The sequence below is a fragment of the Mesocricetus auratus genome, unplaced genomic scaffold (assembly GCF_017639785.1).
Source record: "Mesocricetus auratus isolate SY011 unplaced genomic scaffold, BCM_Maur_2.0 Super-Scaffold_100013, whole genome shotgun sequence".
Classification (NCBI taxonomy): Eukaryota; Metazoa; Chordata; class Mammalia; order Rodentia; family Cricetidae; genus Mesocricetus; species Mesocricetus auratus.
In genome coordinates, this window is record NW_024429196.1 from 30,338,196 (window position 1) to 30,482,374 (window position 144,179).

General features: G+C 38.4%; 2 protein-coding genes and 1 long non-coding RNA gene across 6 annotated transcripts; 1 reads left to right on the top strand and 2 right to left on the bottom strand.

Moving 5' to 3' along the window:
• Window positions 1-7,000: 7,000 nt before the first annotated feature.
• On the bottom strand, window positions 7,001-41,887 carry LOC121143525. 2 transcript variants are annotated; one of them, XR_005880758.1, is made up of 7 exons: window positions 41,833-41,869; window positions 25,968-26,034; window positions 22,454-22,490; window positions 14,241-14,406; window positions 10,524-10,685; window positions 10,265-10,431; window positions 7,001-7,660 (listed from the first exon to the last, which is right to left on the bottom strand). It is a non-coding gene; the product is annotated as an uncharacterized LOC121143525 (long non-coding RNA). The 2 variants fall into 2 exon arrangements; XR_005880757.1 differs by lacking the exon at window positions 7,001-7,660 and having other exon boundaries at window positions 10,306-10,431; window positions 41,833-41,887.
• Window positions 10,356-34,869, top strand: LOC101839651 (aldo-keto reductase family 1 member C21). Its single transcript, XM_040755565.1, has 9 exons — window positions 10,356-10,439; window positions 14,274-14,441; window positions 15,628-15,744; window positions 16,390-16,467; window positions 19,612-19,734; window positions 22,292-22,401; window positions 22,660-22,825; window positions 26,950-27,032; window positions 34,666-34,869. Exons 1-9 carry the CDS (start codon window positions 10,356-10,358, stop codon window positions 34,706-34,708), a joined length of 972 nt encoding a protein of 323 aa, XP_040611499.1. The 3' UTR covers window positions 34,709-34,869.
• A 4,962-nt stretch (window positions 41,888-46,849) lies between the features above and the next one.
• Window positions 46,850-60,879, bottom strand: Akr1e2 (aldo-keto reductase family 1 member E2). 3 transcript variants are annotated; one of them, XM_040755566.1, is made up of 11 exons: window positions 60,746-60,879; window positions 58,940-59,107; window positions 56,366-56,482; window positions 55,581-55,658; window positions 53,619-53,741; window positions 52,230-52,327; window positions 49,671-49,743; window positions 49,372-49,500; window positions 49,035-49,154; window positions 47,470-47,552; window positions 46,850-47,199 (listed from the first exon to the last, which is right to left on the bottom strand). In XM_040755566.1, the coding sequence occupies exons 1-11, from the start codon at window positions 60,782-60,784 to the stop codon at window positions 47,157-47,159; spliced, it is 1,071 nt and encodes a 356-aa protein (XP_040611500.1). In that variant the 5' UTR covers window positions 60,785-60,879; the 3' UTR covers window positions 46,850-47,156. The 3 variants fall into 3 exon arrangements, with proteins under 3 accessions (XP_040611500.1, XP_005071812.1, XP_040611501.1); XM_005071755.4 differs by lacking the exon at window positions 49,372-49,500 and having other exon boundaries at window positions 49,035-49,118; XM_040755567.1 differs by lacking the exons at window positions 46,850-47,199; window positions 47,470-47,552 and having other exon boundaries at window positions 49,035-49,500.
• Window positions 60,880-144,179: the final 83,300 nt, after the last annotated feature.

A 144,179-nucleotide genomic window follows, 5' to 3' on the forward strand; every position in this document is an offset into this window, starting at 1 on the left:
CACACTGGTGACTGATCTGTCTTCTAATCTATGATTCCCTCTTCCTCCTCTTTTACCCCCCCCACTCAACCTTCCTGTTCCCCCGTGACCTACTCTCTCTTCCTCTTCTCCCCCTCTCTTCTTCCCAGCTCCCACTTCCCCCACCCCTCGCCATGTTCCCCATCTGCTCAGAGGATCTTGCCTCATTCCTCTTCTCTTGGGTACTATGCATATTTTTAGGTTCTTTCCTGTTTCCAAGACTCTCTATCAGTGGAAGTGCATACTGGCACTATCCTGATCCATGTCTAAAATCCATATATGAGTGAGTACATACTATGTTTGTCTTTTTGCAACTGGGTTACCTCACTCAGGATGGTTTCTTCCAGTGCTATCCATTTACCTGCGAATTTCAAGATTCCATTGTTTTTTTTTCTGCTGAGTAATACTTCATTGTGTAAATGTACCACATTTTCTCTATCTACTCTTCAGTTGAGGGGCATCTAGATTGCTTCCAGGTGCTGGCTATTACAAATAATGCTATAGTCCTGAAAACAGCTTGGTATTGGCGCAAAAATAGGCAGGTAGACCAATGGAACCGAATTGAAAACCCTGATTTTAACCCACACACCTATGGACACTTGATTTTTGACAAAGAAGCTAAAACCATACAATGGAAAAAAAGAAAGCATCTTCAACAAATGGTGCTGGCATAACTGGGTACTGGTCTGCAGAAGACTGCAGATAGATCCATGTTTATCGCCTTGTACAAAACTTAAGTCCAAATGGATCAAAGATCTCAACATAAATCCAGCCACACTGAAAGAGAAAGTGGGAGATACTCTTCAACGAGTTGGTACAGGACACCACTTCCTGAACATAACACCAGTGGCACAGACACTGAGATTGACAATTAACAAATGGGACCTCCTGAAACTAAAAAGCTTCTGTAAGGCAAAGGACACCATCAACAAGACAAAAAGTCAGTCCACAGAATGGGAAAAGATATTCACTAACCCCACATCTGACAGAGGGCTAATCTCCAAAATTTACAAAGAACTCAAGAAGCAAGTCTCCAAACCACCAAATAGAGAATTCTCAATAGAGGAGGCTAAAATGGCCAAGAGACACTTAAGAAAGTGCTCAACATCCTTAGCCATCAGGGAAATGCAAATCAAAACAACTCTGAGATACCACCTTACTCCTGTCAGAATGGCTAAAATCAAAAATACAGAAGACAATTTATGCTGGAGAGGATGTGGAGAGAGGGGAACACTCCTCCACTGCTGGTGGGAGTGCCAACTGGTACAGCCACTTTGGAAAGCAGTATAGAGATTTCTCAGGAAAATGGGAATCAATCTACCACAAGACCCAGCAATTCCACTCTTAGGCATATATCCAAATGAGACAAATTCATACAAGGGCATCTGCTCCACTATGTTCATAGCAGCAGTGGAGCCCATTCTATATGGAGAGATTCCATGTCCAGCCTAGAAACAGGGGTGTGTGGGGTGGATAGGGACCTTGGTCCTGCCTCAACTAGTGATAGGATTGACTTCGTAGACTTCCTAGGGAAGGCCTTACCTTCTCTGAGGAGCAGATTGGGGGTGAGTAGGGGGAGCAGGAAAAGAGGAGGGAGGGATAACTAGGATTGGAGTGTTAAAAATAAATTAATAAAGAAATAAAAAGAAAAGAGGAACTTTTTTGGTTTCAGTTGACATTATTTCCATTTCAAGAAAAACGCACATTAGAAATAAGTATATTATAGAAATTATGACATATTTACATGTATTTTTACACAAAAAATAAATTTTGACATCAGAAATTTAGGTAAAAATGATGAGTTCTCTCCAACAAAAATTCTTATAGCAATTGTCACTAAGACACTCTAAAAATGGATTGAATATTGTAACTGTAATCCTTAATAACTGTTATATATGATTTTTTATGTTCATGCTAAACTTTCCTTTTTAATGAGACAAAGGGGGGAAATCTCTGGAATAATCCTTCTGTGCAAGGTAAATATGTGCTTCTCTCATTGTTTTTTTATTTTTATTTTTGGTTTTTCACGACAGGGTTTCCTCTGTGTTGTTTTGGAGGCCTCTGTAGACCCAGCTGGCCTTGAACTCACAGAGATCTGCCTGCCTCTGCCTCCTGAGTTCTGGGTTTAAAGGCATGTGCTACCAACGCCCGGCCTTGCTCTCATTGTAATAAAAAACTGATTGGTCAATAGCTAGGCAGGAAGAGATTAGGCAAGACAACCTGAGACAGAAAGAATGCTGGGATGAAGAGGGGCAGAGTTAGAGGAACCATCAACAGACACGGGGAGAAAAAGCAAGATGGGCATGCCATACTGAGAAAAGCTACCAAGCCTTGTGGCAAAGTATAAATGAAAATATAGATTAAGTGTAAGAGTTAACTAGTAACAAGCCTGAGGTATTGGCCAAGCATTTACAATTAATATTGTCTCAGTGTGTTTATTTGAGAGTGCCTATAGGCCAGGAAAACTCTGCCTTGAATTATCTGAATTGAAAAGGTTTCTCTTAGAAGCTTTATTTACTGCTTTCCTTGATATTTTTATTGAGAAGACTAGAGGTCTTCAAAAGCTTGGAGTGAGATAGAGTAAATAGCAGTGCCTTAGTTTTTTGACTGTTGCTATGATAAAATATTAACCAAAGCAATTTGGGGTAAAGGGTTTATTTGACTTATAGGATAAAGTCCATCCTGGTGGAAAGATAAGACAGAAACTGAAACACAGGTCATGGTGGATTGCTGTTTTCTGGCTTGCTTCCATGCATTGACCAACTACCTTCTTTAAACAAACTGATTTGTGCTGTCTGTCACAACTTTATAGATAATTTAAAAAGATGTGAATTTGGAAGAGGGAGAATAATGGAGGATATATGATGAAAATGGGGGAAATTGGGTAGCATATATGATCATATTTTATTGTATACATGTGTAGAATTTCAGGAATAAAGGAAATATTCTATTTTTTTGAGGGGATGCAATTCCAAGACAGGTAGCTTTGAAATCTCTCCTGGAACTCATTCTATACAATCAACCTATATCTGTCTCTCGAGTGTTGGAATGAAAACATTCACCACCACAGCCTGGCTAAGAAAATATTCTTTATTTGTTTTTCGAGATAAGGTTTCTCTGTGGCTTTGGAGGCTGTCCTGGAATTAGCTCTTGTAGACCCAGCTGGCCTTGAACTCACAGAGATCTGCCTGCCTCTGCCTCCTGAGTGCTGGTATTAAAGGTGTGTGCCACCAACGCCCGGCTTAAAAAAATATTCTTAATGAATGAATTTTGTCAAAAGAAAAATTTTAAGTTTCAAATTTTATTTAGTTAATACTTTTGATTGTTTATTGAAAGTCAAATTTGAAAATGTGATGTGGTCATTTTTCTGTGTTTTCCACTTATATTGTATGTGATAATTTACAAATTCCAATTCTATATACAAACTGATTTATGATAAACATAGTGAAAATATCTCTTAACATATTATTATAAAAATCAATTATTATTCATTTTGTCCAGTAATTCAAAGTGATATATAAATGAGTATAAAGAAATTTTTAACAAAACCTTTAGCTTCTGAATTTTCTGTTATTTATTCTTCTCTTTTTTAAATTTAAGTTACAAACAATCTTATTTTACATATCGATCCCAGTTCCCTTTCCCTCCCATCCTCCCAAGTAATACCCCCCCATACCGACTCCCATCCACTTTCCAGGGAGACTGAGGCTTTCCATGTGGGATCATCAAAGTGTGTCACATAATTTGGGGCAAGGCCTAGGTCCTCCCCCATGTATATAGACTCAGAGAGTATCCCTCCCAAAGTTCAGTCGTGCAGTAGGGATAAATACTGGTTCCACCACCAAAGACCCCATAGACTGCACAGGCCTTTGTGTTCCCCATGTTCAGGGGGCCTGGTTAAGGGCTATGCTGGTCTCCCAACTGTCTGGCTGGGGACCATGAGCTCCCATTTGCTCAGGTCAGCTGTTTCTGTGGGTTTCCCCAGCATGGTTTTGACCCATTTGTTAGTCACACTTCCCTCTCTACAACTGGATTCCAGGAGATCTGCTCAGTGCTTAGCTGTGGATCTTTGCTTCTGCTTCTATCAGCTACTGTTTGAAGCCTCTAGGATGGCATATAAAGGTAGTCATCAACCTTACTATAGGGAAAGGTATTTGAGGTAGCCTGTAATGAGCAGTCTTCTTGCCAGCCTGGTCCCAGAGCCGCATCACTTCCAAATAAACATGCAGGACATTATATTAGTTATGAAGTTGTTGGCCATTTGGTATGGTTTCTTAACAACTAGCTCTGACTTAATTATTAACCCATAATTTCTAGTATATACTTTATAAGGTCTTATCTTACTGAGAAAAACAGACTTGCACCCTCTCTTCCTGAGGTCACATGGCAACTCTCTACTCTAGACTATATTTCCTAGAATCCTCCTTGACTTCTAGTCCCACTTGTCTTGCTTTATTTATCAACCAATAAAACAGCATATACACAGAAGGACTTCCCCAATAAGTAGATTCTTAGTTGGGGTCATCCTTGTAGATTTCTGGACATTTCTTTAGTGCCAGATTTATCTTTAAACCTATAATAGCTCCCTCTATTAAGGCATCTCTTTTGTTTTCCTCTCCTATATTCTTCCCCTGATTCAATCTTCCTGTTTCCTCATGTCCTCCTCTCATCTCCTCTTCTCCCCTTGTCTTTCTCCTAACTCCCTCTCCCACCATGCTCCCAGTTTGCTCAGGAGATCTTGTCCCTTTACCCTTCTCCAGGGGACCATGTATGTCTCTCTTAGGGTTGTCCTTGCTTCCTAGCTTCTCTGACAGTATGGATTGTAGGTTGGTTGCCCTTTGCTCTATGTCAAATATCCACTTATGAGTGAGTACATTCCAGGTTTGTCTTTTTGTGACTGGGTTACGTCACTCAGGATGGTTCCTTCTAGTTTCATACATTTGTCTGTGAATTTCAAGATTTCATTTTTTTCCATTGAGTAACACTCCATTGTATAAATTTACCACATTTTCTCTATCCGTTCTTTAGTTGAGGGGCATCTTGGTTACTTCCAGATTCTGGCTATTATAAATAATGATGCTGAGAGCACAGTTGAACAGATGTCATTGATGTATAAGTGTTCATCCTTTGAGTATATGCTTAACAGTGGAATTATTGGATCTTGAGATAGACAGGTTCCCATTTTCCAGAGAAGCTACCATATACTGATTTCCAAAGTGGCTGTGCAAGTTTACACTCCCACCAGCAATGGAAGAGTGTTCCACTTTCTACACATCATCTCTAGCATAAGCTGTTGTTCATATTTTTTATTTTAGCCATCCTGACAGGTATAAGGTGCTATCTCAGAGTTGTTTTGATTTGCATTTCCCTGGTGACTAAGGATGAGGAACACTTTCTTAAGTGCCTTTCAGCCATTTTAGACTCCTCTATTGGTAATTCCTGTTTAGTTCTGTACCCCACTTTTTATTTGGAATATTGGTGTTTTGTGACCAGCTTCTGCTGTTTTGTCTTGTTTACTGTGTACTATGCCTTACAGAAGCTTCTCAGTTTCAGAAGGTCTCATTTATTAATTGTCAATCTCAGTGTTATGTTTAGGAAGTGGTCTCCTGTACCAATTTGTTCGAGGGTACCACTCATTTTCTCTTCTAAGAGGTTCAGTGTGGCTGTGTTTATGTTGAGGTCTTTGATCCATTTGGACTTAAGTTTTATGAATGGAAGTAGATATGGATCTATCTACAATCTTTTACATGCCAGCATCCAATTATGCCAGCAACACTTGTTGAAGATGCTTTCTTTTTTCCATTGCATAATTTTAGCTTCATTGTCAAAAATCAGTTGTTCATAGGCATGTGGGTTAATATCAGGGTTTTCAATTCAATTCCATTGATCTACCTGTCGACTTTTGTGTCAATACCGAGCTGCTTTCAGGACTATAGCTCTATAATAGAGCTTGAAGACAGGGATGGTGATGCCTCCAGAAGTTTCTTTATTGTACCTACAGGGTTGTTTTTGATATCCTGTTTTGTTTTCTGGATTTTTTCTTCATATAAAGTTGAGTATTGTTCTTTCAAGGTCTGTGAAGAATTGTGCTGGTATTTGGATGGGGACTGCATTGAATCTGTAGATTGCTTTTGACCAGATTGCCATTTTTACTATGGTGATTCTATCTATCCCAGAGCATGTGACATCTTTCCATTTTCTGGTGTCTTCTTTATTTTCTTTTTTTAAAGACTCAAAGTTATTTGTCATATAGGTCTTTCAGTTGTTTGGTTAGAGTTACGCCAAGATATTTTATGTTGTAAAGGGTGATGTTTCTCTGATTTCTTTCTCAGCCCAGTTATTGTCTATATATAGTAGGGCTACTGATTGTAATGTGGTGGGAGGACTTCTTTTTGTGGTCCAGTCTATTTGGTGTTCTATAATCTTCTTGTACTTTCATAGGCCTATCTTTCTTTAGGTTGGTGAAGTTTTCTTCTATGATTTTGTTAATATGCTTTCTGCACCTTTTAGGTGGATTTCTTCACTTCTTTTATACCTATTATTCTTAGGGTTAGCCTTTTCACAGTATCCCATATTTCCTGGATACTTTTTGTTAGGGATTTGTTGAACTTAAGATTTTCTTTGGTCAATGAATCTATTTCTCCTAGTGTATCTTCATTGCATGAGATTTTCTCTTCCACCTCTTGCATTCTGTTGGTCATGGTTGTATTTGCAGTTTCTGGTGATTTACCTAGTTTTTCTATTTCCAGCATTCCCTCTTACTGTGTTTATTTTTGTCTCTTTTTCACATTTTAAGACTGTTGAATTGTTTCTTTCACTTGTTTGGTTGTTTCTTCTTGACTTCCCTTGCTTTCTTTAAGAGATTTATTTATTTATTGCATTTTTTGGTTTGTCTTTTTCTCCATTTCTTGAATTTTTGGCTTTTTTTTCTTCCATTTCTTTGAGGAATTATCTCATGTCCTCTTTGAGGGTCTCTGTCACCTTCATAAAATTTTTTTACCGTCATTCTCTTCTGTTTCATCTGTGTTTAGGTCTTATTGGTGTAGAGTCCCTAGACTCTGGTGGCATCATATTGGCTTTTCTGTTGTTGAAAGTGTTCTTATATTGTTGCCTTCCCTTCCATTCTTCTAGTGTGTACAGGTGGGGTCTCTCCCTCTCCTAGTGGGTATGGATCCAAGGTTTCCTTTCAGTGGGTGCAAGCAGGTTTGATACTCTGACAGCTCTCATGGTGAGTGCAGAAGGTTCTAAGACACTCTGTCTTCTACTGGGTGGAGGCAGGACTACAACTTCAATGTTACCAGATTCTGGATGGCTTAGCCTCCTGTGCACAGCCCCCAGGCCAGGAGACTCCAAGGAGGGCAAGTAGAAGGCAGGCCATAGACAGACCCACACTCACCTCTCCCTGTGGGTGGAGGCGGGTCTCTTTAGTCCCAGCACTTGGGAGGCAGAGGCAGGCAGATCTTTGAGTTTGAGACCAGCCTGGTCTACAGAGCTGGTTCCAGCTTAACCAGGGCTACACAAAGAAATGATGTCATGGTGTAGCTGCCAAGGTTGCCAGAATTCTTTCCCCACAGGACAGTCAAGGCTGGCTTCTGAATTTTCTTAAGAAACTACTTTTCATTAATCTCTTATGCTCTTTGATCTGTAGGATTAATATAGTAAAAATAGTAATCCAATCAATCGAAATGTACATATTCAATGTAACATGCATCAAAATACTAACATAGTTACACACATATCTTTAAAGGACATATTTTAGCACCATATGGAAATGCAAAAAAAAGCACAAAAATACCCAGGTTCCACTGCCAGAGTCCCCATAGAGTGCCCAGACCCCTCAACTGATATCCACGTTCAGGGGACCTGGTTCAATCTTATGCTGGTTCCCCAACTGTCAGACTGGGGTCTGTGAGCTCCTACTTGCTCACGTCAGCTGTTTCTGTGGTTCCCCCAGCATGGTCTTCACCCCTTTGTTCATCACTACTCCCTCTCTACAACTGGATTCCAGGAGTTCAGTTCAGTGCTTATCTGTGAATCTCTGCTTCTGCTTCCATCAGCTACTAGATGAAGGCTCTAGGATGGCATTTAAGGTAGTTATTAATCTCATTACAGGGGAAGGGCATTTAAGGTAGCCTCTCCACTGTTACTTAGTGCCATGGACCACCACAGTGAGGTATAGAGTTCCCTGGGATTCGGGGATCCTCAAAAACTAGGTGTGTAAGGATTTGGTGGTATCAAACAGAAACAAACACAGAGACAGTTCGAATCTGAGTGTATTTTCTAGTTCTCAAACAAGGCTTTTTTATAGGAATATTTTTCTCAGGGAATGTTTTTGTTAAGCAAACCCAAACATATGATATTATTGTTACTTTGCACAGTAACACAAAATCCCAAATATAAAATCCTCCAGGGTTAACCACATATTTCTGAATCAAATTAATAAATTTTATGGTCAGTTATTGTTTAGCATCTATTACCTAGTTCTTGTGAGTTTTTGAAATATTGAGCCATTTTTAACTATTTTAGTTCTTTCTTATTAAAAGCTTTCATTACCATACAGATAAGCCCACTCTCAATGACGCATGTACAGCCATAAAAATTTTATTGTTGGGAAAATTTTTGCTATTTGTACTTATGAAAGTGATGTGAATGATTTGGAAAGCACTGGTTTTTCCAGAGATGAGGTCATGGCTAGTGACCCCATCTCAGGGGATGTTTTCTTATCTCTTTCTTTTGTTTAATATATCTGCATAGGCTTTTAGGAACATTTTTTAATTTTTTTATTTATTATGTATACAATGTTCTGTCTGCATGTCTCCCTGCAGGCCAGAAGAGGGCACCAGATTTCATTACAGATGGTTGTGAGCCACCATGTGGTTTCTGGGAATTGAACTCAGAACCTCTGGAAGAGCAGCCAGTGCTCTTAACCTCTGAGCCATCGCTCTACCCCAAGGACCATTTAATTAATGTGAAAAAAGGGAATAGAAGAACAAACATAAATTGCCACAAGAATCACAGCCCAATATTTTTTTGGTAGTTGAGAGTTCCACAACCATTTCCAGGAGACCTCCTTCTTTTGAAGTTATTGCCTCAGTCTATGGAACTTGCCACAAAGAATCTACTGAATTTGGTGTGGCACTTAGATTCTTAGTTGGGGACATTCTTGTGGATTCCTGGAGATTTCCCTAGTACTAGATTTCTTGTTAAGTCTTGTTAATGACTTCCTCTCTTAAGGTATCTCTTTCTTTGTTCTCAAAGTCTATGGGGCCTCTGGCTGTGAAACCAGTATTTACCCCAGTTCATGACTGGGCTTTGAGAGCATATTCCCTATGGAGGGATACTCTCTCAACCTAGATATTGTCTCAAATAATGTGACAGACTTTGATGATTGCCCATCAAAGGCCTCATCCTCCCTGAAGAGTGGATGGGGTTGGAGTAGGAGTTGATGGGGGAATGGGAAGACAGGGGGGAGTTGGAACTAGGATTGGTATGCAAAATAAGATTGTTTTTAATTTAAATAAAAATTAATTTTAAAAAGTCAGGTTAGCTAAAACAATCCTAAACAACAAAAATCTGTTCTATTTATCACCATTCCTGATTTCAAGTTGTACCACAGAGCTATAGTAATTAATAAGCACAATAGTGGCACAAAACAGACCTGTAGATCAATGGTATCAAATTGAGGATCCAGATATAAATCTGTACACCTTTTTTGTCTTTTAGATAAGGAAGTCAGAAATGGAATAAAGACAATATATTAAACAAATAGTGCTTCTCAAAATTGAGGGATCAATACTGAAGAATCTGAATAGATCCACATATATCACACTGTCTCAAGTCAACTCCAAATGAATCAAATACTACAACACAAAAACAAATACATTGAACATGGTAGAGGAGAAAGTGGGAAATGGTCTTGAACTCATTGATTCAGGAGAAGAATTTCCTAACAGAACACCATTAGTGCAGGCATTAGGGTCAACGATTAATAAATGGGCCCTCATTAAATGTAGGATGCAGATTAAGGAGAACAGTTCTGTATTTCCTGTGGAAGTGCAAACTTGTTCAGCCACTATGGAAATCAGTGTGGCAGTTCCTAAGGAAGATGAGAATTGATCTACTTATGATCCTACTATACCACCTGTGATGGCTCTTTTTGGTTTTCAGTGAAAAATAAGTTAAAGCATTTTATCCTCACTTTTGGAAATTCATTTAACTCCTACCAATGTCGTAATCTATTATTTACCCTGGAAGGCAGAGAAGGCACTTCCAATTCTTGAATGACCAGTGAGAGAGAACATCAGGCAGAGCACATTTATCCTGAAGAGTGACAGAGGATGAACTCCAAGTGTCAGCGTGTGAAGCTCAATGATGGGCACTTCATTCCTGTGCTGGGCTTGGGTACTGCTGTACCTGAAGAGGTAAAACAGCAATGCTGGGGTTGAGGGTTTAGAAGAAATAGAACCATAGTAAAGTAAATCTACCTGACTTGAAAAGTCACTCACTTCTTAGTGACGTTGGGCCTCCTAAATTCTCCCTTTCCCGAGGCTAGAGTTGTGTGTTGCAATAGAGAAAGATTGCTCAAAGGCTGGATGTGGTCACTGGCTGCTTGCTATTCTGGAACCATGTTTTCTTTTGTTTAAGTCCATTTCCTTCAGCTTCACTGTCTGAAAATGAATGTTATACATTCTTTAAATGTTTATATAGAGTATTCTTCCTTTAGGGAAAAGTCTGCTCAGATAGGCTATCCATTTAAAAGAATGGATTATGTGGTTTTTATTAGTTTTGGTTACTCCACACACTTCTGACAACAGTGCTTTATGATAATAATTGTTCTTAATTTTCTCTTTCTTTAAATAACTGATACTTTCCAACTGTAGGGCATGAGCTTTGTGCTGTAGAAGTATTAAAATTTTAATATTATCATATTTTTATATTTCTCCTCTTGCTTCTTATGCTTTAAGAGACATATTTGGAGACAATGCCTACATAGAAGCTATTATCTAATTCATTTCTGTGTTGTAGTATTTATATTGTAGGTGCTACATGGAATCAGTTCACATGCCTATCATTCAATAAGTAGATAAAGAGAATGTGATCATTAATCTTTTCATCACACTATTTACACAATTTACATTATGAATCCATAAATCCAACATATATATATACATGTCCAGAAGAAAATAATTACAAGAAGCAAATGAACCCAGTCTCCAAAGGACAAATATCATGTTTTCTCTAGTTTACACTTCCTTGATTTTATGTAGGTATACAAGACATGTGTGCATATATGTCTGTCATCAAGTGAAATTCTTTTAGTTAAGAAGGGGATTAATGTGGAGGAAATGAAAAGGAGAAAGGGAAGGAGCACACTGTTGGGTGAGACACATAATCAACAATGTAATATGCTTGTGTGAAAATGTCCTTACATAACATGGTATCATAGGCAATTGATATTCACAATACAATATTTTTAAGTATATATAAGGAAGCATATCACCTATTAATTTTGAATTATTCTTTCATAAAAGTAAATGGTGTTATATCATTGGTAGTGACATAGATCCAACTATATACATACTCCTATGACTGCCTGCTAAAGAACAAAATATAGTGTCTTACTCTGTCTCAGAATAGGAAACTATAACAACTCAACTTTAATAATAAATATTTGACACTACAGGTTGAGACTGGAAATAAAAGGGGATGTACAATGATCAACAGAATTTGTGTACCTAGTATATAAAAGCATTTGAATAGAAAGAGTAACTTTTGGGTCTCTCACTTTGGAGGAAGAGTCTAGTTTGAAATAACTTAACAAGAAGTTCTCAATATCTGGATGGGAAGAGAGTAAGGAATACAAATTTGATATAACTTGTAAGGCATGTTAGATGGGGTCTGTCTTTATTCAGGGTACATGGTCACTTAACATGATTATTACATGAAATTATTACATAATAACCTAAACAGAATTTTGAATAGATTCTAGGTTTAAAGATCAGAAGCATGTTGATGTTCAATGTTTCATAATTCTCAAACTCTTTTGCTATTAAGCTATAAATTTGTCTACATGAATAATATACAAAAGAAGTAAAAAGAAACATAACTGCAAGGTTCCTCAATTGGAAGTTGATTGTAACTTTAGTGGTTTTTCTACTTATTTTTTATTGAAGATATTTTACACTTTTTATAAGCCAGTTGATAATGGTATTACTATAATGAGGTTTCTGAGATGAAAAACGTGATTCATTTTACTTTGGTGCTCTGCTTTGAGTTTGGCTGATTATTTCATTTTATTCCTAGGAAATGTGTTAAGTAGATGTCTCCATGTGTTATTTTCATGGCAGTTGATGTTTCCCAAAGGTATCACTATGCAAACACATCAGTATTGAAATTTTAACCCACCTCAGCCATTCTTGGGCTGTTTCTATGGACTTTGGTTGCATAGCCAACTATTAACTAATCTTGGCACAAGATAAATAACAAGAAGTAAAAATGTGACAATGACCTAGCAGAAACCAGGAGCTTATGAAAAGATTTTAGACATAAATAATCTGTGTTCAAATATATTGGATTTAATGCACAATGGTACAAACAATTCTTTTCAATGAAAGTGTGGAACTAGATAGTTTACTTGCCTGGTATGAAAGCTGCTTTCTAGTAATGTACTTAACCTTACCACAAACATGTGTCTATGAACTAGTTTCAGAGCTTTAAATTCACTCTTATTCTATAAATTTATTCTTTTTAATTCTGTTTTTTTCTCTCCTCTTCTTTTCTCTCTCACTGCCTCTCTTGCTGTCTCTTCCTATGTCTGTCTGTCTGTCTGTCTGTCTCTCTCTCTCTGTTTCTCTCTCTCTTCGTGTGTGTGTGTGTGTGTGTGTGTGTGTGTGTGTGTGTGTTCATATGTGCATACTTGCCATGGTACCATTGTGGAGGACAGAAATCAACAGACAGGTTATTTCTCTTCCACCTTGTGGATCTCAGGGATTAAAAAAGTGTCATCAGGATTGTGGGTAAATGCTTAATCTGTTGAGTTATCCCAATGGACTAAGGTCTTTAAAAAGTGTCCAAAGGACAATGATGAATAACAATGACAAGAATTGTTTAAATTGTGGAGGAAAGTAGAATGAAAGGCAGGAGAAGATTGGAAGCACCTTAGGAATTAAAAAAATATAAAGGGTGGTGTCACAAGAAGGTAGAAGGTGTGTCAGTGTGTGTAGCAATTTTATTGATAAAAATTAGAAGACATTTCATTTTATGTAGATGAAATCCCACTGCCTCAACAAGCACCTGTGTTATTATAAACATAATTTGTTTTGGAGACACTATTTGGGGACATAGTAAGTCAAGTGTGTGTGTAACAAACTGAAAATGATTACTTTGAATGGGGCTTCTAACCATCCATTTAAATATCAGAACACCCGTTGTGATTTCAGTCTTTGGGGACTATAGTGAGTTCTGTATGCTTTTCCTGGGAGAAAAATCATAGAAAATTCACAATATAAGTCGTAAGTTTGGAGGAAGCACAAAAGATGAGAATTTAAACTAACTCAAACAGCTAGAGAAAGTTTTATTTGGTGCCTTAGATAGGGAACCTCAAGTTTTGACCACACTGTGATCATGGCACAGGACCCAGTCACTCATTGACTAGAGTTCAAGGGAACACAGATGATATGTTTTAGTTTGTATTTTTGTAGCTGTGTATAGGGAAGATCATTAGAGGAAGACTGGGAAAGTAAGTTCTTTTTCTTAAATTAGGTGTTTTTGAAACAGCAATATCTGTTAGTTTTTTCAATCATCAGATATCTAGGGACATAGTCAGGTGTTTTTCTTCTTAAATGACCAAATAACTGAGTTCTTGGAAGTTTGAACTCAGTTTTATGGCCTTGGCTTGGGGATGGAGGGAATTTTCTTAAATAACATTTAATTTTTGTGTCAATTGTAACATAGTTTCCTGTGTAAATTTTGTTTACTATTCTTATGATTCCCTGTAATAAGTCCTGGGTCCTAGGTGCTAGTAGAGACATCCTATGACAATGACTAATCTGTAATTTCCAAGAACAGAACAGAAGAGATTCCCAGGTTGCTTTACTCTTGTTATCTGATAGACAAATGTCACAATAAACTCACATAGAGTCCTTACTAAAAAAGTAGTGGGGAATAGTTGATATGAGAACAGGTCACATTTTGTGCCCAAATACATTTTGAATCATGCATACCTGTCTATAAATGCTACCTTCGTTGCTCTCCAGTTTCCCCGGAATAACTTGAAGGAAATCATCAAAATCGCTATAGATGCAGGCTTTCACCATTTTGATTCTGCCTTTCTTTATAAAACTGAAGAGTATGTGGGAGAGTCCATCCGAAAAAAGATTGCTGATGGCACTGTGAGGAGAGAAGATATATTTTACACAACTAAGGTACTGTATAATATGTACCTATGAATTAACCATGATATTTGAAGAGATATCCCTATGATTAGATCAGTAGTTGTTAGTGAATTGTACTTACTGGTTTATCTTTTACTTATATGTATTTGCATATGAGGTATAGCACTGACTGACACAAAATGGTTTTCTTATTATTGCTATCTTTAGATTCATGAATTTTATTTCCTGCCTCTCATTTCTTCATGTTAGCTTATAGGAATATGATATAAATTTGAGTATGGAAGACAGTAAGTAGCCTTGCTTATCTTCTGGATTACTTTGTAACAGTTCTGATTACTCTGAAAATTTTAGATACTTTTATCAATAAGAGAAAATAAGATTAGATACTGGATGTTAAGCAAGATGTAACTAAGGCATACAACAAAATGTTGAAAATATTTTCTGTGGGTGTCAGTGAGGAGGCCTAGGTAATCTGTGGGGCCTTGGGTAGTAGATCAGTATTTATCCCTGGCACACAAATGGACTTTGGATGCGCATCCCACAATGAGAGATGCTCTCTCTGCCTGGACTCTTGTGGGAGATCCAAGACCCTGCCCTGGATAAAATGGCAGACTAGGGATACCCTCCATGAATGGCCTTACCCTCCCTGGGGAAAGGAGTGGTGATTTGGGAAGGGGGGAATGGGGGAATGGGGGATTGGTTGGAGGGGAGGAGAGTAGCTGGGATTGACATGTGAAGCAACCTTGTTTCTAATTTAAATTTAAAAATGAAAAAGAAACAAATTACATAAGGCAATGTGTGACAGAGCTAGGCATTCAAGATTGATATTTGGCCTCTATGTGTGTATACTGAATAAGCAAAACAGCACATACACATGCAAGCCCACCCACCACTAACTATACCATATTGAGTGGACTGTGTAAAAATACTAGACTCTTACTAAGCAGTTTAATCCAGTAAAATATAATATTGATGAAGAACAATATTATTACTTGATTAAGATATTGGGTCTTGAATAATTTTCAAGACTAATTAATAATAAACATTAGAGATGTGCATATCTAGAGCAGATTAAAGGACATCTTGGAAAAAGTGGAATATTCCCTGTGTGCACATCAATTTCAATTAAGTAAAAAAATGTTTTTGTGTTAAGTAAAGTAAAAGAACAAATTACTAGAATTTATTAATTCAACCAGAGTTCCACTTTCTACTGTAGGTTTGGTGTAATTGCCTTCGCCCAGAACTGGTGAGATCTTCCTTGGAACAGTCACTGAAGAAAGTTCAGTTGGACTATGTGGACCTGTATCTCATGCATTTCCCAATGGCCTTGAAAGTATGTAGTTTGAATCTCCAAAAATATTTCTTCTAGAATAGTATATAATTATGCTTGTTTAGTAATAGGACAACTACAGGGATCACAGTAGAGGAGAGGGAAAATGATTTTAAGATTTAGAGGAGTCGAAAGTTTTCTGTGTGATGGCATCTTCTAAAGACATCAGGGACACTATTCCCATGAAGTCTTACAACTGTGTCAACTAAAGTATAGCTGAACAAGGACCAGGATAAAGATAATGTGGAAGAGGAAAATCTCATGAGGCCTCAACACTAGATGAAGAACAACAGGTGTCTAAGAAATTAGAGGAAGAGAAATAGTCTTCTCCAGGGTAGACCCCAAATTGGTTATCCACAAAGTGGAAAGCCCTAAACAGTCATAAAACTCAAGAAAGACACTCTATAATGACCCAGAAATGTAGTATTTTTGAATACATATAATGCATATAAGAAAAATAGTATTCTAGTATCCAAGGGAATTTCATTAATTTAAAATTAAAATAGATGACAAATATAATTACATTAACTATGATCTACCTATCCTATGAAAGCTTAGTTCTCGGCACCCACTATGTCTAGAGTCATTGCTATTGGTTGGAAAAATGAATTTGTTGAGAGGTTACTGTAACATTTGGTTCTCTTCCAGGCAGGAGAAGATGAGTTTCCGATAGATGAACATGGAAAATTAATATTTGACACAGTGGATCTCTGTGCCACCTGGGAAGTGAGTACTAGGTTTAGAGAACACGGGAGAAATTCAATGAGAGGAAAAGTCAGGTCACAATTTCATGAGAGTGGCTGTCTGTTTTTCTGTGTTAAAATATGAGGTTATTTCCAAGGGCTATTGTTTTCTTTTTATTTATTTATTACTTTAATTTTAAATAGTTTAATTCACATGTCAATCCCAGTTCCCTCTCCCTCCCCTCTTCCGTCCCCTCCCACCATTCCCCCTCGCGCCCCACCTTATCCCCACTTTCTCCCACATAGGGGATATCCAGAGTCTGTCATTTCACTCAGAGCAGCTTCCAGGCACTCCCCTTAAGAGTCCAGGATGAGAGAGCATCCCTCTTTGTGTTATGGACACATGAAGTCCGTTTGTATGAAAGGAATAAACACTGATCTACTGACCCATAGGTTGCCCAGGCCTCCTCACTGACTCTCACACTCAGGGGGTCTGGATCAGTCCCATGCTGGCCTCCCAGCTGTCGGTCTGGGGTCCAAGAGTTCCTCCTTGTTCATGTCAATTGTCTCTGCTGGTTTCACCAGTCCATTCTTTGCCAATTTGCTCATCGCTCCTCTCTCTATGTCACTGGGTTCCATGGGTTCAGTTCAGTGTTTAACTGGGTGTTTGCATCTGCTTCCATCAGTCACTGGATGAAGGCTCCAGGATGGTTATAGACATCAAGTTTATTACCAGGAATGGGCATTTAAGGAAGTCTCTCCACTATTGCTTTGCTTGCCAGTTGGTGTCATCCCTTTTGATCACTAGAGGTCTCACTGGTGCCAGATCTTTCTTCAAACCTGTAACTCCCTCTATTATGGTATTTCTCATCCTGTTCTCCTCCTATTCTATCCCCCACTCAACTTTCTTGTTCCCCCATGACCTACTCTCGCCTCTTCTTCTTTCCCTCTCTTCTTCCCAGCTCCCACTTCCCCCCACCTCCCGACGTGTTCCAAATCTGTTCAGGAGATCTTGCCTCATTCCTTTTCTCTGGGGTACCATGCATATCTCTCTTAGGTTCTTTCCTGTTTCCCAGACTCTTCTCTGTCAGTGGAATTGCAGACTGGCACTATCCTGATCCATGTCTAAAATCCATGTATGAGTGAGTACAGACTATATTTGTCTTTTTATGACTGGGTTACCTCACTCACGATGGTTTCTTCTAGTGCCATCCATTTGCCTGCAAATTTCAAGATTCCATTTTTTTCTGCTGAGTATTACTCCATTGTGTAAATGTACCATATTTTCTCTATCCACTCTTCAGTTTAGGGGCATCTAGGTTGCTTCCAGGTTCTGACTATTACAAATAATGCTGCTATGAACATAGTGGGACAGATATTCTTGTTGTATGAATTTGCATCTTTTGGGTATATTCCTAAGAGTAGAATTTCTGGGTTTTGTGGTAGATTGATTCCCATTTTCCTGAGGAATTTACATACTGATTTCCAAAGTGGGTGTATGAGGTGGCACTCCCACCAGCAGTGGAGGATTGTTCCCTCTCTCCACACCCTCTCCAGCATAAATTGTATTCAGTGTTTTTGATTTTAGTCATTCTGACAGGAATCAGATGGTAATTCAGAGCTGTTTTGATCTTCATTTCCCTGATGGCTAAAGATGTTGAGCACTTTCTCAAGTGTCCCTCAGCCATTTTAGACTCCCCTATTGAGAATTCTCTATTTAGTTCTGTACCCTACTTTTTAATTGGATCCTTTGGTGTTTTGGAGACTTGCTTCTTGAGTTCTTTATAAATTTTGTAGATCATCTCTCTGTCAGATGTGGGGTTAGTTAATATCTTTTTCCATTCTGTGGACTTCCTTTAGGTCTTCTTGACTGTGTCCTTTGCCTTACAGAAGCTTCTTAGTTTCAGGAGATCCCATTTATTAATTGTCGATCTCAGTGTTTGTGCTACTGGTGATATGCTCAGGAAGTAGTCTCCTGTACCAATTCGTTGAAGAGAATTAAGGGATAACAGGAAGATACCTGAACATAATAAAAGCAATATACAGTAAACCAACAGCTAACATCAAATTAATAGAGAGAAACTCAACACAATTCTTCTAAAATCAGGAACAAGACAAGACTGTCCATTCTCACAATATCCCTTCAATATTGTATTTTAAGTTCTAGCTAGAACAATAAAACAACAAAAGGAGATCAAGAGATCAAGGGGATACGAATAGGAAAAGAAGAAGTCAAGCTTTCACTATTTGCAAATGATATGATAGTTTATATAAGTGACCCGAAAATCTGCAAGGGAACTCCTAGAGCTAATAAACACCTTCAGCAAATTTGCCGGATACAAGGTTAACTAAAAAAATCAGTGGCCCTATTATATACAGATGATAAAGTGGCTGAGAAAGAAATAAGAGAAACATCACCCTTTACAATAGCCATAAACAGCATCAAATATCTGGGAATAAGGTTAACCAAAGAAGTGAAAGACCTATATATATCAAGAACTTTGAGTCTCTAAATAAAGAAATCAAAGAGGATACCAGAAAATGGAACGATCTCTCATTCTCTTGGATTGGTAGGATCAACATAATAAAAATGGCAATCTTGCCAAAAGCAATCTACAGATTCAATGCAATCCCTATAAAAATTCCAGCAAAATTCTTCACAGACCTTGAAAGAACAATAATCAACTTTATATGGAAAAACAGAAGACCCAGGATAGGCAAAAGAACCCTATACAATAAAGGAACTTCAGGATGCATCACCATACCTGACTTCAAGCTCTATTACAGAGCTATAGTCCTGAAAAAACTTGGTATTGACACAAAAATAGACAGGTAGACCAATGGAATCGAACTAAAAATCCTGATTTTAACCCACACACCTATGAACACTTGATTTTTGACAAAAAGCTAAAATTATTCAATGGAAAAAAGAAAGCATCTTCAACAAATGGGGCTGGCATAGCTGGATATTGGCATGCAGAAGACTGTAGATAGATCCATGTCTATTGCCTTGCACAAAACTTAAGTCCAAATGAATCAAAGATTTCATCACATATCTAACCACACTGAAACTCCAAGGGCAATTTTTTAAGAGCTGCAGTAGCATCAATAACTTAAGTATAATAGAAACAAAGGAGGTATGATGCAACCCCATAAAAATATTTTGTGACTTTGTTTTCTTCTTTAGGCCATGGAGAAGTGTAAGGATGCAGGACTGACCAAGTCTATCGGAGTGTGTAACTTTAACCGTAGGCAACTGGAGAAAATCCTGAACAAACCAGGTCTCAAGTACAAGCCTGTGTGCAATCAGGTGGGAATCATCAGCCTCTTCTCCTTGTCCATTCCTTTGTTTCCCTTCTTACCACAGGCTGGTAGGTACTCTTTTCACATTAATCTCCACTTTGTGCAACATCAGAAGCTAGCAGCAGATTGTTTATGAATAGGATATTTATGACACCTGATTGTGTTTTACTCTCTGAAGTCTTAGTGGAAAATATGGGCTCATCTATTTCTTAGTAGATTTTATAGTGATATGAATGATGCAAGGAGCCACTGATCTCACTCTGAAGTAAACTTTACCATCTACTTGACATAATAAGAATGAACAGTGATTAATAGGGGAAGGTTGTAAGGAATTGTGCTTAATATCACTGCAAAAGATTGAGACGTTCAGGAAACAAGGATTCTGTGTAAGTTAACAAATGATGCTTGTCTGTATTTCTTTGAAGTTCATATGCTATTCTGATTATGGCACAAGTCTTAGCTACATTAAGAATTACAGCAGACTACAATTCTTATCCAGGTTAGAGGGAGGACATTTATTATTTATTGTGATATTACTTGGATAAGTAAGATGAGTACTCAGAGAGTTTGAACACTACTTCAGTTGACTTTGTTCCTGAACATATTTCAATTTCTTCTCCTGGTTTGTGGAACCAAAATGTGAAGAACTTCCTTATATCTGTGGCTCCATTCTCTCAGGTATTTATAAGACCTTGCAGTAAACAAGTAAAAGTCATGTGTAGAAAGTGGGGTTGTATGCTATTTATATACTTGTTATAAAAGGACCAAATCACTAGACATTAAAATATTAAAATAAGAAAAAGATGTGATAAAATATTTCACGTAGTTTAATGATTACTTTAAGAAATGTTAATGGATGGTAGAGACCTATATTTCTTCAACTATGTCCAACATTGTTGATATTTTGCAGGACTGGAAATTGTAGTAACATGTATGTGATTACATATTAATATATGTGAGCAATATGATGCTAAATCTTTCAAAGTTAGATGCATGTACTACTATCAAACCCTAATGATTTCATAAACATCTCTCAGGAATGAAGATACATATCCTTTGATGGTTAGATTTGCATTATGTGAACTGAGCTTATAGCATTCCATTCTATATATTTTCTTTTCTTGTGTATGTGCTTATGGTGTACATAGTGTGGGCAGATGTATATGTGGAGGTCTAAGACTGATGTTAGAATTCTTCCTCTACTTCTTGTTCTTTGAAGCATGGGCTCTCATTCAAACCCATGCTGAATAAGGCTACTCTTCCTAGCTGGGTTGCTTCTTGGATTCTGTGTCTCTGTCATCTAACCTTAGAAATATGGGCAGAGCAGTCTTACATCACAAATTTCTGAGTTCTTGGGGTCTCAACTATAAGCCTCTTCTTTGTATAGCAATTGCTTTAACCACTGAGTCATCTCTTCAGTTCTCATGCTGCTATGAATTATCATTGCAAAGTAAGATTTCCCTGTTCTTCCAAATCATCTTAGTTCTTCTCTCATCAAGGTAAAATTGTATTTCACCCATCTTTCCTAAAGAGTTTTCCAGCTCTTTTATACTCTCATATTGACCAGTGTTTTTACAAATGACATCTAGGAAGAATAAATACTGGATTGATTTAGAATTTGTGTTTTAACCTGTAGACTTTATAGTTGATGATTTATTGCACTATTTCATAGTCAAAATTTAATAAGTCCATATTTTTTCCACATTTAAACTCTGTCATGAGTCTGCATAGAGGAATGTGTATTTGCACATAGGATTTTGTGAAAAGGTTGGTATATCTCAAATTGGTTATTTTTTAAGTGTTTTCAGGAACATAAGACAGTAGATTTTTTTAAATAGAAATGTGGAGAATTGAATGGAAATTAAGGGAACTAGGGCGTAATGGGGTTGAGAATGAATAGGGTTAACGTATAAGATGTAATTATATAAGCATGTCTTAATGTAGCTTATTAGTGCAATAAATGTATCAATGAAACATACATAATGGGGCCAGTGAGATTGATTAGTGATTAAATGCATTTGCTACCTGAAAACCTGATTTTGATTATTCACATGGGAGAAGAGCTGACTCACCCAAGTTGTCCTAGAACCTTCACAAGCATGCTGTCGTGTATGCACATGTGCACTTGAACACACACACACACACACACACACACACACACACACACACAGAGTAACTCAATCTCCCAAATTCTGCAATTAGAGTGATGATCCAATCCAGTATTAAGCACATAAACACTGTATTTTTTCTTTTTAAAATTTACCTATGTTCCTTGGTTACAGATCCACAATTATCATTTATTATTCCTTTCACCATCTACACACAAACCCCTTGTACTTTCCAGGAACATCCATTTTCCTGTTTCCTGTTTCTTGACCCACTGTAATAAATCAACATTTCTTGCAGCAGAATGGGTATGACATTATTTACTTAAGGATTAGTACTGGTCTAGTCAATTCAGACTTTATTACACAGATTTTCCTAATTTAGCTTATTGTATTTTAATACTTTTCTTTATATAAATGTGGGATTTCATGTAATATGGTATCATCATTCATCTTCAGGTAGAATGCCATCCTTATCTCAACCAAATTAAACTTCTGGATTTCTGCAAGTCTAACGACATTGTGCTGGTTGCATATGGGGTTCTGGGAACACAACGATACACAGGATGGTAATGTGGTCATTAAAAATTAAAGATAAATTAACAATTGTTGTTGACATACCTTTAGTTCCATGATTCCATGTTCATACTCATGTGATCTGGAAGCAGAGATAATTTGCATTTTGGATAGACTGACAAAAGATATTGGTGTTACTGGTCCAGGAACACACTTGGGAACCACCATTGTTTGTGCCACATTCCTGTACATTTGACACTTCTTTATATGCTATAGATTGAGGAATTTAGCCTCCCTATTTCTCATCTCAGGGTGGACCAGAACTCCCCTGTTCTCTTGGATGAACCAGTTCTTCATCGATTGGCAAAAAAATACAGTCAGACTCCAGCCTTGATCGCACTTCGCTACCAGTTGCAGCGTGGGATTGTGGCCCTCCACAGCACTCTCAAGGAAAAGCACATCAAAGAAAACACACAGGTGATGAGTGAGACTTGGCTTTCAAAGTTGTTCATACTGACTCATCCTATGTACTTCTTTTGCTACTCAGGATCCTGTATCAACCTAGTCCTTTTATCTTGCTTTCCCATGCTTTTGTTTTACATTTGAAGGGTTTGTCTTTTCCTGTAAGATCACAATAGTTTTTGTTGCAGTATAGAACTAAATCATGTTGAAGACAAATTTTTGGTCTCGGCATTACATTAGCAATGTGCATAGTAAGGTTCAGTGAATGGAATGATACTTTTTCTTTTAAAATGAGGTACCTGGACTAGATACCTAGTAATTATAGGCCTTCAAATTATTTGTGTTCTATTTTGCATTTTCCTGCACACACAATTATTACCTCTTTAAATTTAATTTCCAGTTGTTTCTTCAAACCCTGTAGCAAGTAACTTTCTTTTCAAATCAGAGGATATCTGTTTATTTATTTTACCCAAAATAGTTACATGAGTTAAAGAAGCAACCTATTGCCATGTATGGGCTCCATACACAAGACAATTATTTAACTAATTGTCCTGTGAGTAGAATATTTTGCCTGTCTCATCTGACCTCAGATAGGTTTATCTCCTCTTGTTCTGCTACTGTCATGTCTTCTCCAATATGAGTTTGCATTGTTTGCAGACGAGCCTGTCTTATTTCCCCATAGTTCCACAGCCTCTTTCTATGTAGTTCTTTTATCTCTTCTTAATAGTTCTCAGTTCTTCTTCTATCCAGTCTTGGCTTAACTTTACTATTTTGCACAATTCCAAATTAGTTTATAACTTCTCAGAAAGGGCTTTCATGTATGATTATGTTCTAATTTAGATCAGGAATATCATTACTTCTGGCATATTCAACTGACAAAGTACACTACATAAGATCAGGGAAGTATCAAGATATGTGGAAAAAGCTCTTCTATATCCTAGTGCAAATGGCTTTAAATTCACAAAATAGAGTGGACACAGGAAGACATGATGATGGGGGAAGTCCTTCTGTGTATATGTTGATGAATAAAGCACGGTTGGCCAGTAGGGAAGCAAGATAAGTGGAACTAGGAGTCTAGGAGGATTCTGGGAAATGTAGTGAAGAGAGTCATCACCATGTGATCCCGGGGAAAAAAGGACAGGTCAGACTGTCGTCCTTGGAAAGATAAGTCTTTACAGAAATATATGTTAGTAATTATGGTTAGTAATTAAGTCAGAACTAGCCACTAAGAAACCATAGCAAATGACCAACAGCTTCATAATAAATATAGTGTCTCATGTGTTATTTTGGGGCTGAGTGGTGATGGGACCCACATGGATGGTGGGAAGAGTACACGTTACAACACGAAGTGGATATTCTTATATTCTTTTATAATTTTTGTAGATATTAATTAAAATATAATTACACCACTTTCCTCTTCCCTTTACCTTTCTCCATCTCCTTCTAAGTTCCCTATCTCTAACTACTCCCATGCCCATCCATCATCAAATTGATAGGTCCTTATTTCTCAATTATTATTTTTACAAATATCTATCTGTATGTGTTTGTAGGCACCATTGTATAAGTTAAACAGCGGGGTCAGTTTTTTGTTGATGGTGCATGTATGGCTTCAGGGCTGACCACTTTGTATTGAGCAATCAATTAGGAGCATCACCCCTGGAAGAGGCTCCCTCTTCCTCTGGCATTATTATGTTCTTATTGTTAGTCTACTAACTATGCTTTTGTGTTCTGGAAATGTATTGGTCTCAACTTCTGAAGTGAATTTTGGAGCTTTTTCTAAAAACCTCTACTTTTCAAATTTTCATTAAGTATTAAACATGAACAGGAATTTCTTCCCTTTACAATTCACATTCTTTATGACTTTCTTTTGTGGTAGACTAGTGTTAAGCATTGCTGTGTGGAACAAACTTATATTCTCTATTACTTTGAAAATGTCATTCTCTGTTCTGTACTTCATTTTTATGTTCCACCTGAGTTGCTCTTTTAAGATTTCAAGTGTCAACCAAAACATATTTACAATTTTGCTCTTACACACAGCTTGGTAGTATTAGGTGTTTGTCATTTTATATTTCCGTAATTCCTTTCTTTTTATTTAAATTACAGACAAGTTTGTTTTACATGTCAATTTCAGTTCCCTCTCTGTCCTCTCTTCCACTGCCCCCGCAGACCCCCCATCTCATCCCCTTTCTGCTCCCCAGGGAGGGTGAGGCCTTCCATGGGGGATCTTCAAAGTCTGTCATATCATTTGGAGCAGTGCCTAGGCCCTTGCCTGTGTGTCTAGGCTGAGAAAGTATCCCTCTATGAGGAATGGGCTCGCAAAGTTCATTTTTATACTAGGGATAGATACTGATGCACTACTAGTGGCCCCATAGTTTAACCAGGCCTCCTAACTGTCAGCCATGATCAGTTCTATGCTGTTTTCCCAGCTATCAGTCTGTGGTCCATGAGCTCCCCTTTGTTCAGGTGAGCTGTTTCTGTGTGCTTCTCCAGCCTGGTCTTGACCCCTTTGTTCATCACTCCTCCCTCTCTGCAACTGGATTGCAGGAGTTCAGCTCGGTGTTTAGCAGTGGGTGTTTCCTTCTGCTTCCATCAGCTACTGGATGAAGGCTCTAGGATGGCATATAAGTTAGTTGTCAATCTCATTATCAGGGAAGGGCATTTAAGGGAGCCTTTCCACTATTGCTTAGATTGTTAGTTGTGGTCATCCTTGTGGACCTCTATACATTTTCCTGTGCCAGATTTCTCTTTTAACCTATAATGGCTCTATTATGGTATCTCTTTTCTTGCTCTCTATTCTTCCCGTGACTCAATCTCCCTGATCCCTCATGTCCTCCTCTCCCCTCCTCTTCTTCCCTTCTCTTTCTTCTAATTCCCTCTCTCCTCCCCCAATGCTCCCAATTTGCTTAGGATTTGTTGTCACTTTTATCTTCTCTGGGGGACCATATATGTCTCTCTTAGGGTCCTCCTTGTTTCCTAGCTTCTCTGGTGGTATGGATTGTAGGATGTTAATCCTTTGCTCTATGCCTAGAATCCATATATGAGTGAGTACCTACCATGTTTGTCTTTTTGTGACCGAACTCCCTCACTCAGAATGGTTTCTTTTAGGAGTTTTTCCACATTTTCAATGGAGGTTTTATTTTTAATTTGTAATAAATACCTGCATACATAGGAGAGTTCAGCTATGCAATTGCTTCCATGAGCTTTGCTGTTCCATTGTGGTGTTACTGAAAAGTAAGAGAAAAAGTGGGAACTTGAAACATCTAGAGCAGTTAAGTTTCATGTGCATTTTAGATCTAGGAATTTTCTGGAGTTTTCGTGTGAGTTTGTTTTTGTTGGTAGTTTTGGATTTCCTGATAGTAGTTTACTTTGAGGTTGTCATTTTTGAAGTGGGTTGACCTTAAGCTGGCAATGTAGTTGAAGATTATCAGGGACTTCTAAACTTTTAGCTATTTACAATCCAAGTGGTGGGATTATAGAAAAGAGTCATCACACCAGGCTTTCCTTGGTTATTTATGGTTTTTCTGTAATAAAAGTTTAGAATTCACCTGATAACTTCCAACCAGAGTGTAGGTTTGCATTTGATATCACATCTGTTTACTATTTTAGAGACTATGAGTTGTGGCAGTATTGTGCTGTCCACTATGATAATTTTATTGGAATTTCCTGTTATGTAGATGATGCCTCACATACTACATTAACTTTAATTATTTACATAATAAGTATTTTTGTGTCTATTCTGTCTCATTTATACATAAAAACACTAAGTTGTGTAATTTTCTTGATATCACCTTTTTGTTTTAATAACTTTCAATTATTCAGGTGATTTTGCATTCATGTATGTCAATTAAATGTCTAAGTTTCTGTATGCTCAATATTCATTCATTGTTTCTTGTTATTGATTTTCCTATCAAGACCAGTGATTTATGGGTCAATTTGTTTCAATTTGTTAATAATCATAGATCATTCTGTTGATTATGGTGCTCAAACTGCATTAAAGATGACTTCCTGAAGATCAGTTCTTAATCCATTTTTATAACACCATTATTATTAGTAGAGTGCCTATTTAAGTAATGTTCCAATTTAAAGGTTGGCAAACATGCTGTCTAAACATGCAAAAATGTTTCTTATCTGTGTGGTAGGTTTTTGAATTCAAGTTGACTTCAGAGGATATGAAAGTCCTTGATGGCCTGAATAGAAATCTGCGATATCTGCCTGCAACCATGTAAGTAACTTTGGCAACATGTTTTACTCCATTTATTTTTAGGGGCAATATTTTAAATGTTATCTCAATACAATAAATATAAAGACAACAGAGGCAATCTGAGCTGAGGACTATGAAAAAGATTGACAGAGAGAGGGAGAGAGAGAGAGATGGGAGTGAGCAGGTCCCTTTTAATAAAAGATAGCATATTAAATAGGCACAGGTGCACCGGTGGACCTCTTAGTGGCCACAGCTGAACTCATATCTTGTCAAAACTCCAAAGGCAGGCCAGTATGAATGCCTACATATTAACAACCTGTAGATATGTACTGGGAACATTTTGAGGAGTCCATTGAAACATTTCCAATAACAATACCATGCTACCATGTCATTTTCCCCAGCACTTGTTTAAATTCAGATTCTATGAAATATATGACCACAAACCTTGCAGTCTATGTCATCGCCTGCATATGAAATTGTTCACTGTATTCAGGAAACAATGAATTTTAATAGTTGTCAGGGCCCATAAAGATGGTTCCTCTTTATCTTGCCTCAAGGTCCAAGAGTTCTACAACTGTCCTTAATAAGTGAAAAGACTTAAAGGTCTAAGGCTTGGCTACTGCAGGGTGTTCCAGGCCTTTATAGATGTCTTATCTAAACATCAACAGACTTGGGCTCAGGCTGATAACAGGGTGTGGTTACCAAATGCTTAGAGGATTAGGGGAAGAAAGGGTGTTTGCTCCTTATATATGATAATAGAAGTCTACTGCCATGCCCCCCTTTTTGTTGGGGTACTTAAGAATATTGAAGAATAAACTTGGGGGTTCAGTATTCACTGGATTACTGGATTGCCCTCCTCTTTTATGTTCTTTAACTTATAAATGACCAGCCTTTGACTTGTTTCTAGCCATATTTTTAACATGGGAAATATTTTTAATTTAAATTAGAAAAAAAGCTTATTTTTCATGTCAGTCCCAGTTCCTTCCCCCCCCCTCTCCTCCCCTGACCTTCACCCACCATCTATCCCATCGTCTTTCTGCTCCTCAGGGAGGGTGAGGCCTTCCCTGGGGGTTCTTCAAAGTCTGTCATATCATTTTTCTTTTTCTTAGGCATCTTTACCTGCCCTTTCTCAATCCACACTCCCCCTCTCAACTACAAACAGGGCAAGTCGGTTGGCTCTGACTGAAGCTTACAAAGACAGTTTCCCACAAATAGTTTGAAAACATTCATGTCTTTCTGATGTACTTTTGTTTAGAAACTAAATTTTCTAGTTTGAGAACTGCTGTCATGATGTGTGTAATCATACATTTGGCACTGATTTTCTAAATATAAAGAGGTAAATATAGAGAACTGAAAAATTATAGAGAAAAATGTGTAAGGCTTAAGGAAATGCTGAAACATGCCTTAGTCAGTAAAACACTTGACTTGAAAGTGTGAAGACCCGAGTTTGACATTGAGAAATCTGGGTGCAGTAGTGTGCTCTTGTAATTCAAGTGTTCTGGAGGAAAAAACATGCAAATCCCTGGGGTTTGCTGTCTAGTCATCCTATGCTAACTGAGTGGTACCATGTCAATGAGAGACTGTCTCAAAAGATGTCAATGCATTTTTGAGAATTACTTCTAAGGGTTTCTTATGGCCCCTATATTCATGTGCATACTTGTATGTATGCATATGCATCTACAATCCCAAATAAAGCCTTACACACATATACAGGGATACACGCATATGCATTTAAGCAAATGGAATATTATAAAGAAACATTTCCATTGCTGTAGAGAACTTATAGCCCAAAGAAACCTTGTTTTTTACTCTACATACAAGGCTATGGAATTTGACAAGATGCACTATAAATGAGGAAATTAAGTAAAATATATTCTCACTTCCCATGGAAAAATAATTCAAGGTGAAAAATGTGATATTTTGTGAAAATTATAAACAAAACAAAAAACTGAATGCAATAAAAATTTCTAGATATCATTCTTAATAGCATACAGAGAATGAATAAGGTAGTACATATTATATATAGGCAGAACTTTTATTCATATTTAATTTATTAATATTTTTATTCTCTTTGATGAGTAATCTTTTAAGTCTTTATAACTTTTATGACTATTTTTATGGTGATCTATAGTTATATCCTTGAATGTGAGATTTTCTCTTTAACAAATATTGCTTCTATTGTTGAATCATAACCACTATATTTTATTTGGCAGGATGCTAATGAATTATTGATTAATTTTGAAATTGGAATTAAATATAATCATTGTGAACATTCCATTTAAGTCAATATTTCTGAAACTCAAATATCAAATTACACATCCACTCAATGCACATAAGTTGGATAATATATATTCCAAAATACTGGTACATACATAATATTGCTATTATTCCATCTAATTTTTCTATATCATAATTAAATTTAGAGAATTTTTAATTGGGAATTTAACTTACACATTTGTGTTTGATCATATGGATCACTATGACAATGAAATTTGTTTTTATTTGACTGAAAGGATTTTTTTCATTTATTTTGCTTTTATTGAAAATGGATTCTTTTCTCATACACTGTATCCTGATCATAGTTTCCCTCCCTCTATTCATCCCAGTTCTTCCCTACCTTCCTTGCCCTCTGGATCCACTCTCTTTCTATATTTCATGTTTCTAAGAGAAAGCAGCCAAACATAAAATATAATAAGATAAAGCAAAAACCATCACATCAAGGCTGGACAAGACAGTCCTACAGAAAGAGAAGAGCCTCAAGAGCAGGAACAAGAATCAAAGACACATGCATTCACATACTCAGAAACCCCATAAAATATGGAGCTGAAAGAGTCAGATACATTAGTGATCTTTGTATATTCCTCAGAAACAACGATAGCCTAAGACATAATAAAGACAAGTGCAATTTTAAAAAGAAAAAAATTAAATATTAGTTCGATTTTTATCTAGATCTCCCCAAATATTTTTAAATCGTTACATTTATTTACTCATATAAATGTTTGGGAGTGGGTACATGTGATGGAGATCAGGTGACTGTTTGCCTCCATAGTTTCTTTCTTTCTATTATATAGGTCCCAAGGATGGAACATAGATTATCAGTTGGTAGCTAGTGTCTTACCCATCTAAACCACCTCACTGTCCCTCAACTTCTAATTGTAGACTATGTAACTTGCTTTCTTCTTTTCTGAAACTTAGCAAAGTATTTCTTTCCTAGAGATTTTTTTGTCATAATTTCTTTATTGACTCTTTGGAAATATTACAACATGCACCACAATTCCACTCACCTCCCAGGAACGTCATATTTTCCCTTCACCTCTGCAGTGCCTCCAAACAAATATGAAACATAGCAAGCTAGCAAACAAGCAAACAGAAAGAAAAAAGCAAAGAAAACCCAAAGAACCTCTTCACTTCTCTGTCATTCCCACCACTCTGTTTTAGGGTTTTATTGCTGTGAACAGACACCATAACTTCAGCAATTCTTATAAAGAAAACATTTAATCGGAGTATGGTGTCTTGCTTACATCAATTATTATTACATCCGTAGTGTAGGGGCATGGAAGCAGACATGGTACTGGAAGTGCTATATCTTGCAGGCAACAAGAAGTCAACTGTGACACTGGGTAGTATCCTGAGCATAGGAAACCTCAAATCCTGCCCACACAGTAATACACTTCCTTAAGAACATCATACCTAGTCAAACAAAGCTATACCTCCTAATAGTACCAATCCCTATGAGATTATGGGGGCAATTACATTCAAACTACCACATTCCACTCCCTGGATCCTATAAGTTTGTAACAGTATCATAATGCAAAATTTATTTAGTCCAACTTCAAAAGTTCCCATAGTGTATCACAGATTCAACAATGTTTTTAAGACCAAAGTTCAAGTTCTATTCAGAGATTCATGCAATCTTTTAACAGTAATCATCTGTAAAAATCAAAATCAAAAATCAAATCACATTTTCCCAATACATAAGGGCACAGGATATACATTAACATTCCAAAATTCAGAGAAGGGAGCATAATAAGGAAATACTGGACCAAAGCAAGAACAAACAGGTGGCAAACTCCAAAATCTCCTACATATCTAGTGTTGAAACATTCCTTCCATCTCCAAATCCATTCAGCTTTGTTGACTGAAATGTACTTCTTTTTCAAAGGCTAGTGCCACTTCTGGTTAGCAGCTCTCCTCGGCAGGTATTGCATGATTCTGGTATCTCTAACATCTTGGGTTCGGAAGGAAATCAAAGCTTCAACTTCACAGCTTCACATAATGACTCCTGAACTAAGCCTCCATTCAGGGACATCACTGACACATTTCTGGCCTCAGCAGCTTTGTTCCATAACTCCTTTTTTCTATCCTTAAGTCTAAACCCAGAACCATGTGGCCAAAGCTGCCATGTTCTGCTGCTTGATGGTGCTGGAATTTGAGCCCCTCATTCAATTAAGTCTTTACCAGCTCTCTGTCCTCTGTCTAAGCTTTGACTATCCTGAAACATGCTGTATAGATTAGGCTGATCTCAAACTCAGAGACCCAACAGCCTCTGCCTTTTCCAGTGCTGAGATTAATGATGTGCTTTACCATACCAGTACTAAAAGTTTCTCTAGTTCCTTTTCACAAGTTAGAAATTTAGCTATGTGGGATTTTGCCCTGAGGTCACCAGTTCCTTTTTTCCTTTTCTTAATCTATTTGTCTCCTTAAACACAGGACTTTTTTCCATTTTACTTTTGGTGCTCCTTTTCTCTTCAAAATATCATTCTGTATTTTTCCATATACTTCTTGGTCCTTTTCTTTATAAATCTTTATCAGAGTTACCACTAATATCCACATGACAGAGTCTATACTATGCTGATTTTATATTTCTTCTGTCAATGAAATTAATCCAAAACTCTTCCTCAGGCAGACTTTCCAGAAAAGGGCAAGAAGCAACCACTTTCTTCACCAAAATATCATAAGACCAGTCTCTAGCCCACATACTATCATTCTTCTTCTCTGAAACCTCTTGATCCCCAGAGTTCATCAAATCACTTTTATCACCACTCTCTCCTATGATCCCATGAGTATGGCCCATTGTGCAGCACATGAAGCATCCCCCTGCTTTTCTAATCCTAACTCCTAATGTCCATATCACTGCAACAAAGAAATCATGGTCCAGGCTATCAGAGCAATACCCCACTTCTGTTATAAACATAGGGATTTTTATTGGTATAAAGAGACAACATGACCATGGCTGATGTGGGAGGTCAATGTAATATGGAATTTATTTATTTACATACAAGCTGAGAGAATGGAAAGCGAGGCAGGCTTCCAGAGGAGAAGAGAGCAAGAGAATACTTTTTCTTTCCTTAAATAGCCCACTTGTCTAATCTTGTTATCTCTGCCCCTTTTGGGTCGATAGCTTTGTGGGGCTCACCCCTACACATGGCAATTCTTTAAAGAAAGTTGGGCCTCACTTACAGTTTTAGAGGTTTAGTTCTGTATCATCATTGCAGTGCCCGCGCCACAAGCAACTCCAAGGTATCAGGAAAAGAAAGACCAGATGTCCAGCTGTTTGTACTAAGAAGTGTCTTTATTTTGCAAGTGCTAAGAGGTCTCTTTCTTATAGGAGGAGACAGTCTTATATATTAAAACACAGTAGAAAGACCCCAGGTGGAAGAGAGCATGTTTTTCTCGTGCTAGATGTTGATGTCAGTGGAGCAAGGTGGGGACAGTAAGCCAGGACTAGAAAACAGGATGCACCTGTGGCTATCAGCTGACCAGCAACTCAGAGACCCTGTGGGGGCTAGGGCCCAAAAATTATGACAGGAGCATTATGGCATATAGACAGATGAAGTTCTGAAGCTGAAAGTGGTACATCTTGCAGGCAAAAGGAAGTTGATTTTGACATGGAGAGATATTCTGAGCATAGAAAACCTCAAAACCTGATTTTACTTTGTTTTATTTTGTTTTGTTTTTCGAGAAAGAGTTTCTCTATAGCTTTGGAAGCTGTCCTGGAACTCTCTCAGTAGACCAGGCTGGCATTGAACTCAGAGATCTGCATGCCTGTTTCTAACTCCTAACACTGCCTCTGACTCCCAAGGGCTGGGATTAAAGGCGAGTGCCACCACCAGCCCCTGGGTTTTACTGTTTATCAGTTATATATGCACAGGATAAAGAATCATAGAGTTCTTTAAGGTTTGTTATTTAAAAAAACAGGGCTTGCCTACTGGGCATAAAGTCCAAGATCCAATTCCCAACGCTGGAAAAAAATGAAAAAAATCAGCCAACCACCCAGTGTGTTGGTTAGTTTTTATCAACGTGACACCAACTAGAGTCACTTGGGAAGAGGGAACCTCTAATGAGGAATTGTCTCCATCAGATTGGCTGGTAGACATATCATTGGAGCATTTTCTTGATTAAAGATTGGTGTGGGTGAGCCCAGCCTACTGTGGGTGGTACTATCTCTGGGCAGGTAGTCTTGGGTTGTATCAAAAAGGCAACTAAGCAATCCATGGAGAACAAGCCAGTAAGCAGCACTCATCCAAGCCTCATCTTCAGTTCTTGCCTTCAGATTCTGCCTTGAGTTCCTGCCTTGGCTTCCTGCAATGATTGACTATAACCTAAGAATCAATAAACCCTTTCTTCCCCCCCCCAAAAAAAAAGAAAACCTCAAAACCTACCCACACAATGGCATTGTTGGAAGAACAATGCCACACCCATTCCAATAAAACCATACCTCTTAATTGTGCCACTCCCTATGAGAATATGGGGGCCAACTGCATTCAAACTATTACAATCTCCAACCATGAGATGGCATTAGCAGCAATGTGTCACATAGTAGACCCCCTTGTTCAATTAGCTTTACTAGCAAAAGTTCACTGAAAAGAGTCTTTGGTCTGGTTCAAGACTGATTTCTGACACATCATCCTCCCTGGATCCTCACTGAAACTCCTCTGCAATATCCTCAAGCTTCCCTGAGTCAGGGAGATCCTATGCTGCCACAATGGTCTGGACTGAGCAGCTCAGCTGGCAACCAGACTCACAGCCAGGCATTGTCTTGGTCTATAGCAACATCCAACCCATCTAGAACGTACTGGAAATAATGAAGGGAATGGTTCTTTGGAACGAGTCTGCATGATCTTCTTGAAAAAATGTAATACAAAGGGCTAGATATTTGTTTACTTAAAAATATTCTTGCTTATACATAATCTAAGTTCAATCATGTAGTTTTTGTCTACATGTATATCTGTGCACCACATGCATCTCTGGAGCCATATAAGCTAGAGAAAGGCATAGGATTGCTTGGAACTGGAGTTATTTATGGTTTTGAGCCACCACATAGGTGCTGTGAATAGACTATGTGTCCTTTGGAAGAGCAGCCAGAATTTGCAATGGTGAAGTCATCTCTCTAGTCCCTCTTTGTTTTTGTTGATAGATACATGTTTGAGCATTTTATTCTTCACTTTCTATACATTGAGTACTGGGAAAGGAAGATAATCTGAATAATTTGTCTATTTTCTTTTCAAGTAGAAAGTAATGATTTGAAAGTAAGAATATTATATGCCTTAAAAAAGAAAGTTTTATACTTCCACACTAATATCAGCTTCATAGAAATCACTCCATTTAGAAAGAGAATGATGAAATGCATTATGGATTTTCTTTGTCTTTGCAGGTTTGAGGGCCACCCTAATTTTCCGTTTTCTGATGAATATTAACATGTGTGGATATCTATTGGAAGGTTTGCTGGTGGGAGACTGCCCATCCACTGATGTCTTGACTTGTCACTTCTACTCTGTAGCAATTCAGAACCTCCTGAAGCTACACTTTAGCTAAGACAGTAAAATAAAAGTAAGAAATCTGTCCCATCCTGAATCCAAATAAAAGACACATTCTCCAACAATTATCAGGGTCATATTATCTTAAAGTTTTATTTTACCATGATTAATGATGTTTTCAAATTTATCTGCCTACAAGTCTGTATTCATGGTGTGGTAGATGAAAAGTTATTGTATAGGCAGTTTTTCCATGAGAATATGTAGTGTTTTCATCTTTCGAGTAGGAATAGCTAATAGGCATTCATTAATCTATGTTTCTCTAGTTCACAGATATAAAATGTGTATCATCCGGTCAGAAAGGTGAGGCATAATTGAGAATGGTGAACAATAAATCCAGAGCTATATTAGGCCTTTGGACATAGAAGTTTCAAAGTTACAGAAAGGGATTTAGTACATGAGGGTTGTCAGAGTAGGGTGAGAAATGAATCAGCCTGCAATATTCATGAGATTCCAGTTACAAACAAAATATTCCTGGAGATATTTCTTAAACTAATAAATTTTAATTTTCTATAGATTTAATTATTTTATTTATTTTAATTTACATGCACTTCTATTTTGCTTGCATATATGTTTGTGTGGAGATGTTGGATACTCTGGAAGTCAGTTCCAGACACCTGTTAGCTGCTATGTGTTTGCTGAGAATTGAAAATGGTTCCTGTGGAGAAACAGCCAGTGTTTTTAACTGCTGAGCCATGTCTTTAGCACCTGTAAATTTAACTATCATTATAATAAGCACTTAGAAACCCATTTAAAAATTATCTACTTCCTTTTTTAAGATGCAGGCAACTTTACCTCACGATAAGCAAGAAAATGACAGTAATTTCAAAGCCTAATATCTAGGATACACTTTTCTGGATACTGTAGGTACTCACACACATACATGCATATCCCTATACATAGATAGACACATATTTAATAAGAATAATAAAATCACAGAGACAGATATTCGGGTTAAAGCTGCAGATCAGATAGGCAAAGGGGCTTGCCACTGGAGCTATCACTTCTCCCAATGCTGAGAACAAAGGGGAGATCAACCATACCTCAGATTGCACAGTTCCCCACCAAACCTTTGACTCACTGAGACTGCAATGAGCTCTTGTCTCATCCAACCTAATATTCCTCACTAGTGCTGGGATTAAAAGCATGAGATCACAAATGCTAAGATCACAAGTGTGTGAGCTCTGTTTTTCTTTTAAACTGGGTCAATTTTTTGTAGTTCAGAGTGGCCTTGAACTAATAGAGATCCATCTTTCTCAGTCTTCCAAGTGCTGGGATGAAAGGTGTGCACAACCACTGCCTGACCTCTATAGCTAACTAGTGTGGTTGCTAGGATTAAAGGTGTGTGCTACCAATGCCTAGCCTCTAGCTTTGCCCTCTGATCTTCAGGCAAGCTTTATTTGTTATATCATAAACCAAGTATCACCACACACATGTACACATAATTTGATAAAAGACAGAATCAGAACTTAGTATGTCAAACCAGTAGTCATCAAGAAAGCCAAACATGCCCCACCTCAATCAGAGGCCAAGTCCCCAGCAAACTTCAAGTCTGTTGAATGCCAAGTGATTATCCCCTCACTCCCTCATTACCCCCACCCCAATACCCCCACTCCTCCTCATCACTGTCTTCTAAGTCCCAAGGCCAGAGACATACTTCTTGAACAGAGGCCACCATAGCCATCATAAGTCCTGCCTTTGAGGGTAGTGGTGACACATACCCTTAGTCCCAGCACTTGGGAGGCAGAGGCAGGTGGATCTCTGTGAGTTCAAGACCAGCCCGGTCTACAAGAGTTAGTTCTAGGACATCCTCCCAAGCCACAGAGAAACCTTCTCTCGTAAAACCACCCCCACAAGAAAATAAGTCCTCCCTTTAATTTGGATGGAGACCATCTGCTCAACTACAGGGCACTTCAGCCAGACAAGAGAGGAAACAGACACCCAATGCAAGATATTTGATTGCACTGTGAAACCCAAGACTCTGTTAATAAATTCAATCTCAGATTAGGGGGGACAGAAATTAGTTATAGAGTATGGAGGAGCCAGGAAAATAGATTAGAGATTCACAAGAAGGACTATGGACAGACTTGGAATTTCATGGTCTTTTTGGTTTGGGATAGCTGGAGAAACACTTTCTTGGTGGATCTCTGGACAAAAAGGAAGGTCAGCTGGTTATTCTTCTGACTCTTTGAGCTAGCAGGTTCTCATCTCAAAATCTGATTCCCATGGCTTTATTATTAAAGACAATGGTAGACACTTAGTTAAAAATACATTTGGCAGTAGCAGCAGAGCCACTGGGAGAGGGAAGCAGAAATCCCATCAGGACGTGGTATGAGTGTTGACTGCAGAGATACAGGGCCACAGATGGTAGTAAACATATCAGGAGATTCAGGTGCAGTCACTATGCCCACTGAAAACCAAAAGAAACTAGAGAACAAAATACCCATTGATCAAAGACAAACTCAGAATTCAGAATCTTTATCTATAATCACCCCATTCCAGATTTCTGAATGCCAGTGCAAAAACAATGTCAATAACAGCCAGAGGAATATGTCACTACCAGAGCACAGCTATCCTATTACAGCAATGCCTGAATATTCCAAGACAGCTGAAGCATGAATGAATGACATTAATACCAACTTCATGGAGATAATAGAGATCCTTAAATAGGAATTAAGTAAGTTCCTTAAAGAATTAGAGGAGAGGACTAACAAAAGTAGGAGGAAATCAGTAAATCCATTAAAGAAAGCCAAGAGGGGAAAAAAATTAACAGCAAGCAAACAGTTTAAGGAAGTAAGACCTGTGAATGGAAATAGAAGCATAAAAGAAAACACACACTGAAGTAATGCTGGAAATGAAAAATCTAGATAAACAAATAGGAACTAAAGAATTAAACATCACCAACAAAATGCAAGAAAAGGAAGAGATAATCTCAAGTGTTGAAGATACAATAAAAGCAATAGACATATCGGTCAAGAAAATGTTGAAAAATTGTAAAAAACATCCAGGAAATCTGAGACACTATGAAAAGACCAAACATAAGAATAACAGGAATAGAAGATGAATCCTAGCTCAAAACCCAGAATATATTTTCAACAAAATCATAGAACAAAATTTGCTAACCTAAAGAAAGACATACTTATAAATGTACAAGAAGCTTACAGAACACCAAATAGATTAGAACAGAAAGTCTCCTTGCTTTTAAAAGAAACACTACTAAAGTTTAAACCACATATCAACCCTCACACACTGACAGTGACAGACACAAATACAATAAACATACATAACAAAAAATAACATAAGAAGCTGCAAGGGAAAAGGGTCAAGTAACATATAAAGGCATACCTACTATAATTACACACAAATTTTAATGGAGACTGTAAAAACCAGAATGGACTGGACAGGTATTTTGTAGACTGTAAGAGACAGCAGATACCAGCCCAGACTACCATACCAAGAAAAACTTTAAGTCACCATAGATGAAGAAAATAAGATGCTACATAATGAAGTCAATTTAAACACTCCCGATCTACTAATCTAGATCTATAGATAGCACTAGACAGAAAACTCCAACCTAACAACTATGCCAAGGAAATACAGGAAATTATTAATGATAGACCAGTAAAATGGAAAATGGAAGCAAACACACACACACACACACACACACACAATTACTACTAGTACTATTGCTGCTACTACTACTACTACTAGCAATGAAATAACAGGAATTAACAAACATTGGTAATTGATATCTCTCAATAGACTCAATTTCCCAATAAAAAGACACAGAGCCACAGAATGGATGAGAAAACAAGATCCATTCTTTTGCAGCATATAAGAAACACACAAAAATCATCAATAATAGACATTACCTCAGAGTAAAGAGTCACAAACAGATTTTCAAAGAAAATGGACCTAAGAAGCAAGCTGGTACCACTATTCTATTGTCAAACCAAATAGACTTCAAAGAAAAATTGATCAAAAGAGATGGGGAAGGACACTTCACACGCATCAAAGGAAAATCCCACCAAAATGGCATCTCAATTCTTAAGAGCTATGCCTTGAAAGTAAGGGTTCCCATGTTTTTAAAAGAAACATTACTAAAGCTTAAACCACATATCAACCCTCCCACACTGACAGTGACAGATACAAATACCCCACTTTCACCAACAGACAGGTCATCCAGATTAAAAAAAAAACTAAACAGAAATACTGAGCTAATAGACATTTTAAACAAAATGGAGTAACAGGTATCTACAGAACATTTTACCCAAACACAAAAGAATACACCTCAGCACCACATGAATCTTTCTCCAAAATTGACTATATACTCAGTCATAAAGCATATAAACAGATTGATCCTATTAGACCTGCATACTATTAGACCACCTGAGACTGTAGCTGACTTCAACAACAACAAAACTAATAGAAAGCTTACAAACTAATGGAAGCTGAGCAACTCTCTACTGCATGACTACTTGGGCAAGGCAGAAATAAAGAAAAAATAAATGCTTCCTATAACTCAATAAAAATGAATGCACAACATATCCAAACTTTGGAACACAATGAAAACAGGGTTAAGAGGAAAATTCATTGTACTAGGTGACTGCATAAACTAGATGGAGAAGAAACTGAAAGGTAAGTGATAAGCTCCCCATCGGAACTACACAGTCTCTAGGCCCTATGTCCTGGGGGAAAACCCAGTGCCCTTCCCCCACCCATCTTAGCTACACTAGCAGGTCAGCAAGAAAGACTCCTGCCGGTAGGCTACATCTACATCCCCCCCTCCCCAAGAACACTGTAACCTACAAATCATACTCTGCCTCCAACCCACCTATCCCTGGCAATCTCAGTGACTCCCTGGGAGACAGACATTTACTAGATGGAGAGAACTGACAGAGAGAACGGAGAGGATTAGGCCAAGAGGCAAAGACACTACCTGCACCAAGAGGAAAAAGAGATGGGTAGCCATCAGTATAAGAATATATTCAACAACTCAAAGAGCAATATGGCAATACCAGACCCTAATGGTACTACAACAGGAAAACCTGAATAGCCCAACACAGAAGAAGCAGAAGGAAATGACCTTAAAAATCACTTTGTCAAGATGTTGGAGGCCCTTGAAGAAGAGATGAAAAATTTCCTTAAGAAATGGAAGAAAAGACACAAAAAATTTAGAAAAAATAAAAATATCCCTTACAGAAAGCCAAGAATTCCAAGAGAAAAGGAACAAACAAGACTTGAAAATTGAAAGGGAGGCAATAAAGAATGCTAGAAATGGAAAATTGGGCAAATGAACAGGAGCTACAGATGCAAGCATAATCAACAGAATGCAAGAGATGAAAGAGAGAATCTCAGGTGTTGAAGATACACCAGAGGAAATAGATTTATCAGTCAAAGAAACATTAATACCAACAAAGTCATAACATAAAATGTCCAGGAAATATGGGACACCATGAAAAGACCAAAACTAAGAATAATAGGGATAGAAGAAAGAGAAGAATACAAGCTCAAGACACAGACAATATATTCAACAAAATCATAGAAGAAAACGTCCCCAATCTAAAGAAGGAAATGCCTATGAAGATACAAGAAGCTTACAGAAAGCCAAATAGACTAAAAAAAAAGTTTTCTCACCACATAATAATCAAAGCATAAAATATACAAAATAAAGAAAGAATATTAAGAGTTGAAAAGGAAAAAGGGTCAAGTAATACATAAAGGTAGACCCATCAGAATAACAGCTGCATTCTCAATGCAGACTCTCCAAGTCAGAAGGTCCTAGACAGATATTATACAGACTATTATAGAGACCATAGATGTTAACCCAGATGACTATATCCAGCAAAGCTTTCAATTATCATAGATGGAAAAAACAAGATATTCCATGAGAAAGCCAGATTTGAACAATACCTAACCACAAATCCAGCCCTACAGAAATCACTAGAAAGAAAACTCCAACCCAAGGAGGTTAGGAGTACCCAGTAAAGCACAGGTAAAAAATAATCTCACATCATCAGGTCTGAAGAAGAGAAACACACACACCACAACCACCACTACCACCAAAAAATAACAGGAATCAACAATTACTGGTCATTGATATCCCATAATGTCAATGGATTCAACTTGTGTATAAAAAAATCACAGGCTAACAGAATAGATACTAAAACAGGATTTATCCTTCTGCCACAGGCAAGAAACCCAACTCAACTCCGAAGACAGACATTTCCTCGGAGTAATGGGTTGGGAAAAGACTTTTCATGCAAATGAACCTAAGAAGCAAGACCTCAAACTAAAGGCAATCAAAAAAGATGATGAAGGACATTTCATATTCATCACAGGAAAACCCCATCAAGAAAAAGTCTCAATTCTGAACACATATGCCCCAAATACATGGGCACCCACATTCATAAAAGAAGCATAACTAAAAGTTAGACTGCACAACAAATCACACTCACTAACAGTGGGAGACTTTAACCCTCTACTTCTGCCAATGGACAGGCCTGCCAGACAGAAAATTAATAGAGAAATAAGGGCTCTACCAGATGTTATAACTCAAATAAGCTTAATAGACATCTATAAAACATTCCACCCAAACACTAAAGAGTAAAACTTTTCTTAGTACCCCATAGAACCATTTCTAAAATTGACCACATACTCAGTCACAAAGCAAATCTCCACAGCACAGCTACAAAAAAAATGGAATAACCGCCTTTATCTTATTGGATCATCAGAGCTTAAAGTCAGACCCCAAGAAAAACAGGAATTCTAGAAAGCTTATTAAATACATGGAAACTGAATACTGCCCAATTGAATCACTCCTGGGTCAAGTAAGAAATAAAGAAATTGAATATTTCCTAGAATTCAATAAAAATGAATGTACAACATACCCAATCTTATGGAACACTTTGAAAGCAGTGCTAACAGGAAAGTCCATAGCACTAAATGTCTACATAAAGAATTAACAAAATATCTGAAAGCTCTTGAACAAAAAGAAGCAAACTCACCCAGGAGGAGAAGATGACAGGAAATATTCAAATTGAGGGCTGAAATCAATAAAGTAGAAACAAAGAGAAAAATAGAATCAATAAAAAAGTTGGTTCTATGAGAAAATAAACAAGATAGACAAATGCTTATCCAAACTAGTGAAAAGGAAGAGAGAGACCATGCAAACTAACAAAATCAGAAATGAAAAGGGGAACTTAATAACAGACACTGTGGAAATCCAGAGAATCATCAAGTCATACTTCCAAAACCTATACTCCACAAAAATAGAAAATTTAAAAGAAATGTGCAGTTTTCTAGATAGGTTCTACATACTAAAATTAAGTCAAGACCAGAGAAACAATTGTTTAGAGGTCTTATTTCTGTTTCATTTTTAATTGATAAAGTATTTTTTATTTCCATATTTTAAATGAATTTTTATTTAAATTAAAAACAAAGTTCCCTCTCCCTTCTGTCCTCCCATTTACCCCACTCTCTCCCATTCCAACCCCTATCCACTCTTCAGGGAGGGTGAGTCCTCCCATGGAGGAATCATCAAAGTCTGTCACATCATATGGGGGAGGACCTAGGTCATCCCCCATGTATCTAGGCTGAGAGAGTATCCCTCCATAGGAAATGGGCTTCCAAAGCCTATTTGTGCACTAGGGACAAATACTGGTTACAATGCCAGAGACCCCATAGACTGCCCAGGCCCCCCCAGCTGACACCCACATTCAGGGTGCCTTATTTGGTACTATGCTGGTTACCCAGCTCTCAGTCTGGGGTCCATGAGCTCCAACTTGCTCAGGTCAGCTGTTTCTGTGGGGTTCTCTAGCATGGTCTTGACCCCTTTGCTCATCACTCCTCCTTTTCTACAACTGGTTTCCAGGAGTTCAGCACAGTGCTTAGCTGTGAATCTCTGCTACTGCTTCAATCAGCTACTGGGCAAAGGTTCTATAATGGCATTTAAGGTAGTCATCAATCTCATTATAGGGGAAGTGCATTTAAGGTAGCCTCTCCACTATTGCTTAGATTCTTAGTTGGGTTCATACTTGTGGCTTTCTGGAGATTTACCTAGTGCCAGATTTCTTGTTAAGCCCATAATGACTCCCTCTATTAAAGGATCTCTTAGCTTGCTCTCCTTCCTCTGTTCTTTCCCCAACTCGGCTTTCCTGATCCCTCATGTTCTCCTCCCCACTCCCCTTCTTCCCCCATTTTTCTCGTCCCTCTCTCCTGCTCCCCCTGTGCTCCCAATTTACTGAGGAGATCTTGTCCCTTTCCCCTTCTCCGGGGGGGGGGGGACAGGATAGACAAAACAATCCTGTACAATAAAGAAACTTTCAGAGTTATCACCATCCCTGTCTTGAAGCAATACTATAGAGCTACAGTAATGAAAATAACTTGGTATTAGCACAAAAACAGAATGGAATCACATTGAAAGCCCTGATATTAATCCATGCACCTATGAACACCTGATTTTTGAAAAAGAAGCTAAAATTGCACAATGGAAAAAAGAAAACATCTTCAACAAATGCTGCTGGTATAACTGGATGCTGACATGTAGAAGATTGCAGGTAGATTCAAATCTATTGCCATGTACAAAACTTAAGTCCAAATGGATCAAAGACTTCAACATAAACACAGCTACACTGAACCTCTTAGAAGAGAAAATGGGAAGGACCCTTGAATGAACTGACATGGGAGTCCAATTCCAGAACATACCACCAGTAGCACAGATACTGAGATCGACTGTTAATAAATGGGACCTCCTGAAACTGAGACGTTTCTATGAGGCAAAGGACATGATCAACAGCAACCCACATAATGAGAAACAGTCTTTACCTACCCCACATCTGACAGAGGGTTGATTTCTAAAATATACAAAAAAACTCAAGAAGCTAGTCTCCAAAACACCAAATAATACAATTAAAAAGTGGGGTACAGAACTGAACAGAAAAGTCTCATTAGAGGAATGTCAAATGGCTGAAAGGCACTTAAGCAATTGTTTAACATCCTTAGCCATCAGGGAAAAACAAATCAAAACAACTCTGAGATACCATTTTACACCTGTAATAATGGCTAAAATCAAGAACACCAAGGACAGTTTATGCTACAGAGGATGTGGAGAAAGGGGAACACTGTTCCAACGCTGGTGGGAGTGCCAACTCGTACAGCCACTTTGTATGCAGACAAAAAGAGGGCTGAGAAGAAATCAGACAAACATAACCCTTTACAATTGCCACAAACAACATAAAATACCTTGGGGAAACACTAACCAAACAAGTGAAATAACTGTTTAACAAGAACTTTGAGTCTTTAAAGAAAGATATTAAAGAAAACACCAGAAAATGGAAAGATCTTCCATGCTTTTGGATAAGTAGGATCAATGTAGTACAAATGGCCATCCTGCCAAAAGCAATCTACAGACTCAATGCAATCCCCATCAAAATCCCAGCAAAATTCTTCACAGACCTTGAAAGAACAATTCTCAACTTTATATAGAAAAACAAAAAACCCAGGATAGCCAAGACAACCCTGTTCGACAAAGCAACGTCTGGAGGCATTATCATTCCTGACTTCAAGCACTATTATAGAGCTATAGTCCTGAAAACAGCTTGGTACTAGCACAAAAATAGACAGGTAGACCAATGGAATCGAATTGAATACCCTAATATTAACCCATACACGTATGAACACTGATCTTTGACAAAGAAGCTAAAATTAAAATGGAAAAAGATAGCATCTTCAACAAATGGTGCCGGCATAACTGGATATTGGCATATGGAAGACTGCAGATAGATCCATGTCTATCGCCATGCACAAAACTTAAGTATAAATGGATCAAAGACCTAAACATAAATCCAGCCACACTGAACCTCTCAGAAGATAAAGTGGGAGGTATCTTGAGCAAATTGGTACAGGAGACTGCTTCCTGAACATAACACTAGTAGCACAGACATTGAGATTGACAATTAACAAATAGGACCTCCTGAAACTGAGTAGCTTCTATAAGGCAAAGGATACAGTCAGCAAGACAAAAAGGCACCCCCACAGATTGGGAAAAGATATTCACTGACCCCACATCTGACAGAGGGCTGATCTCCAAAATTTACAACTCAAGAAGCAAGTCTCGGAAACACCAAAGGATTCAATTAAAAAGTGGGGGTCCGAACTAAATAGAGAAGTCTCAACAGAGGAGTCTAAACTGGCTGAGAGACACTTAAGAAAGTGCTCCATATCCCTAGCCATCAGGGAAATGCAAATCAAAACAACTCTGAGATGGCATCTTGCTCCTGTCAGAGTGGCCAAAATAAAAAACACCAATGACAGCTTACGCTGGAGAGGATGTGGAGAAAGGGGAACACTCGTGCATTGCTGGTGGGATTGCAAACTCTTACAGTGACTTTGGAAATCAGTATGGATATTCCTCAGAAAAATGGGAATCAGTCTACCACAAGACCCAGCAATTCCACTCTTAGGAATATACCCCAAAAATGCTCATTCATACAACAAGGATGTCTTTCACAGCAGCATTATTTGTAGTAGCTAGATCCTAGAAGCAACCTAGATGCCCCCACAACTGAAGAGTGGATAGAGAAAATGTGGTACATTTACACAATGGAGTACTACTCAGTGGCAAAAAAAAACAATGAAATCTTGAAATTTGCAGGCAAATGGGTGGCACTAGAAGAAACCATCCTGAGTGAGGTAACCCAGACACTAAAAGACAAACATGGTATGTACTCACTTATATATGTATTTTAGACATGAATCAGGAGAGTGTCAGCCTACAATCCCAATGACAGTGAGTCTCGGAAACAAGGAGGTTACCAAGAGATATGCATGATACCCCAGAGAAGTGGAATGAGGCAAGCTCTCTTAAGCAGATTGCAAACATGGGGGAAGGGGAGAGGGAATCAAAAACAAGAGAGGGGAATAAGAGGAGGGAAGAATAAGACATTGGGGGGGAGTTTGAGTCAGGGTAAGAATAGAGGAGAGCAAGATGAGAGATACCATAATAGATGGAGTCATTATAGGTTTGAGGAGAGAGCTGACACTAGTGAGATTTCCAGAGATCTACAAGGATAACACTAACTGACAAACTAAGAAATTGCACAGAGACTACATTAATAGCTCCTCCCTGATGATAAGGTTGAGGATTACCTTATATGCCATCCTAAAACCTTCATTCAGTTACTGATGGAAGCAGAGACAGACACCCACAACTAAACACTGAACTGATCCCCTGGAACTCAGTGACAGAGATGGAGTAGTGATAAGCAAAGGGGTCAAGACAGTGCTGGTTAAACCCACAAAGACAGCTGACCAGACAAGAGGGAGCTCTTGAACACCAGACTGATGGCTGAGAGGCCAACAGGGAACTGATCCAGATTCCACGAATGCAGTGTCAGTGAGGAGGCCTCTGAAATCTCTGGGGCCTTGGAGTAGTAGATCAGTGTTCACCATGGTGAACATATGAACTTTGGGAGCCCATTCCACATGGAGGGATGCTCTCTCAGCCTGGACACATGGGGAAGTGCCTAGGTCCCGCCTTGGATGAAATGACAGACTCTGGAGATCACTGCAAGGAGGACTTCACCCTCCCTGGGGAATGGTGTGGGGATTGGGTGGGAGGCTGAGGAGGGCTGGCGGGGGGGGGGGGGCAAGGGAGGAGGGGTGGGAGAGGGAACTGGGATTGACATTTGAAGCATGCATGTTTCTAATTTAAATAAAAACATATTTAAAAAAACAGTGGAATCTTGAAGTTCGCAGGTGAATGGATGCAGCTAGAAGAAACCATCCTGAGTGAGGTAACCCAGGCACAGAAAAAAGCATGCTATGTACTCACTCATAAGTGGATAGTAGACAGAACAAAAGATAACCAGCCTATAATCTACAACTCCAGAGAATCTAGGAAACAAAAAGGACCCTAAGATTTTCTTTTTCTTAAGTGCATGTAGATTTTGCTTGAAAGTAATCTAGAAAACTCTGGAGTGCAGAAAGTAATATGAAGGAAAAACACAACTGGCCTCAGGCAGGTTTTCTTCAAGGCTGAAGGTAGTTTTAATTCATGAGCCCTAAGTATCTCATTTCAGAGAATAGAAGCCACAAGGACTAATCCACATAAATTACACTGGTCAGCAACAGCCTAACAACTCATTCAAGTCATGGCCCTCATGTCACTTCACTTTCCCATCCCTAGGTATTTATGTTTCTTCAAGAACTGGTCCTCTGCTCTAGGCAGGGTTTTCCTTGCTTCCAACTCTGTTGTCATTCCTTAGTAGAGGTGGAACCATGCTGTCAATCTTGGTGTCCTGAGAACACAGGAGGGTGAGTGAAGCCGTCGTCAGTACTCTATGTGGAAAGGATAGTCCTTGTGGTTTTCAGTTCTGCAAGACAGAATCACGAATTAAAAACAGAAATAAAAAATAGTCATTTTTAAAAGAAATACCTTAAATTGGCAGAGTTGTGCTTTTCTAACTGTCTTGTATAAAAATTAGTCATTATCTTTATTCACTGGCCCAACATTAAACAACAAAGAGTTACAGTAAGGTTTAATTAACCTTGAATGTAACAGTAAATATCTATTCAAGAACCAGTCATCCCGCGTGTGTATAACTCCCTTAATTTTTAAAAGGATGTAAAGGAGATGGACTTACGAGGGGAATGTGGCCAACCGGAGGTTCTTGTCTAGGCTGAGGAGTTCCTCCATATCTTTTTTTGTTAATTCAAAATCAAATACCTGAAGCCAAAATCAGATGATAATAGGGAATTCAGATTAAACCCATTTAATTGGCATGAGTGTTCCCTACAATGGACACCAAGATAAGAAAAAAATTCTTCATTAGATACCTAGAACTCCCCAAAGATAGCTGAGTCTCCCAAAATGCACTTTGATTTTCTTCACTTGATGGGCACAGGTTTAGCCTCATTTACATTTAAGAAACCTTGGAAAGATGAGCTATATTTTGTTTTTATTTTATGGGAGTGAGGAACACAGAGAAAGAGTTTTGGAAAAAACAAAGTATTTTCTCCACTGACCTACTACCCCATCAACTAGGAAGTCAGTTGGTACTGACTTTGGCATCAAATAATGCAATAGCGTTCTGAGTAACTTCATGTTCAAATAGTATTCTTATCTCTCCTGCCCTTCCCCCTCTAACACATTTGACAGCTATGATCAAATTCCCCTAAAACAGTGTCCCCACAGTGACCACACTCAGTACAGCTGAGGGCCTGAATCCAAGGAGAACAAACAGAAGAACATCCAGTGGCTTCACCCTGCTAAAGAGGGAAGCTGTAGGACCCCAACCTCTACCCTAGGGAGATGGCTATCTTCAGGTTTAGCCAAACCAGCTACACAGTAGGTATGGAAATAGTAGGGAGGCAGCCTCAGTGCAGGAGTCATTAGTACCAAGGGAAGAAGTAAACAGTACTAGAATAAATACTAAACAGGTACTCTGAGCTGTCATAGAGAGCATAGGCACTTGTATTGAAAGCCTTTGGCCAGCTCAGACGACAAGGCCCCAGCCTATGATCCTTGATATTTGTCTTCTAGTTAAGCTCACGTACACAATTCCTGGCTCCGGAAGAACTGACTAGCACTTTCTCTTGAGCCTCTTGTAAACTTTGTCCTCAGCATCAGGTTCCATTTCTTCTGTGACTCTTGGTTAAGCTTTAAAAGGCTTCTCTCAATCAGCATTTTATAATGTTCTAGCTAATTAAGAGGCCTAACACATCCGTTTTCACTGATTTGTGAAGAATATAACACCCACAACAGCTGCCTTCGATAGACTAGTGGACATACTCCATATGGCCCAGACCAGCTAGATGCTCATTAACCCTGCATTCCTTCCTCTTGAGCACACACTGGGCATATCTAGCTTCCTTTGAGGGTCAGTGTGGCAGAATGACTGAATGGGAGGGAGGGGCTCATTCCACACAGTGGTCTGTTACAAGCTTCCCCATGAGCTCCTCTTAACTCTTTCCCCAACTTGGGTTGAACGGAGAAGATATCCAGCTTTGGCTGTGGTGGTAGGGGCGACAAAGTAAGAACCTCTCCTAACTTTGTGAAAGGCAGGTCACCAACACAGTTCATAGAGGAATACACCTCTGTGGGGTGACAGTCACAGAGATCTAGGCTTGATGGTTTGTTATGAAAGTTAGCCAGCAATCTAGTCTCTAAATCATGATCTGAAACACTCTAAAACAAGGAAAAGCCCACCTGGAAATTCTCCCTAATTCGACTTGGGGTGACAGATTTCGGGATCACTATCACATTCCTTTGGATCTGAAATCGGATCAAAATCTGTAGGAAAGAAAGTTTCACATAGAAACAAAACAAATGGAATCAAGGCTAAGGAATTATAATAGTTCAGTTTCATTGTACAGCAAGAGCACAAAAGTCTTGCAATCTCAAAGGCCTTTAGGAATCAAACTTAACTGCTTTGTCAGTGTATTTGTAACGAATGTCATCAGCCCAAGGAGAAGGTTAGAGGACTCACCCACACCTTTACTAGAATCCCTCAGCATGTATCCAGTTCCCCAAATGATAAGGATATTTGGATAAGGCTGACTTTAATGACTGCTCTCTCTCTCACTGGTTGTCTGTGCCATTGGTGGGGCAGAGGACGCGGTACTGGAGGGCATCCTGAGTGCTGACAGTTGAGAAGGCAGGGTATATGGTTTGGCTGGATGAAAACATGGAAGCAACCAACTTAGAGCTCCAAACAAGGGCATTCTGGAGAATCAAATCATCCAGGGTGAACTGACCCCTTTCTAGAAACTAGCAAGGCCCACGATGGTGGGGAGAGATGTTGGAGAAGTGTGAGCTCAGCACCTGACACTTCTTTCCCTGTACCTGAGCAGAAGACTTCCCATGCTTCTTTGCAATCTTCCGAACGACACTGTCATCCAACAAGTCAACCCCATTGCTAGAGAGACACAGCAAAGCATGTCAAGTCATCAGAATAGTCAACACAAATGCTTACACAATTTACTTTTCTCTAAGATTAAAAATTTATCATTTTTTATTTTACTTGCTGACTACTTTTTATTTTTGAGGTAACTCACTTGGCAGACCTGGTTAGCCTCAAAAATCAATCCTCTTGCCTCTTAACTCTTGAGTGCTGAGATTGCTGGCAGGTGTCTCCAGACCTGGGTGAGGTTTTCTATTTTTCTTGTTTGTAAAAACTTTTAGTATAAGATATTTTTAAGACTGGTCATATCCATCAAAAATTCATCCAAGCAAGGATACCAGTAATCAAAGCAAGTCGTTTTATTTTATTTTAGATAGGGTGTCATATCTGGCTTTGAGCTTGATATGTAGCCTGAGAATGGGAGAGATCTGGCACTAGTGAGATTTCCAGAGCTCTATAAGGACGACCCCAACTGGCAATCTAACCAATAGTGGAGAGGCTACCTTAAATGTCCTTCCCCAATAATGTGACTGATGACTACCTTGTATGTCATCCTAGAGCCTTCATTCAGTGACTGATGGAAGCAGAGGCAGACACCCACAGCTAAACACTAAACTGAACTTCTGGAACCCTCTGGAGGAGCAATGAGCAAAGGGGTCAAGATTGGGATGGTGAAACTCACAGAAAAAGCCTACCTGAACAAGAGGGAGCTCATGGACCCCAGACTGATATCTGAGAGGCCAGCATGGGACTGATCCAGACCTCCTGAACATGGGTTCTTGGCATTCTTTGTGGCCTCGGGCAATAGATCAGTATTTATTCCTGGCATCCAAATGGACTTTAGGAGCCCATACCACATGGAGGGATGCTCTGTCAGCCTGGACACATGGGTGAGGGCCTAGCCCCTACCCCAGGATGATATGACAGACTTTGGAGATAATCCATGAAGGGCCCCACCCTCCCTGGAGAGTGGAGTTGGGATTGGGTTGGGGGTTGCGGAAGTTAGGGGATGGGAGAGGAGGGGAGTGAGAGGGAGCTGGGATTGACATGTGAAGCAAGCTTGTTTCTAATTTAAATAAAAAAAACAGGAAAAAAAAGAGAATGACTTTGGACTTCTCATCTTTCTGCTTCCTCTTCAAAGTACTGGGATTATAGGTATGTACTACATCTGGTTTACACAGTGCTGTGGAATCAAACCCAGCAAATCATCTTTTATTAAGAAGTTAACAGGTTTCAAGAATGAAGCAAGTCAGAGCAGAGTGAGTGGATGTTATCTTGCCATAAGTCTCTCAATTTCTCTAACAGAGACCCTTCTATGCCAAGACTCAGCTGTAAAGTATGACCCAGACTTCTAGCATCTCCGGAGCTGCTATCAAGTCCAAATCTGTATACCCTATTTCACATGAAAAAAACAGAGAGGTAAGAAAAAAATGAGATAAGTCCAGCCTTTCCTGGCTTCCTAATAGTTTGCTGGCACCCAGCCTGAGGGTAGGAATAGACTAAGAAGAGATGGTCCCTGTAGTCAGGGGACATCAGTTCAAAGAAACCTAGTGCATGAAATGGTGAAAGGGAATAAAGATGAGATGCTATGACAAGAACAGTGCACCAAATACACAAAGGGGATCATGGAAGCTTCCTGGAGGACACAGAGCTGCTGAGCTGAACATGACAACAGAAACAAGAGCAAGCAAATTCACAAAAAGAAAAATACAGATTTTAGTTAAAAAGAACAACATGCAATGACTAGAAAGAATATTCTATCCAAGCAACCACCAGTAATTTTATGTGACTGATATTTTGAAGATTTGCAGGACTGGGAAATAGAGTGATCAGAGAAGGATGGAGCTATGTCAGCTTCTCCACACATGCTCAGGCAGAACAAAGTTAGAATAGGAAGCAGATATGATTGTGTGCAATGAGATCACTCCAGCTAGCAGGTGAGTAACCAAAGGAATTGACGGAGCTCCAAGGGTGTTAAGGGGCTAATAACCTAACGGGTTCTGTATTTCATTAAGGTACAGATGAAGACAGCAGAGATCAAAAGACAGACTCCTAGCAATTGAACTTTGTGTTGTGTTGGACTGGGAGTATGGAAAAGGAATGGTTCCACAGTTGTAGCTTAGGTGGCTCAGTAAGGGAAAGGCACAAACTCCAGGTTAGGGGAAAGAAGGCATCCCTTTAGCCTTATCTAAAGACCCTGAATTTTGTGACATGCCTTGAAAGACAGGTCAGTAGCTGACTGACGAACTACCAGGCAGATCAGCAGGGATTCACTTTATGCCAGGTCTGTCCCTTCAAAGCTGGTTACCCTCACAGGAAGCCCAATCAAGGCAACTCTCCAGTTTGAGAAATAGCTCTCTAACTTCTTCTCCCTGGACCTGAGTGGTGTGGGCAGGCCCCTTTACCCTTTCTCAGTGAAGTTCCTCCAACTCTCAAATGGAACACACGGGGAGTATCTAGCATCAGCATTCAGATTAGCACAGTGTCTAACATTTCCTTACCTTGAACCTCCAAGAGGACGGTAAGCTGTCACAGACACATTTCTTTTATGGCAAAAATCAATCAGATTCTTCTGGTTAAGATATGGGTGGCATTCAATCTACAAACAGAACCATAGTATACCAAAAGAAGTCAGACAAGTAGCATCCTAGGAAAGCACCCAAAACACACTTGATGCCCCCAGCATCACTAACTAGGTGGATGGCCTCTTTTTTTTTTTTTTTTTTTTTTTTGGTTTTTCAAGACAGGGTTTCTCTGTATTGTTTTGGAGGCTGTCCTGGAACTCGCTCTGTAGACCAGGCTGGTCTCGAACTCACAGATATCTGCCTGCCTCTGCCTCCCAAATGCTGGGATTAAAGGCGTGTGCCACCAACACCAAGCTAGATGGCCTCTCTTAAGGTGGGTGTCTCCACCTACCAATGAGTAGGCTGGGTCTCAGCCATCTCCAAGATGTCAGATGCTATAAGAGGCTCCAAGTCTGCAGACTCTTAGACACCTATGTCATGCAGAAAGCTCGGGAAGGCTTTCTTCCACTGTGTAGGGACAAGCCTGAGCAGTCTGAAAACATTAACTCTCCCTCCTGCCCTCACATTTCCTACAGTAATCACGTTATCCGACATCTTGCACATTTAATTTGCTTATCGGCTATCTTTCGTCACCAGGATTTGAGTTTCAAACTCAAGCTGTTATTTCTGCCTCCTCCATTTTCTCATGCACAATTCCAGGTTGTAAACAGACTTATAACTAATGCTCATTTATGAGCAGTGCCCTTGCTTTCAGGATCATGCCACATCCAGCAAGATCAGCTTCCAGGGAAGTCTCTTTTGAAGGTTTGTTGATATCACATGCAGCATGTACTTGTCACGTGTAATTCTCTAATTGCATCTATTCAACCAATATTTAGTGAAAAACTTCATGTGCAGGTTTTCAGCTATACCTACAACCAACTTCAGACCAAAAATTTCTATGGTCATTAAATCCCGGTGACAAATAATAGCCAGTAAACATATAAAAAGATAAGATTTGGGGTACCATATATTCTGTGCAAAATGTGAAGAACAGGCGTGGCAGGGAGAGAGACTCATTTCTGGATTCTGCCAGGCTGGGTGAGTGAAAGGGAACAGCTTTCCTTTAATGAGGGTGAAGAGTCTGAGAACCCTGCTCTTCTGAACACACTTGATCATCTGCCTTCAAACACCTGTCAAGAATCCAGATCTGTGTCACACTTTACTCACCCATGGCACTTGCCCATTCGACCAGCCACTTCTGCCTGTGACTTCATTACCATTCTGACAGCTAACACAGACAAACATGTTACCTGTCTCATCCAATCTCCCCATGGAGATAAAAAAAAAACACCTTGTGAAACTTCTGACCATCCACCAGCTCACCTGGTTAGTGATTGGCCTGAATCTCAAACCAGGCTTATTTAGAAGTTTCTCAAGCTGTTCATGGTTAAAGTTTGACACCCCAAGGTTCTTCACCAGTCCCTCAGTCACCAGGTCCTCCATGGCCTGAAAGAGAAAGAAATGGGCTGAGTCCACAAGTTCTGCATGCTGTCTAGCTCTCCGATAAGCCATGATTCAACGTTACGTGGAATGATACCCACAAAGCATTTGGCCACGGCTGGATGTCAGTAAGCATTCAGTGTACTTGTGCTGTTCTACTCCTGCGCTCCAAGGTGACCTAGAGCAGTCGTCTCCACGGCCAGCTCTAACTCTTCACATCTGAGCTGTTCCTACTCCCAGGCTCTGCGATGACCTAGAGCAGTCTGCTCCATGCTGTCTCTATCTCTTCACTTTTCTTCTTACCTAGATATTCATCCTGAGCTCACTGACAGGTCAGATTCTCGTTTCTCACTCTAATCATTACACATTATAAGTAATGTGAGGGCAAAGCTGTCTGAAACTGGGCTGACTTCTGATAAGTGAGCCCTCTACCTTGGCTTTCAGAAAGCCTATAAGCATCATGGCAGTATGGAGGCAGGCAGAAGTCTCCTGTGACTAAAGACAGAAACCAACAAATTAAGGTTCTACAAAAATCACCCAGTAAACACCATGGATGTTTAAACAAGTGTGGTTTGAACCCCAAATGTTTGATGAGCAGAATTCCAAGATGAAAGAAAGGGCTGAGACCCTCAGAATCACTTTGTTCAGTTTCTTTCTGTTTTACAGGAGGGGAGGCTGCCAGGGACTTCTTCCTGTCTGTTCTGTTCCTCTTCTCTCCCTTTCCAAGGGTCTGAAGTATCCCAACAGTTTCACCCAACATTCTCACAGGAAAAGCTCCATATTGCATCTTTTGAGTTGAAACTCTTCCCTAAGCTTTGCTGATTTATACTTGAACTTGTTCAAATGGGCGCTGCTCGGTTCCTCAAGCTGGGAAGCAACAGTACTAGAGCTCACATGGAGAGCCTCGCCGTTCTCTCTTCCTACTCTGTCAGCTTCACTGACTTCGTGAGACTCTCAAGTGCACCACCTTCCTGACGTCTCTTGCTCACCACTTTAATCGAGCACTCACCATTTTTCATCTGGACCCTGGACACTGACCTGACACTTTCTCATCTTCCCTCTAACCTTTTCCTACCTTCCAATGTGGGCTTCAAAATGTTGCCAACCTTATGTTTCTGTAACAGGAACTAGGAGAGAACTTCAATGCTATTGATTGCCAGAAGCTGAGGGGAACATGGGTTTTTAAATTTCCTTTTTTATTACTCTGTATTTCCTAGAAAAAATGGTATTTTGTTCTAATTTCAAAAAGAAACAGCTGAGGGAAAAGGAGAGATCTCTATTATTCTATACACTAAACTAAGTTGAATTAGTGAGAAATGTATTTGTTGTATCTTCAGTTTTTCAAGCATTCATCCATAATTCATGGTGTGTGTTAACTACTTCTCTTTTTGTTTTGACAAGATTATTAAAAAGGCAACAGAAGGAAAGGATTATTTTTCGTTTACATTTTAAAGGGATGGCCATTCATCCATCATTGTGGGGGAGTCTTGGTAACAGGAGTGTGAGGGCCTTGGTCACATTACATCCACAGTTAGGAAATAGACAGAGATGCACACAAGTGCCTGACGACCTCTCTCTTTGTATTTAGTCAAGGGCCCCAGTTCATGGAATGATGCTTCTTATACTGAGGGTGACTCCTCTGAGCCTCATTTAATCCAATCTAGGAACCTCTTCAAATACTTGACCTGGGGTTTGATTCTTGACCTAGCTGATTCTAGATCATGTCAAGTTGACAATCAGTATTTAACCATCATATATTTTAACATAGATGTTCATGAGATCTTGTGCAACTTTCATTTGGGTATCTCTAAGTGGGTGTGAAGTAAGTGGCTTGCTTTAGCTTACCTCCCATGTGTCCAGAAAGCTGGTGTTACTGGGTATGACCATTCCAAAGCCATCCAAAGGTACATCTTTTTTTCCAGGCTGTGAGAACCAGAACACATGAAGCTTACTGGGGCTTGTGGCATTCTCCATCAGGAGACTATGTAGGGAGAGAAGACAGATGTGCAGAGTCTGCACCAAAGGACTTTCACTTAGCTTAACCCTGTCACTAAGGCCTACTGGCCTGGCTGTGCTTTTTGTCCTCTCTAGGCTCAGCTGCCACTTTAAGACCAAGTGGGAAGGGAAGGTGAGGTCAGCAAAATCCCATCATGAAACTTTCACAAAGTTTGAATGCCCGCCTGATTGAGATTTTTAAAATCAAGAAACAACGGGGCTTCCTTCACGTCTTAATGTAGTCAACTTTTGCCCAACAATATTATAGGGTTTTTATTTTTCTAAGACTTCCCATCAAGATGAGTGACAGCCAAGTGAGAATACAAAGGCAGGGTATGGAGGGAAGAGGAAGACATGCTGAGAGGCAAAAACCTAGTCACTTGGCTGAACAGTAACAAGGGCTTACACACTACATGTCTCTCATGGCCAATTATACCTTCCTAGTTGGTCACAGGATAAGTATCAGAAAATATATATGTCATAATTTCTAATGATTTCAAATGTTGGAAATTCCAGCTTAATTCCTATTTTATATTTTCTATGATAAAACACAGAAAATGTTTTGCTCCCAACCTCTCACCCGTGTTAGTGCCGATTGGGTCTTTGCAGAAGTCTATCTTCAAAGTGACTAGTACCTGGAAACCCATGGGCCAGTGTATGAGGTAGAGGTCCAGGTAATCCATGTTTAAGGCCTTCAGGGTATTGGTGCATGCCGTTTTCACTAACGACTTCTTGTGGTAGGTACACCACAGCTACAGAAGGAAAGGGTCACTATTGTTACAAGGCCATAATCAAAAACCAACTGCTCAGATACTCATTGGTTCCCCCCCACACACACACACACTTACACCTGACAACACCACACAGCATGTTCTAAAGGAAAATAGTGACATTATCCTTAGAAAAGGGTTGCTGTTTTCCACAGCAGGAAGCCTTTCCTACTCCAGAGAGGTTAAGGACAGCACAGGAAGGCATTTAAAGGGAGGCTGCTAGCCTACCTGAAGGTTCGGTGAGAAACTTATAAATGAGCCTGCCTTCACCTTGAGTTTGAAAGCCATCTTACAATAAAGACAAACTAGGTTCATTCCTGTTTATGATTAAATCTGTTTCTCAAGAATTGGTCTGTGCCCCTCTGTAACCTTAACTACAAATGATTCTATATTGTCTGTTCCAGGAAATGGCAACTGTGTTTTGTTTCAGGAGATTGTTATGATTACCTTGCAACCCATGTCTTTGTTTCAAGAGGTTATGACCAATTTGTTATGCTTATGTTGTACTCATGTAAGCTCGCCTATTTGTCTGACCAACTACATATTTGGGAAACTAGTCTTGAAATATAAAAACCCTTCTTACCCACATCCAATACTGATCTCTTGAACCTACCTGTAGGAACAGTCCTTGTACACAAATAAAAAAAGACTTTTTAAAATTAATTTGGCCACAATTTGGGTCAATGGTCTTTCTCCTTATATCTGTGGAATTAACAAGCCCTTGTCCCAAAAGAGTTGGGTAGAATGTTAAAGCAGGACGTTGACATCCTCCTCTGGCTTCCTCACATTAACTTAGGCATACACACATGAAGATACATGACACTCATACCACACATACACACACTGACATACACACACATACATGACAAAGGAAGGGAAGGGAGGGGAGAAATCCAAATTAGAGGTAAACACATCACATTATTAATAATAATTCCCATTGTGAATAAATAAGTAATGTCATCTACTTCAATTATATTTCAGTGATTCTTCTAAGTTTCCGCAATGATCAGCACACTTTCACACTGACAACCACCCACTTGAAAGCAAGATGCACATCGATTATGGATGCTTTGAAATCCCTAGTTCCTCGTGAATGAAGACTCAGAAGAAAAACTCCATCCTTAGCGAACAAGCCCCAACTCGTCTCCATTCCTCCATCTCCTCAATCTTACACAATAGATATAAGCAGTAAAAATCAATCATGTTAAGTAAAGCAGAAATGTGTGATATGTATGTGAGATCTTAAACTCTACATGAGTCCAGCCAATTCAAATTCTCATTTTTAAAATGCTAACATTGGGACTCTGACCGTGTGCCACCTGAGCAGTGCTCCTGAATGATAGTTGGAACTTAAACATGTGACTGTTTTCTGGTATTAAAACTTGGAATCAAGGCTTAAAACATTTTTTAAAAAACAGCTTTATCCCCATCCCTTATCCTGAGATAGCATCTTACTATGTAGCTCTGGCTGTCATGGAACTCACTATAGGGCAGGCTGGCCTTGAACTCACAGAGATCTGCTAGCCTCTTTTGGGATTAATGCTGTGTGACACCATGCCTGGCAAAAAAAAAAAAATGAAAAGAAAGAAAAAAACAAACAAACCAGCTTTTAAGTCTTGGTTTAACCTTGTGTTGTCCACGGGTGTATTTCCTTACTCGCCTTCATATGTGCTTTCTCTTTCTCACTGCCAGAACAGACATTTCAACATCTGTCACCTACACTGTTAATACATCCTGTTTAAAGTGCACATTCCTCCTGTCAGCTACCATTATGTCCTATGCACACGTCTCATTCACATGTAAAAGAAAACTACCTTACTTAGAAACAGTGTTTGTTCTCAACCCCCTAAGTTTCAAGAAAAAGTGCAAGCTTCTTACATGCCAGGACTTCTATGACTTGAACCCTGTCCATTTCTCCAGTCTCCCTTTCCTTCCTACAGACTCCTACATCTTCTGTGTTCATGCACACTTCATGTTCATTTATGGTTTACTTCCTGTTTGTCAAGCTATCCTGATAGCATCAATGTCTTAGTGGGGATTTTTCAATGTGCACTTTTAACATCACTAGCAGCAGGGGCCTCCACGTTAGGCACGTCTGTGTAGGCAAGAGTTTACTGGGGCTAGAATTTTATCCTGTGTACCTCAGGCACAAAGGTGTCATCGCTCAACCAAGTGTGTGCATGAATGTACTGTTGATTGGTGGCCCTTTGAATTGCCCAGTTTAAAAAAAAAAGTCTGAGGCAAACCTATACAAAACAGAACTTCACATGTTCATGAAACTTTAGAAGACCTTGTTAGCTCTGAATCAATTGCACACTGAAGACACCAATTTCCATAAGGAAACTGAAAAATCCTCTAGGCTAGATGATTCTAACGGTCTCAGTATCCCGTCACTGCAGAGGCTGAGACCCTGCCGTCCTTGCAACTGAGAAATCTTACCTTACTGACAACAAACAGATCCTCTCTTTTCACCACACCCTCCTTGATCTTGGAGTTGATTCCCATTCCAACTTCAGCCTCATTGCCGTATAAGTAAGCACAGTCAAAGTGTCGGTACCCCAAGTTGATAGCCACCTTCACAGCATCAGCTACTTCTCCTGGAACGGCCTGCAATACAAGCAAACACAAGGATCCTTCTGTCATCATGGGACACCAACTCAGTGTCCCCCTTGTCACCTGGGAAAGTAGAACCAAGTCATAGAAAAACACCCAAATCATTACAACAGTACTAATATCAGCCAAACCTAAAGTTATGGAGGGTCGGAGTCAGGATGTGATTATGTGGCTATGTTAATCATCTGGGGAAAGACCACAGGCATTTTCAGCTCCTGCTGAATGATTACTGTCGCGTTCCTGAATGATTACTAAATGAGTAACAAGTAACGGTAGCTGGAGCATGAGGCAGTCTGGGATCTAACACTCAGGAATGTTGAATCAGTGGGAAAGGTAAAACAAATGACACCCATCAGATACCTGTGTGACAAGTACAGGAGTAGTTTAATGGCACACAGTATACGTTTCCATTAAATCTGAGAGGTAATAGGCCAATTTAGTCTTGAATTCGAGCTCTTCCGTGCTTTGATCCATAGTTTACTTAATTATTCAAAGCAGCATACGTAACTAGATTTGCTAAATTATTCAGTACCACCAGTCAATGTCACGTTGTGCTGTGGTTTTAGGTGCTTTCCACATTTTTGGAGATAGAATTAATTTTTTCATTGTGTTGAGAAGGTGATGCTTTTTTTCCTGTTTTAATTTTAATTACAAATACTTATTAATGATATTAAAATATACAGCTATAATTGCTTTTATATAACGAACCGCAGGTTCCTCAAAGTACAAAATAACTGAATATCCTTCTTCAGTTACAGAAAATAAAAATAAGAACACTGTCCAATGAGCTAGTAAGTGAGAGATGAGAGCAACAGAAATAGGTATTTGAGGAATCAGAAAAAGACCAACTTTGGAGAGACCTCTTGATTTTCCTAAGCCTTCATCTAAACGGTAACTGACATTTCTTCTGTGTCAACCTTCACTATGAAGCACCCAAGAGCACACAAATCATTAAACTGCCTGAAAAATCCCACCCTTTTACAAAACTTTCCAGAGAAACATTTATTTTAAAAATCTTTTCTAAACAGAATTTTTATTTAATTTTTCATACAACATATATTATGTTGCCCCCCTCCCAGACTTTCCTCCCCACCCAACTTCATGTTCATTCTCTCTATTTAAAACGTGTTTTATCAGCGTATAACAGCTGCTGCGCAAGCACTGGAATCACTAGCAAATAACTCTACTGTCATTAAGTAGAAGCCAGAAGTGGACAGAAAGATAGTGCAATTATGTATTTTTTTGTTTCGTTTCTTTTGGTTATTTTAGCATGCAAAGTAGCATGCTTCCTGGTGGCCGTTTCATACACACTTGGTTTTACTGTGCAAGGACGATTAGTGCTACAGGGCACAACCTTCTTTGGAGATTGGAGGTCTATGAATATCTCACACAAGGTCGGGTTCAAGATCACTTTGCTATATATAGTTTAGCCTGACTCAACCGTGCAGGGGGCAAGTGTTTTAGGACGTTGAACACTTGTTGAGCAAGAGGGAGCCCGACTCTTCAGGCAGGACCTTGATCAGAGCCCGGTGTGGAGGCAGTCACCCCGCGATCCTGACCGCTCCTGAGCAAGTATTCATCACTCTCGAGTTCCCTTAATCAGCCCAATCGCAAACCGAAGAGTATCCTCACCTTCCACGTGCCCAAGCCCACTGTAGGGATATTTTCCATGGCTCCCCTTGACCCACTGGCTCAGCCTCCAAGCAGCACCGGAGGGGCCCAGGCAGCCGTAGCGAGCTCCCAACTACGTAGAAAGTCCAGGTAGCTTGGAGGGAGCGACTGGAGTTCTGAATCTCTAATTGGCTAGCGGAGATGTCCAAACGTTCTCTGATTGGCTGGTAGTATGGTCAATCTTTCCTCTGAGCAATTGAGTCTGGTTGTGCCTTTCACCTCTCATAAATCCTCTGGAATCCTAAGAGTCCTGTCTCCTAGCAACCTGGAAAGTAGGCTGACTGGCATACAGGTTTATTTCCTGGAAATCAGATTCGTTATGCTGATGTTCATTCCTGCTATACTGGAAAATAATTGGTTTGAATATAGTAACTATTTGCAACCTTACTATGATTTGTGTTAGTTTGAAGAGCGTTTGTTACTTTGTTTTAAAACTATAGATAAAAATATTACCTGTGAACAAGGAGAATTTTGTTTCTTCCTTCTAAATATGTTAATGCTTTATTTCCCACCTTTGCTTATTTTAACTAGTTTTTAATATTGAAAAACAGAAGCGAGAGCCAGGCGTTGGTAGTACAAGCCTTTAATCCCAGCACTCAGGAGGCAGAGGGAGGTGGATCTCTGTGAGTTCGAGGCCAGTCTGGTCTACAAGAGCTAGTTCCAGGACAGCCTCCAAAGCTACACAGAGAAACCATATCTCGAAAAACCGAAAAAAAAAAGAAAAATGGGAAAAAAAAGAAAAAGAAAAACAGAAGTGAGAAAGTCATTGCCATGTTCCAAATAGTGGATAATATGGTGTGAATATGATTTTCCCAAAATATATCTTATGGTATTATAAAAATCTCGTTCTGGAAGATTTTTGACATGTACTCCTAATAGCCTCTTTGAAAAACTCATTTGTATGCCCTGGTGCAACTTGACATTCAAAGTTATGTGTAGGTCTTGTGACAACATCCAGTTACTTAAATCTTTAATAAGTACAGAATCTTAACTGCAATTACTTCATTATCAAGCATTGTTTTCTGTGGCATTTCTTATTGAAGTTGTCACCTTGGTGATTTGTTTACTGTTCAGATATACTTCTATGTAACAAGGGGCCGGCAGTCCTTCATGGGCATAGCTAGAAGGTTTGAGAATGGGATTAGGAAAGCTCACTTGTAAAAACAATATGGTCTGCAATGGAAAAGTTGCACAGAATAAAACTAGGGCAAAATTAACGTCAATGGAACTTGAGAAAGAAATAAGCTATGAGCTGGAAATGATAACTGTATAAGATTCAAGACAGACAGCACTGGTAAATGGAAACATCGATTTCGCTATTTGATTTAAAGATCCCCGACATAGAATATTTTATCAAGGTGGGGAAGGAGACTAGGCCGACCTTAACTGAGATTTCACCTTTAAAAGTGTGTTGCTGAACTGAAGAGATTTCTCAGGGATTCAGAATGCTTGTTGCTCAAACATTAGGACTAGAGTCAGATGCCATAACCCAGATAACAAACCAGGCATGCCCATGAATCCTGACAATAACTATAAGAACAATTAATAATAAAGGAGGCCATGGGCTTGAAAGAAGCAAGGAGAATATCCTGGAAGTTTGTGAGGAAGGAGGTGGAAGGGTGAAGTGTAATTATAATTGCAAAAAAAACACAAACACACAAACAAAAGGATATCTTGTGCGTATTACACAAGATAATCCCTTAAGGATGTGCCTGGAGGAGCATCTCCCAGGTGACCCTAGGTATCACTGAACTGAAGGTAATCCTAATGTCACAAGATGAATTAGCTAGAAGGAACCAGAAAAGCAAAGGGGGAATGTAAATAGCTGTTCTGAAAATATTATCTTTATTGAAATAATTAGAAAAATTGAGGATTTACCATAAAATAGTGCCAGAATTTTGTACCCTTTATTTTGTTTATTACTTATTTGGCAGAATTTAACAATGTTACTTCGTCACTAGGACCAGTAAGTTAAACCAACAATTTGTTTTTCCCCCTTGTTCGTTGCTATATTATTTATCAGATCTGTTCATTAATTTGATTTTTGCAAGGGTTTATGGGAGGAAGTCTATGGATGTGGAAAAGTCTACATATTTTCCATATCTCTTCATGACCACTTCATTTATTTGTATCTTGTAAAATCTGCAAAGTTAAGCCATATTTTAGATTTGTAAGACAACTTTTTAATAGCTTTTGATCCTAAAAAATATTTTATGCAAATTAATAGGAAGTATCTCTTTGCAAGAGACTGTGTTTTCAGATGTCAAATAATAATAATACATGTGATGGGAATTTATTACTCATAGCCATACATACAGTTTTATTTCATGTATTTACAGGAATATTCTCCTTTCTTTAAATGGTTTCTATCATTTCAGAACAGCTTAGTTCAATCTAGTAATGCCTTCTTTTTTAATGGCTATGTCACATTTCTTGGTAACAATTTGGGAAAATTAATATAAATGCTACAGATGTAAATACTTGAATAAATACAAGTATCCTTTATAAGAAACTCAGATTTTGATAGCCTACTTAATGTTAAGACACTGAAAACCTTGATTATGTATTCATGACAGGGTGGAGATGAATATAAACCCATACATACACATAATGCAAAGACTTACATGCATGCATATATATGTGTATGAATACACCTATATGCACATAAATATCTATTCAGTAAACATAACATATTTTGGTCTATACCAGCAACTTAGCAGTGGGAAATTGTGCAACAATGACTAAGGTAATTATGAAATATTTGGATGTTATCAGATTAATTTTATGCATTTTAATAAACACCATGTTAGAAATCATATTTTATTATTGATTATTTATAATTATAGTGAGAAAATTCACCAAATGCAAGTCACAAGTTGATAACTACATAGGAAACACTTCACCTGAACTTTGGAAATATTGTTACTGATTGTCTATATTTAAAAAAATGAAATTGAGGACTGTAGGGGAGAGCTCACGTGGGAAAGGCGAGAATTATATAGGAGAAATAGAAAGTAAATCTCTCTCTTGGATGCTGGCCATGTTTCAGAGAGCAAAGCATTTATCAGCTTCCCATGTAAATGATTGCTCCTTTTAATAAATACCCTTGTCTCCCCATTGCATTGTTTCCTCATCAGAGGACAAATAATAAGTAGTTATATGATAAAAAGTAATCTACCGTAAAGACACATGAACTTTATAAGTTGGTTTTTCCTGCCCTCTGGTGGTCATTCTTCAAAATACATATATGTGTGTAGGTATGTATGTGTGTATATGTGGATGTATATATCACATGTGTATACATAGAAATGCATATATTTCTACATAGATGTGTGTTTAATTGGAATTACCTTACTATCTAACACAGGTTATAATATTCCTTCCAGATACTCCAGTTGCCAAATAAAAAGCTAAGTGCCAAGTGTACCTACCTTACCTTGAATTGTTGGTATGTATCTCAAAAACATTACAGGCCATTGACACTGATCTTGATTGCACACCAGAATTTGATGAAATGATTCTATTGTTGAAAACAACACATATTCTAGTCACAGGATACCGAGAAACTGAGTTGACACTTCTGCTGTCTAGCTTTCATCATGCCAGAAGTTTCTGTGTGGGCTGCTGTAGGAGAAAACTCATCAACAGTTTATCTGACTGTAAACCTTTGTGATGGAATGATGTCCTGCATGGCAAGATATGCCCCTGGACATGTGCAAATATTATGGAGATAATAAACTACTTTCTGATGGGATATGAGGCTCATTTCACAGAGCGAAATGCATGCCTGGTACTGAAATCTAGGCAGGAACCCATGGTCATGGAACTCACAAGCCACAGAGTGAATCTGCTAAAACTATCTTGCTAAATGATATAGTATGAGACTGTCCTCTGAACTTTTATTTATATCATTATTTTGTACAGTTCTCCCATCTTATCAGAGAAGCCTCTTTGTGCAGTAGTGGAAATGGAATATAAAAGCTCACAACTGGCCAATGTGTAGAGAATAAGAGATATTGGATGTTCATCCATAGATGAGATGTCAGGATCACTAGCTCTTACCTCTACCTCAGCTCGGACTAAAGGGGCTATCCTCAAACTGCTCCCGACTTCACTACTCCCCCAATTCACTCAGACTGCTATGCTCTCCTCAACATGGCTGGAGAATAATAATCATGAGACTGACAGTCTCTAACTTTTATACCTCTCAAATCCTAGGATTAAAGTCATGAGTTCTGATTCACTCTCTGGTAGCCCAAGGTAGTCTTGGACTCAGAGATCCATCTGCCTTTTTCCTGAGTCCTGGTATTAAAGATGTGCCATCGCTGTCTAGTTTCTACAGCTGACTAGTGTGTCCGGCTTTGCAAGCTGATTTCCAGTGACTTTATTAGATCATAAACAGTATATCACCACAGTGGTAATGTAAGGAATTGGATTAGTTTTTGTCTTGATTCTCTAAAAGAGTATTGGTGGGAAAAAAAGTAAAATACCTCCAAGAAAAAGAAAGAACTTAACATCACAATTAGCCATGTAGTGAGGGCCACAAGTTAGGAATAAAGAATACAAAAGACAAAGTGCTTAGATAGAAGTCATTGAAAACTTCTGTTTTCTTAGTCTCCCAGCTCTCCCCCGCCTACAATCCTCACACAGGGAGGAAGAAGAAGAGGGAGAGAGAAAATGGAAGAAGGGAAAAGGGAGAGGGTAGAAGAGAAGACTTTTGAGTTGATCAAATCAAATTATCATACAGACTGAAGATGACAGAGTTGATTATGGAAGCCATAATATCTGTATTAGTTAATTTACTGTTGCTGAATAAAAACCAGGAGAAAAGCAACTTAGGAAAGAATGAGTTTATATTGGTTTAAGGTTCCAGAGGATACAGTTCATCATGGAGAATAGGTTCTGGCCACAGGCTACTGAATCAGGAAGCTGGCTGATAACATTTATCAACACACAGAAAGGAGAGGTAGAGGGAGGAGGGGGGAAGGGGGAGATGAAGACAAAAACAGAAACAGGGGTGGAAGGAAAAAGAGTCTGTAAGAAGTATGGGGCTAGCTATAAGCATTCAAAGTCATCCCCTAAATGTCCCATAACCTTCCTTAACAGCACCACCATTGGGAATAAAGTGCTCAAATACATGAGTCCAATGAGAACACTGCTCATTCTAACCACCATAGAATTCTTGACAATCAATGAACTAATGAGCAATCGACCAGGGAGACACAGATACTGGGCCTGATTATTAAGAGATGATTCTGAAGGTGTGGATATAATGTCCCCTATAGATGACCTCAATTTTATCTGAAATTTATAAAACTTACAATGAAAGTCATCTAACATGGTATTAGGATACTTGTTTAAATAAAGGAAAAGTAGTGCACAGCAAATTCCCTGCTCTATCCAAAGGATGTGGTATCTATATGTCAAAATCACAGATATGATTAGTAAAGAAGTAGCCGTTAAAGAAATCCCCAAACAACCTAAAACTGTGCTCTACTTATAAACTGAAAGGCTTGTAAGGTTGTAATGTTAATCCTTCCAAAATTAATTTAGAGAGACAATAAAGTTTGAAGGAAATATTTTAGTAGTAGTGTATTTTATAAAATTAAATAAGAATTCAAAGAAAAGAAACCTTGTGATCCATTATGGAAAAGGGAGAAAAATGGAAGTGTCACCAGAAGGTCAGCTGTTAAAATATACATAATAGTAATAATATGCATACTGAGCAGGTTATACTTAGGAATTTTCACACACATATGCATATAACAATAACTAATTTTAAAATGGTCATGAATCTGAAAAAGAGTGAAGGTGGGTAGTGTGGGAGGGTATAGAGGGATGAAAGAGAAGGGGAAGTTGCAATTATAATCTCTAAAATAAAAGAATAATAAACAATATTTTAAAAGCATATGAAGCTATAGAAGTTAAGTTTGTATTGTGTTAGCAAAAGGACACAAGCACAAGTCAGTGAACTGCAAAGAGAAGCTGGATACAGACTCATTAAATACTGTCAGTTTTCTATAAAGTTTTACAAACAGAATTTATTCCGCTGGGAAAGAAGAATGTTTTTCAACAGACATTTTTGAATAGACACATACCTAAACTAAATGAGCTGTGGTTCATACCTTTCAATATACACAAAAGTTAAATAAATTGTTGGTCTACTTATTAAGACATAAAATTTCTGTTGTAGTCAAATAAGAAAAACCCATGACTGTGAATTTAATGAATCTTGCTCTTAGATATAACAGCAGAACCCTAACCATGAGAAAAGACAGAATAAAATCAAGTATAATTAAAGACCTCAGCATTCGAAACCCTGTTAAGGAAATGTAAAGTCAAGCCACACTAAAATAGGCTATATCAGCAAAATATAAATATAATAAATAATTATCAGTAAGGACATAAACCATGAAAATTCAATAATGGAAAAAGTGATAAAAATTGAGCAATAGATTTGGACACACAGTTCAGCAAATAAGCACATAAAAAAGTGCCAAGAATTTTCAGCTCTTTGGGAAATTCACATTAAATAACAATGAGATACTAGTTCACATCTAGTAGGCTGCTGAACAATAAATGACTGGCCATAAGTGAAGTATGCTGAGCAAACAGAACTCACATCTATTGCAGGTAGGCACGCAAATATCAACCATTTTAGAGGAAAATTGTTTGCCAGTGGCTTTATTTGCAATTCCCTTGCAAACAGGAAATGTACAAAGAGGCATTTATCTTCTTGTAACACATTCACTCACTTCCAAACTTTAGTTCATTAGGCATCTTCTAATGATAAACACCTTATACATAAGGACCAGTTGGAGTTTTGAATTAAAAAAAAAGTAAGGTTTTCACATTCCAAGGATTAGTGATAATATGCACAGTGGCATACATCCATTCTTCAAACCTTTCTACACATTCCCATTCTCTTCCAAATTAAAGTGTCTGTTCATCCTGTGGCTCTAGTCCTTCATTTGATAAATTTCAGGAGACCATTAAGACACATTTCCAAAGCACATGATGACAACTCTTGCATGCTCTTTCAGCAGAGGCAGAGCTAAAGTCAGAATACAATTATTCTCTTTTGAAAAATCAGTTGACTCAACATATTTTCAAAAGAGGAAATTCCCAGGCATTGAGAAACACATCTGTGTTACATAGAAAACATTTCCTAAGCAAGAAAAGTCTTTCTGACTGTGCAAAAATATCATAAAAAATCAATCGTATGTTGGAAGGTTATGTCTACCCCAAGTCCCCTTTACTTGAGTCAATATAACATTGTGACATGAATAAGAATTATGGTGATTTTAACTTAGCTGAGCAGATGTGTACATTGAATGCTGTATTAAAGGGGCTTCATGGTGGAAAGGGTAAGGTCTATGAGTAAGCTCCATATTCCCAGTGTGTAGGATAAGGCTTCATAATGCTACTCCTGTAAAAACATGAAAGTGATGCCTAAGTTTCTCCTTAGATAGCCTGACTTCTGACAATTTTATCTTAGTTCTTATAAAATATTCCTTATATCTGCACATTCCACTAAAATCAGCAATCAAGTGAATGAGCCAAAAATAACAGATGGAAATTCAATTCTACAATGGAATGCAGAAATGAAACATTGGGGTGATGTAAGTATTTCCCAGCTGACCCTTGGTTTTTTGTGGAAATATGTATAAATTGTATATTTTAGGCTCTTGAAAGGAAGTGACACATTTAAACAGGAGGAACTCTGACAAACTCTAGTCTCTTCATCAGTATGTTTTGATGGTGCATGTTCAGTCTTCAAATGGACCAGGTCAAGCTGGGAAAATGGCTCAGTAGGTAAAACATTTGCCACATAATTATGAGGATAATAGAAGTGGTTATTTCAGAGTGTAGCTCTGCAGTTCCAGTTCTCCTACAGAGAGATGGGTGGTAGAGACAAGAGACTCCTCAAAAAGTCACGGACCAGATGAGCTGGCACATTTAGCAGTGAACAAGTGGCCTTTCTCAAAGTGAAATGCAAAGATTAATATTCAACAGCTTATTTGTTTTCATACAGTTTGAAACTATTCTTTTTGAAGTATATTCCATTTAATAATTTTTGCCATTTTTTAGCTATAAATTTTCCTCAGTCCCCATCTCTCCTCCCCTCCGACCCTTCCCCTGCCCCTCACACTCTCAATTTACTCAGGAGATCTTGTCCTTTCCCCCTTCCTGTGGAGATCCATATATGTCTGTCTTGGGTGCCTCTTTGTTACCTAGATTATCTGGGATTGTGGATTGTAGTATGGTTGTCCTTTGCTTTATGTCTAATATCTACTTATGAGTGAATACATACTATATTTGTCTTTCTGGGTCTGGGTTACCTCACTCAGAATAACTTTTTCTAGTTCTATCCATTTGCCTGCAAATTTCAACATGTCACTGTTTTTTTCCTGCTTAGTAGTACTCCATTGGGTAAATGTACCATATTTTCCTAATCTATTCATCAGATGAGGGGCATATAGGTTGATTCCAGGTTCTTGCTATTACAAATAATGCTGCTATGAACATAATTGAGCAGATGTCCTTGTGGTATGAGTGTGCATCATTTGGGTAGATGCTCAAAAGTGGTATTGCTGGGTCTTGAGTTGGATTTATTCCCAGTATTCTGAGAAACCGCCATACTAATTTTCAAAGCAACTGTACAAGTTTGCACTCCCACCAGCAGTTGAGGAGTGTTCCTTTACTCCACATCCTCTGCAACATAAGCTGTCATCAGAGTTTTTGATCTTGGCCATTCTGACAGATGTAAGGTGCTATCTCAGAGTTGTTTTGATTTGTATTTCTCTGATGACTAAGAATGTTGAGCATTTCCTTAAGTGTCTTTCAGTCATTTGAGATTCCTCTATTGAGAGTTCTCTTTTTAGAGCTGCACCCCATTTTTTATTGGATTATTTGGTCATTTGATTTGTGGCTATATATTGTTTATGATCTAATAATGCCACTGGAGATCAGTTTGCAAAGCCAGCCACACTATTTAGCTATATATACTACACAGTGGTGGCCCACATCTTTAATCCCAAGACTTAGGAGACAGGCAGGTGTATCTCTCTGATATACACAAGAGTGATTGAAGAGTAACAGAGCTCATGCCTTTGATCCTAGCACTTGGAAACACACTCCTTTAATCCCAGCACCATAGAGACTGGAGTGATATGGCTGGGCAGAGGAAGGAATAAAAAGAGGAGGAGACAGGAATTCAGAGCCTTTTGCCTTTGAAGCTTTGTGGAGACAAGATTGCCATTACAACTGGGTAGATCCCATTCTGTAGGCTGACATTTTGTCTTGTTGACTGTGTTTTTTGCTTTATAGAAGATTGTCCATTTCACGAAGTTCCATTTATTCATTATTGTTCTCGGTGTCTGCGCTATTGGTGTTATATTTGAGAAGCAGTCTCCCATGCCAATGTGTTCAATGCTACATCTCACTTTCTCTTCTATGAGGTTCAGTGTGGTGGGTTTTATGTTGAAGTCTTTAATCCATTTGAACTTGAGTTTTGTGTGTGGAAATACATATGAATCTATTTCCATTCTTCTACATGTTGACATCCAGTTATGCCAGCATCATTTGTTGAAGAAGCTTCCTTTTTTCCATTTTATGATTTTAGCTTCTTTGTCAAAAATAATGAGTTCATAGGTGTGTGGATTGATATCAGCATCTTCAATTCAGTTCCATTGGTCACCTGTCTATTTTTATGCCAATAGCAAGCTGTTTTCATTACTGTACCTCCATAGTAGAGTTTGAAGTCAAGTATGGTGATGCCTCTAGAAGTTCCTTTATTGTACAGGATTCTTTTGGATATCTGGGGTTTTCTTATTTTCCCAAATGAAGTGGAATATTATCCTTTCTGTGTCTGTGAAAATTTTTTTCTAGAATTTTAATGGGTATTACATTGAATCTGTAGATTGCTTTTCATAAGATAGATATTTTTATTATGTTAATCCTACCTATCCAAGAGTATGGGAGATCTTTGCGTTTTCTGATGTTTTCTTCAATTTCTTTCTTCAAAGACTTAAATGTCTTGTCATACAGGTCTTTCACTTGTTTGGTTAGAGTTGTCCCAAGATATTTTATGTTTTTGTGGCTTTGTAAAGGATGATGTTTCTCTGATTTCTTTCTCAGTCTGTTTATCATCTGTATATAAGAGGGATACTGTATCCTGCCATATTACTTAAGGGGTTTTATCAGTTGTAATAGTTCTCTTGTAGAATTTTTGGAGCCACTTATGTTTACTAACATATCACCAGCAAATATTGAATGTTTGACTTCTTTTCTAAATTCTATCCCTTTGATCTCCATTTGTTGTCTTATTGCTCTAGCTAGAAATTCAAGTACTACATTTAATAGATATGGAAAGAGTGGTCAACCTTGTCTTGTTACTGATTTCAGTGGGATTACTTTGAGTTTCTGTCCATTTAGTTTGATGTTGGCTGTTGGCTTGCCGTATACTGCTTTTATTATGTTTTGGTATATTTCTTGTATCCGTGATCTTTTCAAGATCTTTAACATGAAGGTGTGTTGAATTTTGCTGAAGGTTTTTTTTCAGCATCCAATTACGTGACCATGTAGATTTTTTTCTTTCAGTTTGTTTATATGGTGAATTACATTGATGGATTTTCATATGACAAATCTGTGGGATGAAGCCTGCTTGGTTATGGTGGATGATATTTCTGATGTATTCTTGGATTTGATTTGCCAGTATTTTTTGAGTATTATTTATTGATGTTCATGAGGGAAAGTGATTTGTAATTCTCTATCTTAGCTGTGTTTTTGTGTAGTTTGAGTATCATGGCAACTGTAGCCTCATAGAAGGAGTTTGGCAAAGTTCTTTCTGTTTGTATTGTGTGGAAAAAAATTGAGGAGTAGTTCTTCTTTGAAGTTTTGGTAGAATTCTGTGTTGAAAACACCTGGCCCTACGCTTTTTTTGGTTGGGAGATTTTGGTGACTGCTTGTATTTCCATAGGGCCTATAGGTCTATTTAATTTGTTTATCTGGACTTAATTTAATTTTGGTATGTGATACTTACCTAGAAAATTGTCAATTTGCTTTAAATTTTCTAATTTTGTAGAGTACATGTTTTCAAAGTATGGCTTGATGATTCTCTGGATTTCCTCAGGGTGTGCTGTTATGCTCCCTTTTCATTTTTAATTTTCTTAAATTGGATGTTTTCTCTGTTTTCTAGTTAGTTTGGATAAAGGTTTGTTTATCTTATTTATTTTATCAAACAACCAACTCTTTGTTTCATTGATATTTTGTATTGTTTTCTTCATTTCTATTTTGTTTATTTCAGCACTCAATTTGGTTATTTCCAGCCATCTCCTCCTCTTGGCTGTTTTTGTTTCTTTTTCTTCTAGACCTTTTTGTTGTAGTATTAATTTGCTAGTATGAGATTTCTCTAGTTTCTTCATGTAGGCTATGAACTTTCCTCTTTGTTCGGGAAGTCCTGTGTATACGTCAATAAAGCACTGATGGCCAATAGGGAATCAAGATAGGTGGGACTAGGAGTCCAGGAGGACTCTGAGAGAGTCAAGATGTAACGCCATGGGGTAGGAAGCCAGGAAATTTCTCCGGTAAGAGAAATGTTTAGATTAACAATTATGGGATAAATACTTAAGTCAGAGTTAGCCAGTATGAAACAAGCAAGGCCAACAGCTTCATAATTAATATAGCCTCCTGTGTGTTTATTTGGGACTGATGCGGATCTGGAACCAGGCGGGCGGGAAGGCATTCTCTCAAGGAAAAAGCTTCTCTTAACACCCCTTGTTCAGGTCAACTGTCTCTGCTGGTTTCACCAGCCCATTCTTTGCCAATTTGCTCATTGCTCCTCTCTCTCTGTCACTGGGTTCCATGGGTTCAGTTCAGTGTTTAACTGTGGGTGTTTGCCTCTGCTTCCATCGTTCACTGGATGAAAGTTCAAGGATGTCATATAGTGTAGACATCAAGTTCATTATCAGGAATGGGCATTTAAGGTAGTCTCTCTACTATTGCTTAGCTTGCCAGTTGGTGTCATCCCTTTAGATCACTAGAGGTCTCACTGGTGCCAGATCAGTCTTCTAACCTATGACTCCCTCTTTTATGGTATTTCTCATCCTGTTCTCCCCCTATCCTACCCCCCACTCAACCTTCCTGTTGCCCCATGACCTACTCTCCCATCCTGTTCACCCCCCTCATGTTCCCAGCTCCCACTCCCACCTCTTGCCATGTACATGCGTATGTCTGCATATGGTTTTGTGCTTAAATGTGTGAGAGTATGTGTGTAAAGTAGCAGAGCCAAGTTCTGCTTGCCCTGGAGTTTCAGGTGGTTGTGAGCCTTATCTCTCCATCTCTAATTGTTACCTTTTTTGTTTTTTTTGAAACAGGGTTTCTCTGTGTAACTGCCATAGCTCTCCTGGCATTTGCTTTGTAGACAGGTTGTCTTTGAGCTCATAGAGATCTGCCTGCCTCTGCCTAATAAGTTCACGGATTAAAGGCATTCACCACCATGCCTGTCCAATTTTCACATTTTACAAAAAAGTATATGACTATTCTCCTCCCACTCTCTGTGTCTTCCAGTTGCTATAAAGAAACAACTATTGATTTTCTAATTTTAAATTGAAAACTTCTTATGTTTTTCTGTTAGGTTTCAAAGAAAAGGACATTTCATTTTATAATATTGTCATTAAAATAGTAAAGTTTTTTCTGTTAAAGATACTTTAGAAACACAGAAACAAATATTGTGCTTTGTTTTCATTTAATTCAAAGACCTCTAATATCTCCAGTGGTCTTTTTATTTGATCCAGATGTGAATTTGGATATGTGGTGTTATTTTAGTCCTAAGTAAATTGGGTTTCTCTGTAGTCCTTACTGGGCTTCCTTTCAGTAGAAGAATGCATGTCAATATTGTATTACTGAAGGCTTCTCCTGTAGGGGGCCTCTTACAAATTCAGGTATGTTTTCCTTGCTTGAAAGATGCTTAGAGATGTGTTATTGTTTCTGAATATTTAGGACTTGTCTGTGAATACTAATACATCTGGTTATATAACAAGATCTTGTTGGACAAATTCAATACAATCTCCTCTCTATGTTTCTACAGAAAGATGTGTGTGTTAAGATATAAAGGTGACTTTAGAATTGCGTCATGTGGACCCAGACATGGTGGCTCAGGCCTGTAATGCCAGCTCTTAGGAGGTAAAGACAAGGACGCAGAGTTCATGTTATCCTCAGATAAATAACAAGTTTGCTGACAGCCTAGGATTAATGAGAACTGGTGAAAAACAAAAACAAAAAACAAACAAAAAACTCAAAACCAAAACCTAAGAGAGGCTACCTTAAATGTCCTTCTCCGATAGTGAGATTGATGACTATCTTGTATGCCATCCTAGAACCTTCATCCAGTGACTGATGGAAGCAGAGGCAGACACTCACAGCTAAGCACTGAACTGAACTCCTGGAAACCAGCTGCACAGAAGGAGGAGTGATAAGCAAAGGGGTCACAGAAACAGCAGACCTGAACAAGGGGAAGCTTCTGAACCCCAGACTGATGGCTGAGAGGCCATCATGGGGCTGATCCAGAATCCCTGAATGTGGGTGTCAGTGAGGAGGCCTACACATTCTTTGGGGCCTCGGGAAAAGGATCAGTATTTATCCCTGGCATCCAAATGAATTTTGGGAGCCCATTCCATATCGAGGGACGCTCTCTCAGTCCTGGCCCAGATGATATGCCCAAATGTTCAAAAAGCCCAACAACCAGTAGTTCCATCAGACTAGAGGATGCAGTGTGACCTTTCCATATTGGGTTTGCAAAGCTAGTTTCTGTGGCTTGGCATGAATGGATTCATCATCCCATGAAAGAAGCCTTGTGATGGAGCAGCCAAGCATTTCTTAATAATTTCATTATCTTTGATGAACTCTAGTCCATTGTGTCTGTTTCTCCATCATTGAGAATCCACACTGATAGCTTTCATGGCATTGCTTTCCTGTGCATCCGATTTATTTCTGCTTTTTTCTGTATTATAGTAGTTACTCAATTTTGAACTTGTTTATGCAATAAAAGTCAGCATGGGAAAGTTTACACTGAGAATTATTACACTAATACACTAACATTATTAATCTTAATGAGACACACAGAGGAGCTGGCAAATAAAACAATCTGAATATCATTGTAACAGACACAGAGTGTAAGAATTATTGTCTTGAAGAGACAGTTTCATTAAATTAGTAGGCAGCATCACCAAATGAATTATAGAAATCAATTATATAAAAATCAAAGCATGACTTTTGTCATGATAATTAGAAGAGCATGGATTTATTTACCACATTCATATTCAATAAAACATAGAGTAGAGAATCTGGTCTTCAGAACATTAAAGGTCACAAGGAAGCAAATAACAATGGACTTTAGGGCAGATTGTGCATATAAAGTGAAAAATTATGAATTGATGTTGTAACTTGCCAGTGTATACATACTTGAATGCACATCCCTCTTTTTAAAAAAAATAATTGTGGTCTCTATTATATTCCACAGATATTAATGCTAACTCTAGTTATATTAAGATAACTATTCTCTGCCATTTTTAGCTACTGGTGGCACAGGAAGGTGTAATTTCTGAATCTTAAAACCTGAAGGGCACTTCTTTTTTTTTGGTTTGTTCATCTTCATTGAGGTTTTTTATTATTTTAATTTTAAATAGCTTGTTTTGCATGTCAATCTCAGTTCCCTCTCCCTCCCCTCCTCCCGCACCCCCCCATTCTCCACCCCCCCCCGCCAGCCTCCAACCCTATTGTCAATTCCTTCCACAGAGGGGATATCCAGAGTCTGTCATTTCACTCAGGGTAGGGTTCAGTCACTCCCCTAAGAGTCCAGGCTGAGAGAGCATCCCTCTTTGTGTTATGGACACACAATGTCTTTTTGTATTCCAGGGATAAACATTCCTCCACTGCTCAGGACCCCATAGGTTGCCCAGTCCTCCTCATTGATTCTCACATTCGGGGGGTCTGGATCAGTCCCATGCTGGCCTCTCAGCTGTTCGTCTGGGTGCCAAGAGCTCTCCCCTGTTCAGAGCTGCTGTCTCTGCTGGTTTTGCCAGCCCATTCTTTGCCAATTAATTTGCTCACCGCTCCTCTCTCTGTGTCACTGGGTTCCTTGGGTTCAGTTCAGTGTTTAACTGTGAGTGTTTGCCTCTGCTTCCATCAGTCACTGGATGAAGGCTCCAGGATGGTTATAGACATCAAGTTCATTATCAGGAATGGGCATTCGAGGTGGTCTCTCCACTATTGCTTAGCTTGCCAATTGGTGTCATTCCTTTAGATCACTAGAGGTCACACTGGTGCCTGATCTGTCTTCTAACCTATGATTCCCTCTTCCCCCTACTTTACCCGCCCCTACTCAACCTTCCTGCTCCCCCATGACCTACTCTCAGTTTTTAACTTAATTTGAAATATCTATATTTATTGATGTTGAAAAGGTCTTTTGGAGGGAAGTGAGACGTTGATAGTAGCTTCATGGCAGGCTTATACCATCTTTTATTAAAATCCTAAGATTTTCTTTTTGTTTTTGTTTTTCAAGACGGAGTTTTTCTGTATTGCTTTGGAGCCTGTCCTGGAACTCCCTCTGTAGACCAGGCTGGTCTCAAACTCACAGAGATCCACCTGCCTCTGCTTCCTGATTGCTGGGATTAAAGACATATGCCAACAACACTGGCAACAATCTCGAATTTTCAAGACACCTTATGCATTAGTGCTATTCTTTCCACTTCTTTAGAGAAGAAAATTGAAATATTCTTTTAAACTTCCATGCAGTTAGAGTTTGGTTAAGGAATAGAAAACTAATGTAAATTGTTCTAAAAATAGGGAAATGTAGACTTATAGTAAGTCAAATGAAAATTGGTTTGGATTCAGACTCTTTAAATTTATTATACTGTAGTACTTTCCACTAATTAAATAGCGAACATGTTTTCTTAGCAGAAGTTACTATGTAATGCATTCTACCTTATAAATAGACATATTTTTGTTTTATTAACAAAAATATGTCTTAAACAAGATAGTACTCACCAATATGTAACATTTAATGCACCATAAGCTCTTCAGAAACATGGAGTTTGCTTGTACATTCTTGTATATATTGACCACAGAAATAGAAAACAGACTACAAAGACTACTTGAGTATGACTGTTTTGGATTTAGAAGAAGAAGACAATTGGAGATGGAAGATGAAGATGCTGGCAGCTGAGGGAAGTAAGGAATGTAAAGAGAGGATTGAGAAAAAGTTATGGTCTCACTATAGTGAGAATAATATGACCAGGAAAGGTACACCAGTAAAGGAGCTAGAGTTTGGTGTCCATATGCTTTTCCCCTATCTATTTTTTGAAAGGAAGCCAAATTGCTATTTGAATGTGATAGTTAGCTTCAGCTGTCAACTTGACACAAATTTGAAATCACTTGAAAAGAAGATAGCTCAGCTGAAGGACTCCAAAGTTCAGATTGCACTATGGTCATATAGAGGTGACATTTTTCTAATTAATGGTTGATGTAAGAGCGTATAGCCTTGTCTGTGTGGTACCATGACTACAAAAGTGTGCCTTGGCTTTAGTATATTGGTAGCTCAAGAAACCCATAGAGAGCCAACCAACAACTAGTGTCTGCCTTTGGACTCTGTTTTACATCTTTTTTTTTTAACATTTACTTCTTGAGTTCCTGTCATGGTTGCCCTTGAGAATGGACTATAATCTGTAGTCTACATTAAATGCTATGCTTGTAGGAGTTCGGTCACTCTTTCAAAATTGACACCTATCAAAAAATGAATATCCTCAGTAGGAAGTCATAAATGTGTGAATCTTTGTAGCATTCTATCATTAAAATATTATTTACTCAAAATAATATTCTACCTAACAAATTGAGGGTCCATATTGAGCATAAAAGTCTGATCATGATACTTTGACTCTGTCTGTTTCTCTGGTTAGTAGCTACTCTGTTACACATTAGTATCTAGCTATGCCTCACACACTATGTTGTTTGCAAGGATTCTCATTCTTGTGTACTTCGTTAGAAAAAATTACATAAACCAATTTGTCAGGCATAAAATTACACTTTGTTCCATATATTTTTGTGAGAGACAATGGCATTCTGGAGAATAGATTTTTTAAAATTCCATCAGCCATAAACTACTGGTTCTACTTTTACACTCCTCTTGCCATGTTGTAGCTATGGTTGATAACATTTCCCTCTTGTGGTAGATTAAAAACAAACCTAATGCAAAAATGTTTTGAGACTCCAGTCTCTTATTCATTATCTTACCTGGTAAAAGTATAAATAAGGAACCATGGACTATAGGATGTCGTTTTATTTTAAAGAAAATCTTTCCTTTAAATAGATTTTTTGAAAGTAGCTATTAAATGTACAGAATATCTATTTAAGTGATTTTTGGGGAGAACATTAACATTTCCCCCTTTAAAATATTTTTGAAACATAAAACATGGTGTTTAAAAAACTTGAGGACCTGAGTTTTACTCCTAGAATCCACATAGGGGCTCACAATCATCTGCCCTCCTAGTTCCAGGGAACCAGGTACACACACACACACACACACACACACACACACACACACACACACACATCACACATATAAAATAAATAAATCTAAGTTTGAAATACAATATTTATATCACTAAATATCTTTTTTTAATTCCATACAAATGTATTCATTACAACTTTACATGTTCACTTAAATCAGCTTTCTTCTGAGCATTTTTCTACCTCTACCTCTATATTTAATTATTAAGGAAATTATATTTAGTATGTGATAATACTTAGTCATAGATATGAATGGTCCCAGTTGAATAAAAGAAAAGTAAGTATTAATAATAATAAATAATTTGGATGTTAGAGACAAATGCTTCCATAATTATGATATTGATCTTAAGTTTAAATTTTTTCTACAAACTTTGAACTTTAAAATCACAATTTACTCATGGCTGACTCTAATTTCTACTTTAAAATTTTTATGTGTATGTGTGGATGTCTCATGTGTATGTGCACAGGTATATAAAGTGCCAGTGGAGGTCAGAAGAGGGCATTGTGTTTCCTGGTGAATGAGTTATCTAACACTGCTGGAAACTGAAATCAGATTCTATGCAGGAGGACCAAGTGCTTTTATCCATACAGCCATCCTTTGAATCTCTGGTAACTAAGTTTAAAGTCAGACTGTATTTAATTGGAAACAAAGTTACTTGAAATGATTATACATAAAAAGATCCATAATTTCAAAACCCGAGGTGCTTATGCAAATGAGCATTAACAATTCACAATAGACAACAGATATTGAAAGTGGGTTATCAGTATTTCATGGAATATTAATTATGGGTATCTATTGAAGTACCCATAGTGACACTTAGTGTTTAATGAATGTTTATAACCTGAAAAATACTGTAAGCGATGCTTAAAATACTATAACATGCTCATACAGCCTCTTTGGAAATCAGTATGGAGATTCCTCAGGAAAATGGGAATTAATCTACCACTAGACCCAGCAATTCCACTCTTAGGCATTTATCCAAATGAGGCAGGTTCATACAACAAGGGCATCTGCTCCACTATGTTCATAGCAGCATTGTTTGTAATAGCCAGAACCTGGAAGCAACCTAGATGCCCCTCAACTGAAGAGTGGATAGAGAAAATGTGGTACATTTACACAATGGAGTATTACTCAGCAGAAAAAAACAATGGAATCTTGAAATTCGCAGGGAAATGGATAGCACTGGAAGAAACCATCCTGAGTGAGGTAACCCAGTCGCAAAAAGACAAACATGGTATGTACTCACTCATATATGGATTTTAGATATGGATCAGGATAGTGCCAGTCTGCACTTCCACAGATAGAGAGTCTGGGAAACAGGAAAGAACCTAAAAGATATGCATATATGCATAATACCCAAGAGAAGAGGATGGAGACAAGATCCTCTGAATGGATGGGGAACAGGGCTAGGGGGGGTAGTGGGACCTGGGAAGAATAGAGGGGGTAAAGAGGAAGGGAGTTGGTCATGGGGGAACAGGAAGTTGAGGGGGTGGGGGTAGAATAGGGGGAAGAGGGAATCATAGGATCGAAGACAGATCAGGCACCAGAGTGACCTCGAGTGATCTAAAGGTATAACATCAATTGGCAAGCTAAGCAATAGTGGAGGGACCACCTCGAATGCCCATTCCTGATAATGAACTTGATGTCTATAACTATCCGGGAGCCTTCATCCTGTGACTGATGGAAGCAGAGGTAAACACACAACTAAGCACTGAACTGAACCCAAGGAACCCAGTGACAGAGAGAGAGGAATGATGAACAAATTGGCAAAGAATGGGCTGGCAAAACCAGCAGAGACAGCTGATCTGAACAGGGGAGTGCTCTTGGACCCCAGACCGACAGTGGGGAGGCCAGCATGGGACTGATCTGGACCCCCCAAATGTGAGTGTCAGTGAGAAGGCCTGGACAACCTATGGGGCTCTGAGCTGTGGATCAGTGTCTATCCCTGGTATACAATCTGTCTTCATGTGCCTATAGCACAAAGAGAGATGCTCTCTCAGCCTGGACTCTTAGGGGAGTGCCTTGACCCTACCAAGAGTAAAATGATAGACTCTAGACATCCCCTATGTGGAAGGATTTGGCAATAGGGTGGGAGGGAGGGTGGAAGGGGAGTGCGGGAGGAGGGGAGGGAGAGGGAACTGGGATTGATATGTAAAACAAGCTATTTAAAATTAAAATAAAAAATAAATAAAAAAATACTATAACATGTAGTATGCATAGCCAAATGTTGAGGCAAATAATACTCTCACCATTTTAAAGTATGAAGTATAAATATACAGAGGCGTAAATCATTGAAAAAAATCACTCACTGCCCCTCCACATGAAACCATGGAAAGGAAATCCTGAATTCTTAGCCATTGTGATTACCTAGTAAAGGTATTATTTGGATTACAAATAGTTTGGCAGCACCTACACCCTTCTGGAAAATCATAAACAAGCAGAAACAACCTATAGTGGTGACTGCTCTCGTTTTTTTTTTCAATTCAAAATCAGAACATGAAATTTGGAGACTATGAATAGCTGGGGTAGGGGTGGTGCAGTGTTGAACAGATGCTGATGTAGCTGACCTACAAAACTTGGGGATATGGATTGTTATATCTCTAGATTATACACACAGAATTTCAATGAGACATTCACAATATTGCCTTTTTCAAAATCCTCATAAAAGATGTGATGTTAGGTTTGATTACACATTTTGCTTCATCTCGTTGTTAGACTATTATTCTGATGAAATGCCAATGTTATGCTTAGGAATATATTAAAGAATGAGAGAGAACTACCAGAACACCGATGAAAGAGTGCACATTGCACTAGAGTTATCTGAGCTCTAAACGAAACAAGATGCAGCCAATTTTATTTTAAAGCTATAACCATTAGCCACACGTCTTTTCACATCTAAGCAAAACCCGCAGGTGTGTGAGTGCTTTTTCTGAGTTACTACGATTCTTATTTTCGACGGAGAACTCAGTTTCCTCTACCACTAATATTTATAGAGTCCATTTCAAACATGAAACAGGAGGAATGCAGCACAGTAATTTCTTTCAGCTATACTTAGCTCTTCAGATACATTTTGAAAAGTACACACTGCTCTGAAGTGTAGTACACATATTTATGCACTTGGAAGTTGAAATTGAATTTTGGCAATGTGGATACGGTTCAGATATTTAAAAACATAAAGTCAAAGATATATATGGATCCAGGGACCCTGAATAATTCCTGCTGTTCACTCTTCATTTTTCCAACCTGCTACCTCAGCACCCAATAAACCGAATGATGGAGAAAAATGTCTGTCTACAAAATACCTTTCTCTCATTCTCTAGATTCTTGTCCCATAATACCTCTCTACCTGCAGAAACCATATGATCTTCTAAGTCATCTTTAAGTCTGATGACTTCCTCACACAAAGTACTTAGAGGAAACACCTTTGAACTACTTCATTCTGAGCCAGATAGGATGAGCTTCATATATCACATCTCACAAGGTTCTCTATAGGAATTGAAGCAATTGCATTTCATATATTCCATGTGTTCTAGTATTACATAATTCTATATAACATAAAAATATAGCATATATAATTATTAAAAGGGACGTATTGGAAGGATCACTCATATGATAGGCTGAGCAGTATTTACATTGACTGTATATGTATCTGTGTAGGTGGATATAATGTTCTGTATATTATATATAACTATTAAAGGGGATTCGTTGGAAGAATCACTTATATGACTGACTGACTATGCCTGTGTTGACTGTTTATCTGTGTCAGTGGACTTGTGCCATGGTGCATGTGTGAAAGTCAGAGGATGCTTGTGGGAGTCATTTCTCTCCTTCCACCACGTGGGTTTTAGGGCTTGCATTCAAGTCATCAGGCATGGTAGCAAGCACTTGTGGGTCCTCTAGCTGGCTGTAACTGAGCCATCTTTGAGTGGCCATTTATTCTCCGTAAAAGGAGATTCTTAGTCCAAGCAGCTGGAGGCCTTCAAGCCACAGTGCCATCCAGGTGTGATGCTGGAAGCCTGGGAGCACCTGTGCAGTGTTGGTGTGACTGTGTACCGAAAGACTGTGCTCACCTTGAGAAAGGGTGTCAGTATTAAAGTATTCTACCAGGAAGGATGCAGCCCCACACACTGGTTGCCTTTCTCTTCCATTCTATTATGTCAAGGTCTGCAGACCATTGGATAGCATTGCCCACGACTGCAGTGGGTGTTTCCCTCTCATTCACTCTTCCATATGTCAATCCTCTCTGAAACTCTCTCATAGACACACACCAAAGTGTACAGTTCTAATCCCCCAGGAACCTCTCAGTTCAGTCAAGGTGACAATCAAGATTAATCATGTATTTCAAGTGATGTGGATGCCTTCCTTGTCTTTAATATGAGCTTGAGTGACCATGGAACATAGCCCCAAAACAGACCTAACAAAGTATACAATGGAGTGCTCCAACATACAACTGTAACCAATGTTGGAGACATCAAGGTATAAGAAGGAATGCAGAGCATATAACACTGATAGTAGAGTTAGCACCTGATATTAATTTATCACATCATTCATCCTAGGGCTTGTGTCAATATGATTTTCTATAATGTGTTTTTGTTATTGCCATAACTGTATATTATCTGTATATATTATGTGAACATGTTCTACAAGGACATGGGGGTGTAAATCAGAAGGAAGATACTATACAGAGTCTAAAATTTCATTATGCAGGTTTAATTAATTATTTAATTTGTTTATATTTTATTATGTTTTCTTTGACAATTTTATATATGTGTAGAAGGTGTTTGGATGAGTTCTACACCTTCTACTCCCCCTACAGCATCTACATGAAAAATCAGGCAGGCCTGTATGTTCTTATAACTCTAGCATTGGGGGACAAAGGGAGGTGGATCCTGGGAGCTCACAGGCCAGTCAGCCTAGCCCAAAGTGCAAGTCTCCTGCTCAATGAGAAACCTTGTCTTAAGCAAAAAGGGCAGAGAGTGATAGAAGAAGGCACATGGCACCCTGATTTGGCCCTTAAATGCACATGTGAGGTTATAAGGAACTTTTGATTTCTACAGAAGAGGCAGAGGGAGAGGATTAACAGATTTTACCACTGCATTTATGTAGCAATAAAGAATAAAGACACAGGAACTGTTGCTACTATCCAAGAATCTACAGACATACTCTGTGTTAGCTACATTGTTTATCATGGTGACAAAATATCTGAAAGAAAGAGTTGTTCATTTTGGCTCCTTTTAGATGGTAAATATCTCCCAGGACAGGAAGGCACAACAGAAGAATGAGGAATATTGTCTCTCACGTAAGCCAGACAAAGAAGCTGAGAAAGGCAGGGGATGGGGCCATGTTATACTCATCAAAGGTCCACCCCAGACAGGCACCAGCACTTGACAGGAACCATCTAAGTCTTCACAAGCTCTCAAAGAGCAATACCAACTGTGGTCCAGGTGTTCAAACAAATGTGCCTCTTAGGAATATTTCAGATGCAAGCCTCAGTCATCCCTAGCAGCTGCAGTTCATGGCAGTGATAAAGGGCCCAAGAGGCTTGGTTTGCCACTGATATGCAGACTTTGTTGTAGTACCCAAGGCCTCCTGATGTCTGCAAAATGGGCGAACATTTTGAGCATCCGCATCTGTTGTTCTTCTGTTACTTCTGTAGTTTCTGCTGGATTATTTCAACTGTCAAGCATCTGGCTTCTTAGGAACTTGGCTGTTAAGTTACTGACAGGGATATGTATTTCGAAGAAGTAAAGGTAAGCCATGAGTCAGGCCCAGAAATCTGATACTAGTTTGAGGTCCAAGGCCAGGGTACCAAATGATGAGGGAAAGTGATTTGAAATAGAGCTTGACATTTAGGCAAGAAGCCAAAAATGTCAATTGTTGCTTGAGGCAAACATTTCTTTTTCAAGGTAAATGTTACAGCCTCTTATGGCAGTGTGTCATTCAAGGCTATGTCTAGAGGACAGCGTGACATCATGGAAGACACTCTCATTAACAATCCATGTTTGTGTTGAGCCATAAAATATTTAATCCACCAGCTTGTTATGATCATCAGAACAGAAGATGCAAAGCATTTCCTTCATCTTATAAACAAGGCCAAGTGCATCTCTCAGCTTCAGATTTTTGAATATTAATGCTTAAAACCCCAGATTATATTAACATTAGCTGTCATTGCCACACTTGGGTAATGCATTGTAAAATAGTTTCATCTTCATATAAGTTGCCTTTGACAGCTAATTAAAATTTTAATAAGCAGTTTTTAATAGACATTCAAATATACACATAGACACAGACACAGACACAGACACACACACACACACACACACCCTCCACACACACACACACAACCTCTTTCATTAGAGCTCAGTGTCAAAATATAAACTATTTTGCTCTTTCTCCCAGACACAGTGTATTCCTGAGGACATCTTCTAGACCTTTTAATCTGGTGGTTTCAATATCTACATTTGTTCACAAGGTAATTGTTTTGAAAATTGTACTGGAGTTACTAGATAGAGGTTTTTTATCAAGTCACATGACAAACATTTATTTTGTGTTTACTTAAACAAAGCAAATGCTTATGGTATAATTCCAGGTCTCCCACTTTTTTGAATAACTGGCTTCTGGAGATTTTGCTTCAAAAGAGACAAGCCAGGAGCCAATGACAAGGCAGATTGCTGCAGCAGCAGAGGAGAACATTCTGCAAGGAGGACAGGAAACAGATGAATAACAAAAGAGGTGGCAAGAGATTCAGAATAAAACTTCAGCTTACATTCTGTATTGCATGCCTTGGGAATGTGTTCCAAGCAACAGTAGGCATTTTGAAGCACTTCTGACACTTCGATATCCCTCCAGGGATCTTGTTAAATGGAGAATCTGCATCACTGGATATTGTGTATGGAACAGGAGTCTATATTTTCATCAGGATTCATGTTATACTTGTGTGGCTGATCCCTGGACCACACTCTGACAAAAAAGATATGAAATACTCAGGAAGAAATATAACACTTTTGCTTCAACAGATAAATCCAGGTGTATGAAATTATATATCTGGACAGGTACTTACTGCTTCCCAAAGAGTGATGTACTAATAGGCTATTTGATTGCCTCTCTTGACTCTAACTTCACTTAAATGTCCCTCTTTACCTTAGAAGAGATCATCATCAAATGAAATCTTTTATTTCAGACTTAAGAAAACATATAGAGAGGAGCTGGAGACATGACTGAATGGTTAAAAACACTTTGTGCTCTTGCAAAGGGCCTGTGTTTGGGTCTCTGAACCCAGTTTCTCCATAATGCCTAGGTCCAGGGGATGCAATGCCTTTTTCTGGCCTTGATGGACACCAAGAAAACATGTGGTGTACATTGACACAAACAGACAAACACGCACATAAAAATAAATGAATCTTTAAAAAAACATTGAAAGAGAAAATAAATATTAAAATATAAATCAAGAAGAATCTTAAGATTATTCATTTTATTTCTCTGCTATCTAGCTATATTTGATAGAATGGGGTATGATATTTTACATTTATCAACCAGATTTAAATTCTTCTAGAAATTTTACAATCTATTATGAATATCTTTAAAAGACTTGTTTCTTATTTATATTTTATGTGTATGGTAGTTTTGTCTGCTGGGTGTTTGTGCCTCACCTGGACAATAGAAGCCAGAAGAAGGCACCAGGAGCAGGAGTTACAGACGTTTGTTAGCTGCTGTTTTTTGTGAATGTTGGGATTCAAACCTGAATCCTCTAGAAGAACAGCTAGTGTTCATAACTACTGAGCTATCTCTCCAGTCCCAGGGCTACTTAACTTTTTAAAAAATTTTATTAGCCACTGATTCCTTTCTTTAGCAATAAATTTGATGCTCGGTGGAATAGTTTGTATTCAGTTGTACTACGAACAGTTTGACGTAATCGAAGTCAAATGGCAAGACATTCAGAAAACTAAGTTATTGGAATTTATCTCAGAACTTCATGTGATGGATAGTTTTATTGTGTGTTTATTGTTCTTGGGCCCTATACTCAAATGATTGTCTAAAACCTCTTACACTCCAAACACTTACTTAGCATCCAAATGCATTATAGAAAAATATCTCTTACATTTATAAGAATAAAATGATTGTGAAATATCAATTCTGCTGTCATTCCCTGTAGAATGGAGAAAAGAGTCACAGTAGTCCTATGACATCCATGATGGAGACCATGCAGGTTAAAGGAAAACTTTTACAGGGAGGAGGATAGAGCAACCCCAGAAGACAACCCAGAATGGACACATTGGCATCACATTCAAGTCAGTGGAGAGCCGCCTGACTTTAGAAAGATCTGATACCATAAACACCATTTAGAGCTTATGAGACATTTCTCTAAAATTAAAAACTATAAGATTAAAAACAACTAATAGCATTAAAATATGATTCTATCAAGGAAAAACATAGGAATCAGTGGCTTTTGACAGCTATGTGGCTTTCTGTTATAAAATATTTTTGTACATACTTTAAAAAGCTTTATTTTTACTAATTTTAATGTGTCTGTGAGTCCGTGTGTGTGTATGTGTGTGTGTGTGTGTGTGTGTGTGTGTGTGTAAATTTTATTTGTATTAGTCTGGAGACATTAATATGTATTTCCTATCTGGGGTTGTATTCCAGCAGTGCTTTGTTTTTGTTACACAAATGTAATAAATTGCCAACTCAAGAATATATCTTTAGTGGTTTCTCAGGTGGGAAACAGCTTTACCAACTAGGCTAAAGCAGACTTTTAGGTCAGGTTCCTTTTCTCATTAGTCATAGTGACAATTATTTCAGAAGTAACTGAATGTTACAAATGATTGCGAGCCACAAACCCTGTTTTTTTTTTTTCAAACAGAAACAAGATCTCTATTTACTTGGCATCTCTACTGCTTTCTTCATTTCTAGCATTTTCCTTGATCTGATCTCTGCCTGCATTGCCCTTTGCTTCTTGCATTCTGTCAGTTCATCCTTCTTGTTATGGACCATCACGTATTAATCATAGAAGTCTGTTTTCTGATGACAGTCCAAACATCATCACCATAGTTGAAGCCTGTGTTTGTGTCAACTTTACGTACTCTGATTTTGTTGCCGTTTGATGTATTTCATAATTCTGAATTGAAAGCTGGACAAGTATTGGCTGGCAATGACAGAATGGGCTTTTGTTTGGAGGGCTCATTGTCATTCGACTAGAGCTTGTGCCACAGGTTAATGCTTGCTGTTTTAAAAGCTATAGTGGGTTCCTTAAATAACCATTAGAGGCCTGGCAGTGGTGGCGCATGCCTTTAATCCCAGTACTTGGGACAGCGAGGCAGACAGATCTCTGTGAATTCAAAGCGAGCCTGGTCTACAAAGCAAGTTCCAGGACAAGCTCCAAAGCTACACAGAGAAACCCTGTCTCTAAAAACAAGAAACAGGGAGAGAGAGAGAGAGAGAGAGAGAGAGAGAGAGAGAGAGAGAGAGAGAGAGAGAGAGAGAGGGAGGGAGGGAGGGAGGGAGGGAGGGAGGGAGGGAGGGAGGGAGGGAGGGAGAGAGAGAGAGGCAGAGACAGAGACAGAGACAGAGACAGAGACAGAGACAGAGACAAAGACAGAGAGTGAAGCCATTAGAGACAGCAAATAGCAAATATATTCAGGTCTTCAGGTACAATCCTCTTTTGATAATTTCATACATGTTAAACAGTATAACAGAGGCTGGGATACTTGAGAAAACAGCATTTCTGAGTATGCTTGTGAAGGTGTTTCTGTAAGAAGCTAACATTTGAGTCTATAAACTAAGTAAAGACTGCCTTCTTTAATGTAAAATGATCATCATTCAGTCTATGGATGACTTGAATAGGGATACAAAGTGGAAGGTGGCAGATTTCCTCTGTGCTTTGGCTGGGATTTTCATCATCTCCTGCTTTCAGACACTAGTGCTTCCAGAGTTTAGACATTCACTCTTGGGTCACGACTTAAGTATTAACAACTCTAGTCTACATCCCCAATATTCCCAACTCCCATAGGGCAACTGGTATATTTAGTGACTTCTCAGACCCTTAGATCACATGAGTCAGCTCCTCATAATAAATCTCCATTGTATGTGAATTCACCACATTGGTTCTGTTTCCATAGGAATTACAGAATGATGTGCCGCTACCACTGTAACACTATGCCGTTTTGGTGAAGTATAAAGATAGTGAATGGGACTCCATTCAGTATTTTCTGGGCCAACTATTAGTGTAACTGTGGCTTGAGGCTGTGACCTTCAAAGTATGTCTACAGTGATATAACACTTCTCTCTGAGATAGAGCTGACATTTAAAAAAAACTATCAATATTAGAGATTTACCTTAACATTGAAATAGGCCATCTTTTCAACGGGGTATGATGGTGTATGCCTGTAGTTCCTGAACTTAGGGCACTGAAGGAGGTTACCCCTTTCCATTTCTCTCCCTTAATCATCCCAGTTCTCTCCCTTATTTCTCCACACAGGTTCTCAAAATGTAGTCCAGTTGGTGTCAAACTTGCGATCCTCCTAGCCCAGCATGGTGCTTACTGGCTAGATTTATTAAGGAAGGCTCTAGACAAACCTTTACTATTGTTCTCCTTTCCCTACTGGAGACTCCCCTTAAGGACTTCCCTTATCAGAGCCAGGTAATTACATGGAGGGAGAGGATAAGCATAAAGAATCCTTTCTACCTCTAGGACCAAGATTTTCTCTTGAGTCTAAACTCATCTGTCAGAAGAATTACAGTTTCATCAGAATTACATCATCTGCAAGAATGACATCATCCACAAGAATTACATCATTCATCGGAATTACCAGTTCAGGGTACCCACTCATTTGTGGTTCCAGAAACCCTGGTTTATAGAAGGAGATTTCCACCATGGTTCTTTGGATTTGCCTATATTTTGGGATGAAATTTGTTCCTGGAATCTCAGTCTCTGGTAGACACAAGAAAACTCACCTATTTTAAGTTTATTAGTTAGGAGTGATGACTTCTAAGCTCTTTACATATTGAAGTTAAAACTAGAAGTTGGGCATTATTGTTTTTTTATTGTACATTTTAAGAAAATGTCTCACTAACCTTTAAAGAAACACATTAAAAAACAAACAGTAACCAATCAGAAAATGTCTCCAGAAGCATAACAAAGAACATTAATAGTATTTTCAATAATGAATAGAAGGGAACCTTAGGATGTTGTTCTAGATAAAGAGGAAGCCAACTAATGAAGGAGGCCTTGGAACATGAGCTCTGCCTTCAGTGTTTGAAGGAATGTTTGGCAAAAGCACAAAGTAATGTCTTATGAAAAACTGGTTTAAATTTTGACAAATCGGTTACAGAAAAAGAATATATTTCCCTAAAAATTTATTTAAAATGTAAAAGACCCTCTATCTACACACACACACACACACACACACACACACACACACACACACACACAGTTTACTTGCACTGAGGCACCATGTCAGTGTGTGGTATAATCAGAAATTACTGCGATTTCAGGTTACTTCCCAGGCCTCCTGTATATTTTCTGTTCAATGTCCTTATTTCTGGTTATAGACACTAGCTACTTCATTTTTAGTGATCACAAACTGTTGATTCATAGCCTTAGAGTATGTGGGAAAATCTTTTGAAAGAGTTAAGCTTTATCTGTAAGAAAGTTCGTACAATGGCTTTGAGGCTTGAGTGGCATATGGTGAATGTAAACAACTAACATCAGAAAGTAACATGTGCCTGATGCAGAGTAATCTCACTTTTCAGATCCAACATTGTCCTAAAGATCTTTAATTAATATCGCACTGAACATGGATTTTCTGTTTTTTCTATTAGACTGTTGTTCATTCCTCACAGTGATTATTTTTCTTTTCTTGAGACTAATTCTAAGTTGGTTACATAGACTACTAACATGGAACTTGCTATGTAGGCCTGACTTGCCTTGAATTCATGATACTCCTACCTCTGCTGTTTATGTTCTAGGACTATAGTTATATATCAGGATACATAAATCCACACAGTGTTTCATTAGACAATGTATGAAAATGTGTAAAGGGCTGAATAACTTTGCATTCTAAATACCCAATATGTTATTGTACTTTGTAGTATCTTGAGTTCGGCATTTTGGACTCCCATAATAATGTCTGCTTTTAGCACCTCAGACTTTATTTGCTAAAGAGAGATGAAAAGCTAAGGTATATTTTTGTTCATTCTTGATTCCCCTAAACAGTTAAAGATCCAAATCCCAAATATGGTAATTCACAACCACTCCACCTGACCTTTCAAACTAAGTAGAAATTCAGAACTTCCTCCTAACAATCAATTTTATGCTTTAAAATTCATCCTACTTTGACTTTGATGATTGATGAGACTTTTAGATAAGATTAACACTTCTTTGGTTATCTTTAAGTTAGTCACTTATAGCTAACTGATTGCATCCAAGATGCATGATTATACTATTAAATACTTCATTGATCACTCCTACTATGTTCTGTGATGTTCCCCCATGACAAATCTCATTTAATTCATAAAAATCTGTAATCAGTTCTTCATTGACAGTTCAGGAGTAAAAACACAAGTCATACTCAATGCAGTTTACTTCTGTAGAGACATCTTTGGAAATATAACACTATTGGGACTTTTTCTTTAATCAATATTAGCTAACAATCGTGGGTTGTTTGAAATAACATTTGCATTGAGAGGCTTTGGCAGTCATCAACTGAAGGGTGATTCTAGGCCATCCACTGGACACTGTCCTGGTTAGGATTCTACTCCTGTGATAAAGCACCATAGTGAGGACCACTTGGAGAAGAAAGGGTTTTTTCACTTATACTTTCATGTAATAGTCCATCATTGATGGAAGTCAGAGCAGGAACTCAAACAAAGCAGGAACCCGGAGGCAGAACTGAAACACAGGGCATGGGGAAACCCTGCTTACCAACTTGCTCCTTATGGCTTGCTCAGCTTTTAAAAAAATTAACAGCCATGACCACCATCCTATGGGTGGCATTGCCTCCAGGAAACTGTGCCCTCCATAAATCATTAACAAAGTAAAAGTTGCACAAACTTACCCATAGACAAATCTGCATTTTCTCAATTGAGGTACCCTCTTCCCATATGACACTAGCTTATGTCAAGTTGACCTAAAACTAACCAGCATAGACACCAGATTCTGCAGATGTTCAACTTGTCAAGTTTTCTGTAGTTATCATGTAAAATATTTTGCAATGGTATTTAAAAATTCCCATTTATTCATCTTTGCACTAAGTTTCATTATGTGACCACCCTGTCAGAAGTCTTCTATTTCACTGAATTTGTTTTTCAAAATCTTTTACACTTTGCTTTGGATTTTTTTTCCTGGGAGGCTTTATTGAAACATTTAACAAGTTTTACCTACCTGTTGATATCTAGAAATGTGTCCCTCAAAACTTAATTAAAACATTTCTCTGTTCATTATAGAGCTGGCATGTGGTTTGGTATGAACTACTCATTTTGCTGTTGATGGAGAGTAAAATACTCTAAATTGGATTCCTTTTAAACTTTTACTTCCAAGACCAGTAGTTTTAAAGGTTTGTCCTACATCCTTTTCAAAGACAGTGAAATTGATGTTGATTTGTAGAAGTTGACAACGGGGCAAAGGGCGTTGTCTTGCAGGTCACAGAAAAGTTGCTACACTTTGCGAGAATGTCCAATCCCCTCCTGCTATGATTGAGTATCTAGAAACCCAATGTGTAGCCTCTGTGGATCAGTATTTCCTAGGTAAAGTGGGTAAAGCCTTGGCATTCTAAGAGCACTGATGTCTTTGTATTCAAGCGCCATTCCTGCGCTCTAGTAATGGAGCCACATTCACATTCATTCTTCTACATGTAGGACTCAGGTCTCTGCTCTTATGAGTTGGACTTGTTCCCAAATTCCTTATAAACACACACACACACACACACACACACACACACACACACACACACACGCACACACACACACACACACAGACTCATCTTCTCTCTCCTACTATGTTAGTTTCCACTGACCCTCTGCTTTCTCTTCTCCAGTATTTGTTAATGTCTCCCATCTGCCATTGCCTCTGATCCTGTTCCCTTGGATGCATACATTCCTTTTCCTACTATCCTATCAGGGTTTCAGCAGTACACCATTGGCTATGTGTTCTATATTTTATTAGTGTTGTCACATGAATTTACTTAGAAAGGTTATGCAGCTTCCTTCTGAATGTATTATCTAATGGAGAATGCATTATCTATTGGAGAAGAAGCTTGCACTTATGAGTTTATCATTCTTGTATAAGTAACCAGAACCTGAAGGACAGTATGTCTTAAAAGGCTTGAAGCTGAAAAACATACAATACATGGAATTTGAGAAGCTCATATTTTCTGGAATAGAAATTGGTATTTATCTTTTCAGTGAGTTCTCTCCTTGCACTGGGATGAAATACTATAGAGAGTTTTATGTCTTACAGTACAACACCATGCAGAGGCCAGAGTGAGTGGTATATATTCATCATTTTTGGTGCATAGGACTAGACAGAATGCAGTTCCTTTATTTTGAGATATTATGATATTTTAAGAAATGGAAACTAGAAATATAAACAAAGAATGTCTTTGTAAATTAGAGCATTTTAAAGAAAAGCTTAAGTTTAACTGGAGGAAATTTAGTGATTAAAAAGTAGATATATGCTGGGCAGTGGTGGCTCACGCCTTTAATCCCAGCACTCGGGAGGCAGAGGCAGGCGGATCTCTGTGAGTTCGAGGCCGGGCTGGACCCGCAGCCTCCAAAACAACACAGAGAAACCATGTCTCATAAGACCAAAAAAAAAAGCAGTTATATGTTATCAGCAAACTGAAGGCAACACAGACTGGAAGATGTTGTGTGTTGGATCCACTTAATACTTTTGAAGAGAAATCCACGCCAAGAGTTAGGCTTGTCCAAAACCAACTTACAATTAGCCTTTTCTTTTTTTCTCCAAGGACATACTTAGAAATGAATAACATTAAGGTGGTGCTTCTGAAAGTAAGCAGAAACACACATTGTTAATTAACCTGGAGCAAGAAGGATGATAGCATAAGATTTCCGCAAATTTTGAGAAAGGCTGTCCCCAGCCCTTTTCTCTGCCTTCCTGAACTTCACTGGAGAAAAGAGATCAACATAGACCCAGTGAGGGGGTGGGCACATATCCAGAGAAGATCCAAGGCTTATTGGGAGGATGAGGACCAAAACCTGCCCCAGAGACAGTACTTGGCAGTAACATTCAGGGATTCTTACTTTCAAACCACTTGTGAGTCTTACAGAGTGCTCTCTCAGTGTTTGTCCATAGTATCTGTTTTGGAAAATTATAAACTGTATGTTTGATGAATGACAAAATAAGCAAGAGAGACTAGAGATAAATAGCTCCAACAGTAAGAACAAATGCAATAAAAGTATGAGTACATGAGATCAAGTCCCCAGCACTCATATACAGTTTGAAGCGCCTTAAATCTTCCTCTAGTTTCTGTGTGCAAATGCACACCAATACACACCCACATACACACCCCTCTTCACCCCCCAAATGAAAGAAAATAAAACACTATGCTGGCTAGTTTCACATCAATTTGATACAACCTCAACTAACTCAAGAATAGGGAACAATTTTTGAAGGAATTTCTCCATAAGATTGAGCTCCAGGCAAGCATGTAGAATATTTTAATTAATGATTAATAATGGAGGAGGCCTAGTCCATTGAAGGAGAGCCAACCTTGGACTGGTGGTCCTGGATTCTGAAAGAAACAGGCTTAGTAAGTTATAAGGAACAAGCAAGTAAGCACAGCGCTCCTCCAAGGACTTTGCATTCACTCCGCCTCTAGGTTTCTGCCCTGCTTGAGTTTCTGTTGTGACTCCTTCAATGAACAGTGATGTGGAAGTGTAAGCCAAGTAAACCCTTGCCTCCCCAGCTTGCTTTGGTCATGGTGTTTCATCACAGCAATGACAAGTCTTACTAAGACAAGAAGGGAATCAATTTGATTCAAAGACTTAGGAGTGGTTGAGTCAAAGAGTCAAGTCTATTTTACCCTCTGTATTCTCCTCTTTTGAACTTTCCCCAGCAAAAGCATCATTTGCAAGAGGTAAGACCAAAGGATTTTAAAAATTAAATTCAATTAAATATATTTACACAATTTCCCTACTCTCATTCCTACTACCCCTGCAATCTCTCCCTTTTTTCAAACTTATGGCTTCTTTTCTTTAATTATTGTTTAAAACACACACACATACTCTCCCTCTCTCTCTCTCTCTCTCTCTCTCTCTCTCAATCTCTCTCTCTCTCCTGAGTTGGTTTAATGTTGCTTATCTATATGTTTTAGGACTGAAGGTGAGACACTGTTGCTTCTGCTCTATGCACTTTAGACACAAGAGTATGAGGGATTCAAATGAAAATGATAAACAGTCTTAGTTTATATATAGAATTTCATAGTCACAAGGTTTTATTTCGTGTTTCCTGTAGATGGCGCTCAATCCTTAGACATGTTTATAAGACTGGAATTTCTGAGAAAGTCTTAGTGTTTGCTGCTATAGGCTCCTAATTGTTTTGACAGTAAGTGGTGCTACAGTGTGCACGATTTGATGTTAGATACAATTTCTTTAAATAATAAAAATAAATCAAGGTTTGGCCGTTGATGTCTGTGGCTGTGTTTTTTAAGAGGCTTTTTTTTTTTTTAAACTAGAAATGGCCAAGGATATCGTTTGCGTTTTATCAAAGATCATGTCTGACTTTTTTTGTTTCCTTTTTCATAAAATCCTAAAACTGTTAAAGTGCTCATTATCCATTGTTCCCACTCACTTCCGGTTCTTTTAGTGCTTTGTATGGATGAATGGACATCTATGACAACAGTAAGACGTTCATAGTGTTCCCCTTAGTTAAGGAACACTGAATAGCTGTGTACTGAGAGACACTTTATTATTTCTCCATATGGTTCCAAGGGGAAGTGAGAGTACAATGTGACTAAATAACGGGAAACAGAAAAAAAGTAGCAATGGGAACAACAACAAAACCACTTCTAAAGGTCGACTGTGAACCAGGAGTGTGCCTTCCTGCCACTGTCATTGTTTGATTCCAAAGCCCAGCAGAGAAGTTTTATGACTTCAGCAAGAAAGCATAAAATAATGCTTAAGAGTTTCTAAGTAAAGATGCTAATGTACAAATGCTTTCTATTATGTAGACTTACCTCTTTGAGATGAAATTTTAAAGTCTCCAACAGGATATTAAATATGCTTAATTTTTCAAGATTAAGAAAAAAAATCTTCAACAACGTTTCTGGTGTGTTTTTATACTGCTCCCCACAAGCTTTCATTTCTTCAGTAAAATAATTCCAGGGAAAATAAAAACAGATCACTGATATTCAGCATGCATTATTATCCTGTGCTTAAGACACTATAAATATTTTGAAGTTCATGCAGGATGTATGACTGACTGCAAAGCAAATTCCAGGCTCTACATTTTAACATATATTAAAACATCTAGCATTCTCTAGTATCTTTTAATGCTATGACATCCTCAATCATCCATATATTTCAAATGGATTAGTACATAAATTTGAAATGTGACTTCATTTTATTGATATATGTGTTTTAATTTTATATTTTGAATAATACTCAAAATATTACAGTACTCAATTTTGTAGACTAGTTAACTAACATATGTATCATTTATTATTAGTTTTTAACCATTTGGAAAATGAAAGAAAAGAAATATTGTTGGTAAAGAGGCAATTTATGAAATGTGTGCTTGCCAAGCCAGCAGTAAAGATTACTATTTCAAAAATAATATGATTAAATGTTATCAAAGTTACATTTACTATTACACAAATAATTCCTTGCTTTGATTTACTGGATGCCCTTAAGCTGCACCTTCTTCATCATGCATTTTTCTTAACAGTCTGCAAAAATAAATGGTGTCCTGGTCAAGCTGTACTGTCTTCCAGGTCACCTAACACTTTTATCCTGGTTTTCAGAGAGAATTGTATTACATACTTTTGTAATTATCTAAACTTCACGTTTTCCAGAAGCTTCTTAAATATTCAAGACATTGGCAGTTTTTACAATAATGAAGATGAGAGAAATATTTGGTGAACACAGTAAATGCTTGCCTTTCTTTTTACCTTGTCTTATTTATATGTTGTAACAGTGTGATCTGTTATTTTTAAATAATTCTGAAGATAATGTGAAGTCTGAAGTGCATTGTTCCCTATTTTTTTAAAAGAAGCAAACATCTAGGAAGCATTATTCTCTGCCTGTGAGGTCACACTCATGGTCAGTTATCATAAAGGTGGAACTGATAAACTGGGAATGATATTTGAATAGTGATGACATTTAAGTGGATTTCTTAATCCATAAAATTGCCTATTATTCACCAATCAGCATAAAAATGGATTCCTAAAAGTTCAAATATGTGGATAATACCACTGATAAATAAAATTATATTTTTGGCAGTGTGCCTATGGTAAATTTATATTTAAAATTTTTATTTGTGATTTTACAACATGTCCACACTTAAATTTGTTGTTTCAAATACCCTTTGGTTTGGCACTGTTAGAACAAAATGATTAAGTGGGTTAGGTGGTGTGTTTCCAGTGTCTTCCTGCAGTGCCTTTCTTAATAATGTACAACTTCTATAGCCACTGACTGGATTGATTATTCCCTTATTGAGATGTTCATTCTTTTCACTGGTCAGCCTCATTACATTAAATGTGCTGAGAGTCTGGGGCCAAGGAGATCTTCCTTGTGTACATACATACCTGACTGTAAATACTTACCCCACAAATAAAATTCATATCAGATGAAAAATAACCAAAACGGAATGTAATCAACCAGGTCATTCAGTTGGAGATGGAGAAATGAAAATGAATATTTATTAGATTGTTCTGGCATAGAAGTATTTTTGTTGATTTCAGAAACAAAATGTTATCTAGTCTCAAAAAGGAAAAATACATCTTGATCATTAAGCAGTCCTGCAATGAAATTATTTAGTTTTTTTCATCCATGATACAATTGATCTCCTGTTTCTTTTTTTTTTTTTTTTTTTTTTTTTGGTTTTTACAAGACAGGGTTTCTCTGTATTGTTTCAGAGGCTATCGGTCCAGCCCGGCCTCGAACTCACAGAGATCTGCCTGCCTCTGCCTCCCGAGTGCTGGGATTAAAGGCGTGTGCCACCACCGCCCGGCTGATCTCCTGTTTCTAAGAGAGGTAGATGGAAGGAAATGAGGAGACAAAGAAATGGTAAAGGTTGGCAATCCATTATATTTTTTAATCTAATGGAGAAGTTCATGCTACCTAAAATGGATTCACATATCCTGAAGCATAACCCTCCCCATCATTGTAAAGATATCACTGATGGTCCTGGTTTCAGGGGGAGTGTGAACTCCTAAGGCTTTCATTCTCCTGAAAACACATAATTGTTTTCACAAAACTCAGTCATGAACATGTTAGTAATTATTCATGGGATGTATTTAATAAGAAATTCATTTAAAACACCATTGCCTACTGTTATGACCACAGTGTTTATAAGCAAATCCACTGCTTAAATTCATGTTTATTTTCAAACACTGAATATGGCTATATAGCATTTGTAGAATTGGGATTCCACTGTGTCCCAACTCAAGGAGAGATTTTGGTTTTTGACACTTCTCAATGCCTTTGTTGTTCTCATCTCACCTTCAGTTTGCCCTGGGACATGGCCTGATGTAGCAATTGCACAAACTGTACAAGCCAAGCCTTCCCAAAAGCTTAAAATTTATTTTCAGTGGATTGGCAGTGGAAGAATAGAACTCTTCCTTTTCAATATTAGAATTATTTAAAGTCACTGAAACTATGTGTTCCTTTTGTTTACCCTAAAAAGACATTTTATCTGCCTGTCTATAAATATAGAACACCTTTCCATGTATATCTTGACAGTGCAAAGAGATTCTCAGTGTCAAATAAAGGACCATTCTTTTTAATTATTTCTTTGATGCTATACAAAAATGCATTCTTTTTTATGGGAAGAAATTTCCTTTGTTCTTTGTTCATTAATGTACTTTTATTCATCACAACTTTGACTCAAATCATCCCTTTCACAAAAAGCACTCACGTTGCTTCCTGCTCCTTGGCAGGATGGAGTCATGCATATGTATGACATATCACAAAGTGTCATTTTGGGGAAGACTCTGTTAGCATGCCCATGGGAAGAAGTATAGTTAGATGATTGTAGCCAGGGAAGCTGCTTCATTTTGCTGCTTTTAGTTTCCCGGAGTGAGTTTGAAGTTGAGAGAGGGATTCCATTTTAAATACTAGTTGTCAGTGTCCAAATGATCTGTTTTTTAATACTGTAAGATCCAAATTGGTATGTGTTTAAGGAAAAAAAAAAGCATTATCTATGGCTATTTGAAGACATGTGGAAAAGCAAATAATGCAAATAACGTAAAGCTCACAACTCCACGTTATTTTTAAAGCATCGGCATTTATTCGCACCTTACATGGGCTCGCAAAGTATTTTTGAAAGCCTTTCCAGGGAGCAGGGTAGAAATGAATCTTGCTGTTAAAACTACAAAGATTAGCTTCTCAATTGATGACTTTAGAACTGCCAGCAGGTGGCGCAACAACCTATTTTAAATTTACCTGACAGAAAGTGTCAGTCTTTTCCTTCTGTTGCCTAGGAATTCTTAATGTCCCTAAAGATAAGATATTATTGTTATAACACCAGTGGCACAGGCACTGAGATCAACAATTAACAAATGGGACCTTCTGAAACTAAAAAGCTTCTGTAAGGCAAAGGACACAATCAAAAAGACAAAAAGGCAGGCCACAGAATGGGAAAAGATATTCACTAACCCTACATCTGACAGAGGGCTAATCTCCAAAATTTACAAAGAACTCAAGAAACAAGTCTCCAAAACACCAAAGGATCCACTTGAAAGGTGGGGTACAGAGCTAAATAGAGAATTCTCAGTAGAGGAGGCTAAAATGACCAAGAGACACTTAAGAAAGTGCTCAACATCCTTAGCCATCAGGGAAATGCAAATCAAAACAACTCTGAGATACCATCTTACTCCTGTCAGAATGGCTAGAATCAAAAACACCGAAGACAATTTATGCTGGAGGGGATGTGGAGAGAGAGGAACACTCCTCCACTGCTGGTGGGAATGCCAACTCATACAGCCTCTTTGGAAATCAGTATGGAGATTCCTCAGGAAAATGGGAATTAATCTACCACTAGACCCAGCAATTCCACTCTTAGGCATTTATCCAAATGAGGCAGGTTCATACAACAAGGGCATCTGCTCCACTATGTTCATAGCAGCATTGTTTGTAATAGCCAGAACCTGGAAGCAACCTAGATGCCCCTCAACTGAAGAGTGGATAGAGAAAATGTGGTACATTTACACAATGGAGTATTACTCAGCAGAAAAAAACAATGGAATCTTGAAATTCGCAGGGAAATGGATAGCACTGGAAGAAACCATCCTGAGTGAGGTAACCCAGTCGCAAAAAGACAAACATGGTATGTACTCACTCATATATGGATTTTAGATATGGATCAGGATAGTGCCAGTCTGCACTTCCACAGATAGAGAGTCTGGGAAACAGGAAAGAACCTAAAAGATATGCATATATGCATAGTACCCAAGAGAAGAGGATGGAGACAAGATCCTCTGAATGGATGGGGAACAGGGCGAGGGGGTAGTGGGACCTGGGAAGAATAGAGGGGGTAAAGAGGAAGGGAGTTGGTCATGGGGGAACAGGAAGTTGAGGGGTGGGGGTAGAATAGGGGAAGAGGGAATCATAGGATCGAAGACAGATAAGGCACCAGAGTGACCTCGAGTGATCTAAAGGTATAACATCAATTGGCAAGCTAAGCAATAGTGGAGGGACCACCTCGAATGCCCATTCCTGATAATGAACTTGATGTCTATAACTATCTGGGAGCCTTCATCCTGGGACTGATGGAAGCAGAGGCAAACACACAACTAAGCACTGAACTGAACCCAAGGAACCCAGTGACAGAGAGAGAGGAATGATGAGCAAATTGGCAAAGAATGGGCTGGCAAAACCAGCAGAGACAGCTGATCTGAACAGGGGAGTGCTCTTGGACCCCAGACCGACAGTGGGGAGGCCAGAATGGGACTGATCTGGACCCCCCAAATGTGAGTGTCAGTGAGAAGGCCTGGACAACCTATGGGGCTCTGAGCTGTGGATCAGTGTCTATCCCTGGTATACAATCTGTCTTCATGTGCCTATAGCACAAAGAGAGATGCTCTCTCAGCCTGGACTCTTAGGGGAGTGCCTTGACCCTACCAAGAGTAAAATGATAGACTCTAGACATCCCCTATGTGGAAGGATTTGGCAATAAGGTGGGAGGGAGGGTGGAAGGGGAGTGCGGGAGGAGGGGAGGGAGAGGGAACTGGGATTGACATGTAAAACAAGCTATTTAAAATTAAAAAAAAAAGAAAAAAATAAATAAAATATTTTTTAAAAGAAAAAAAAGATATTATTGTTAAATAATATTTAAAAATATAACCAAGAAATATTTAATGATTCTGTTAATGCAGTTATAGCCGTGTTATGCATAATATCTGACTTCTTTTTCCTTAAGGTATTTGTGATCCAAGTCTTGCTTTAATAGCAAGATTTGTGACCTTGAAATATACGGAGGGGACTAGAAGGCATTTCAGTTACCTGATTGGATCCATCAAGGATTGAATTAGCCACATTGTTGACTGGAGTTTACATTAGTCCAGTCAAAATTGGGAGATATGTGATCATTAAAGACAATATATGTTTGCCTATGTTTACTTGAAACACATTTCCTAAGACAAGAGTCATCTGAGGAATGGCATTTTCAGTGAGAAGATAGTCTTTGCCCATTTCTATTGTGTGACACAACTAGACATTTTTCCAAATGTTTGCTGTCCAGTTCTACCTGTATCTGTTGTAAAGAGAAAGAGAACTGTTGTTTACACAGTTATCTGAAAGTATGAAAATATGAAGGTATTTCCTGTAGACTCAACAAATTTCATAGTAGAAGGAATAATTAGGAAGATATAGCTTCAGCAATGTTGCTCAAAGGCTAGTAGAAGTGTATATAGTGTTCAAAACATAGAAGTTCATATTGAAAAACATGCTTATATTATAAAGGAAAGTAATGGAAGGTTATATTTAGAAGGAACATATACTATATTAATAGTAATTTCCACAGCTAATAAATTAAAATGGCAGAATGTTGATGATAACCATGGACTTCAGATCATTAATTTGTACATGCATGTGGGACTTTCCACCGGGGGCATAGTAAACATATGAAATTATCAATAAATGAAAAATATAAAGTCAAAATTAATTTATTTCACATTGTTTTTACATGATGATAATGGCAAATGGCATGAAAGCTCTCTGATAAATTATAGATGATAACTTTTTCTAGAGATAATGAATTGGACCAGGTGGTAGTGGCACATGCCTTGGAAGGCAGAGGCAGGAGGATCTCTGTGAGTTCAAGGCCAGTCTGACATACAGAGAAACCCTGCCTCAAAAACCCAAAATAAATAAATAAGTACATAAATTAGATACTTTTGTTGCAAAAGAAATGTTCTAGTTTCCTTTATGTTGCTGATCAAAGACAACCTAGGGAAGAAACAGGTTTATTTTATCTCCATTATTAAAGGAATTTAAGGAAGAAACTGAGGCAGGAACTTGAAGTAGAAATAATGGAGTAACGCTATTTCTGTTTCACTCATAGATTAATACACAGGTTTCTTACATATCCTAGGACCACTTGTCTAGGGAATGGTGCCACTCACACCCACCCCATCGAGTCTGACATCCTCTGTGTGTGTCAGATGCATAGCTTGTTAGCAGGTCTTGGGAGCCGCTTGTGTTCTAGACACAAGGCCAGCATCCCTCCCAGTGGAAGGCTGAGACTGGGAAGTAGGCAGGGCCAGGCCAAGAGACATGATTCTGACCATTATTTTCTTTTACATTAAGGTTCACATATTGTGAAACGTACTCAATCTGTCCCATTTGTAACTTTGGGTTTATGTACAGTGTCACACACCCATCAGTACTGTTTAATTATCACCCCCCATCAAAGTCCCATAACCCAAGGACCCTCAATTTCCATTGCCCCCAGCCCTGGTAATCATGACTCAGTCTTCATGGATTTGGTAGTCTGTGTCTTCCAACATCAAATATCAAGACAAATCCCCAAAGATTCTGTACACTCTAATTTTATCAGCACAATTACTCATTTGAGGCCTCTTATCTCAAATGACTACTGCCTCTGTCAAGCTGACTATTAAAGTTAGCCAATACAGGGGAGAAAAAAGAATTTCTGGAAAATCAAAACTCCTTGAAGATAAATCTACATCTACCTGTTTTTATCCATGGGTAATATGTTTTTCAGTTGCTGTTTTTCTCTTATTTTTAAGACATATCTTATTTTGCCCAGGGTGGCCACAGACTCACTTGGCATCAGAGGGAAGGTCGCATTGCACCCTTTATTCTCTACATTCTAAATATTGAGGATACAGGATTTCAACCCAAACTACACCATAGGTAATCCTTTCTATCAGCCAAAGGAAAAAAGCTGGCACTAAGAATACATGGAGTTTTCCATGTGTCATAATCAGGAAATACAATATTAAAAACACCATTCCTGTCATATTTAGAAGACAGTCTTACAGCTGTTGTCCTGGTCCTCAACATGCATCCATGACCTCTCAACAATGACATTGCCTGTACAATACCTTCAATGTCATGGCAATTGGCATGCCAACATGGATGATAGAAAGTTTGCAGGGCCTCAACCCCTATATGAGGATAGTCAAGGCTGCTGTGGAATAATACTTCTGTACACAATGAATATGTATTACTCTCATTGGTTTATAAAGAAGCTGATTGACCTATAGCAAGGCAGGATAAAGTTAGGCTGGATAATCAAACTGAGGATACTGGGATGCAGAAGGGTGGAGTCAGAGGAGTCTCCAGACAGACACAGAGGGAGCAGGAGATGGATGTACCATGCTAATAAAGGTACCACTATGTGGTAGAGTGTAAATAAGGAAAATAGGTTAACTTAAAAATGTAAGAGTTAGTTAGTAGTAAGCCTGTACTATTGGTCGAACATTTACAAATAATATAAGTTTCTGTGTAGTAATTCAGAAGTGGTTCCTAGGAAGCGAAAACTGTGCCTAAAGGTGGCTGCTGAATGAGGGTAAACCAGTTGTCTTCACTGATAACAGCCTAATCCTAAGTGGTCAACCATAAATACACACAACAGTGATTGAACTCAGTAGTTTGGGTGTGTGTGTGTGTGTGTGTGTGTGTGTGTGTGTGTGTGCATAGAAGAGGGGTCACGAATTTAAGAGGTGTTATTTTTGAGGGGTGACATGGAAGGAACTGTAGGGATGGTAATTACATGAATATAGTACTCATGTATGCAATTCTCAAATTTTAAAACTACACTAAAAAGTCTTGATTATGAAAGTACATTATTTTATGGAATTTATAAATATTATAACATTTTTTCTTTTTGAAGGTGTTTGAAATCAAATTGTCAAGATCACAGCAATCATTTAACTAAATTTCAGGTAGTAAAAGCAGTTCAGTGGGCTACATATATATATTCTTCAGAAGCAATACCAAATGTGTAACTGCAGAGACAGTGTGATGTCTGTGTACGGATAACTAGTTATTACTACTACTACTACTACTACTACTACTACTGTTATTACTAGTTGTCATTATTTCCCCACAATGTCCCAAAATGGCCACCAAATTTTCAGCATATGTTCTTTTGAGCAAAAAGACTGTTAACAAAGAACTGAATGTCCAGGTCCTGGTTAACTCATTGAAGTGAATGTTCAGATCAGATGTTCCTTCAGAGCCTTCTGGGCTTGAACTTTGAATGATTTTATCATATTATTCCAGATAAGCATAGCTTATCTCTGCTTTTATTTTCAATCACTAAAATAATAACAGTAAAAAACATTTGATTACTTAATAGGCAAATGCGGCAGAAAAATTTACTTTAGTACCTATTTAACATTGAAAATGGTCTGTAAAGAGTCATTACTTCGCTCATGCCTATTTTGTTAGGAAATATTCATGACTGAAATGTTAGCAAAGCATCTTCTTGGGAAAAATCCTGCATTGTCTAAGTGATAGGATTAATGTTACAACAATTTGCAGTCTTTCCCATATTTAACCAATTTTGCTCATCGTATTCTCTTCGGTACAATGTTCAGACTTACTTTATGGTTTTTTTTTTTTTTTGGTTTTTTACAAGACAGGGTTTCTCTGTGTTGTTTTGGAGGCTGTCGGACCAGCCTGGCCTCCAACTCACAGAGATCCGCCTGCCTCTGCCTCCCGAGTGCTGGGATTAAAGGCATGTGCCACCGCTGCCCGGCTACTTTATGTTTTTAATGAACAAAAAGTTCAGCATGTAAATAAAACCTATTAATGATTTTCATATTAGGAATTACAAAAGCATTTTGAAATTTTTAGATTGTGACTTGACTTATAATATTGCATATCAGCTACAATTTAATTATATGTTTATATATTTTGTTCCTGCCTGTCCTGAAACAAAACCTGATTTTTTTTTGGTGTTTCAAGACAGGGTTTTTTTGGCTTTGGAGGCTGTCCTGGAGCTAGCTCTTGTAAACCAAGCTGGTCTCGAACTCACAGAGATCTGCCTGCCTCTGCCTCCTGAGTGCTGAGATTAAAGGCTTGTGCCACCACCACCTGGCAAAACTCTGATATTTTTATGTCTATAAATTGTAACCCGTAAAAATATGTGAAGTATAGCATGTGAGCCATTTTAGTTATCAATTTCCATTTTCAAAGTAGAAAAAAACTGAGATACATGAGGGTGAGATGCTTCCTGCTACACAAAGGTGTATTAGGGAATTCAATACCTTATCACTCACTGAGTCCCCATGGCCATACCAAAAACCCACACCAAACTCGGTATGATATGCTTCATAATTAAGATATTAAAATGTTTTGGATATCTGTAAAGGTATTGTATAATGAATGTATTATTTTGCTCTTAGCAAGACATAAGGCAACTCCAAGAAGAAAATACATTAAAGATTCTGCAGTCCTTGTCTGATATTAGGCACTAACAAACAATAAGTAAATTGTCATTAGTTCTGTCCAGGAGCTACATTTTAGTGAGCTCTGAAAAATATTTCTTATTTTCCTACACTTTGAATTTCAGAATCATGGATAAAAAGAATGTTTATAAAGCCAAGGAGATTACTAATTAGGAAGAATAGAAACACAAAAAGAATGAAGTTTTGCTTTTTTTTCACAGCAATGATACACAGCTCTGCCCTTCTGAAGTATGAAGGTCCCAGGGAAGTTATTAAGAAAATCATAAATGGAAATAAAGCTGAAAACCCGAAGAAAAATATAAAAGAGACCCGTGGCAGTGAACTTATGAGGCAACAGAACAAAATTAAAGACTGCAAGGATTAACAGCTCATCAAATTAATTGTTATAAAGGATGAATAATCTGTCCGGAATAAAAATAATGGTGTTAGATGGCAGAACAAATGCATTTGTGGTTATTGAAGGAAAAAATTCTTCAGTAACTGGAGTTAATGGTTAGCTACTTATATATATATATGTATATATATATGTGTGTGTGTATCCTCTTTTATCTTCATAGAATATTAATATCTATATGATGGCTGGATTAGCTCACATATCATAATAAAACAAAATTATTATGTCATGAATATTATCCCCATATGAATATATCCCCTGAAGTGACTTTTGGATGATTACAATGATTTTACATTTACTATGTGAAGATGCTAATTTTAAATATCAGCACAATGACAAGTCCTGCATTTTTATAAAGACATTCATCTGAAGGTATCAAGACCCAAAATTCATTTAAGTTCATTTTTATCCAGGTCTGTATGTGGAAACTATAAGAGCAAATAAGGTGGTCGCATATGGGGACTGACAAGAAGTTTGACATGTCTTATGTTTTATTATACTTATAGCAAACATACTTGTCCTTAGGTTTCAGGCAGAGTTACACATAGAGAATGCTGTTATTCTTTGTATAGCTGCCACCCTGAATACCATGTACACTGAGTTAGTACTACTTGTCGCTTAAGTCCACAGGTGGGTGCAAAGGAGCCTGGATTCATCCATTTGCATAGAGAGTATAGCAGATAATAAGTTCTGATTTTACAGAATTTGGGGTATTGTTTTAATAGGCATAAACTGTAAGTTTTGTATTAGTCTCATTGAAGACAATCTTCTATGCTGGCTTATATCCCTCAAGATATAGATTCTCTGGGCAGTCATCTCTGGTCATAAGTTGTACCAAAATATGAGTAATGTGGACAATCATCTCCCTCAAATGATGGTAGCCTTTTTCTATAAGTTTACCTAATTTGGGTCTCTATAAATAACAAGTCAAGCAAACACGAAAAATCCAGTCAACTTGTATCAGATAGCATCTACTGAGGCTGTTGCAATAAGATTGCAAATCAGAGGAAAGAAAATCTGCACTGGTATATTAAACCATTTGTCTTATCCTTACTGCAAGTCTTAGATTTAAACAAGTGAACACGCTGCATGTATGGAACATGGCATGTGATTGCTGATGCCATTTCTTTACGGATATGCTTTTATAATTTTCTTGTTATTGACAGATGTGACAGTCTCTTTTATTTTATTCATTTATTTGGGACAAGCCACACCAGTTTGTTTCTGGCAATGCCTGGTACAGTACTCTGGAAGCTCAGAGAATTACACATTAGACATGCAAGGTAAAAGAAATGGAAGTCTTTCCCCTTTTCTTCCACTAGTAAGGTCTTCCATCCAACCCCTTCCAGTCTCCATCCTATTTGCCCCACAGAGTTAAGAAAGGATAAAGAAAGAAAAGATTGTATGCAACAGGTAAAAGATACGGAAATCCAGAGACTAAACTAAAGGCTCATTGATAGCTACCTGTTAGAATCCACATCAAAGTTGGAACATGAACTCAGCACTCAAGATTTCCCTCCACATTTAACTCTCTGCCTTCAAACTAAGCATGAAATGGGTTAATTTAAAAAATTAAAAATTATTTTATGTGTATAGATATTTTTGCCTGCATATATTTTAGTGCTCCACAAGCCTGCAATGTCCTTGGAGGCCAGAAGTGTGCATCAGATTCCTTGGGACTGGAGTTATAGATGGCTGTAAGCTGCTCTCTGGGAGCTGGGGATCGAATCCAGCTCCTATATAAGAGCTGCCAATGCTCTTACCTTTGAGCCATTGCCCCAGCTCTGGGTCAATATTTTTTAACTGAAGACTAACTGATAGGATGAAAGGTCACTGAAAATATGTGTAAGAAAACAGAGAAATACAGAGAGCTTCATGAGATGCCCTGTCCAATGAAAAAATTTAAAATGGCCCTTCCATGCTCATAGACTAGATGAACTTATACTGTGAAAATGGCCTCCCTACCAAAAGCAATCTACAGATTTAATTACTGTAAAAATACAAAGCCTTTATTCACAAGCTTAGAAAAAATAATCCAAAAAAATATATACAGAAGCACCAAAGTCCATGGATAGAAACCCTATCTATATTTTCTTATCTTGCATACCAACCACAGTTTCCTCTCCCACATTTCAGAGACTTTTATGAACCACAAAGAACTGTTATGGCATCACTGCTTATATAAAGTATTTGTAACTCATACATAATCCATCTTGTTCTACCATAGAATTACAGGTAGTTTTCTTGTTAGATTTCTGAATGAATACTTTGCACATGCTCTCAGGCATTGCTTTTAAGGGGTGAGGATGTAACTCCACTGATTCTATACTGACTCAGAAGGAAGACATCTCGGACTTTTCTATCTTCTGCAACAATCCTGGCCAGTGAATTAACTATGACCTTATGGTTTCCTGAAATTTTGTTGGTGTCAGTGATAGTATCATTTGAAGCTGAAAAATTGTATGGCACTTATTCTGATAAGACAACCTTTTTTTTCTGCTGGAATATTGACTCTTAAGATGTGTAGAAATAACACTTTTTTTTCTGAGACAATCCCCTCAGTATTCTAGAGGATCTTTATGTTTGAGAAAGTCCCATGTCCTTCCAATAGATATCTGTAGTTTCCTTCAGAGCTTTAAGTTGCCTAAGACAGATCCTAAGAAGAAAGTTTACAGAAGATAACCAAATGATTGTCTAAATTTTTCATACAATCTAAGTTTACTTATAATACCATAAGAATTGGAAGGAGTATTGTTTATATTTAACAAGATGACCAGTAGGGCATTTATTAGTTGAGGGTACAGGCTGACAATCCAATCATGTGACCTTCTCATGCAGTTTTCAGCCATGTCTTCATTCTTAACAGATGGCCTAAGTTTTGTTACAAGATAGCATTAATTTGTCTAATGGAAAGACTGGAGACATGTATGGGAATGGAAGAAGGGAAAACTGTCAAAGGATTCCACATGTATTTTAAGAGGTACAATGGTTAGCATTTTTTCCAGCCTGTATAATGGACATCTCATGAAGCTAAGTGGAAACTGATTCATTCATTCATTGCCAGCCAGTGTCCCAGATATTTTAGATTTCTGGTACTCTTAATGGCTTGAGAGAGCTACATTGGAGAAAGATGAAGATCATTATTGACATCTCACATTTATCCTTACTGATGGGCTTGATACTCTTCAACTCTTCCTGCATTGTGGCATCTCATCCTAGCTGTAATTACACCTCATACAGTCATCTCCCAGTCATATTTAGAACTTTTCTTTTTTTTCTTTTTTCTTTTTTTATTTTATTTTCCAGTTTAAATTTAGATAAGAAACAAGGTTGCTTCACAAGTCAGTTCCAGGTCCCTCTCCCTTTCCCTCCCCTCCTCCCGTGCCCTCCCTCCAACCCCCCCCCCGTTATCCCCTCATTCCCCCAGGGAGGGTGAGGCCCTCCATGGGGGTGTCCATAGTCTGTCATTTCATATAGGGCAGGGCCTAGACCCTTCCCCAAGAGTTCAGGGGTTCTATGGGAGTCCAAAGTCCGTGTGTATACTTGGGATGGGTACTGATCTGCTGCCCAAGGCTCAATAGATTCCCTAGGCCTCCTCACTGACACCCAGATTCAGGGGGTCTTGATCAGTCCCATGCTGGATTCCCAGGCTGATGCCTGGATTTCAAGAGTTAACCTTTGTCTGGTCAGTTGTTTCTGGGGGTTAAACCAGCCCAGTCTTAATCCCTTTGATCATCAGTCCTCCCTCTCTGTTACTGGCTTTCTTAAGTTCAGCTCAGTACTTAACCAAGGGAGTCTGGAAACTGAAACTTCATTTAGTGGCTGATCGAAGAAGAGGCAGACTCCCTCGGTTATTTAGAACTTTTCTAAGAAGAGCCACATGTGAGAATTCATTAGTTTCGTTCCTTTATGTCATGTAGGTTGCTCTACAAGGTTTAGCAAGATTAAACATGAAACCAAAGATCATTATCTGGTGATTTTTAGGCAGATACCCTAGTTTGCCTAGGTTGCTTTAATGAAACACCAGAACCTGTGTGGCTTAAGAACAGCTTATAATTTTCACATTTTTCTTGAAGACAGAAGCATGAGATCAAGGAGCCATTGTGGTAGGTTTGTGGTGAGGCACCATGCCTGCCCTGGACTTCTTTTTTTCTATTTTCTTTCTTTATTGTTTGTTTATTTATAGAGTGAAAAAAGAAAGTTCTAGATGTTTTCTCTTATTTTTATAATTTTTTAAAGCTTTGCGCATCTGTGTATTTACAATACACATGTGCATGTAGATGCCTGCAGAAGCCAGGAGAGGACATCAGACTCTATGGATATTTAGTTAGAGCAACTGTGAACCACTTTCTGGGAACTGGACTCTGGTCCTCTGGAAGAGCAAGAACTGCTCTCAACTGCCGAGCTATTTCTCCAGTCTCATGTCATTTTTAAAAATAAGGCTATAATCTCATCATGAAGGTCCCTGTCTTATGATCTCACCTAAGGTCTCTCAAAGGTCACATACCCATATACAATCACATTACATTAAAGGTCAAGACTTCAGAAGAATTCCATATGACCTTTGCAGGGACATAGTTGAGCATGCAACATATGCCAGTCCTTTCAAGGAACCCATTTCACTGGAATAGAATTGTTAACATTCCTCAGGTTCATTTTTGGTCTCTCCAATGTGATTATCAACCATATTGTCCTGGAATGTCCATCAAGGAAGCAAAGTTTCCTCACCCTGATGTTGAACAAGGTAAAAATCTCATCTATTTTCATTGTGATAAGTTATCAAAGAAGTGAACAAGGTAAGATCCTATTTTGGGAGCAGTAACATTTAATAACCAAACTGCTTTGCTAAATATCTGGAAAAGAAGAAAATGGAGGTGGTGCCATAAACATATCCAATCTTTTTTTTTTCCAGGAAGCTGCTGGCACTGAACAGCTGCAGATGGTGGTAGTATGGACAATTTACTACACAGCCTTTTAAAAATATATTTTTATTTAAATTAGAAAGAAGCTTGTTTTGCATGTTAATTGCAGTTTACTTTCTCTCCCCTCCTCCCCTGCCCCACTACTAACCCCCTATCCCATCCCCTTTCTGCTCCCCTGGGAGGGTGAGGCCTTCCATAGGGGATCTTCAAAGTCTGTCATATAATTTGGGTCAGGGCTTATGTCCTCCCTCGTGTGTCTAGGTTGAGAGAGTGTCCCTCTATGTAGAATGGACTCCCAAAGTTCATTTGCGTGCTGTGGATCAATACTGATCTTCTACCAGAGGCCCCATAGATTGCCAAAGCCTTCCTCACTGACACCCACATTCAGTGGTCAGTCTGGGGTCCATGAGCAACCCCTTGTTCAGGTCAGCTGTTTCTATGGGTTTCAACAGCCATGGTGTTGACTCCTTTGCTCATCACTGCTCCCTTTCAGAAACTGATTCCAAGAGAGTTCAGTTCAGTGTTTAGCTGTGGTTGACTGCTTCTGCTTCCATCACCTACTAGATGAAGGCTTTAGGATAGGATATAAGGTAGACATCAGTCTCATTATCAGGGAAGGGCACTTAGGGCAGCCTCTCAACTGTTGCTTAGATTGTTAGCTGGTATCATCTTTGTAGATGTCTGGAAATTTCACTAGTGCCAGATTTTTCTCTAAATCAATAACGTCTCTCTCTATTATGGTATCTCTTACCTTGTTCTCCTCTAGTCTTCTCCCGACTCAAACTTCCTGCTCCCTCATGTCCTCCTCTCCCCCTCCTCTTCTCCCTTTCTCTTTCTCCTAGCTCTTTCTCTCTTCCCACCATGCTCCCAATTTGCTCAGGAGAATTTGTCCCTTTGACATTCTCTGGGGTACCATGCATACTTCTTTTAGGGTCCTCATAGTTTCGTATATTCTAAGGTGGTGTGGATTGTGGACTGGTAATACTTTGCTCTATGTCTAGAATCCATATATGTGTGAGTACATATCATGTTTGCCTTTTTGTCACTGGGTTACCTAACTTAGGATGGTTTCTATTAGTGCCATCCATTTGCCTGTAAATTTCAAGATTCCATTTTTTTCTGCTGAGTAGTACTCCATTGTGTAAATGTATCATATTTTCTCTATCCATTCTTCAGTTAAAAGAAATCTAGGTTGCTTCCAGGTTCTCACTATTACAAATAATATTTCTGTTAAAATGGTGGAATAGATGTCCTTGATGTATGAAAGTGCAACTTTTGGGTATACGCCCAAGAGTGGAATTGCTGAATCTTGTGGTAGACTGATTCCCATTTTCCTCAGGAAACTCCATACTGATTTCCAAAGTGGCTGTACAAGTTGGCACACCCATCACCCATAGAGGAGTGTTCCCTTTCTCCTCATCCTTTCCATAATAAACTGTCATTGGTGTTTTTGATTTTAGACATTCTACAGGAGTAAGACGGTATCTCAGAGTTGTTTTGATTTGCATTTCCCTAATGGCTAAGAATGTGGCGCCCTTTCTTAAGTGTCTATCAGCCATTTTAGACTCCTTTGTTGAGAATTCTCCTTTTAGTTCTGTACCCAACTTTTTAATTGAATTATTTGGCATTTTGGAGTCTTGCTTCTTGTATTCTTTGTAAAATTTGGAGATCAGCCCTCTGTCAGATGTGGGGTTGGTGAATATCTTTTCCCATTCTGTGGATTGTTGTGTTGTCTTGTTGACTGTGTCCTTTGTCTTACAGAAGCTTTTCAGTTTCAGGAGGTCCCATTTATTAATTGTCGATCTCAGTGTCTGTGCTACTAGTGTTATGTTCAGGAAGTAGTCTCCTGTAACAATTTGTTAAAGGGTATCTTCTAAGACGTTCAGTGTGGTTGGATTTATGTTGAGATCTTTGATCCATTTGGACTTAAGTTTTGTGCATGACAATAGACATGGATCTGTCTGCAATTGCCTAAATGCCAGGTATGTTGTTGTTGTTGTTAATATTGTGTGTGGATTCCCCACACACACTTTTTTCTTTTGATATTTGGTATTGTGGGATTGTCTGTTGCCTATATTTTTGTGAGTGTAGTTATTTTCCTTGGGTTGGAGTATTCCTTCCAGAAGTTTCTGTAGGGCTGGATTTGTGGATATGTATTGTTTAAATCTGGTTCTTCATGTAATATTTTGTTTTTGTCATCTATAGTGATTGAAATCTTTGTTGGTTATAGTAGTTTGGGTTATAGTAGTAGTTCCTTTAGTGATTGCAGGACATCTATCCAGGACCTTCTGGCTTTCAGAGTTTCCATAGAGAAGTCAGGTGTAATTCTGATAGGTTTGCCTTTATATGATACTTGGCCATTTTCCTTTACTGCTCTTAATACATTTCTTTATTATGTAAGTTTGGTGTTCTTATTATTATGTGGTAAGGTGACTTCTTTTTGTGGTCCAGTCTATTTGGTCTTCTGTAAGCTTCATGTACTTTCATAGGCATATCTTTCTTTAGGTTGGGTAAGTTTTCTTCTGTGATTTTGTTGAATATATTTTCTATGCCCTTGAGTTGTATTTCTTTTCCTTCTTCTATACCCATTATTCTTTGGTTTGGCCTTTCCATGGTGTCCCATATTTCCTGGATACTTTGTAATAGGAATTTATTGGAATTGGGATTTTCTTTGATTGATGACTGCATTTCTTCTAGTGAGTCTTCAACACTTGAAATTCTCTTTTCCATCTCTTGTATTCTATTGGCTATGCTTACATCTGTAGTTCCTGATTATTTACCCAGCTTTTCTATTTACAGCATTCCCTCAGTTGGTGTTTTCTTTATTGTATCTATTTTAGTTTTCAGGTCTTGAACTATTTGAATTGTTTTTTTCATCTGTTTGATTTTTTTTTTCTTGGCTTTCCTTAAGAAATTTGTTGATTTCTTGTATTTTTGGTTTGTTTTTTCTTCCATTTCTTTAAGGGATTTTCTCATATCCTCTTTGAGGGCCTCTATCATTTTCATGCACTTGTTTTTGAGGTCATTCTCTTCTGTTTCATATGCGTTGGGATGTTCAGGTCTTGCTGGTGTATTGTCCCCAGACTCTGGTGGTATCATATTGTTTTTTCTGTTGTTGAATGTGTTTTTATATTGTCGTGTTCTCATTACTTCTTCCGGTGTGTGCACGTGGGTTCTCTTCCTCTCCTGATGGGTATTGGTCAAAGGTTCTTTTCCAGTGGGTTCAAGCAGGTCCAGTACTCCAATGGGTCTCATGATGGGTGCAGGTGAGTCTGAGACACTCTAGTTGAGGGGTAAGCCCATGAAGGTCCAAGGAGTGGGATGTAGGGAGTTGGAACCCTGAGCAGAGCCCATACTCACCTCAAGCTGAGGGCAGAGGGCAGATCTGGGGCAAAGGCTGCCATGTGGCCAGACTTAGGGTGGTCCTTTCTGCTGGGGCGGGCCCACTCTAGGTCTGGAGCAGGCCTAGAAAGATCCAAGGAGTGGGATGTAGGGAGTTGGGGCCTCAGCAGGGCCTGAGAGAGCATCTCAGGTAGAGGGCAGAGGGCCCACAGCCTTTTTTAAAACGCACAATTATCATACTACAAACAAAAAGCCCAAAATTAAATCCAAGTTGGTTAAAAAACTGTCGAGTAGGACTCAAACCAGCTGACTGTACTGGAAGAGCAAAAATGTAAACAGATTTAGTGTTATCTAGCTTAAGTCACAGCTAACTTCCCAGAAGGAGTTCTGAAACTGAGTATAGTTGATATGTTTAAGGTGATTTTTCTTGATTTCCTTTTTGTTATTGCAAAAACAATGTCAAGAAGGAAGGATATAATTTGAGGAGGCTGAGTTCATGGTGAGGATGTTATGGTGCTGAGAGTGTGAGGTAGTTGTCACACTGCATTCATACACAGGAGACAGAGAGAAATGAATGCTAGTCTCACTAATTTTCTCCTTTTTACTGTCTAGATCCCCAGCCTACAAAATGATGTTGCCAATGTTCACATTGGTCCCTCCAACATCAATTAACGCAACCTAGAAATGCATTCCCAGACTTGCCCAAATGTCTGTTTCATGGTGATTAAGTGGGCAGCCAAGATTAACCACCACAGAACCATAGAGCATGATATTTGTGACTTTTATATTTTATGTATATAGTTATGCGTTTTAAGCACCTTCAAACTATGTTACCATCGCTACAATCTGCCTCTTGAATCTTTTTATTATTCCAAACTGAAACTGTATCTATGACACAGTGACATTCCTTTCACTCCATCCAAACTGTTATGCATTACTCTACTCTCTGTATCTGTCATTTTGACTATTCTAGGTTCACCATTTAAATAGTGTTATCCATAATTTTCTTTTTCTGAGTGGTTATTCACTTAAAATAATGTCTTTAATAGTCAACCATTGCATATTCCCTGTCAGTATTTTTTCTTCTTCAGTTAATATTTGTGAACTGTATTTTTGAACATAATTTCTTTGCTACTCTTCGTATATCAACTCTAATGTATGAGATTCTAATTTCCTGGGATATGTACAGTTTTTGAGCTGAGTTTTTCTTTGACACAATAGGAACTCAAGGACATGAATGACATCAGAATAAACTAAAATCTCAGCTATATGTAAGGATACAGTATCTATTATACTACAAGCAAGGATGTGGAATCTATTATACTGTATGTAGATAAGGATATGGCATCTATAATCTATAAATTATAGTATGATGAGAATAAAGTAGATTCTGTTGCCTTTGTCCCGCATATTAAAAATTGACCTTTGTGATTGTTTCATAATAAAATGCAGACAGTGTGCTTGCTCATAAAATGTTAATTTGTAGATCACAAAGGTAGGGCAGAATTTGATCTTAGGGGAGACTTCCCACAGAGACACTAAGATTTTATGTCCTTCAATGCTGCTGTGGATTACTCTGAGCAATAACCACTGTAAATCTGCAACTTGTAACTTTTCAGTCAAACACATTCAGCCTTTATTGCTGTTGTTCACTTGACCTCTTCATCATTTTTCCCCACCTGCTTGCCAGTATCACCTTGTTCTTCTGTAGGCTATTCTCCAGCCAGCTTATGCCTTGCTAACAAATGAGGTGAAATCCATATAAGCAGGCATCGGAGGCATGCTGAATTGAAATCGCTTGCCTCAGGAGCAGCAAATTAGGTGTGGAACAAGAAATAGAACTCCAGAGTACACCTTTCCAGTCATTTAGTTCAGCCGGAGCCAGCATCCTTCAATGAATCAATCAACATTTACTTATCTGTCCCCTACAGCAGTTTTGCAAATCGTTTTCAAAAATCGGTGAACCACTAACAGTTTATCCACTCTGCAAAATGTGTGCAGCTTTTCATATCCTCTATGCTTAGGTCTCTCAGCTACATGCAACTCTTTTTACTGCTCTTGATTTCAGTAAGGAAAAAAAATTATACACCTGTCTAGGGAAGCTATTCTTACCATGTAATTGCCTTTTATGTTTAAATGTGTATAAGATCTTCTTACAGAAGTGATTAGAAGAGAGGAAGCCTAAGTTTCTCCCCAGTTTAAACACATGAACTGTAAATGTGTCCTGGATAAGCTTTGTTGTCTTCAGTCTTCTTGGATGAAATTACAGACAAATTATTCTTTCCTGTGGCTTCTATTAGTGTACAGTTGGTTGAGTGTCATGACTGGTAGTTTTCTGGTCAGCATGGTCTCAAGATAAGAAAGAGTGGCTGAATGGGATTTCGGCCTGAAGATCACTTGATACTGGATTCCTGAGGTTGCTTCCTTAGCCTTCATTCTCTTTGCTTCAGTAGAAGCTGACCCCAGGCAAGTTTCCTAATGCAAGTTGATGTTACATACTGAAGAATGAAAATGACTAGACTTTCAGTTACACAAAACCTGATAGAAGAGAAAGTGGGGAACAGCCTTGAATGCATCAGCACAGGAGACAATTTCCTCAGTAGAACACTGGTAACACAGACACTAAGACTGACAATAAATGGCACTGATGTGGGATGTCCTTCTGTATGCTGTGAATATGCATTGCTTTTATTGGTTGATGAATAAAGCTGTTTCAGTCAATGGACAGGCAAAATATAGCTAGGTGAGAATTCCAAACATTTATGCAGAGAGAAGGAAGGTAGACTTGGGGAGATGCTATATGGACACAGGGAAGCAAGATGTGAGGTTACAAGCCATGGACCTCATGGTAAAAAATAGAATATTAGAAATGTGTTAATTTATAGATAGAGCTAGTCAGTAAGAAGCCTGAGCCATTGGCCAAATAATTATTTGCAATACATTAGCCTCTGAGTGATCATTTCCTAAGTATCTGCAGGGACCTGGCTAGTGGGAAAGAATCTGGTCTGGGGCACAAGGCAAAATTCATAAAAGCTTCCAACTACATGGGACTTTATGAAACTGAAAAATTTCTGTAAGACAAAAGACACTTTATATAGGACAAAAATAGCATCCTACAGAAGGAAAAAGTTCTTCACTAACCCCACATTTGACAAAGGGCTGATCTCTAAAACACATAAAGAATTCAAGAAAATATGCATCAAAAACCAAATAATTCAATTAAAAATTGTGGTACTGACCTAAGACAGAGAATTCTCAACAAAAGAATCTCAAATGGCAGAAAAACACTTAAAGAAATGTTCATCATCCTTAGCCATCAGGGAAATGCAAATCAAAATGACTCCAAGGTTTCATTTTACACCAGTCAGAATGGCTAAGATAAAAAAAAAACCACAAATGACAACTTATGCTGGAGAGGATGTGGAGCAAGGGGAACACTACTCCATTGCTGGTGGGAGAGTAAACTTGCACAGCTCCTTTGGAAACCAATATGGCTGTTTCTTAGAAAATTGGAGACCAATCTACCTCAGGACCTAACAAAACCACTCTTAGGCATATACATACCCAAAGGATACTCAGTCATACTACAAGGACACTTGCCCAACTCTGTGAATAGCAGCATTAGTTGTAATAGCTAGAAAATGGAAACAAGCTAGATGCCTCTCCACCAAAGAATGGATAAAGAAATTGTGGTACATGCACACAATGGAATATCACTCAGCAGTAAAAAAAACCCTGACATCATGAAATTTGCAGGCAAGTGATTGGAACTGTGAGGTAACTATGCTACAATCCACAGACTCAGAGAGGCTAGGTTACAAAGAGGGCCCTTGTGGATCATGGATCTCCCTGAGAAGGGGAAATAAAGGAGATCTTCTGGTTGGTATTCAGACAGATGGGACTGGAAACTTGAGCGACCGGATTGTGAATATGTGCAAAGGATTACAGTGCTGATGGAGATGATTGGAAAGGGGGCATTATAGAGTCATGTAAAAGCCTGATGCAAGGGAAACTTTCAGGAGTCTACAGGATGGCCCCAGCTAAGACTCCTGGTGCATAGCCTAAACTTATGCTGTTATTTATTGCATAAGGAAAGATTATATATTTAATAGCTTGTATACAGGACCTAATAAGTTAGAGGAAATAGCCAGCATTGATTCTTAATGCAACTATCTAAAGGCTATTTTCTTATTTTCAAACTAACAAAAACGTTGGCTGCTAGTAATACATATATTCTTATGGTCATTTATATTTAAAGGGTGGTGGGAAAATACATATTTGTTGTATCTACATATATAAATACATAGTGTATGTATTAAGATAAATATGTCCTTTCCCCTTGTTTCTAGATCTATTTTTAAAAACCAGCAGAGACAGCTGATCTGAACAGGGGAGAGCTCTTGGACCCCAGACTGACAGCGGAGAGGCTAAAATGGGACTGATCTGGACCCTCCCAAATGTGAGTGTCAGTGAGAAGGCCTGGGCAACCTATGGGGCCTTGAGCAGTGGATCAGTGTCTATCCCTGGAATACAAACAGTCATTGTGTGCCCATAGCACAAAGAGGGATGCTTTCTCAGCCTGGACTCTTAGGGGAATGCCTGGACCCTACCCGGAGTGAAATGACAGACTCTAGATATCCACTATGTGGAAGGAATTGACAATAGGGTGGGAGGCTGGGGGGGAAGGGGAGTGCGGGAGGAAGGGAGGGAGAGGGAACTGGGATTGACATGAAAAATAAAAAAAAATAATAAAAAAATTGTGTACAAAATTCTGATAGTATGAACTAGCTTCAATTTTGAACTTCTAAGCATCTTATGCTAGTTTGGATGAAGAGATGTCCCAGTAGATAAATTGCATGCTGCACAGGATGAGAATCTAAGAGTGGGTCTCCAGAAGTCTGGAAAAAGCCACAGGTAGCAGGATACACCTACAATCTCAGGGCTGGGAGTCCAAGGCAGCAGCATCTCTGGGATTTGCTGACCAGTCAGTGTAGCCAATCAGTGAGCTGTAGGTTCAGTGAGGGATCCTATCTCACAAAAATGAGGTGTGATAGAAAATGTTCAATATTGATCACAGCCTTTCTAAGCACTCCAGCATGTCTTATACATCATACACCCCACCCCCTCAAAAATTAACAAATTAGTATAAGTATATTGTAATTATGTTTTAAATGTAACGATGATTTTGCCTTAAAATTAGAATAGCACAGCGAACTCTTGATGTATTTTCATACAGGAAAGCACAGGCCTCTCTTTCTTAAGATGAAGCAATAGGGCATGGGAAAATGGCTCAACAGTTAGAAGTGTTGCTCTTTTAGAAGTTTGGTTCTCAGCAGCAACATCAGGTTGCGCATGGTCACTTGTAGTCAAGTTTCAAGAGATCCAGTGCTCTCTTCTTGTTTCTGTTGGCAACTATACTCATGTGCCACACACACACACACACATATGCATGCATGCATACACACACACACACACACACACATATGCATGCATGCATACACACACACACACACACATATGCATGCATGCATACACACACATATACACACACACAAATACGTACACAGCTTCTGTAGCACAAAATATTGTCCCAAATATTGCTATTTAATATAAGTCATGCTATTTAATGAATGTAAGCAAGAGTTTTATGACTTAAATTCTATATTTATCTTCTCAGACTAACTCACTGTCTCTAAGAGGCAGATTTATGCAAATACACTTAACAAACAATAGCAGATTTCAACTTAACACTTTCTATTAAAAGATTGCATATAATTCAAGGAAACTTCTTCCATTAAATTGCTTTTCTTAATTCACACACCCTTAAGGGTTTGACATTTTCATGTCTTTTTGTATAAACATGTAATCTTCAGCAGAGTTTACTAAGCCTTTAAATTTTTACCGCAGGCTTATCACTTGGCTTAAATTTAGCAAAAGTGTTTGTATTGGGCAAGATAGATATGCAAGGGGTGAGAGCAAAGTATGGGGGCACTACCAGAGACAGAAAAGCTCTTCAGGTAAGAAATGTAATCTTAACTTTATTGGCAATGTGAAAAAGAGATTTATTTTTTAAAGAGCACATGAAGTTTGTAGGGAAAGGTGATGAAGGCTAGGGAGGCAAATGTGGGCTGGATTTGATGAGAAGATATTGTATATGCACATATATGTAATACTTTAGTTTCAAAATTTTATTCACTTTACATACCAACCACAGTTCTCCCTCACTCCTCTCCTCCCACTGCTGCCCTCATCCCCTCCTCAGAAGGAGTAAGGCCTCCCATGGAGAATCAACAGAGCCTGGCACATAAAGTTGGGGCAGGACCAATATCCTCTCCCCTGCGTCAGAGCTGAACAAGGCTCCAAAAAGCCTGCTCATGCACCAGGGAGAGTTTTTGGGCCCACTGCCAGGGCTCCACAAACAGACCAATCTACATTAACTGCCATCTACATACAGAATATCTAGGTCGGTCCCATGCAGGCTCCCCAGCTTTCAATACAGAGTCCATGAGCTCTCACAAGCTTGGGACAGCTGTCTCTGGATTTCTCCATCCCGATCTTAACCTGCCTTGCTCATATAAACCCTCCTTCCACTCTAGAGTTGGCCTTCATGAACATAGCCCAGTGCTCCACTGTGGATCTCTGCATCTCCTTCCATCAGTTACAGGGTGAAGGTTCTATGATGACTATTAGGCATGAATTTTTGAGCATTATATTTTTTACTATAGAAATATGTAAATTTTCAACTATTTTAACAAAAGAAAAATTGTTAAGAAGTGCATGTTAATTTTTTTTAGAGCTTAGTGTAGTACATGAAAATTTCAAATATGTTAGGTCAACTATTTAGGACTGGGAGTGGACTTTACTAATGTATGGCTTTGTAATTTAGTGGCAGATTCTATTCTGTAATAAAATGTAAACTACATCAGCACCAAAGTTAATAGGATCAGAGCCTGTGCCCTGACAACCTTACTATCTTGGCTTTGGACGCTCAGCCTTAAATATGCCAATTAAACAACCAAGTAATAGTGACAAGCAGAAAATGGAGATTTACCCAATGTGGTCCCATTGGGAAAAGGAACAAAGAGATGCATTGATCCTCCAAAACATAACCCCAGTCCATCATTGGGATTCCTGACATGAGGTTTAGATTTAAATAGTGGGCCAGAGGCATGCATAGCTGAGCAGATCCAGGACAGATATGGTGTTCTTCCTGCATGGAGATCTATAAGTTGTCAGCAAAACACACCATTTTCTTTTGAGAGACAAGTTCCCTTTCTGGGTGGCATGAGATATTTGTCTTTCCCTTTTCCTAACATGACATTCCCAGGGGAAGGTCCGACTCCTTGGAGTGCCTTGTTTCAATCGGTTATCAGCTGAAGTGTAGAATAGGAGTGTCTTTTAGAATATCTTCATACCTGGCAGGATGATTACAATATGTTAACTTGATTAAGATAATAGTAAACATCCAGGTTGTTTTGCTGTCATGATGTAAAGTATAAATAACTGGTAATAGACACAAGGGCATTTTCTGGATATCTAGACCTGATTTTAAGTCTTGAATATTTTCACTGGGGGCATTCTACCCCATGATGCTTCAGTTCACATTCCAGCCCCTGACAACCTAGATTTGTTCAAAATGGAACAGCATTCAATTTCCAAATGCCAATGTCAGTCATCCTTAATTTGTCAAATGTAGTATGTAGTGCATGCTTTTCTGTACCAATTTATGAGGCTGTGTATCACGATAGTATGTCACATTGCTGGGATTATCCTTGAGACCATGAGGAGTGTGAATACTAAATTGCCACAGATTAATCTGTCTCAGGACACTAAACATGATGTGGCAGTCTCTGAAGGGTCTCACCTGGCTCAACTCCAGAAAGCTCCAATGTGAATTAATAACTGCTACTTGTTTAATTGTGGTGTGCATATTGTGCACACACACATACGCACACATTCACACACACACACATGTATGTCTTGCCTTGATTATTTCTATATATGCATTTTTGTGTTTTGGTGACCATATCAATGCAGTGGCACATTTATTTCTGTATTAATGGACAGTTCTAAGACAAAATAAATTGAAAAGAAAAGAAAGTCCTTATCCCAAAGAGACTCTGTTTGTGTTATATAAACATGAATATGTGTATGTCTATATCCCCGAGTGAACATGTAGAAGCCAAAGGAAGGTAGTTAGTGTGTTTCTTTGTATCATTATTTAAAAATTATATTTATAAATTAATATCTTGTTATTACTGTCTTTGTATTATTGCTTTGAAACAAGGTCTCTCACTGAACTGAGAACTCCCTTTTTTGATTATACTAGCTGACCAGCAAGATTTGGTCATCTGTTTTTCTCTACCTTCCAGTGCAGGAGTTGCAGTTACTTGCTGTAATGCCAGGTTGTTTATATGAAGGCTAAGGAGTCAAATTCAGTTCTTCAGGTCTTCAGATATTCATATTTGCAGAACAAACACTCTTATCCTGTGAGGACCGTCTTCCACCCCCTTTACAGTCTTTGTATCTGATATTCATGTATATATTTTATTCACAAAGCAGTCATACCACAATTAATAAAGCACTTCTATACTAAAATACCTTTAAACTAAGAAAAATCTCCGTGGGAGAAATGGAATAAAATTATCATTCTAATAGTAAGAAAAAGAGCAGGCAACTATTATTTGATTATATCAATGTCAGTTTTTCAGGTGATGTTCCAAGATATAAATCACCATGGTATTTAGATGTCAGTGGAAATTTTAAAAGCATGAGTCTAATTTTTAGAAAATGCCTTAGTTCTTAAATTTCTAATCACCTGCAACTTTGGAGATTTTTCCTTTTTATCATCTTCTCAAGTTATGATAAAAACTTTACAATGTTTACTGATGAAATTGTACTTTAAAATTCTTTCAGTTATTAAAAGCAGGTAGAAATTTCCTTCAAGCTAGATGAAATCTTAGATTATATTTCAACTCTAAATCCATGATTTTCTCCTTACATTCTTTGCAACAGGAACATCAATTTCAAACATTGTTACATGAAGAACACTCATTTGTGGTAGAGACAAAACTAACAATGGAGAGTTGGCCTCACCCAGAAAAATCAAAGCCTGGCAGTGATAAAGGAATTGATACAGTTTGAGAGAGGAGAAGTTCATTTAGATCCTGAGTGGTTTCAGAATGCTTTCTCCCAGTTAATGCTTTGAATTTTTCAAATCCGAGAAAGCTGTCCACTAGCTTTTGCTGAGGCTTGTCAGCCTTGGCCAGATGTAATGATGTTGTTGAAAGGGATTGACCTAATCAAATAAATAATTCAGTGAACACCAAATATTAAGTAATAGGGCTATGGGTGTTGGTTACTTAATCAGAAACAGATTACAAAGTCATCATATCAAACACTAGAAACATGTGTAAATTTAATTGTTCTAGAGACTGGAAGACTGAGATCAAGATGTCAGCAGGGCTACACTATTTGTAGTTTTAAATGGAAGGCCTGTTCTTGCCTCTTCCAGCTTCAGATGACCCTATAATACTCCTTGACTGTGGCAGTATGACAGAAGTCTCTCTCTCTCTCTCTCTCTCTCTCTCTCTCTCTCTCTCTCTCTCTCTCTCTCTCTCTCCTCATGTGGCCCCTTTTCTAAGTCTGTGTTCTTTTGTGTTCTCTACTATGATACATTCTTGAAGCTCCAGGATTATCTTCAGTCAAATATCTTTTCCAGAACCTTATCTTAATATTCCTGTGCTGTTCTTTTTCTTGGGGAGATATGAATAAACATGGATTCCTTCCAGATAGGAAATTGATGAGAGACCAAAGTAAGCATTCTACTTGATTTGAGCTTGGTAAACTTAGTTTATTTGACTTTCTTACCTAGCATGGGTAGAGAGTTACTTAGAAGAACTTGAGTGACTCCCAAATCAACTGTATTGACAGAAAGTACCACAAAGTAGAACTTAGAAGCTGTATCATGGAATCCTGCCATCAGTTAATATTCTTCTTCCCCTATACTCTAATATGTTTCAATGTACATGATACCTCAGAGAATAGCTACTCTCTTAAAGCAACAAGGGCTCTACTCCCAAGTAGACTGTTACATCCTGATATTGTGAATAGACTTTAATTTGGGGTCTAACGTTGAGACCTGGTCAGGTCCTGCTCTAAGTTATCCTATTTTGTACTAACAATGATTTATCTGGCTTTACCTTGCTTGGGAGACTCCATTTTACAAGAATTTCTTGACTCCATCTTGATGAAAACACAAACAACACTCTCTGACTAGTACTGCCCACGAGTCATAGACAGATAACTTATTTCTAAAAATAAATGAGTGCTACCCTATGGACTTATTAAAGTAAGTTTGGACCACATGAACAAATTGGTTAAAATGCTATGTCAGGACAGCTAGGCTTGCGAACTCATCAGTTGAGGACAAGATGCAAGGACTCCATACAAAGGATGGTTCCTATCCAGACAATAGTTCCTGCCACCACTAACCTGTGTTAGAACTTATCTGACACCAGTAGATTTGTCAAGTGCTTGGCAAGCAGAGAACACTCACAATGGCCAGATTGAATCTGCCTGCCTATGGTTCCACCAGGAACTATCATTCACTTGTCGATCCATCTATCCCTCTAGAATTGATTCTGACCTTTATCTCTATGGTATCCATAATCCTACACCTTGCTATAGCTTGACTGACTATACCTTGCTATAACTTGCTATAGCTCCTATAACTTGACTGACCCTGTGGCTTGGCATAATCCCAGTTGTCTAACTCTGTGACTAAGATTTGTTAACTGATCTCAGATCCCTGAAAGAGATACCCTGTCACCTTCTCACTACTGCCTCTCAGTAATGTCTCCTAGGAGCTTCTTGAACTCAGATGAGGACTGTTTGGTTCTTTATGTAAATCTATATATGCATTCATTTACCATGTAACATGTGATAGGAGAGTTAATATTAGTGGTGAAGATAGTAATAAAAGAACCGGTGTTTGCCTCGCTATCAAGGTGAGTTGAGACAAGTTGGAAAATTTTTGCTAGTGGGATTAAGCTAGCTTGTGATTTTATCATTACTCAATAAATTCTGCTACTGCAGGAAGACACAGTTGAGTTCATCTAGGTTCCCGATAGTGTGTGCTAACAACATTTTTTGACCTACTGAAGTTTTTAATAGTCAGAGCTATTAAATAACCACACTAAAAATAAAGGAAATCATTGCCCTCTCTGAGAGATGAAGCAATATAAGACGTCAAAATATGCCAAATCTAAAATCTCATCACAGCAGCTAATCCCATGGGTCTGTGGATTAATATTTGCCACCAAACTCAAAACTGGGACCCATGGTTGGAAGGAGAGAGCTGACTACACACACACACACAATGGCAATGTCTCGTCTTTTATAAATACATGCTTTTAATTTTTTAAATGTTTATAATATGGTTATAGTTTATTAGTTCACAAGTGTGGCCCTCTGCCTACAAACCCTGCAGGTCTGCTAGCTACTGTGCTGCCCTCTCTCCAGTTTCACGCTCCCTTGAATACTAGCATCACTGTCATTGTGATCTTTATTCTCATCTCCTTGGTGCTGGTCCCACTTAAGGGACAGGGGAGGAGAATGTGTTGTGAGTTCTTACTCCAAAGCCTTCCTGTGACTCTGTCTTGGGTGACTTGGAAAGGGCTTTCATCTGATGGAAGCTCACTGTCTAATGGGTCAACCTAGAAGGCCTATTCAAGTCTACCCTGCAGGTGTTAAGGCATGGGATGCTCAATTAAAATGGACAATCTGTCTTTCTGTGTCCTTACAACTGACCCTGAACAATAAAATATGTTTCAAAGCTGAAGGCAAAATTGGTCAGGTTGTTTCATGAATCCTGCTGTTCTTAATGTCAGAACATTTACATTTGTGTTACTTATGTATTGTTCAGTTAAGGACTGTGGTGAAATTACACTATCTTTATCAATATGGATCATATCAGTGGCATTTAATAAACTATTAGAGTTTTTAAAAATAAATTAATCACAATAGGTATATTATTTGAGATCTTTATCGATTTATTTAAAATTATGTTTATGCATTTATGCTTGTGTGTATGTGTGTGTGCTTGCATGTGTGTACATGCCAGTACTATATGCCAGTACCTGTGATGTCTGGAAGTGGGTGCCAAAGCCCTGCAAAAGAGATTGTGTACCACCCAACAGAGGTATTGTGAACGGAACTCTGGTAATGAGGAAGAGGTAGTAAGCACTTTATGACAAAGCCTATTGTAAGACAGCATCTTCCAAGGTTCAGGAATTGGGCTTAGCAGTTACCAAATACCTTCATAACGGATATTCTGAGATGTCATTTCTCTTTTTGAGGCCAAAGGTCAGACTCGAATCCATTATTCTGATCATTAATTAAGTTTTGCTGTTTGAGTCTTTGGTTTTATGAGCTGTTGATTATGAGGAAGGCTCCAAGTCTAAAATTCTCTAATTCTGCTAATAGATAACTAGAGAGCTAATAATTTTATGTTTCAACTGAACTAACTGTTATTTTTTCCCCTGGCAAGGAGTATCACTTTGGATTGAGTAAAAAGAAAATGCCTTCACACTGCACATTTTAGGGAATCCACTTGCTGCCAGCTGAGGGGCAATGACATTTTATTGATCAAGCGACAGAATCTTGGAAGTCTATTGATTCACTTGTATTTGTAGCAAAAACACTTAACATTATCACCAGAGTCCTTAAAACCTTTCAAGCCTTCAAGTCACAATGTTTCATTTAAGCTCAACTTTGTGATTACCTTGGACCAAAAATTAAAGCCAAGCAGACATTCTGTCTTTTGAGCCTCTTCCAGCTGGAATCATTACCATAGTTTTACTGTTATGTTAAAACTTAAATCAGCAGTCACATCTTGTCAGGACAGATGCATTACATGCATCACAATGGGCAAATCAATGATTCATTCTTCATTACCATAATGAAGTGCCTAAACTAAGAATGATTCAATATATGCATGCATGCAAATGTGAAAAGTGAAATAGGATGTGCTACCTTCAGAGACTTGCTATCAAACTCTGGAATCCAGACACCATCATTTCTAAAGGAAAAGACAGAGAGTAGACTTTGACCCACCCAATTGGATAAAAAAATAGACTACGTTGGGCACTTAGAACAAGTGCATGTCACTAAAAGAGCGAACTACAGCCAAGATAAAAATGTTAATGAAATTAAAACAACCAAAACATAAGCCAGAGTGAAGCAGTTGTTGAGTTTATTAAATAAGGGAACATATACATTCAATTGCAGCAGCATGGTCCTGCCAGTGTCCTCTTTGTCCTCATGGAAGAACAAGGAAAGATACTCAAACTGTGATCCAAGGTAAGCAATTGCTCCCTTCAGTTGCTTGATCAGGTATTTCATCACAGTGACGAGAAAAGTTGCTAATATATCATGTTTTATGTCTCAGTTTTCTTAAGGTAGACTAGGAATGGTGTTGAAGTAGAGGCACGTTATCTTGTGGATAACAGTTATCTGTCTAATTGTATTCAAGACCTACTCAGTAGGAGGGAATTCTTGCTGGATTCTTGAAATCTAATCAACTACCTGTTGCTGGAGAAGTCATAGAACTTAGAAGAGAACATGTTACTGCCATTTTGTAAATTAATATAATTTCTATTTTTTATTAATTTATTTTCTTATATATTACATCCTGATGGCAGATTCCCCCTCTCCCCACCCTCTCCCTATCCACTCCTCCTCTGTTTCCCCTTAGAAAATGGCAGGCCTTCCAGGGATATGAAACAAATAAGGCATATCAAATTTCAATAAGGCTAGGCACCTCCCCTCTTGTTAAAATTAGATGAGGTAACCAGAAGGAGGAAAAGAGTCCAAAAAGCAAGAAAAACATCAGGAATATTCTCTGCTAACTTTTTTAGGAGTCACACCAAAACACCAAGCTCCACACATATAAGCAGAGAGCCTAGGTTAGATCCACACAGGCTCCCTTATTGTTGGTTCTATTTCAGTGAACACCTATGAGTTCAGGTTTGATGATAGTGTGGGTTTCTTCTGATGTACTTTACCTTGCTGGCTGCTACAATTCTTCCTCCCCTTCCTCCACAGGATTCAATGAGTTTCACCTAATGTTTGACTATGGGTTTCTGCAACTGTTCCCATCAGTTGCTGCATGGAAACAATCTGATAGTGATTATGCCAGGCTCCTGACTATGAGTATAGCTGAATATCATTAGGAACCATTTCATTTCTTGTTTTTTCTGGGCATGTTTGGTTCTATTGTACTTCTATGGGTGATCGAGCCTCTGGTTTCTGGTCCTTCAGGCAGTGTCAGAAATGCGCTGTCTCTTGTGGCATAGATCTCAAGCTGGATCAGTCACTGGTTGGCTACTCTCATCATTTCTGTGCCACTTTTACCTAAGCATATCTTTTGGGCAGGACGAATTATAGCTCCAAGGTTTCATGGCTTGGTTGGTGTCCCAATACCTATACTGGAAGCTTTGCCTGGTTAGAGGAGATGGCTGGTTCATTACTAGAAGTCTTAGGTAGAGTCACCCCAGTAGATATTTCTGAGAGCTTTCATTGCACTAGGTCTGTACATCACCCCTGAACTGCCCCCTCCATTCAAGTTTTTCCTCCCAGTACTCACTCCTTCCACCCTTTCACCTGATCCCTCCTGTTCCCATCTCTACCTTCCCCCTGCCAACCCACAACAGCTATTCTATTTCCCATTCCCAGGGAGGATAAGAAATGTCTTTGACTCTCTGAGACTGTGGATTGTTGCATGATTATCCTTTACTTTATGGCTAATATCCAATTACAAGTGAGTGCATACCATGCCTGTCTTTAATAAATGTGACCTCGTGAAACTGAAGAGCTTCTCTAAGATAGAAGACATCATCAATAGGACAAAACAGCAGCCTACAGAATGGGAAAAGATTTTCACTATATCTATATCTGACAGAGGGCTAATTTCTAAAATATACAAAGAACGCAAGAAACTAGACATCAACAAACTAAGCAATTCAACTAAAAAGTTTAGAGAAATTTCAATGGAGGAATCTCAGATGATTGAGTAACAGTTAATATTCAGCATCCTAAACCATTCTAACCAACACCCAGAAAGACCAATATAATTTCTAACTGCATTCCTAAGTTTTTCCTGACAGGTAGGTGTAGATCCTATACTTCATCAAATAAACTGTCTTTTGCAAAAGAAGACCAACAAAGAGATCCGCAACTGATCATTGATAATAAGCTTGTCAGTGGGTTGCTTAATTCCAATTGATACATCTACAGTGCAACCTCTACACTGAAAGCTCAGGGAAAATTACAGAGTAGTGGGTGGAAAGACAGCAACAGTCAGATAAGTAGGATGCATGCTTCTAGACAGTATATTCTAGAAATGATAGGAAGGCTGTACTGGTTAAATTTTAACAAAGTTGTTGCTTAATGGCAACACCGGCTAACATGCTCTCCCCTCAGATGAAGAACTATAGTAAGTCAATGGCAGCTGACAGATAGAGAATACATTTTCTTCAAGGGCAAGCTCCCCGATTGAGTACCCAATCCCAAGTGGTTAACCATAAACACATGTGCATATATGTAAATAGACTCAGTTTGCTTGATCTCCCCCCATCCCACACACACAGAGGGGGAGAGAGAGAGAGAAAGAAAGACAGAGACAGAGAGACAGACAGAGACAGAGACAGAGAGACAGAGACAGAGAGACGGAGAAAGACAGAGAGAGACAGAGAGACAGAGGGAAAGAATTTTTGAAGAACTCATGAATTTGAGAAAGAATGGAAGGGGCCAGAGAGAAACTGGAGGGTGAGTGGGAGAGATAGGTATAGGAATAATAAAAATACAGTTTTCATGTATGAAATTCTAAAAAAAATTAAAAATACAGTATGCAGGTTGAATGGAATTCATGTGATGCATAGGGTATGGATTCTACTATGCTATCAGTGTTCTGTGCTTTATTAGTTCTTATCCAAATGCACAGACAGACTTATGAATATCACCATGTAGAACCTTGAAATCCTAAATAATAAAAATCCTTAGAGTCTAAATAGTACAAGTCACAGTTCTGAAAGATTAAAATCTTCAATATTGAAATTCTTAAAAGTATAAGCAGTGTCTTTATTTGAGGGAGGAGACTATGTAAGACAGAAAGCCAAACTTGGGGGCAAAATTAGTGCTTCCATCTGTGTAAAAGAGTTTCATGATGTTGAGCAAAGCTCAGATAGACTGTATATAGAAGGCAAATTTGACTTCATCTAATAGCTGAGATGTACCTGTATCTCCTGCTACCTTAGATACCATTAAGATTTTTATCAGGGTTTTCAAAAGACATGGGCTATCTATTATGTTTCAGGTGATTGAAACTAGGAATAATACCCAGAATAACACAGATTTGTATACTTCTTTATGAAACTATACAACAGTCATATAGCTTTTATTTGTGCATTTGAATGTTTATGCCTGGCAAAAATATCATCTTGTTGGCTATTTTTACTACTGTTGTCTATTTTATTCTTGAAAGTGGCCTAGGAAGTTTTCTATGGGTTTTTCACATGGGTTTGAAATACATGTGCTTTAAAAAAAATCATACTAACATCTCTTTTTTTAAAAACTAGCAGTTTACTTTCACGAAAGTTTTTGAAGTTCTAGGAAATTGAAGACAATGTACTCTTTTTTTCTTTCTCCTTTTTTAAAATTTAAGTTAGAAACAAGCTTGCTTCACAAGTCAACCCCAGCTCCCTCTCCCTGCCGTCCTCCCCGCAATACCCACCAGTCCCCCCAGTCTCCCACCCAATCTCCATGAAGGATCTCCAGAGTCTGTCATTTTATCCAAGGCAGGGCCTATGCCTTCCCCTAAGAGTCCAGGCTGGGACAGGCAGCAAAAGTTCATTTGTATGACATGGATAAATACTACCCAAGGCCCCATAGATTACCTAGGCCTCCTCACTGACACACATATTCAGGGGGTCTGCATCAGTCCCATGCTGTGTACCCAGCCATCAGTTTGGGGTCCAAGAGCCCCCCCTTGCTCAGGACAACTGTTTCTGTGGGTTAAACAAGCCCAGTCTTGACCCCTTTGGTCATCACTCCTCCCTGTCTATCACTGGATTCCAGGAGTTCAGTTCAGTGTTTAGCTGTGGGTTTCTGCCTCTGTTTCCATCAGTCACTGGATGAAGTTTCTGTTTCCCAGACTCTCTGACATTGGGATTATAGACTGGAACTCCCCTGATCCATGTCTAAAATCCATATATGAGTGAGTACATACAATGTTTCTCTTTTTGTGGCTGGGTTACCTCACTCAGAATGGTTTCTTCTAGTGCAGTCCATTTGCCTGCAAATTTCAAGATTCCATATTTTTTCCCACTGAATAGTACCCCATTGTGTAAATGTATCACATTTTCTCAATCCACTCCAGTTGAGGGGCATGTAGGTTGCTTCCAAGTTCTGGCTATTACAAATAATGCTGCTATGAACATAGTGTGTCAGACATCCTTGTTAATTTGCTAGTGTGGCTATTGTGCAGTTTCTTCATGTGGACACTTAATTCATGCTATGAACGTTCCTCTTAGCACTGTTTTCAAAGTGTCCCATAAGTTTGGACATGTTGTGTCTTCATTCTCATTGAATTCTAGGAAGTCTTTAATTTCTAGTTTTATTTCTTCTTTGACCCAGGAATGGTGCAAATTTGCATTGTTCAATTTCCATGAGTTTGTAGGGTTTCTGTAGTTTGTGTTGTTGTTGAATTCTAACTTTAATACATTGTGGTCTGATATGTTACATGGAGCTATTCCAATTGTTTTATACCCGTTAACATTTGATATTTTGTTGAGTATGTGGTCGATTTTTGAGAAGGTTCCATGTGGTGCTGAGAAGAAGGTATATTCTTTTGTGTTTGGATGGAATGTTGTGTAGATTTCTGTTAAACCCAATTGTGTCATAACTTCTATTAATTCCTTTGCTTCTTTGTTAAGTTTCTGTCTGGTGGTCCTTTGTAGTGGTGAAAGTGGAGGGTTGAAGTCTCCCACTATAATTGTGTGTGGTTTTATGTATTGTTTGAGTTTTATTAATGTTTCTTTTATGAGCGTTGATGCCTTTACTTTTGGGGCATATATGTTCAGAATTGATACTTCATCCTGATGGATTTCTCTTATCATGAGAATGAAAATATCTCCTTCGTCTCTTCTTATTGATTTTTAGTTTAAAGTCTAATTTGTTAGATATTAGGCTTGCTACTCCCGTTTGTTTCTTGGGTCCATTTGATTGGAAAATATTTTCCCAACACTTAACTCAGAAATATTGTCTGTCTTTGAAGCTGAGGTGTGTTCCTTGTATGCAGCAGAAGGGTGGAATCTATCTTCGAATCCATTATGTTATCCTGTGTGTTTTTATGGGCAAATTAAGACCATTAATATTGAGAGATATTGATGATCATTGAGTGCTTATTTTTGTTTGTTTTGGAGTTGTTGTTGTTGGAATTGTGTGTGGATCTTCACCCCTTTTTTCTTTTGTATGTTGGTAAGGTGAGGTTATTGATTGCCTATGTTTTTCTGGTTGTAGTTAACTTTTCTGGATTGGAGTTTTCCTTCCAGCACTTTCTGTAGGGCTGGATTAGTGGGTATGTATTGTTTAAATATGGCTTTGTCATGGAATATCTTGTTTTCTCCATCTATAGTGATCGATAACTTTGCTGGGTATAACAGTCTGCGCTGACATTCATGGTCTCTTAGTGGTTGGGGAATATCTATCCAGGACCTTCTGGCTTTCAGAGTTTCCATGAAGAAGTCAGTTGCAAATCTGATACATTTAACTTTTATGTTATTTGATCTTTTTCCTTAGCTGCTCTTAATATTCTTTCTTTATTCTGTATGTTTAGGGTCTTGATTATTATGTGGTGAGGAGAATTTTTTGTGGTCCACTCTATTTGGTGTTCTGTAAGTTTCTTGTGTCTTTGTTCTCATGTCTTTCTTTTTTTTTTTTTTTTTTGGTTTTTACCAGACAGGGTTTCTCTGTATTGTTTCGGGGGCTATCGGTCCAGCCTGGCCTTGAACGCACAAAGATCCGCCTGCCTCTGCCTCCCGAGTGCTGGGATTAAAGGCGTGTGCCACCACCACCCGGCTTCTCATGTCTTTCTTTAGGTTGGGAAAGTTTTCTTCTATGTTTTTGTTGAATATGTTTTCTGCCCTTTTGAGTTGATTTTCTTCCCCTTCTTCTGTACCTATTATTATTAGGTTTGGTCTTTTCATGGTGTCCCATATTCCCTGGATGTTTTGTGTTGTTTCACTTAAGATTTTCTTTGGTCAATGAATCTATTTCTCCTAGTGTATCTTCAACATCTGAGATTCTCTCTTCCTTCTCTTGTATTCTGTTGGTTATGCTTGCATCTGTAGTACCTGACCATTTGCCCAGCTTTTCTATTTCCAGCATTCCTTTAGGCTATGTTTTTTATTGTCTCTATTTCAGCTTTCAACCCTTTCACTGTCTGAATTGATTCTTACAATTTTTGCTTTGCCTTTTCCTCTCTTTCTTGAAATTTTTTGCATTTTTTGTTTGTTTTTTTTTCTTCCATTTCTTTAAGGGATTTTCCCATATTCTCTTTGAGGGTCTCTATCATTTTCATGAAGTTGTTTTTAAGGTGTTTCTCATCTGTTTCATCTCCATTGGGCTGTTCAGGTCTTGCATGTTTAGAGTCTTTAGCCTCTGGCAGTGTCATATTAGTTTTTCTATTGCTGGATGTGTTTTTCTATTGTCTCCTTCCCATCATTTCTTCCAGTATGTACAGAAGGAGTCTCTTCCTCTCCTGGTGGGTATATGATCATGGTTACTTTCTGGTGGGTGGGAGCAGGTCCAATACTCTTGTGGCTTTCCTCTTGCGTGGATGGAAACAGTCCTAGTACCAGGGACTTGGCAATGTTTGTATAGGCTGGACCCTGTCAGGATGGGATCCACAGTGTGCACTCCCCAGGTCTCCATTGCTTTTGCTCAGGGCACTGGAAGTTAGGCTGGCTTGTTCCATGGATGAAGAATGGAACTTGCATACTAGCAGTCTCTGGCTGGGCTGGATTCTGCTGGGGTGGGAGCTGCAGTGTGCAATACTCTGGCCTTGCCTAGTTGTGTTCAAATCACCTGATGGTGGGCTGTAAATAGGCCCATGCCTATCTAACCCTGTGGGTGGAGAAAGGGACTATGTTGTTGGCAGTCTCTGTGTGAGCTGAATCCTGTCAGGATGTGATCTTCTGTGTGCAGTCCCCAGGTTTCTGGTGGTTATGCCCAGGGTACCACAAAGCAGGCTGGAGACAGTGCCACGCTTATCTTGTCTGTCCCATGGGTGGAGAATGAGACTTGAACACTTACAGTCTCTGGGTGGACTGGCTCCTGCCTTGGCTAGTTGTGCTGACAATCTATTCTTGGAAAGTTAGATAAACAGAATTTTTTCTTTCTTTTTTAAATAAATAAATAAATGTATTTAAATTTATTTATTTGTTTAACATCCCAGCCACAATTTCCCCTCCCTTGTCTCCTCCCAGTCCCTGTTCCACATCCCTCTCTGTTTCCAGCTGCCAATAGATGCCTCCTCTGTTTCTATTTAGGAAGGGCAGGTCTCCCTTGAGTATCAACAAAACATTACGTATTGGGTTATTGTAAGCCTCAGCACTTGTCCGTGTATCATGACTGGGCAAGGTGACTCAGTATGAGGCATAGGATGATAAAATCCTAAAAAAGGGTCAGAGACAGCCCTTTTCCCCACTATTACGTGTCTGGCAAGAGGACTAAACTACACAACTGCAACATACATGTCTAGGTCAGTTTCATGGAGGCTCTCTTGTTGTCAGTTCAGTCTCTGTGAAGCCAACATTAGTTGATTCTGTGAGTTTTCTTCTGAGATTACATCTTAAAACTGTCAGAATGGTTAAGATTTAAAAGACAAGTGACAGCTCATGCTGGACAGGATGTGGAGCAAGGGGAACACTCCTCAATTGCTGATGGGAGTGCAAACTTGAATAGCCACTTTGGTGTGGCACACGTGCCATGAGCAAGTCCGAGGTATCTGGAAATGAAAGACAAGACATCCAGCCATTTGTGCTAAGAGAATGCACGTGTGAGTCTTTATGCTAAGTGCTAAGAGGTCTCTCTCTATTGTAGAGAGGGAGTGGCTTTATATATAGGCTTACAGCACTGTATATAAGAGATTGTGTTTTATTCCTGCCAGATGTTGAGGTTAGGGGGATAAGGCTGGGGCAATAAGCCAGTACTAGAAAACAGGATGCACTTGGACTAGAAAACAGGATGCATTTATTACCAGACCAGAGACTCACAGAGATCCCGTGGGGGCTGGGACCTAACACTTTGGAAGTCAGTCTGTCATTTTCTCAGAAAACTGGGAATCAGCCGACCACAAGACCCAGCTTATCCCTCTTGTGCATATACCTAAAGGATGCTAAATCATACCACAAGGATACTTGTTCAACTATGTTCATAGTAGCTTTATTTCAAATAGCCAGATGTAAAAAAAAACAACCTAGATGTCTCTTATATGAAGAGTGGATAAAGAAAATATTTACAAAGTGGAGTATTACTAAGCTGTTAAAAAACAAGGACACCAGGAAATTTGGAGACAAATGGATGGAACTAGAAAAAAATCATCCAGAGAGACTAGGTAACAAAGAGGGCTCATGGGGGAACACCCAGATCTCTCTGGAAAGGGGAAATAGAAGATATTTCATGAGTGGAATGAGGGTGGGTAGGGACAGGAACATGAATGATGAGGTTGGTGCAGGGTAGGGAGAGGCAGAGGGGAACATTACTGAAAGAGACTACTAGAAAAGGGGTGCATTTCAGTGTCAAGTAAAAAACCTGGTGCAAGAGAATCTCCTAGGAATCTACAAGGATGATCCCAGCTTAGACTCCTAGCAATAGTAAATATGTAGCCTGAACTGTTCACCTCCTGTAACCAGATTTGTGCCTAGTCCAATTGCCATCAGAGCAGATTCATCTAGAAACTGATGGAATGAGATGCAAACCCACAGTGAAAATCAGTCAGAGTTTGGAGAATACTGCAGAAGAGAACGAGAAAGGGTTGTGGAACTCAGAGGAGTCAAGGACACCATGTTAATATTTTTTAAGGAATTTTTAGAAATGAGTTTTCCTAGAGTTACATAGCTGAGAATTTTTTTTATTTGATTGCTTATCTTGTGTTACAGTCTTCTTGGATTTTAGACATTAGTGACTTTGATGTTTCAGGATTTCAATGTTTATGGTTTTGACATTTAGTTTAGAAGTTTGGGAAATATGAAGAAAATCAGTACTAGCTTGCTACCTCATTATTACTTTATGGTTACTTTTACTTTTATTCTCTAAGCTGAAAACATTCATACCATCTCTTTTGTATTCTCTCTTTTGCCAAATTGGGCACATACTGTGTATTCTATAAATTTTGATGATGAATAACAAGAAATGGTATGAAGAATCCATATATTGTTGTTCATCATTTGCATATGCATAAGCAGGACATAATGGATACACCATCGATAACACTCTAGTTGGAAACTGGAGTATGTCTGCCAAGCCACAAATCATGATCATGAAATAGTGATGAAACAAGAGAGTTTTAATATGTCAGCTGAAAAGTGGCATTGTTTTAAATCAAGGCTTTTCTAAAGTTCATGCTTGATTAAGGTGAACTTAGATATGCCAAAAATAGAAATCCTAAGTATAATGTAACAATCACTAAGAAAGAAAAAGAATCCTTATTTTTTAGTTCTATTTATTTAGATACATTTAACATCATTACCTTTCAAAATTCAAAGATGTATATGCCCACAGGGGAGAATAACACAAACATTCTAAATTATACTAAAGACAATATTGGCCATAAAGAAAATTGTTTATAATGTACTTTAAGACAACAAGGAAAATAGGGTTTGAAGTTTGTGTAAAACAAAGGACAAAAGAAAGAGGCATGGCATAGGGAGGGCATGAGAAAGGAAGTGTGAGTGGGATTCAGGAGGTTTGTTTTCCACTGAGTAAGCAGAGTTTTAAAGAAAAATATTTCTACATGTGAAATTGAGCCTCAGCTTGTTTAGAGCTGCATATAAGAGTAGAGCTCATAATTCCTGAGAGGAAGACAGTTAACACATGGCATGAATGTAAGGTTTCTTATGAGACTATTGCTTTTATTTCAAAATAAAGGACTGAAATTCTATACACAGCTTGGAGATATCATCCACATATATCTGAAAAATCAGATGATAATGACAACTTTGAAATAAGTTTAAAGTTTTCCCTGTCTTATGCCTATCAGAGTACAGTGAAGAACAATGTGAACACATGGATCTCTAAAGACCTGCACATCAGTAGTTTTGATTTGTTTGGACTTAGAGTCCTGGTGAAAGAAATGACTTTATGTTGTGGAAATTGGTTTAGAAAGCTATCTCAGTTTCTCAGTTCTATAAGAAAGTATACATGTATCTATTTGTTTCCTGAGAAATTGCTCATGGAATAACACAAAGTCTGTAGCTGCTTGCTATTATACATTCTTAAGAATATATATTTGAGTTATTAACTCAATCTGTAGTATTTAGTCTGTTATAGTTAACTATAGTTATCAGAATTGAGTCATGAAACAAAAAAAGAATGCTTTTGATCTCTTTTGGCTATAAGCATAGGCCAGATGGTTGCACAAATACTTTTAGACAATTAAATATGAGACAAAGGAGCAAAAAAGAAAATTATGAAACACAGATGAGAAATGTTAGTACTCTGTATTCTGTTTAAGTTCTTGTCTACACACCAGAATTATCAATATATTACTGTTATACTTAGCATTATAATCATAAGGATGGTGATAAGAATATTCACTGTATAAAGGAATTTTATTAGTGCTATTCATATATTTGTGTTAGTGTACATGGTAACTGATATCCACATAGATATTATCCTATATAGTTTATACTTTATACTTTTATAGTTTTTCAATTTATTAACAAAATAAGTATTTTCATGAACTGAATAAAAATCTCAAGTACTGTTGCTAGTCTCAGTTTCCAATAGAAAGCAAATTCCATGGAGTAATTCTAAATCACTGTAAAAAATGTTTGGCTTGTTTTACCTAGAAATTCAATTTGTGAATTAGTAAGAGTATGAAAAAGTTTGTAAATTTATCATATTTTATTAATTTATTGTGTGTGTATATGTAGGTGGGTGGTACATCCTGGAGTATTCTCGACCAGGTCAGTGGCAGTTTGTGGGAATCAGTTCTGTCCTTCTCCCAGGGAATGAGATCAGATTTCTGGTCTTGGTGGCAGGTCTTTAGTCTCCATTGACCCATGATAAAGATTTCCCATAAAGAAAGTTGGAAAGCATGCAAATAGTTGCATACATATGTGTTTATGTTAATTTTCAGAGCTATCTAACTGGCGCTGGTCAGAACCCATCTTGAATGCATTATAGCACAAAGTAAGTTTTGCTATTTGCTTAGCCAGAAAGTATTTCTAGGTTGTAAGTTAGTCTGAAATTAAATTTATTGGGTGGTAATAGAAGTGGTTACTTTTAAGTCAAAAAGTCCGGAATAAATCAGATTTTAAAAAATAGAGAAGTAACTAAGTATTTATGGACAGCACATTTAGGGAATAAATGGACAGACATGGTTGACAGACAAAAAACACAACAAAATATGAGAGAAATGAAAAAGAACTCTCTGACAAAACCACTTATTTTCTCAGAGAAATTCACCCAACTTGACATTTACCAAATAGGAAAACACAGATTTTATTTCAGTGTTGCTTATGGAAGCAGGATGCAGAGGAATTCAGTCTTGGCAAAACAAAACAAAAAAACCCAAAAACCAAAAATCAAACAAACAAAAAAACCAAAACCATAGTAATACTTGGATGTCTTTGGAAAATGAGGTGGCTGAGCAATAAGGAAATTTGTAACAGAAATTTATAGCATGTAAGAATTTAATACGAAGATGAAGCCCTGTCTGTACCTACATATGGTGGAAGTGGCTACCACTTACAGACCCTGACTTGAAGAATGTTGACAAACATGTTTGCAAAATCACTATTACCTTGAAGAGCATGTGTCAATCTTTATCACTAAAATTGTTGAAATACAGCTTTTGGGAATGTTCAATAGACTATGTGAGGTCATTTTCATTTTGTAGCTTATAGTTTTGTATACTAATATAATATATTTTTTATTTTTATTTTTAAATTTAAATTTAAATTAGAAACAAGGTTGCTGCACATATCAATTCCAGGTCCAACTCCCTTTCCCTGGGCTCCTCCCACGCCCTCCCACCAACCCCTCCAATATCCCCTGATTTCCCCAGGGAGGGTGAGGCCCTCCATGGGGGTGTCCATAGTCTGTCATTTCATCCAGGGTAGGGCCAAGACCCTCCCCTGGGAGTCCAGGGTGAGAGTGCATCTCTCATTGTTGGATGGGCGCCCAAAGTTCATTTGTATACCCGGGATAAATACTGATCTACTACCGAAGGCCCAATAAATTACCTAGGCCTCCTTACTTATACCCACGTTCGGGGGTCTTGATCAGTCCCATGCTAGAATCCCAGCCACAAGTCTGGGATTCAAGAGCTAACCCTTGTCAGGTCACCTGTATCTGGGGGTTAAACTAGCCCAGTCTTAACCACTTTGCTCATCAGTCCTCCCTCTCTGTCACTGGATTCCTTGAGTTCAGCTCAGTGTTTAGCTGTGGGAGTCTGCATCTGCTTCCATCAGCCATTGAATGAAGGTTCTGTTTCCCAGACTCTCTGGTCATGGGATTGTAGGCTGGCACTCCTCAGATCTATGTCTAAAATACATATATGAGAGAGTATATGCCATGTTTCTATTTTTGTGACTGGGTTACTCTAGCTCAGGATGGTTTCTTCTAGTACCATGCATTTGCTTGCAAATTTCAGGATTCAATTGTTTTTTTCTGCTGAATAGTACTCCATTGTGTAAATGTACCAGATTTTCTCTATCTACTCTTCAGTGGAGGGGCATCTAGGTTGTTCCCAAGTTCTGGATATTACAAATAATGCTGCTATGAACATAGTGGAACAGATGTCCTGGTTGTATGAATGTGCATTTTTTGGATATATGCCTAAGAGTGGAGTTGCTGGGTCTTGTGGTAGGTTTATTCCCATTTTTCTGAGGAATCTCCATACTGATTTCCAAAGTGGCTGTACAAGTTGGCACTCCCACCAGCAGTGGAGGAGTGTTCCCCTCTCTCCACATCCTCTGCAGCATAAACTGTCATTGGTGTTTTTGATTTTGGCCATTCTGACAGGAGTAAGATGGTATCTCAGAGTTGTTTTGATTTGCATTTCCCGGATGGCTAATGATGTTGAGCACTTTCTCAAGTGCCTCTCAGTCATTTTAGACTCCTCTATTGAGAATTCTCTATTCAGTTCTGTAGCCCACTTTTTAATTGGATTCTTTGGTACTTTGGAGCCTTGCTTCTTGAGTTCTTTGTAGATTTTAGAGATCAGCCCTCTATCAGATGTGGGGTTAGTTGTAAAGGGAATCCTTTTCCTTGAGAGAAGCCTTCCCACCAGCCTGGTTCTAGAGCTGCATCAGTCCCAAATAAACACACAGGAGGCTATATTAGTTATGAAGCTGTGGCCTTGCTTGTTTCTTACTAGCTAGCTCTGACTTAAGTAATTACCCCATAATTGTTAATCTAAGTATGTCTCTTCCCAGAGAAGTTTCCGGGCTTCCTACCCCATGGCGTTACATCTCGACTCTCTTGTGTTTCTCCCTCCCAGAGTTCTCCTGGACTCCTAGTCCCACCTATCTAGATTCCTATTAGCCAGCAGTGCTTTATTGACAAATACACAGGACTTCTCCAACATCTCCTCTTTTCTGTCTAAACAAAAAGAAAGGTCTTAACTTTACCATAGTCAAATTGTATATAACAGAACAGTTATCAAGTAAGAACATAGTTACAATATTTCTTGATTCCCTATTGGTTCAACAGTGCTTTAGACATAAGACTTCCCCAACATCTCCTCTTTTCTGTTTAGTGAATATCTTTTCCCATTCTGTGGGCTGCCTTTTTGTCTTGCTGACTGTGTCCTTTGCCTTACAGAAGCTTCTCAGTTTCAGGAGGTCCCATTTATTAATTGTTGACCTCACTGTCTGTGCTACTGGTGTTATGTTCAGGAAGCTGTCTCCTGTACCAATTCTTTCAATGGTACCACCCACTTTCTCTTCTAAGAGGTTCAGTGTGGCTGGATTTATGTTGAGGTCTTTGATCCATTTGGACTTAAGTTTTGTATATGACGATAGAATCGGATCTATCCGCATTCTTCTACATGCCAACATCCAGTCATGCCAGCACCATTTGTTAAAGGTGCTTTCTTTTTTCCATTGTATATTTTTGGCTTCTTTGTTGAAGATTACATGTTCATACATGTATGGGTTATTATCAGGGTGTTTGAGGATCAAGGTTATTGAAGCCTCTTAGAAAGACTTTGGTAAAGACCCTTCTGCTTCTATTGCATAGAATACTTTGAGAAGAACTGGTATAAGCTGCTCTTTGAATTTATGATAGAATTCTGCACTTAGTCCATCTGGAATTGGCCTTCTTTTGGTTGGGAGTCTTTTGATGATTGCTTCTATTTCCATAGGGGTTATAGTTCTATTTAAATTGCTTATCGTTCTTGATTTGATTTTGGCAAGTGATAGCTATCCAGAAAATTGTCAATTTCCTTTACATTTTCGAATTTTGAGGAGTACAGGTTTTCAAAGTATGACCTGATACTCAGAGTCTATTGTTATGTCCCCCTTTTCATTTCTGAATTTGTTAATTTGCATGATAACACTCTGCTGTTTTGTAAGTTTGGACAAAGTTTTGTCTATCTTGTTGATTTTCTTAAAGAACCAACTCTTCGTTGCATTGATTCTTTGCATTGTTTTCGTAGTTTCTACTTTATTGATTTCAGTCCTCAGTGTGATTACTTCCTGGCGTCTACTCTTCCTGGGGGGAGTTTGCTTCTTTGTGTCCTAGAGCTTGCAGCTGTGCTGTTAATTCTTTAATATAACTATTCTCCAGATTCTTCAAGTGGTCACTTAGTGCTATGAACTTCCCTTGTAGCACTGCTTTCAAAGTTTACCATAGGTTTGTGTATGTTGTGTCTTTATTCTCATTGAATTCTAGGAAGTCTTTAGTTTCTTTCTTTTATTTCTTCTTTGACACAGGAATGGTGCAATTGTGCATTATTCAATTTCCATGAGTTTGTAGGTTTTCTGCAATTTGTGTTGTTGTTTAGTTCTAATTTTAACGCATGGTAGTCTAATAAGATGCATGGAGTTATTCCAATTTTTTGTAGCTGCTGAGGTTTGATATGTTGCCAAATATGTGGTCAATTTTTGAGAAGGTTCCATGTGGTGGTGAGAAGAAGGTTTATTCTTTTTTATGTGGATGAAAATCTATAGATGCTTGTTAATCCCTGTTTGTTCATTACTTCTATAAGACCATTTGCTTCTTTGTTGAGTTTCTGTCTGTTATTCCTGTCTATTGGTGAGAGTAGAGTGTTGAAGTCTCCCACTGTAAGTGTGTGGGGATTTATATGTGATTTATGCCATGCCCGCTGTGCAGCCTGTGTCCGAGAATGTGCGGAGTGTGTTGGGGATTGACAACACACAGAACAGTCAACGATGTAAAGAAAACTTTAAGCAGGCCCCAAAAAGGCTCAAGAAAACTTCCCAAGAAAGGCTTCCCTCCAGAAAAGCTACTTCTCTCTCCTTCCCCTGGCTGGTTCTGCTCTGACAACAGAAACTGACTTGGGTGTGTTAGAAGAGGTAGTTAGTCTTTGGAAATGGTTGAGGTCAGGGCGGTTCCTGTGGGCCAGCCCTTTTCAGGAACTTATTGCCCCAGGCATTGTATTGTTTTTAGTAAACATGTTTTTAGTAAACTTTGTCTTACAGCTGCTTACTCCCAGGCTGATGGGGAAGTGGGTCTCTGCCCAAGGTCTGTTGTCTTCACAATTTGAGTTTTATTAATGTTTCTTTTACTAACGTGGGTACCTTTGTATTTGGGGCATAGATGTTCAGAATTGAAATTTCATCTTGGTGGATTTCTTCTGTGATGAGTATGTAATGACCTCCTTCATCTCTTTTGATTGATTTTATTTTAAAGTCTAACTTGTTAGATATTAGGATTGCTACCCCTGCTTGTTTCTTGGGTTTATTTGATTGGAAAATCTTTTCCCAACCTTTATCTCTGAGGTAATTCTGTCTTTGAGTGTGAGATATGTTTCTTGTATGCAGCACAAGGACGGGTTCTGTCTTCGGATCCATTCTGTTAGCCTGTGTCTTTTTATGGGTGAGTTAAGGCCATTGATATTGAGGGACATTAATGACCATTGATTGCTCATTCTTCTTTGATTTGGAATGGTTGTTGTTGTTGGAATTATGTGTGGTATTCCACCTGTTTTTTCTTTTGCTGTTGGTAAAATGGGCTTATCTAATAACTACGTTTTTCTGGTTGTAGTTTAATTCCTTGGGTTGGAGTTTTCCTCCCAGAACTTTCTGTAGGGCTGGGTTAGTGGATATGTATTGCTTGAATCTAGTTTTTTTTTATGGAATATCTTGTTCCTCCATCTATAATGACTGAGAGCTTTGCCGGTTATAGTAGTCTGGGCTGGCATCCATGGTCTCTTAGTGTTGATAGAATATCTTTCCAGGACCTTCTGGCTTTCAGAGTTTCCATGGAGAAGTCAGGTGTAATTTTGATAGGTTTACCTTTATTTGTTACTTGGCCTTTTTCATTAGCTGCTCTTAATATTTTCTTTATTCTGTATATTTGGGGTCTTGACTATTATGTGACTAGGGAACTTTTTTTTTTTTGGTCCACTCTATTTTGTGTTCTGTAAGCTTCTTGTACCTTCATTGGCATGTCTTGCTTTAGGTTGGGAAAGTTTTCTTCTATGATTTAGTTGAATATGTTTTCTGCTTCTTTGAGATGGTTTTCTTCACCTTCTTCTATACCTATTATTCTTAGATTTGGTCTTTTCATGGTGTCCCATATTTCC

Bases quoted from the DNA above. Each gene is read 5' to 3' on its own strand.
- LOC101839651 (XM_040755565.1), top strand. From the start codon at position 10,356: ATGAACTCCAAGTGTCAGCGTGTGAAGCTCAATGATGGGCACTTCATT. The intron at 14,442-15,627 runs GTACTGTATAAT...TTTCTACTGTAG, and splicing joins ATATATTTTACACAACTAAG to GTTTGGTGTAATTGCCTTCG. The intron at 27,033-34,665 runs GTAAGTAACTTT...TTGTCTTTGCAG, and splicing joins CGATATCTGCCTGCAACCAT to GTTTGAGGGCCACCCTAATT.
- Akr1e2 (XM_040755566.1), bottom strand. From the start codon at position 60,784: ATGGAAAATATCCCTACAGTGGGCTTGGGCACGTGGAAG. The intron at 55,659-56,365 runs GTACTAGTCACT...TGGTTCTCACAG, and splicing joins ACTGGCCCATGGGTTTCCAG to CCTGGAAAAAAAGATGTACC. The intron at 49,155-49,371 runs ATATCCTTATCA...CCTTGATTCCAT, and splicing joins TTAAAGTCAGCCTTATCCAA to TTGTTTTGTTTCTATGTGAA.